This window comes from Phaseolus vulgaris, chromosome 3, assembly GCF_000499845.2.
Source record: "Phaseolus vulgaris cultivar G19833 chromosome 3, P. vulgaris v2.0, whole genome shotgun sequence".
Lineage (NCBI taxonomy): Eukaryota > Viridiplantae > Streptophyta > Magnoliopsida > Fabales > Fabaceae > Phaseolus > Phaseolus vulgaris.
The window spans coordinates 51,342,680-51,451,551 of record NC_023757.2 but is presented as its reverse complement, the minus strand read 5'-3'; the positions used below and the strand labels follow the sequence as shown (position 1 = coordinate 51,451,551).

Sequence of the window (108,872 nt, the reverse complement as noted above, 5' to 3'; positions counted from 1 at the left end):
TGATATATATAATTTCAAAATCACAATAAATACATCAACCACCTGTATTTAAATGATTGTACATTGGCACTAACTTGCAACCAACCAAACATTCTATAAAATGAAGAGACATGCGTCCATAAGTGCTACGTCCAACACAAGAAAACCGATGCAAAAAAGAAACAAAACAAGAAAGGAAAGGGAGACAAAAAAGTCTTTTATTAAACTCAATGTATTATATACAAGAAAAAAAGCAAAGCTTGTATATGCAAAGAAAAGTGACAAACATAAGAAGAAGAAAAAAGTTTGTACCCACCGATGGACGAGTCATATTATTCGGTCTAAGTGATCGACTGACTGGTTGAAGACACATTTAAAACAGCTATAATAAATAGTAGTTAAGGCAGTTGTAAAAATTTCCTGAGTATTCGGACACGTTCCACCAAATTTGGGTAACGTCATGAGAAATTAGGGAACTTTCCTATAATCAAGCTAATGTTGATATATGATAGATTCGGTCTATTACAAAAAATGGTCAAAGACTAAGCACTATAAATAAACCCTCTATAAAAGTGTAAAGTATGTTTTTAATATCAATTCTTAATATAGACAACCGAATACTTATTTGATCGGAGTACCTTTTTTCAGGTTTACCCCGACCGAACACCAACAATTAAAGAATGAGACTTAAAGTGAGGAGCAAGGGGACCAACCGAACAACTGAGACGTCAACAATTATACAACCAGATTCATGTACTACCTAGACTCACTTTGTCTATACAAATACAATGTTAAATATGTTTTTCATCTATGTACTTTCACACAAAATTGATTTTCGTTCATAATTCATATTTTAGACCTACATACTTGTGGGAACAAAACTATTAGAATGTGTTATTGTCATTTCCATGACAAATAAGATTTTCAACATGGATTAGAATGTAAAATATTTCATGTTTTGATTCATCGTTAACGTAAATATTATAATATAATTTATATTAAAAATTTATTTATTATGTAAACAAATAAAAGACTAATTTCAATATTTTTTTTTTACTACCGATAACTAAGTATAAAACTTAAATTAGAGAGAGAAAATAATATAGAGATAAAAAAAAAAACATATTTAACAGAAAAAAATAAAATCGGAACTAATCGTTAACATAAAACACTTATGATTTGCAGTTTTAGAATACTATAAACAAAGTGATATAAAATGTGCCGTATCAACAAAAATAAAAAGAATGAACCCAGAAAATCATTTATATATATATATATATATATATATATCAAGGTTATTTTTCCTTTTTAATTGTATTTTGTTTGGTGCATGCGTGCTAGTTTTTGTGGCTTAAGTTATGAACACATTGTTTTGAATAGTTTTAAATGGTGGAATCTGAGTAAGTAAGAACACAACTCACTTCTTTTGAGATTTTTCTTCATTCCATTTTCTTCTTGTATTGCCTTCTACATTGAGATTAGTTTTCAAATAAAATCAAAATTGATTTGGGTTTGAAAATTGTAAAAATAAACGTTGTAGGTCAAACAAATTTGTATAACGATTATTTTAGAATAATTAACTTTTACGATTTAAATTTAATAAAATAAAAGCATGATAATATTAACATTTTTTTATTAACTATGATATCGGTATATGAATTGTTCCTCGTTTGAAACAATAGTAGAAAGCAATGACTATATCAATGTTAAGACAAGAGTGTATAATACAAATATTTCTTCGTTATCGATATTAATAATAATTTAAAATCATTATTATTTAAAAATATAAAACGCTCATGATATTAAAGAAGAACGAAATTGACTCAAAATAAAGGAACTAAAATAAAAAAATTTAAAAGACAAAAAAAACAACTAAAAATAAAGAAAAAAGATAGTTAAAAACAAATATAAATTGAAAAAAAAACATAGATTTCATTAAAAAAAATATTAAATTTGTATAACTTTTAAATATATTTTTAATAAAATGACTACGAAAAAAGAACATTTTTATTTTTTAGAAGTGACTAGCAAAGTTACTAGGCATCCAATACAATTCAAAACATAGCTATCGAATATGATATATAGTTAAAAGAAAATTATCAAACATTTATATGAAATAAATTACATTATTCACATTCAAATTTGGTTTTTCTTTAAAGTTTGGCTTTCAATCTAATCTAAAGAAAATAAATAAATTATAGTTGGTAAAGGAACACTTTCTCTTCTGTTTATTAGTTATCATTTCAGAAAATAGCAACTTTCTTTCTTCCTCTCTCTCTATATATATATAATATAAATTAAGTGTATTTTCTATCTTAGTTTTTTTAATATAAAAGATACATGTAAGTTATTTCCAACAACCACTGTTTTGAAGATATTATTAAACAAAATTGATTGGGGTGGACAAATATTGTTTAGAATTAAAAACAAATTATTGGGTGATTAAGTTATAGTGATAATTGCTTTGAGATAATTTGATTTTCTTTCACTTTTGTTCTCTCTATATATATGTGTGTGTAAAAACAAAAATGATTAGCAAAGTAGGATAGAAAGAAGGATAAAAGTTTGGGAGCTAAATAGAAAGATTATAGGAAAGTGAAAACAAATTTTAACGGATTATTGTGATGGATGAACCTCAAAATGAACATGTATGGTGGAATTTTGTTTTGTCTTTTAGTGTAAAGTGCAACATAGTAATTCTTAGTATTTGATTTAGTTGAGAAGTAGTGTTGTTTTGGTTAGCACATCATTTGTAACCACCCTTTATGAACAAAACGTATCCTTCTATGTAATACACATTTTAATTGTTCATGAGAAAATATATGAAGTTATTATTATTAGTAAATCAGAAATTAAAACCACACCTTTCAATTTCGACTTCCAACTACGTATTAATTCATGTCTGGTGGTTTGGACCATATTAAAACTTTAGGTTAAAATAGTTAATAATTTATATGCATATATATATATATATATAGTATATGACTTCAACTATAATCACATTTTACCAATGCATTCTTAACTTTTACATTTGGGTCTCGTATTTAGAGAGGTAAATAATTAGATAAATAAATACTAATTAAGTATTAATATATTTGAACATACTATTCAAACTTATACAGGTAAAAATTTATTAAACTATGTTAGAATCTCAAATATATGCGTTCTTTATTAATTATACATTTATTGTTTCACGTATACTTCATCTAATTTAAACGTCAAAATATATTTATATAGACAACTCTACACACTAATTAAGAAAGAAAGCATCTTAACTTTATAAAAGAAGCATTCCAACCAAAAAGAAAATATTAAAGATATTTTACTAAGTTTTCATTACCCTTATAAATAAATTTATTAGAAACATCTATAAGCACAATAACAAACAAAATAATGTATTCTCTATTATTTTTAATACATTTTTAATTGTTAATTGATTAAAAATTAAAAATTATAAAATATGAAATAAATAGAAAATCTTACAAATTTAAATTATTTTAGTGAATTTCAATTAATGAAAATGTATGTAAAAAGGTTAATAGAAAATATATATATATATATATATATATATCATTTCTCAACAACTAATCTATATATAAGGTGAAAAGTAGGTGTAATTTTCACTCAGGTTGCTCTGAAATTATTCAGAAAGGTAATCACCACTAAGGTGGTAACAAATCCATTGAATTTATTGTAAATTATAAGAAAATCAAACTTAAAATAAAAAGGTAATAGAAATAATTATTATTAGATTTTTCCAATAGTATAATTAATCTATTTATTTATTTGAAGAATATTTTAGTAAATTATACCTTTAATCGTAGTTTGAGAAAATCTAAATTATAACTTATTAATATGTTTATTATTAAAGCTAAAAAAAAATTAATCTTAAAGACTAAAATAATTAGTTGTTATTAGATTAAATTAAAAATATTTTAAAAATTAAAAATTTATTAATATTTAAAATAGTTTCTATTGTTAATAAAAACTATAAAATAATTTTTAAATTAGTATCTAACCATTAATTATCAAGATTTTATCTAGTAATATTTTAGATTTTAAATTAATTAAAAAATTAATTTAAACTAGTTCATCTGATTCCATAAAATAAATATTCTTACCTTATTTTTATTTTAAATTTGGGATTGGCTTAGTATGAAATTCGAAAGACGTGTAATGGTGTATGACTAAATAGTCATGAAGGTTGAATGTCATATCATAATGATTTCATAATCGAAACTTTAGGAAATGTAACCTAAATTAATAGCCATATTGGACCATATATTTGGACCACGGGTGCTCATTCATTATCTCATTACACAATTAATTATCTTCCATATTTTTTTCTCATTTCTACACATAGTGCAAAGAAAAGTGACTGATAAAGTAAAAGGCCAGAGAAAATGGATGAGAAATGTTGAGTTTAAATTCATGCATTAAATTTAGGTTTAGGTTCACGTTATTAATATTTTCAAATTGAAATTTCTAGAACAAAATTAGTTAAAAAATATTTGCATTATACTTAAAACAAGCAACTCTATCAAGTATGATGTTGGTAGAAGATCTTACGTTAATTAAAAATAATGGCATTTCATAGTATGTAAATTAGTGTAAATCTCATCTTATAAGTCGATTTTATAAAATTGAGGTAAACTTATATTATAAGGTTGAGTTAGACTTAAAATTCACTTCTTAATATGGTATTAGAGTCCTTCAGAGTTCAATTTTATTGGACTTACTAGGTTATCCACTATCGAGTCATTATTAGATAATCCATAATATATAGTTTCACGTACTATAGTCTCGACGTGCAAATCTCACCTTATAAATCGGTTTTATAAGGTTGAACTAGACTTAAAGTTCACTTTTTAATAGTGTTTTTTTTTCTATTATATCTTATAAGTCAATTTTATAAAATTGAATTAGTCTTAAGGTCTATTTTTCAATAGTATTTTTTTTTCTTATTTGAGTTTATGGTGATGAGGTATTGTGATTTGTTTGGATGAGGGGAATTTAGGTTTGAACTGTTTGATTGCATTGATTTGGATGAAATTATTGGTGAGTGCGTTTTGTGTGAGATTGGATCTTGAATTTCGTTCATCCCTTTGCCTTTCATTTTATAGTGTTTAGGTTTGAAAAAGCATCGACCATGGTTAGTGCTTAGTCACTAAGAAGGCTATTTGAGTTATTCTATAACACTAACTTCCTTTCATCATTGAAGATCACCAATTCATCATTCTCAACCCATTATGGAGGCATACATATCCAACACCCAAATCTAAAATTTTACTTCTAAAGGAAAAAAATATTATTTCAAATCAGAATAACTTTTGCAATAACGAATCAAATTCAACCTTAACTTTATTACGTTAATATCTATATAAACATGCTCGTTTACAAAAATAAGTTTTGAATATTTAAATTATATTTTAGATTTATTATAAATAAGTCATACTGTCACACAATATTAATTTTAATTACTGATTTTTAATATATATATATATACATATATTAAAAATTAATTTAAAAATGAAGATGAAAAAGAAATAATATAAGAGATATTTAAGAAAAATATCTTAAAACTCTCTTATTGAACAAACTTTCTTTAAGCTATTTAAAAACGTTGAAATAACATTGAAGAATAATGACCGGTAATACTCTTATTTAATATAATTATTTTAATTTATACATAGGGAGGAAGAAGGCTTAACTACTCTTTTTTATTTTATTTTTTGCTTATGTAATTTAGTCTATTAAATTTCTTTTGAGCTAATTAAGAAATTATATTTTTAGAATTAAGTGATTTGGTTTTATATTTATTTTATTTTTCTAACCAAACTTCTAAATTATTATTATAAGTGCCTTTTTTTAAGAGTATTATACAATAAAATTAAAAATTAAAAAATAGTGGAAATTATGTTTTAAGTTAAAACCATATATATTTAATATATATATATAAAATAAATCAATTTTATTTCTCTGAAACTAAAACCTAAATACTCTAGAATCTTGTAACAATCCTTAACTGTTTTTCTCTTCCAAACATAATTTTTTATTAAAGTTTTTGTTCTTTTTATTTTTGCATGTGGTATGAAAATATGAGACATGTATGATTAGTTGAGAAAACATGAATTTTAGTCTAAGTTCGTAGTAGTGTGTTTGTTTATTAGGTTTGATCTTTAGAGAATAACCTAAATAATCTCCAAGTTCCATAACTAAATAAACATTTTCTTAAAGAAATCTTTGTCAGATGGGGAAAGTTAAGATAAAATCACATTGGTATACATGAATTTTTCAATCTGAATAAGATTAAGTGTTTTGAAGCTAAATAGTAGAGTTGTTGAATATTATCTGAACCAAAGAATTAAAATATTGTTGGGTTATTAAAATTGGAATCTTATACTATACTATGTATCTACTGGTTATAGAATAATGGATATATTAATATTATTGTTGAAATTTGATATTTATGGTATAAGAAATGACTTGAACTATGGTGTGTATATTTAATGATAAATTATGAGAATTGAAGTCAATTTGGATTAAAAATAGGTTTTTTTAATAAGAAATTATAATTAAAAGTGTCTAATTCTTTCTAAAATTTAGACTAAATTATTAAAAATAAATCATCCAAGTCTAACAAATCATGGATGTTACAACTATTATTTCATACCTAAATATTTTAGGATTTATCTATTTATAAATCTAAATCTACATTCTCAATAAAAAAAATGTTTCCGGAAATTATCTTCAACGTTATAAAGAGTGTTTTCAAGATTGTTTTTTAAAATTGAGAGATATTCAGAAGTTATTAACATTTATTACTATAAAGAGTTATGTGTTTGAATATATTATGCGTTGAATATTTAATTTACTTTAACTTTTAATTTGCATTAGATTTAAACATAATTTTGAACTTAATTTGATTAATCTATTAGCTCAATTTTTTTTCACCTCCATCTTAAACCACTGTCTTTTTATCTTTATCAATACATTTGATTTTCTTAACTCCTTTTAACTTTCAATTTATTGTTTTCATCTATATTTTTAAATTATTTTCAATGTATTATTGAAAAACATGCTTTCAAAGTGGAATCAACCATTTAACTATTCAAGATTTATTAGTCGAATCAGTGATTAAACCAGTACAAATAAAATAATACTAATAATTAAATTATATATAAAATAACATTAAGGAAATATAATATTATAATCTAATAATACTAAAATTGTTTTATAATTTGCATGCTAAAAATATTATATGCTGTGATTTTTAATTATAATATACTTATACTTACTAAAAACATTTATGTACCATAAATTTAATCTACTCCTACAAACAAGATTTTGCTAACATTTGCAATTTGAATATGCTTCCATAACTTGCTATCCACATCATGGTAGATTTTTGTTGTTACATGGTGACATTTACCATCCTTTTATCAGGGTACATACCCTTACTTTGGAGGTTCTAAATCTTCAACCACATCTTCTTCATTAATAAGAACTACATATGGATCACCAACAAGTATATTATAGTCTGTAGTGATAACTCACATGCTGTTTAATTGAAATCTATACGTCTGGAAGAGCATTCTGATCAAAAATACGATTGTGGCAAGTGGGGTTGCAAGGGTAGGCACAATCTATCTGATGGAATGCCCTTCGATCATAAAACCAGTCTCCCACTGCCCTTGCAATTGTCTGCAAAGTGTTTAGCAAATAGTCAGAGAGAGATTTTGATGCACACATATTCTAGAAAGGAAATTCTGATGCAGTTTCTTACTGTGTTGCCTAACACAGGAGAGTCATTTCTCAACCATGTCTCTTGTGTTCCAGTTTGGCAGTGAGCATAGCAACCATCTATAAAATGCCCTTTAGATGGAGAGTTCCCCACAGCACCAAATGCCCTTAGGAAATCAGTCCTGAATACTGAAATCATGCATTAAATGAGGTCACAAACTGTTAGAATGTGATTATGTGAAAAATCCCATAGGCCCCTAGAAGCCATCAACGAAATGGTAGAAGATTAATATACATATGTGATTATGATGGTGCTTTTGTTCTTACAAATGATCCATGTCAAGTATAGTGTATATAGAGGCAGGACAAAGTTTAGACAGCTTTATGATGTTGATTAGAAACCTAGAAAAAATCCTGGAGTTTTGTTGGTATCAGTGAATTTCAGTAGACTAAAAATAATTAGTTGCGACTATATTATATACTATTTATCAATAATAGAAACTAATTTAGAAACTAATAACTTTTAATTTAGTCAATATAATTGATTTTTATTAAATATTTTCTTGTAGAGTGTCATCAAGATCCGAAGATTTTCACCTTGCATTACACTGAGTTGATTTGGTGAGCAGTTTTTGATATCAAGCTTGCATTCACGCCATTGGCCATGGGGATCAGCAGCACCTGGTGCCAAAATGTTTTTGATCTGAATGAATCAAAGCAATATGTTAGGGATCAGAGAAAATATTATATCATCAGTTATTAAGAGCAATATGGTGGTAGCAACATTAGCTTTATGATGGAGATGAGTTTTTAAGCACTTATTGGAGGGGAAATATGATTCAGGATTCAATCATATATCATTTACAATGTTCTCATAGGAAAACAAAATCTTCATAGTGGTACGGAAAATGGTATGCTAAGATAAAATTAATGTGTAGAAAAACCTTGGCTCAATTGGTCACCATATCCTAATGGGTTATACAAGCAGAATTTTCTCTAGAGTTAATCAAGGAATCATATTTTTTCACTGGGAATGATTAGCAAAATTAATCACATTGTTTTGTAGACATCCTCATATATGAACTTTGTGAGATAAATGTCAGAACTAACACCAATTGATCAATGAATATAAACATAGTGTCAGCTTTAAGTTGGAACAAAACAATACATTCCAAAGGAACACGATTTCAGAATAAAATGATGTTTTCTGTGAAAGAGAATAATCTCACCTGCCATGAATCATAGGCTGCATTTACGAAGAAGATTGGAGTACTGATTTGTGATACAACATTTTGAGGGAAAAAACACTACGCAATTGTTCAGAAGAAGTATTAGTAACACCGAAGAAGTCACAAAGGTAGAAACTCTTGGAATTTACAAACTCACCAGCCCTGGTTTGAGTCTTGAAGTGCAGGATGAAGGCAAATTCTTAGCTGAGCCCTAAAATAAAGAAGATAAAAAAATGTCAGTTTCCATTTGATGAAAGTTTCTTCTAAACAGAAAGAGTGAAAACATTAACAGCATAAGCTTGTGTGATGATGGTACAGGGCAAAATAATGAGAGAAAGGACAAATACATGTGTTTGAACAACTTGACTGTAGAATTCTTCAATGCGCTGTGCCCCTGAGACATCCTTTCTGTTGAACAAACAAAAACATTACATGACTTAACAAACTCCAAAAGAATTCAGGGAAAAAAGGACAAGTAGAAAGCAAATAAAGTAGCTTACACATTGATGAAATAACCAGCATCTGCAAGGCATTTCACTTTAGTTGTTCTAGGAAGCAGTGCTTTGAATCGATCACAGTTTAAAATTGCAGCCAATCCTCCAGCAGAACATCCAGAGATAATTGCCTAAAGTTACAAGTTTCAACTAGTGAATTAAAAATCATTCAAGATGAAGACAAAAGTAGGTAATTATCAATGTCCCATACATTTTGAGCATTTTTCATTCCTTTTGCTAGTAAATCTTCAACAACAGCAGCAAAAACCCTTGCCCCTCTGAAGTGCAAATTGGTTCTCTGATTTACAAAATAATATTATAAAGCCTCAGCAGAAAGAAAATTAGTTAATATTTCCCTGCAAATTTACAGAACAAAATTCCTTTGAATTTGTAAAACTTACTGGATCAACAGCTTCAACATCACCAGTAAATGATGACCCATCACAATACCTAACCTTGATCCTGTTCCAATCATAGAAATCTGGAACATATAGCATTTTTAGGGAAAGATTTATGAGGGAAAACAGCCAAAAAACTGTTTATTGATTTGTAGACATTCATTACCTTGATTGAACTTTTTACTGTTACTAAAAAATCCAGAAAAGGAAAGTTGGGTATCCATTTTCTTAGATGAACCTAATCGAGTGTCCCTACGGGAAAGGCAAGAAGTAACGTTGTTGCACCATCCTCCTCCCTAGAAGAAATTGTATTAAAGATCATCAACAAAAATAGATGTATCAATGTATTCATATGTATGTATATATATCTATCTATCTATATATATAGTGAGAGAGTTAAAAATGACCAATAATTTACCAATCATGTATCAACATTATATTGAGTTTAATCATCATGTTATGAAAAAAAATTACAAGGTCAACAACCAAATCATTTTGAAATGACTTTAAGCTAGTTATTACAAAAATCAACATATTTAACAAAACATGGTCATCAATGATTTGTTGAGAGTGTGAAAACTAAGAAAAATCGTTAATTCCCAATAATTTCAATAACCAAATTTGACTTAAGAAGAATTGAAATATATGACTCTAAGTTCCAAGGTATATATTATTACATTTATTGGAACATTATGACCAATAATAACTTTGTTATTGGGTATATTTTTCAAAATTCTAATGATATAAATAAAAAATGGGAGTAACAAGGAAGTTAATTGTTGACATGGAAAAGTACCCATCTCCTCACCATTGAATTAAAAACAAAGGAAAAAAAATGGGATATTTTTTAAGATAAACTAGTCCAAATATAGAAATGACACATTATGCCATGTTCATTCATGTGGGAAGAACTTCATAAACCTTGACACAAACACAACCCATATAAAAAAATTACCAATGCACCTTCTGATCCAGTTTTCAGTTTAACAATCACAAAACATAAAAGGAACATACTCAAAGTTAAAACTAAAATGGAGGTTTTTTTGAGTTGGTGAAAGACTCATAATATTGAAACCATCTTGCAGAAGGAGACATACCTCAAAGTGAACTATCCAGTTGTTAATCCCTGCTCCAGATCCCTTATGAAAGTGGTAAGCCGGTGCACTCCCATCCAAACAAACTGCAAAACATGTCAAACATCAATTTCAAAGCTAATCCTAAAAATAGTGACCAAGGAGATCAAGATCATAGCAGAAATTTCTCACCAGCTCCTTTTGCCACAGCATTTTCAACAAAAGTGATTCCCACGGGAACCCCTTCTGCTTTTAGTAATAGTACCACACATATTAACACACTTAACCATTGGCCTCTGCTCACCATTCTGCACCAATTAAACAAATAGCAAACAATAAACTTATGCATAAAAAACGAGATATTGCACATTGGAACTATCTGTAGGGTGTGCTATTTATTTAACATAAAGAAAAATTATGTCGTACAAACATAAAACAAAAGGGACATCATATTAAACCCTTGCACACAAAACAAGGAAAAGTTTATATAATTTTCTATCCTCTCATTTGCTACCGCATCAGTTGTGCATTCAAGTTACCAACAAATGATCAACCCAATAAGTTTGATTTTATATACATAAAATGAAAAAAGCCTGAGGAGATCCTTGACTTCAGCTTAAACAGAGAGAGCTTTCAGGCTTAAATTCTTGCACCGAAAGAAATGCAGATTAAAAGAAACGAAGAACTACGCAGAGAACATGGAAAAAACAAAAAAACATATACACTTAAGTAAGAAGAATCTGATCTACAAATAAATTACAAGATACACTATTATTAGCACCGTTTTTGCAAAGGAAGATGAAACATTTTAAATCAATTGAACAATCTTAGAATCAGCTAAGAACTTCATCTGTTTGGCGATCAGAAAGCTTAAACGAAATATCATATATTACCTCACTCTAATACCCCAATAAGTAACTACAATGGAAAATCCACAAACTAGCATTTCCATATTTGAATATCAGACCATAACAACACTAAAAGAATATATATACACCTGCATTCCCCCCTCCAAACTAGGCCCAAAAACAGATAACACTTCCTAGATCAAAAACTCTTTTCCACCGATAAAGTTAATAACTTTTCCAGCATTCAAAATGCCCCATGATACAAAGTTCCAACCCCACAAACTACTATGAAAAAATGGTGAAAAAAATAGTATGAAGAAATAAAGAAGAAAAACATGAAACACATTGAGGTATACCTTAAATGGTAAGTGAAAGAAAGTTGAGGAAAGCGGTGGCCTGTAAAATGCTTCAGCTACCGACACGTCTTCACAGAGAAAGATAGATATGGTTTTGATGCACTTCACTTGGAACTTGCAAGAACACAATCTTATATAAACTTTTTTTTTGTGACTTTATTGCTGAGAAAGCGAAAGAAAAGACTGAAAAAAATAAAGACTTAAAGAAAGGGATGAAGTGATAATGAATAAAAGAATTATGATATTTATTTAACAAATTTAACGTAGAGCATTTTTTTTAACATAAATTATTACATTATGATAATCTTTCTTAAAATATGTTGATGTAAGAATAAGAGCAGTGGGTAGGACTAGTGTCAAATTATTTTAAATAAGTATTATAGTATTTAATTATGAACTCTGAAAAGTATTTAATTTCCTTGAAATGTAAAGAAGAAAAACTATAGAAGTATTTTTTTTTTTTTACTTTTAGTTGTTTAATATTTAGTATATGTTATTTTATCTTATTTTTTGAAAATTTTCCAATTAATCTCATATTGATATTTGATTGTTACGTCTAATTATATATATATAAATTATATTTTGAAATTAACAAATAAATGTAAAGTTATATTCTTTTTATAAAAATTTATGTTGGACATTAAAATGAAATCTGACACCTCAAGATAAGTTGAAACTTGTATCTAACAATTATCTGTCGTAAAAAATGTATTATAACTGAAAATAAAATTAAATAAAAAAATTAACCTAAAAAATAACACTCTAAAATTAGAAATTTAACTTTATACTCTAAAAAAGACATCTGGAAGAAGACTTACGTAGAAGTTATTATCTAGGTATGACACAACGTCAACATTTATGAGCAATTGTTCTGATTAAGAAAACGATGAATCCGTGGTTTGAAGAAGGTTGGTTGGGGATATGGTCTTTATGCAATCCTACAACTGGAACACGCACATGTCGGTGATTATTTTTTAATGGGACCCACCAACATGCATGTTTGACGCTGATGTTTCTCCCATCATTTCTCGCTTAATTACTTGTTTGTTATTTATTTTACTCAATTAATTTATCTTCTTGTACTAAATTAATATAATTAATTTATAATTATCATTATATACTGGTTATGAATTTTTTATTTTAATTTGTTAAAAAAATGACATTAAAAAAATTATGATTTTAATTTGAATGAAAAAAAGAAAGAAGAGGTTACATGAGAAAGGCATGCATGCACAGTCTGAGTTGAAAGCTGTCATCCAATTTGGTCTTGTTTGGCAACAACCCCACATGTTATCAAAACTCTTTCTATCAATTTCTGCTTTACACTATTTTACCACATGGAATATAATTCACAAACTCTGTGAGCTTTTTTACTTCTACTTCTTCTTTATTTCAAAAATCAATTTGAGATTAACATAAAAAAAAATCTTAATAAATCAGCAATTTCAAATAGTTAGATTAAATGTGATGATAAATTGAAACTCCTTTAGTCAGGTGGCTTATTTATTCTTTTAGTTTTTTAAATAAAATAAATATTTAGATTTATTAATATTTAAGTACTTTACATGAATTATTTTACCAACTATTTTTTTATAAAGCATATAATTTAGTTATTTATGTCAGTTTATATTTTTTTGTGTCTTACTTTGAAATAATTTTATGATATATTATTTTTTATTTATTTATTTCTATGTGAATTTACTTTTGTTAATGAACATTGTTATCTATTTAGGTTTTATATTCATTTTGTGTTAATAACTAGTGTGAAGAATTAAATACAAAGATATTTTTATTTTAGTATTCTAAAACTACAATATTTTATTTATTTAAAATATTATATATGATTTAATTATTATTTATTAAAATCAGTTTAATCTTCGTTAAACCATTAAATCCTAAATCAGTGTTTTGTTTTGACTAATGACGATTAATTTTAAAATAATAGTGGCTAGTGAGACACCAAATTCAGTGGTGATAAAAAATAGAATTCACACGTGTGTACCTTCGCATAAAGAAAATACAACAATGGTAGGGTGTGAACTTAGTAAAACAAAGGGTAAAAACAATAGCCCCAACAATACAGCAGTGTGTATTGGACCAAAATGGCCTCATACGTAACATTTACTAGATGGTATTATGAGAATAAGTAAATTTATGAGGTTTTAACGATAATAGACAATATACATTAACTTTTATAATTAAGTTTATTTATATTTATGTGCTATGTCCACAAGTTAAAGGAAAAGTGTTAAACAGTTTATAATATTAACATGTTATACAATTATTAGCTTCATCCACTCGAATATAAATATTTCATTATAAAATTTACCTTTTAAATTATTTTCCTCCCTATTAAGTAAATTTAACAGTACATTTCCTTAGGAAAAGAATTTTAAAAAATATATATTAATTTTATTAATGTGTAATAGTTTTATAATTAAAGCTATATGAATAACACTCTCGGTATTTTAATTACTAAAGGATAAAGACGTTAAAATAAACAATATTCAATATTGCTGGGAGGTTTTCTTTTCATATTTCTATTGGTTCTTTCTTTCTGTCTTCTTCCAGAATTCCACAGAAATGGCTCAGTTAATGAAGAATCATTGGCCACCTCCAAGTTGAAAATTTGCTAGCCACTCTAATCATCAAAATCACATGTTCCTTAAATGCAGGGGCATCTTGAAGCTTCCAAATCCACCCAGTAATCTTGCCACCAGCACGTACCTGAAGAAATTAATATGAATTCATAAATACATAAGATCAAATACATAGAAATTGCACAAGTAGAGAAAAAATCGGAGGGAGGAAAAGAAAACGCTCACTTTCAAGCCAGAAAGTGTCTCCACTTGTCCTGTATAAACTTCAAATATAGTCTAGCCATTTTTTCCTGTAGCCTTTTTCTAAATCATGTTCCCCTCCTTCCCTATATGGCAAAATCATTCGGTGGAGATGAATTCCTGTTCGTTGAATTTCTTATTATTTTCTTTTTGAAACTTATGGGGTAGTTGGTGATGGTGGTTGAGAAAACAAACTACATAAAATTATGGTTAAAATTAAAAGAGCAAATAAGACAGTATTTACCATTCTACAGATTGAACATTTTCCTTTGGCTGTGACATTGTATCTGAGATGTGATCCTCGTCATTGCTCTGCCGAGGATCAAGTAAATATATCATGCTTAGTATTGAAGCTCCCCTGGCTGTTTTTCTTGAAGTCTTTTATGTTGTCTCCAATACCCCTGAGGTTTTCCATCCGGGCAATGCCTTGAGATATATGACAGGTTCAGAGCTAAAGGTAAATATAATAGATATACACAAAACAACACCAAATGCTCATTAACTCAGATTGGACATGCATACATATGAATGAAACTATCCAATTAAGAGGGGGCCCTCACCAGACAACAAATGGAAAAGAAGATGGATAACGTATCAGTTTGACCATTTGGCTATATCACTCCTGTTGTTCCCATCATATCAGGTTAAGTCTGCCACTGGCACAAGTGAATTACCAAACATCACCTGCAATAATAACCTGAAACATGGATAACCAGAAACTAAATCCCTGCCCTATGACATCTGCTCGATCACCATCAAATAAAAATCACATATTAAAAATGTCTTATTATGTTAAAAAAAAATTTGGCTGAAAGAAATGTTATTAAAGAACAAGGGGAAAAAGTACACCTGAAGGAGGATAAGATATCCTCCAAAACTGAAAAAACAAGAGAGCCAGAAGATAACAAGAATGCAATAAAGCTCACAAAATTATAACCCCTTGAAACAGCCATGAAGGGAATACTGCGGAACCCATAAACACAATGCATCTTACAGCAAATTGAGTAGCAGAGGTCTGCACTTTTAAATGTTTACATTCTGCCTTTGTATCTCATGATCGGCTCAAAAAGTAGGACACACCAATCGCAAGCCATAAATCCCAAACAAATTGTTTGAACCAAAGTAATTACAGGATTTAGTTTCCAACTTTTTCTGAACTAGAGTTTGAAATTGGAAGAAATATGTGAAAACAAACACACCATAAAACAGGAGTTCAAAGTTGAAATTATTCCGTCAGGCCTCACAGAACCAAGCATAATCATGTAATATAATCAAAAATTGTTCTGGCAAAATAGTAATATTACTGTTATAATTTTTAAATGCACCAATAGATCTTTAACACTAAGAAAAATATACAAGATGGACAGCGTAGAAATGGTTCTAACATCCAGAGAACATGATGGCGGACATAATTAAAACCAGTAATATCAAGAGAAGACAACGTGGAATGCTTGGGTTTAACAGTAAAGCACCATTAATTGCTCTAATTAACCAACATTGAAATCATGACTCACATAGGGAACCTAAAGAAGTATTTATAACCACAGGGTGGTCAAAATCCTCAAATCCTAATCTAACACATAACACTATATTCCTAAAATCAATAATTTGACAAAAATAAGATATTGTCACAAAAGTAGCTCAGAATAAATCATATATTCATTCCGCATAAATAACACCAGATGGAAATGTTTGCCTATGGAGCAAATGCTTAAAACATCCATCTTCCTATAATACTATTATCAAATAATTGTTTAAAAAATCAAATCAAATAAATAAAGGAAAAACAAAATTAACAAATACAATGTAAAGAAAACAAAAAAATCTGAAATGACTAACCTCTAAAAACCATGACTCCTTTTTTAACTAGGAAGCCAAGTTCTTGTATGCTGCTTTAGTTGTTGCTAGTCATCCACCCATCTAGATATCAAGCATATGAAACTTCATATTACAAATAGCAAGCATTTTAGAATCAAACTAAACAATGGCAGGCTTAACCATATACGCCCTGGCATCAACTAAGCATCAAAAGTTTGAGAAGTTTCCTCAGGATTCTTTATCGATAACTGCTGTATGTGAATGCAACCTGTGAACCAATGTGTTATAAGTAATTTCTTCTTCTACGTGCAGTCCTGTGTTAGACATATGATCACTCAGTAAAGTAACTTCTAACTCCCTTTCCTTGCAATATCCCTTTTGCAGTGTATTGTAAGTGATGGTATCTGGAGCTATTCCATTTCTTATCATCTGATTTAAAAGTTCTGTAGCTTCTTTCACATTTCCCAATTTACAATACGCATCAATCATAATAGTGTAAGTAATTTTATTAAGTTGTATACTGTTTGAAGACATTTCCAGTAATATACTCCCCACTTTGTCCATCTGACCTAACTTACAGTAACCACCAATTAGAGCAGTATAACAAAATATATCTGGAAGCAAGCCTTCATTTCTCATTTTTTCAAAAATTTCCTTTGCTTCATCCACACGGCCAATACAGCACATTCCATGTATTAGAGGAGAATACGTGGCATTGGTAGGTGGCATGCCCGCACTTTTCATAGCATCACACAGTTTGAAGGCTTCCGTCAGATTCCCATCTCTACAGTAGGCTGCAATAAGTATGTTATATACAACAGAACTAAGCTCTACTTTCTCATAAACTAATTTCTGAAGCAATTTCACAGCATCTTCAATCCGATCAGCCTTACAATATCCTTCTAATAAAATTGCATGTGTATATACATTGGGAACTATGCCATATTCTTCGGCTTCATGCAAAAGCCTATGAACATCATCCATCTCACCCTTATCAGCCAACCCTTTCATTAGGAAATTGTAGGTATACGTATCTGGTTGGAATTCTTCATGAACCATCTTTTCCTTGAGTTTGAAAGCTACATCGATTTTACCCCATTTACAACAACCAAAAATAAGTGTGTTGTATGAGATCCTATCCAGTACCAAACCTTTCTCAAGCATTCGTTTGATTATTTCGAAAACTTCCTCCATGTTCCCTCGTCCACAAAGTCCATGGAGTAGCGCATTTGAGGTAACTGTATTGGCAGCAAGCCCTTTATCTGCCAGCATAAACCAAAGCTCAACCGCCTCCAAATGTTTTTCACATTTACAAAGTCCGCAGACCAACAGGGTTAGCAAGCTATCACTAGCCTTGATGTTCCTTAACACCAACTCTCTAACAATTTTTAATGCGGAATCCGACCTAGATTTTTGCAACAACTGATGAATCACATACGAACACGAATCCATGTTAACAGACAACCCACTAGACAATAAGTACCCCAATACCTGCTCAGCCTCCTCCATTTGATTGCTCCTGCAAAAACCCTGTAAAAGAGTATTAAAAGTAACAGAATTAGGCTTCATGCCCTTCAATACCATCTCATCCCTAGTCCTCAATGCCTCAATCATATTTCCCTTCCTGCAGTACCCATCAATCAGCGAGTTAAACACAACCTCATTGGGAGCAAAACCCTTGCTATACATTTCCTCCAACATTTCATTCGCCTCCTCAAACTTCTCCATCTTCATCAAACCATTGATGAGCGCACCATAGGTCACCACACTCGGATTCACCTCACTCCTAACCATCCTATCCTTAAACCGAAACGCCTCTTCTAACCTCCCACTCTTGGACAACCCATCAATCACATTGTTGTAAGTAACCACATTCGGCGAAACACCGAGCTTCTCCATCTTGTGAAACAAATCCACAGCGTCCCCAACCCTCCCTCCCTTACAAAACGCGTTAATTGCGGCGGTGAACATGAAAACATCAGGCACAACGCCTTGACAAGTGACATCAAACACCTCATAACTCTTGTGAAGTTCATTGGCCGTCACCAATGAGCTGAGCAAAAAATTGCAAGTTTTCAAACACGGGAAAACGCCCCTCTTCGAAAACATGATAAAAATATCAAAAGCGCAACGGAAGCCGAAGTCCTTGTACCGAGAGCAGAGAATGTAGAGCAACAAATCCAATTCGCCGTGCCGTGTATCCAAAACCTGATTCAGCTCCAACATCGAGGAAGCTATTTCGCGGAGGCGGTTCTCGCGGTCGTGAAAGGACGTGGGAACGTGGCCGTCGATCAAACGAGTGACCAAAGACCTGGCGCGCGGCAAAAGAGAAGAAGCGAGGAGCGAGCGAAGGAGGAGGCAATAGGAGCGAAAGGTGAAGGGGAACTTAAAACGGTTAGTGGCAAGACGGAAGAAGTCGAGTGTCGTAATGGGGTTAACGGTGTGGTGGATGGGGAAGAATAAGCGATCGAATTCGAGAGGGGACAAATGGGGCAAAATGGATTTACATTTGGAAGAGTCTAGAACACCGGTGGTTAGAAGAGAGGGTAGAAGGGTGAGAAGGGCGTGGTTAGTGGTTTGCGGAGGAGTGGGGTGAGGTGGCGGCGGCGGCGGAGGGGTTGGCGGAGGAAGGTGGCGGCGTTGGTGGCGGAGGGCGGTGGAGGTGACCCAGGTTAGGGGTCGCGTGAAGATGGGTGGAGATTTAGGAGAGGAGAACCTGGTGAAGTCCATTGCAGAGTGCATGGATTTGAGGGAAGGAGAAGGGAATGGTTTTTAGTGCATTTGAGGTGTGGAAGCCATGGTTGAGTGGGTGTGAGAGTGCCACGATTGAGAGAGAGAGAAGGGCTACGTTGGTTCCCTGAGGTTTGGAATTGGTATTGTGGTCAAGAAAAGAGACGCAGCAAATTCGGCTGGCCTCTGAAGCCAGGCAACACCGTGGGGGTCAGTGAGATGAGACGAAGAAGGGGTTCAAAAGTGGGCCCTCTGCTTCACCACAAACTTCAACCCGGCCCAATCAACTTTTTTTTGTTGGGTATTTCTCTCTGCACCCCTACTTCCAAAATAAAAAGTTCAGAAGGGAAAAAACCATTTCAGAATATTCTTTTCGGAACACATTTTTAAAAAGGGTAAAATGATCTTTCTCGAGAATGATGGGGTGCAAAACACCCATTTTTGTTTTATCCATATAACTCATATTTAAGATCAAATTAAGATGAGTGAGCAATGAAATAGAATAGTACTTTTCTACCATATTGGAAAAGCGTGGGATTGCAGTTGAAAGTCCTTTATGTAGTATTTGTACGGTGGAGGTGGAATCAAATAACCATTTGTTTTTTTAGTGCAAATTTGCTTGGCTAGTGTGGAGTCGTTGTTTTGCATGGCTTGGAGTGCAGTTTGTGTCCCATAATGATCCACTGCTAAATTTTTCTTAGTTTAGATTGTGTAATGCGTCTGCTTTAACAAGTGAGATGTGGGGAGTGATTTAGATTGCAGTGGTAAGTGAGTTGTGGAAACATAGAAACAATGTAATCTTTGGGGTGTTGTCGATGGTTTAGAAATGGTTGTTTTGGTTCAAGTGAAGACTTGGTCTTTGATTACATCCAAGTCTCTCTCTGGTTTGTTCTCCTTTTCCGAGTGGTGTCTCGAACCTTTGGTCTGTATGACGATGGTTTCTTGAATTAATTTTTAGTTCAGATTGTATGGGTTGAGTTAGGATTGTTTAGTAATTCTAGGCGTTCGGCGGTGTGAGTGTTGAGATAGAGTGTCTTATGTATTTTATGTTTGTATAAGGGTTGAATCACTCTTGAAGTAGTTCACATTTATTTATTTTGTATTGCCGATAAAAAAAAAACACATTGACTAGTGCATCCCCTTATGACATACCAATTTGCATGTAGTTATGAAATACATATAGTTTTTAATAATAAAAATAGGTTACAATTTTTAAATTGGTATAATACCCAGTTTAATTTTATGTATGAATTTTTGAATTGTTGTAATTAGAAATTAATTTCAGTAAAATTGCATTAATTTAAAAAAAGGTACACAATCAACTGTGCATATAAATATGCACCTTATATTTATGAAGACTTGCCTCGACAATTCTCCCACTCAATTTAACCATGCACATCATTAATGGTAAAATCAATAAGGTAATTACAAATGAAATTGATTAGCTTCAAATAAAATTAAAAACGACTTTGTAAAAAATATCCCACTTTTTCTCATAAACTAGCTCTTCATTTGTGCCTTCCTTTCTTTGTAAACAATAATTTTATTGAAACAAACACAACATAAATCTCATATGGAAGAGGTAGTGCAAACTTGTCTCAACTTAGGTCTTATATCACCAAATAATTGAAATTTCATGGATTTGAGATGCTCGAAAGAAACTAAAGATGCTCTCTAAAGGTTATAATTAGAATTGTCAATTTAGTACAACCTACTGGTTTGGTTCTCGTCTATATGGGACAAAGCAAAAACAACTTCCAAGATTAAAAGTCTATATAAAAAAAGGTTTGTGGACTAAAATATTCATAAAAGATTTACATATCAAAGTCAATTTATAAATCATTTTTAAAGTACAAAATATTCTTTAAAACTAAGAATTAAAAAAAAATACTTATACACGTGAAAAAAATGTATTAATTGCTCCTATCTCTAGGAATTCAAAACATGAAAAATATATAAATTCAAACTTAGTTCAATATAGAATTTGTGAAACTCAAGTTAAGTTAGGTCAAACCACGATCATATCAAGTTGATCCGAGCTAAGATCAAATTGAGTCATGTTGATCATAGGTCAGGTTAGGTCTAAGTCGATAAGATCTAGTTTGATTAAATCCAAGTTAGGTAAACTTGTGTTGAATCAAACTTAAGTTAGGTTCGAACAACTTAAATTGGACACTAACCATAAAATTAAGTTACAAATAATAAAAAATAATTAAAGATCAATTTATAATTAATGTAAAGTATTTAATTAATATTTTTTAGTTTAGAACATTTTAAAGATTTGTATAATTCTAACAAATATATATTTCTTAATTTTAATATTCATTATTTTTCTTTGGTTTTTTCTAAAAAAATTATTCTTAGTATAAATTTAAATAAGTAAATATTACTAGGATGCTTAACATGATAAAACTCATTTTTCAAATTAACACACATATATATATATGAAATTTTTCATCACTTATAACACATCCATCAACTTTTTATTTGTCATCTACCATCAACATCAACCTTTAATCAATGTTTTCGTCAATAATATTAGCAATAAAAATGAATAATTATAAATAAATAAAAGTTATCATTTTCATTTAAATAATTAAAAAATATGTATGTGTACAATCAATAACTCGATTAACGATTTTATTAATTAAATAAATAAAATTAGTTATTAAAGGGTAAAATGATTCAATTAAAAGATGACTCAAAAAAACAAATGATATATCATCAATATATAATGATATATATTTTTAATTGTTTTTATTTATTATTTAAAATTACTTGTTATCGTTATTACTTTTAAAATATTTTAATATTATTAATATATATTGCATGACATAATCAAAATTAATTATATTATATAACATAATCTATTATTACGTTATATATCATAATAAGAAAACCTTCTTCATCCTTCACAATAATAGAATCATCACAACACCATTGCAGCATCATTTTATCATTGTATCATTGTAGAACTTGAGTTCAACTAAATCATAATGATACAACACCACTTTTGTAATAGTAACATTTTCAAAACATTCATAACAACGACACCTTTATAGCATAAATATCTTTACAAGTGAAAGAAAACAAGTCAAATCAATTTAATAGTCTTCTTATTTATCTTCCTTCAATCTTCTCCATTTATTTGCTTGTTTAATACCTTGTTCTTTAATAAGATCATATATGTCTTTGTAAAATAACAATTTTTCTATTCAAATTTTCACTTTAATAGATTCCAATTTGATCATGGTTCCAACACCATCATCATCTCCGATATTCAGAGCACAAACCAAAGTGTTTAATAAACAATAATTAATTATATAGTTAGTTAAAATATTAATAGTTAATTAAATATTGATTTAAAAAATATTTATGAATAATAGAAATTAATACTTTTTTTAGTCTCTAAAATGTCTATAATTTAGTCACTATCATAATTAATTATTTTTTATCTCTAAAATTAATTCTTATTTAATGATTTTTTTTAGTAAATAATAATTGATAAAACAATATGATGCATTTTGATGAAGGAAAACTTCCATACAGATAAAAAACTTAGAAACCTAGATAACAAAAAAAAACTCCAAAAGATATCTAGCTAGACAATGGAAAAAAATAAATACATGAAATAATTGAGATAGAACATATTCTCCTAAGTTAGCTTTTCAAAGACACCCTGGTTATTATTATTTTTTTTCTTTTTTAATGACTTATTTTCTTTTCACACCAAAAGCCACCCTCTTTTTGTCTTTTTATCTCTCGATACGTAATTAAAAATGATATATTCTTAAGCTAAATTAATAAAATAATAACTTATTTTATAATTAAGTCTAATAATAATTGATTAGCCACCTAACCTAAGCATCATCATATCCAACAATAAGACAATTGGTACAACATGATTGTCCAATATAACCAGTGAAACTTTTCAAATTATTCTCTATAAAATAATATCAGATGACCCAATCAGTTCAAATCATAAAATGAGTGAAAATAGTTTCTGCAAAATTGTATGAAAAAGAAAATAAATGAAAAATTATTAAATTTTCAGAAATGATCAATATTTTTAAATGTTTTCGCACAACCATGCTATGAAATTTGACAAATTTATATGCAGATTATATATTCAGAATTTTAGTTCAAAGCTTTTCTGTCATGTCCCTGCTAAAAAAACATAATTTTCTCAGCTTTTGGTGATATCAAACTCTACTATAAATTTGGTTAAGAAATAAATAAATCATGTTGTTCATCATATATCATATTGTATTTTCTCCTTCTTTATAATGAAACTATTAGAGAAGTAAATATAATTAGATATTAATATATAATAACTACACTATATAGTATCTAATATTATATAATATAAATGGCATAGTTTTCTTCTCAAATTATAAAAAAATAATAATTAATACTCACTATAAGAAAATCATCGAATTATAACTAATTTTAGAGACCAAAATATTAGTTATTATTAAACTAAATTAGAGACATTTTATAGACTAAAAAAATTATTAGTTTTTATTATTAATAAATTTTATAAAATAATTTTTAAATTTATATATAACCATTAACTATCAAGGTTTTAGCTACTAATATTTTATATTTTAAATTAATCTTAATTAGTATTTTAGAGACAAATTTAAAATATAAAATATTAATAGCTAAAATCTTGATAGCTAATTTAAGTACCAATTTATAAATCATTCTATAAACTTTTATTAATAATAAAAATTACTTTAAATATAAATAGATTTTTAATATCTAAAATAGTATCTAATTTAATTAATATAGTGATTAATTATTTATAATCTGTTATTTAATGAATTTGTTGTAGTATTTTGTTAAGAGTTGCCACTAATTAATTCTACTAAAGGAAGCATGCACTTTATTTTTAATATTTGATTGTATGATCGAGGTCAAGAAATTAATTAATTTAGTTTGACTAAAAATAAAATGTTGCTTCCACATAACTTTTTAATCTTGAAGGTCTTTTTTTATGAAGACATCTAAATGAAATTCATTCTTGTGTCGTTTATTAACATTAGGTTTAGTTGATTCGGTATTAGGTGTGATCATGCTAAAAATTAACGTTGCAAATTGACAATGAATTTAAATTGTAGAGATTAATTAATTAATAATTTTTTTTATGATATTATTTGAATCAGTTTCAAAGAATAGAGATTAAGTGATGAAGCAAAATTGAATTGAATTTAAAAAGAGGCAAATGGCAGAAGAATGAAAATGGAAGAGACAAGAGATGCGAAAAGAGACACGCACATTTCTCCCTCAGACGCTTTGAAATCTCACTTTTCCTCATATTTATATATAAGGCGCACATCACGCATTCAGCATGAGGCCACGCAGGGACAGTGAGAGGCGCAGATTCGCTTCGGAATCGCGAGACTCACCAGCAGGCTCAGAATCGCCGCGTCGTAGGCCGCGGCTGTTCGCTCTCATGGCGGGGCAATCGCGGAAATGGATGATCCTAGTTGCCACGATTTGGATTCAGGCCTTCACCGGCACCAATTTCAATTTCTCACAGTACTCGTCATCACTCAAATCCGCGCTCAACGTCTCGCAGGTGCAATTGAACTACCTCGCCACCGCCAACGACATGGGGAAGGTTTTCGGCTGGTCCTCCGGCATCGCGCTCATGCACCTTCCCCTATCGCTCGTCCTGTTCATCGCCGCTTCCATGGGATTCTTCGGCTACGGCCTCCAGTGGCTCCTCCTCACCGGAGTCCTCGATTTGCCTTATTTTCTGGTAATTTTTTATTCATTCGCTTTTACCTTTTTTTTCTTCTTTCAGTGACGTCCATTTTCCTTTATTATTCATTTATGGAGTGAGTGGTTATTAATTTAATTATTATTTATTTCTGACTTCTTTCAATAGTAATTATTCATGGTTGGCTGCTGGTAATGTTGGTTTTGTTTTATTGTCACTGAAAACAGAAAAAATAAAGCATAACATTAGTACGCTTTTAACAATTTTTCTTTCACGCATTCTATATTTAGTTTAATGGTTATATACTGTGGATGTATATCAGAAGTCATGCGTCATGCTCCTTAGTATATTTTATCATAAAAATCAGTAATAAATTTGTTGTCTACATACATATTAACAACGTAACGTTGATATATAGATATTTGTTAATAAGATTTTATAGTATTTAAGTATAATTACACTTATAGTTTCGTTGCTTAAGTTTTTCTTTTATATATATATATATATATATATATATGAGTTATGAAATTTGTTCTCTGTGTGGTTAATATTTTTTGTTTGAATGTTTCTTTTTTAAATTAAGTCACTAAAGTGAAGATGATGAAAAAAAACGTCAATAATAATATTTAAAGTTGATTTTATAAATTTATGTTTAGACTTATGAAATTATTTATTTAAAAAAATATTTTATTTAAATTTATACTTTCTAGTGTAACCGGTTAATTTTTTTTTAAAAAAAATATTTTATTTTATTATGCATTTTTACGTGGATTGTATTTTAAAAGAAATTTTTTTATTTGAATATATTTAAAAAAAAAATCATTTTTAAATAGTTTATTAAAGTTTAAATTTTTTATAAATATTCATGAATGTTTTTCAAGAGAATATGTAATAAGATGTTTTTTTATACGGACCAATAGTGAATACCTATTACCCGTATCCGATTGACCTACTATTTTGCATAAAATCATGGCAAATATGAATTATTTTATTTTGAATAAAACTATGGTAAATTTGAATTATTTTATAGACACAATTAGCATATTGTTATAATATGTGAAAATTGATAAATACAATTATCGATAAGATGTGCGAGAAAACAATTTGACAGATAAAATTCGCAAAAATGACAACCAAATGACAGAATTTACAATCAAGTCTAATATTTATTATAAAATATAATTAGATAAATTGTTATGTACGTAAATAATAATATCAAAATTTTGAGATGAAGCTAGGAAGTTATTGTTTAACAAAATGTTGTATCTTGGGCATAGAAGATTTAGATGAATTAAAATTAAAAATATAGAATAGAGTAAATAATAACATCAAAATTTTGATATGAAGCTAGGAAGTCATTGTTTAACAAAATATTGTATCTCCGGCACATATATTGGAAACTGTTGTCGTCAGGTTTTTCAGTTTGAAAGGGATGAAATTATATTAATTACTATATTAATATTATACAGTTTGCGGTTTTCATTGGTTGTAGTCCTATCTCAACTATATTCATGGTTCTACAATAATAAAATAGTTCTTTTAAACAATAGAGCATCCATGTTCTACAGTTCAAATTCTGCACAATTTTTATTTCAGTAATATGTGTAATTTTCCTTAGTAAAGGTTTCCGCTTCACACCTTACATTTGAAAAAATAACTAGTTAAAACGGCTAACTGATTCATGTAATGAATGTTCTTGATAGCTACAGATGATTGTGACGCAACATACGGAGACACAGATAGTACTTCTGTTATCAACCTTCACCAGAAAAGACCCGACTGATGACGAATATATTTGGACTATATTTCTTATTCCTCAATGTTTTCAAATTTTTAATGGATTGATTGATACATGTCTTCAATATGCTCCTTTTGCTGATTGCAAAATGTATTGGCGTAAATAAAAACCAGACTCCTTTGACCTTCATTGCAAGCCTTTGGCAAAATAAAAAAGAACAAAAATTGCATGAGACTATGATTGAATTCAAATTTGCTTATTCACCATTCTGAGATCTATGCTCCAACATGTTGCATGTGGCGAGGTGATAATTCAGTTGTAGGACGGGTCTTTGTCTCTTTGTCATTAATCTCACATGGTATTCCTTATAAAACTACAAACAGTTGATTAGTTATCTGATTTAAGCTGGAAGTATTTCAGTCTCATACTAAATAAAAAAATATACTTCCATAATTTCTCTGCATCTGCAACGATGTGCTGTATTTCATATAATAAAAGTGCCGTAGTTTAAAAGAACACATGTAAACGGTGAGATTCAGTAATTCTATGATTACATATGGTGATTAAACCGAGGCCGATAAGCTCTTAAATATCACTGAATTGTAATTAATATACAGAAAATTTGCTCATTGCTAGTTGACTAACCTTTAATTTTTATTGGCAGGTCTTTCTTTTGTGCCTTTTAGGTGGCTGTAGCATCTGTTGGTTCAACACAGTATGTTTTGTTCTCTGCATTAGGAATTTCCCAGTTAACCGAGCCCTTGCCCTATCGCTCACTGTGAGTTTCAATGGCGTTAGTGCAGCACTCTACACCCTTGCTGCCAATTCTATTGACCCTTCCTCCAATGCAATTTATCTGCTTTTGAATGCTGTCGTTCCCCTTCTTGTATGCATTGCAGCACTTGTTCCTATTCTTCGGCAACCGACTTTAGACCCTCTCCCTCCTGATGCTGTAAACCGGGACTCAGTTATATTTCTAATATTGAACTTCCTGGCCCTTTTAACTGGTCTTTATCTTCTCCTGTTTGGCTCTTCCAGTTCTGGTGTGACTTCTGCCCGGCTTTGTTTTGGTGGAGCTATTATCCTCCTCATATTCCCATTATGTATTCCTGGCATTATATATGCTCGGGCTTGGTTTCGGCAGACCATCCATTCCAGCTTTCGGATGGAAAGTTCCAGCTTCATTCTTGTTCATGATGATGATCTCGAGATGCATAAAGAACTCCATAGCCGCCATAGTGGTATTTTTGGCAATGGAGACACTTACGACCTGCTAAGTGACAATGGATACATGTACGGCAGTCAGAACGCAAAAGAGAGTGATGTAGGTTGCGAGAGGGTAATTGGCCAGGATCAGTTGGCAGTGCTAGGAGAAGAGCACCCAGTTGCAGTAGTTGTTCGCAGATTGGATTTTTGGCTATACTATCTTACATACTTCTGTGGAGGTACACTTGGTCTAGTCTATAGCAATAATCTTGGACAGATTGCCCAGTCTCTGGGCCAGAGCTCAAATACTTCTACGCTTGTTACGCTCTATGCATCCTTTTCCTTTTTTGGTCGCCTGCTTTCAGCTGGACCAGACTATATTCGGAAGTAAGTATTCTCTTCAATCTGCTAATATATTATACTTCTGGAGCTTTCTATAGCAAAATATTACCTTTTTTTGCCTTTGTCTTGAATTGGTAGCAATTATGATGATTGTATCTTCTGTATTGCAGTAAGCTCTACTTTGCAAGGACTGGTTGGCTTTCAATTGCACTTATACCAACCCCAGTTGCGTTCTTCCTCCTTGCTGCATCAGACAGTCTTCTGGCACTGCAGACAGGCACCGCACTGATTGGATTGAGCTCTGGTTTTATATTCGCAGCTGCTGTGTCAGTTACATCTGAGCTGTTTGGACCTAATAGTGTGGGTGTCAATCACAACATCCTCATAACAAATATACCTATTGGTTCTCTTCTCTATGGCTTTCTCGCTGCACTGGTTTATGATGCTAGTTCTCACTCAACACCAGGAAACTTGTTAGTGTCTGACTCGGTAGTGTGCATGGGAAGGGAGTGTTACTTCTGGACATTTGTCTGGTGGGGATGCATATCTGTCCTTGGACTAGCATCAAGCATCCTATTATTCTTAAGAACCAAGCATGCATATGATCATTTTGAGAAACACCGTATGTCAACACAATCAATTGTGTCTTAATTTTTGTTATTGATGGGCCATGAAGATCTTTGTGTGGTTCACTTGTACAGTAGCGGAAACTTAATTGTATCAGGATGAATATGCCTTTGGAGGTTGAGATTAGAGAAGCAAAGCTATAGCTATTCTTGAGGAACACATGTATGTATTGTCATATCTTCGAAGAGAGTTGTAGATTTAGAACAAAGAGGATAAAGATTTTGCTTAACTCTTTCACAGTGCACAAAAATGAGAAAAGACGGGGAGTAGTGGTCTGAGGAACTATGAATCATTGAAACAGAGCGACATTGTTTTGCAGCCGTGATTTGGCTCACAGTCAGCAAATAGCTCCTATAAGTTTGATGTTCAACCTGACAGTTCATCTGTAGAAGCAGGAGCTATGCTTTAGCCGAGTTTGATGCATGTTGGATCCAAAGAGGCTGCTCCCATACACTTTTTAGTTACTTTGAAAATGAGTTCTTTCAACAAATTAGACAGGACATTTTAAAAACTATAGTTAGTTAATGCTTTAAACTCTTTCCAATGAATACGTGGCTCTAGTGCCCAAGTTACTTTAAACCTCTTGTTTTCTTTTTCTTCAGTTCTTCCATTGCCAGAGAAAAAAACAGACATCAGAGAGTTCAATTTTGTATAATGGGAATCTCAAGAAGCAAGCTTCATCCAACTGTATGACCTTGAGTGAGACTCTTTGCTTTTCCCAGGTTCTGTAATGAGAATTCTGATTATATATCACTCACTAATGTGGAGGCAGATTTTGACTTTTAAATTCTGATTACTCTTCATGCAATACTTCATTTGGTCATCTTTATTATGTTCTGAATCATTGGTCTGTTCTGTGTTGAGACAAAAGAGACGAAGTATCTGTCACTTTTAAGTATCAGTGAATGATCATCCATTTATCCACATTTAACGAGACTCAATTTGCACGTCGATCAGTACATATTTTGTTACAACTTTTACTTAAACACGGCTTTATGTATGATATGCCCATTCATGACCAAGACGACGGTAGCCATAACGTGCGAAAGTAACTCAAGAAATGATAATAATTTCAAAACTAAATCTGATAACTGTTTAAAAATTTGAATATAATTTTGTCATAATGAACAGAAGAAAAATAATGTAAGAAAGAAATGTGTGAGCTTCAAGGATAGGTACAGAAGGTGTGGTTTTTTATACACAAGAATAACCTCTCATATGCTAATGCCATCTTTCTTGCTGTAAACATTTTGGCAGCATATTCCCGACATGCCTTGCCCCTCATAGCTAGCCTCTGCGGTCCTTCCTTTACCACTTCTTCCAGTGCCTCCAAGAGGGACTCCACATTAGGGGAAAACATGTAACCATATTCATCATCAACCACAATAGTCCCTTTAATGCTTGGAAATCTTGATGCCAAAAGAGGTTTCCCACTCATCATTGCCTCCATCAATGTAAGGTCAAGCCCTTGTGGTCTGAGTGTGGGATTCACAAAAATGTCAATTGCATTGTAGAACCCTCTTAACATGGAAGGACTCATCGATCCCAGCACAAGAACCTGACTCCCCAAATCCCTGTACCTGTTCTCCCATGGTCCAGAACCAGCAACAATCAAGTACACATTAGGGTACTTGGTTATAAGCCTTGAGTAAGCTTCATGAAGCAGAGGATGGCCTTTGTCCTTCACTAATCTTCCAGCAACACCAAGCACCAAACTTGCATTCCCTGGAATGCCAATTTTTCTTCTGAATTCCCTTCCCAATTCTGCATCTTCTCTAAACTCATCCTCATCAACACCATTTAGTATTACGTGAACTCTTCTGTTAGGAATTTGGTACACATCCCTCAGCATCTCACCACAGCTATCACTGATAGCAACATGATGCGCATAGTTCCTGAAAAACCTTATCTCATTCAGCACCTTTGGCACAACACCCTGTATGCTTTGGTTGAAAAGAGGGGACATGGGCTCATCTGGCTGGCGAGCCAAGTCCTGGAAAATGCTTGATTGCAAGCTCTCCAGGGCTATGCCATGCCAAGACACTGCAAGGTTTGACATGTTGCGTGCTAGCCAATGAGGGAGTGCCACACTTTCTGAGTGCACAACATCAAATGGTTCTCTGCGGTTTTCTTCCACAAATTGCTCCCATGCCTTGTTATAGCGCCACCTGCCAGGCTCACCTTCATGGAAATGAATGTAAGGGGAAGAAGGTGCACCTTCTTGATGGCTGTCTTTGTTCACCTCAGATGATTTTATTGAAGTGCTTTCATCTTGGGGTGGAGATGTAAAGACATGAATCTGATGGCCAAGGCGTGCTAAAGCAGTGTGAAGGGTGTGAGCATGGCGCTCCATGCCACCAGGGGTTGTGCCAATAGGCCACTTCCTGGAGAAGACAGCAATTTTGAGGGCAAAGGGTGGTGTCTTGTGCTCAAAAAAGGAGAGGTGGTTCCATGCAAATTGAGCCAACTGAAGATCACCTGACCAAGTTTGATTTTGGGAGGAAGCAAGGGTGGTGCATATGGAGGTGGTGGTTGGGGTATGGAGGAGGAAAAGAACAGGTATAGTGAAGAGGACAATGAAGAAAAGAGTGGTGCAAAAGTAGAAGTTTGAAGGTGAAGTGGGTTTTCTGAACTTGGTGGTGATGGCCATTTCCTCAGGGAGTTCTGAGGATGTGGGCATAGAGATGGTGTAGTTGGAATTATGTGAATTTTGATGTTTGTGATGAATGAGAAGGGAAAGGGAGGAGGAGTATGAAGGGGTCCATTGGGGAGGTAGACACGCACTGAAGCAAGTGGGTGGAGTTTGAGTTTTCCAACACTGCGTTCCTCACGCCTTTCTTTGAGCCTATAAAGCGGATTCATGTGATTTCAATTTGGAAAGTATTTGAAAAATATATGAAACTGTATTAAAAAGCACCCACAATTAGGCCTTCTCCAACTTCACATTAAGAATCATTAATATCCTAAATTCCTGCTTAAGTTTTCTTCTTTTTTATTATGGAAAGAGAAACTCAATCACAATGACAATGAGTTGTTATGTTAACTACACAATTAGGTTCAGTTATCATATTTGAGATATTGTCTACTTTTGAAATCGTCATCCCGGTTTTGTTTTTGAAAGACACCTAACAATTATTTTCTTTTACGAATAACTTTTTTTTGTTATGAAGAATCAACGCTTAAGCTATTTATTTATTTTTAAAATAAATAATGAACATTACATAACATACATTCAGTCTAACAAACACAATATGAAAATTATTTGCTCATACTTATCATACATATACGTATATATAATTTAAAAATAGGATTTACAGAAAGTGGAAGTTTAATGAGGTCTCTTAAGAAACGAAATAATAGTAGAACTAAATAAGGAGGATGAATGGTTTGAAGATGACGATGAGCATGTAGATTTTGACTTTTATAATCTGTTTGACGCTTACGTGATTTGAAAGCAAAAGTTTGGCCTATTCCCACCATTTTCTTTTCAACATATTCAAGATAGCCAAACCATGTGTTGCTGCCTTTGCTTAGAAATATACCATGGAATTTCTATCAAGAGAATTGAATATAAAATTGAGTACACACACATCTACGGCTTTATTTTTATCAATCTGGTTAATTTTTTTTACCAAACTTTATGAATTTAACGAGTGATGTTGGAGATCGCACATCGATTAAAGATTAAAGCCTTTCATTGTATATAGGTGGGTGTAAACCTCAACCTCATGAACCGGGGTTTCATGGGGTTGAGTTAGGCTTAAAGCTCACTTCTTAATATGGTATCAGAGTCATTTCGAATCTATCCTAACGAGTATTTGTATTGGACCTATCGTGTCACCCGCAATAACCATAATATATAGTCTCACGCACGAAGGGTGTGTTGGACGTGAGGGGGTGTTAGTTCGACATAGTGAAGTAGTATTAATGTGACATAATTTTGATATTAAATACAAAGTCGTGTTAACTTCACCTAAAAACTTATTTTAAAGTTATAATTACTACTTTTTTTAAAAAAAAATTGAAATAATTAATTGAATTATTAATTTAACAAATTTTATAAAAATTTTAAAAAAAATAAAAATTGTATTAACCCTAAACCTAAAATATAAACAAAGCCTAAAATATATAAAAATGCCTAAAAAATACTAAAACATTATTAGTAAATGTCTCAAAGGGTTTCTTCACTTGTATTTGTTCTCACTCTTTTATATTTCATTTACATCATCTTCGGTAACTGCTTATTTTTCTCGACCCACACACTATTTTTATATTAATATAAAAAAAATTAAATTTTGACAATTGAATCTGTTAATAATAAGAAAAAATTATCAATAAGTATATTTTTTCAACGATTATCAATGACTAAAAACCCATCCATAACTGTCTTGTCAATAAATATTATAAATGAAACTTATGTTGATCACGAATTACTGGATAATTTGTAGGAAACATTGTAAAAATATATATTGATATGTTGGAAACTGTCAAAGGATATGATAATCGGAAGTTACATAAATGGATATTTTTGGTGCAATGGATGACAGATATATCTTTCAAAATTACCTACGAATATTTTTGTGAATAAAATGTAGAGATTTGTTTCATTTAATTACTGATAGATATTTGCACTAATAATTTTAAAAATACACATAATTAGAGATAAAAAATAAATTAGTTAACAAAATTCAAAAAATTCTAATTAATAACAACAAAATCATGAAGTTTTAGTTTATACAAGCTTCATCTATTTTATTTTTTTTACAAGTTTATTAAACTTAAAGCAATATAAAATAATACTTAATTTAAAGTTTAATTAACACTCAGTCCAAAAATAACTAAGTTTAAACAATATAAATATACCATAAACATGCAATAAAGTTAAAAGTAACCAGTTTAATCAACATTGTTCTACAATGTACAAAGAATATGAAATAATTTAAAACAAATAATGCTAAATCACACACTACAAGAAAATCATTAAATAGAAACTAATTTAAAAAAAAAATTGTTGTTATAGTGACTAAGTAATATGAAATAATTTAAAACAAATAATGCTAAATCACACACTACAAGAAAATCATTAAATAGAAACTAATTTAAAAAAAAAATTGTTGTTATAGTGACTAAGTAGAGACAATTTGAGAGACTAAAAAAATTATTAATTTATAAATTAGTTTTTATTATTGATAAATAAACTGTAAGAAAATCATGAAATAAAAACCAAATTTTAGAGATCAAAGATAATTAGTTGTTATAATAACTAAATTAGAGATTATTTTAGAGACTAAACAAATGTTAGTTTCTAATTAATTTTTATCATTGTTATATAATTTCTAAATTAGTGTTTAATTAGCAACTAAGTTTTTTATTACAAATTAAATTTGGTACACAAACTCGCTATTGAATCTCTCTCCTAATAATAATATTTTTGGGTGTTACACAAATCAGTGTTTATCCAAAATTAAAATTTCAGAAATAATGTGGTCCTCTTCTTTTACATACATCTTACTGCCAGCTAATACCAATTTATATATATATATATATATATAATACATATATAATAAGTACATGTTAATTGTTCTATTCGTTTATATTTTATATTATATTTCTTTATTTAACATATTTATACGTTAATTGTTTTCCTAGCTTAAATTTCTTTCGGTTATAGATGTTTTTTTTCAACAAGTTTAATTATTTTTCTTGCTATATGATTATATATATGTTTATTTTATCTTTTATATATATAGTTCTCGGTATATTCTCTCGATTTTGGTAGTACAATTTCTATTATTGCTAAATGGTTTTTAAATTTGTATCTAATTAACAGTTACGGTTTTTGTTACCAAATTTAGAATTTAAATAAATTGGTAGTTAAAACCTTAGTAGCATTAGATATCAATTTAGAAACTATTTTACAATAATATAAAATAATTTAGAAATCAATTTTTTTTTAGTTTCTAAGATGGTCTCTAATTTAGTTACTATTACAACTAATTATTTTGTTTTCTAAAATTTGATTTCTATTTGATGATTTTATTGTAGTGTTACATGCTATCATTAAATTTAATTTTGTAATTAAATTTGTTGACAATTGTAAATTTATAGTAAATTATGTAATAGATAACTGATGCGAGCAGATAAATTATTCATTAATGTAATGTGAAATCAAACCGCGTGAAATTAATTAAATTTTAATGGCATTGGAGTTTTATTTCAAGCAACCAATGGTGAAGAAAAGTTGAAGTTTAACCAAATCAGTGAAATCTTTTATAATTATTTGTTGCCTCATTCAAACCCAACATTGCACATCTTGATTATAATCTTGGTTAGACTAGATGAGTGTGAGTTGAAATTGCATTTGCTAGAGTCATCCTATGAAATAAAAAGTTAAAGATATTATTTTTTTTATCAACAATAAACAATATATATATATATAAGAACCGCTTCAGACAGATCCAATCCATATAAAAAACATTACAATGACTAAACTATCCGAAACCTTTCAAATACCTACTCAACTCACCGTACTAGATCACAACCGCAAGTAGACTAAATCGAAAAAAAAAGATAAATCAGATGATCAAAACATCAATCATAATAAAAAAATCATAATAAAAAAAACAAAGAAGATATTTGATTGAGAAATTTGTTGGTGATCCAATCATAATTTAGAGAAAGTTTGACATAAAAGATATAACAAATAGAGAAATCATAGGGAACAATTAGCCGCCTTAAAGGAGACAGTAGCAGCATCAAGATCATATCCAATCCAGAAATTCGTCTGAGCAATGTTCCCAAAGAAACCAACTTTACTAGGAATCATGGACAAACACACCACTTTCTCACTCACCCAATAGAACGTATTAATCCCCATCAACTGCACATCTGCTCCCTTGAAATGTGCTGTGATTATGGGAAACGACACGTTCTGATCAGCAAATTCATAACAATGATCAAGAACACCATCGGGGTCCTTCCCCTTTGGAGCCTTTATTCTCCTGTCCAAAGCAGCCACCAAACCATCATAAATGGCATGTGGCAGTAAAGTAAGCGTTGTTCCAGAATCAATGGCCATGTTCCCCTCACTCACATTGCTTGCAGACTCGAACTCAACCCTATCTCCTTCCACACTGAAACCCTCCAACGTGATTATGTACTCAGGAGCAAAATCCACTCTAAAAGGAGTGCTCACCACTTCAGCACCAGAAACCACAGCATCTTCACCGAACACAATCTTGCTGGTGGAGTTCATGTTGTTGGGAGCAAGACAATAAGATAACTTTCTGATACCAAGTTGAGAAAGCAGTGAAAGGTTGCCAAGACCAAGACCAATGATTCCTGTCGCCATGTGATTGAACGTGCCACCACTGTCGTGTGCACACCCAAACACAGTGTTGGGAAAAGTAATAGGGTTTTCCTCGCCTATGGTTAGGGTTTCAGTGGCAAGGTTTCCCCCAGTGTGAGAATGATCGTAGTAAGAATAGTGATACACACACGACCCATTCTGGTCACATTCTGGATGATTTAGAGATCTTGGGTTGCAGAACGAGGAATTGCATGGCAAGTTGGTGTATGATTTGGAATAGGAAGGGTCAAAGAGAGGAGCAGTTTGGTTGTAGCACTGTTTGCATGGGAGGCACTGCGTCCATATGAGGTCACTGCCGGTGTCAGCTATGCCGAAAGCTTCAACCGGTGGAGTTCCGATGGAGAATTTCATTAAGTATGATGCAATGTCGGTTGTCATAGGAGACTGTGTGTTGCCATGGTTAAGGTTAGCAACAGGGACTCTGAAACGTTTCGCGCGCTTCAACGAGCTTTGAAAAGCACTGCGCAAGCGATCGGAGTTGGTGAGTGAAGGGTCGTAGAAGGGAGAGAGAGGGGAATCAGTGAGAATGAGTTCGAGAGTAGTGGCTTCGGAGAAGATGAACAGATCAAAGATTATTCCTAACAGAATTAGGGCAAAAAAACAAATGCATTGTGATTTGGGGGTTGTGGCCATGTTGTCTTCTTCACACTGCAATAAGATGAAATGCTGTATCTCTTCCTTTTCAGTTTATATACACAACCTCATTAATCACTTTTCTAATTTCATCAATGCTTTCACTAATTTATTAATTATGTATAATCTTCATTCACAGTGATCAAGGTAATTCTCTTAGTTGCATATATCTAATTATTAGTGGTGAATCATATGTACATATACTTCATAAAGTTCAATCAACATTTTGGTTTATGGTTTGTGTATAGTTGATGAAAATTAATCAATTTAGTTTATGATTATTAAGTAAATATATTTCGTGATTTTTTGAATGTATTTATCTCAATAAATATATTTAATATGTTTAACATTGTAGAATATAACTGATGAAGTGTGTGAAAAATTATTAGGTAGTTTAACTAATGAATAGTGGGGTTTTGATGATGTTAATTTTGATATTTATCATGTAGGTTTTGTTAAAGAGATTAGTTTTAAGTTCTTTGTTTGTGTAATGAGGTCGGACAAAAATAGACGTAAACTGATATTTTGTATAAGGATTGAGGTATCTGAAATATCTTTTATTTATTTATTTTTTATAAAAAAAATATATAAAAAATTATTGAAGTCTTCGTCTTCTTACTTCGGTCGGACAAGTTGCTAGGTGTTTGGCTGAGATCCTTTTCGTCTTCTTGTCTCCTCTTTGGTTCTCGGTATCGGTGAGCACCATGTACCTGCAAAAGGCACTCCGACGCTCAAGTTAGTAAAGGGTGATCAACACTCAGGTAAGTGCACAGTAACAAATGACGTACATTTCTCCCTTGGAATGTGTGTTATTTATCATATTTTAATAAGCTTACCTCATTGGGTCTGATTAGTGGAATGGATCATACTTAGGGTTGCATTACCTAATCCTTAATGATAATTTAGCTTCACTAACATTGATTTAAGCGTTAATAATTATACGTGTCGATCGGCTTGACCGTCTATGGTGTCTTGTTCGGTTCGGTCGGACAGACTGAAACACGTAAGCGTGTGTCTCCGTCATCCCGAACAGGGAGACCGAGACACGTCATGGTGTTGGTCGGCTATACCGATAATTTTTTTAAAAAAAGTTTAACCTTTCCTAAGTTATATTTGATTAATTTGATTAACGGAAGTTTTTGTTTCTACATAAGATTTTAGTATTTTTCATTTTTTTGTTATGACATTTACTTTAGCATTGATGATAATGATTCGCTTGTATCGATTATCAATGGTTTTTGACGCGTCATTTTAACGAAAATATCAATGTTTCATAATGGTGTCAACTATGCATGTTTTTTTCAAATATAGTTAAAAATTATATTATATTTAAATCCATTAACTGGGATATCTTTTTTATTAATTTTTTTTAATAATATTCCTAAAGTAACTTTTGTTTATAAACATTTGTAGATTCAAAATAAGTAAACATATATTTCAAAAATAATGTGATAAATTATTTCCTATTTTTCCTGTATAGATATATTAAAAACAGTAAGATTTTTAATAATTTATTAATTGAAGTTTAATATACACTGTTCATACATTAATAAATATATTAAATATAATATTTAATAATTAAGTATTAAATTAATAAATATTTATTAATATAGTTACATAATTAATGCAAAAGTTATGTTTTATTTTTCAATGATTTCATCAAAAATATATCTTCATTCGTAATAGTTTTGTTTAGGTTACTTTAGAGAGTTTGGTTTAGTCTTTGTGGTTTTTTTCTTTTAATATTATGTTTTATGTGATGATATATGTTATGATTCATGCCAACTTATTTTAAATATCAGGTTTTACAGTAATATTTAACATTATAAATAAAAATTAATTTAGAATATAACTTCTTAAATATATAATTAATTTAAATAATTATTTTAATTAATATTAAGTATATAAATTAAGATATAAAGTATCCATTTTGTCATGAAATTTATAATAAACATACATTTATTAATATAAAATTTAAAAATTATTTAGTTATGTTTAACATGAGATTTATTAAGTTAACTTCCAACTTTTCGTTTTGTATAGTTGAAAAAATTGTTTGATTATTAGTAATGTGTGATACATTTCTTTTTACTAATTTGTAGATTTCTTTTATGAAACACTACTTCAAATCATATATTTTTTTTAAAATATGGACTTTTACCTTTTTATTTGTTAAATTTTAAATCTCTTTACAGAAGATAAAATTTTATTATTTTTAATATTCTTTGACTCGTAAATAAACTTTTATGTAAATTTTTTATAATAGTTTATAGAACATATTTTAAAATAAAAAAAATTATTAACAAAAATGATTTGAATATTGTCATTAATTATTTTTTATTAATATAATGAATTTATTGAATGCTTATTTGATATTTATAGATATAATAATAATAATAATAAATGAATTATTTCTGTCAAAATTTAAAGTTTCAGAACCGTTTATATTTAATATTTAATAATAAAAGGAAATTATTTACTCAGAATTAAATGTTTTGGAAATTTTATTTTTTACCATAATGAAATTATTACTCATTGTTTTATAAATAAAATAAATTTTTATTAATCGAGCAAGGCTAATATTCTTAATAGTATCCTTATCTAAAGTGAGCAATTAAAAATAGAATAATTACCAAATTAAAATGAAGCGACATGTTCATTATCATACATTTCTTGTTTTAGTTTTATAATTTTTTTTTACTTTAAATTTTATTTATTTATTTATTTTTGCTTGTGTTTTTTTATTTCTTATATTACTGTAATTCATTTAATACTAAAACTACAAAATACAACAGTTACATTATTTTCAAGTGTAATCAAGTTATATATTTAATACTTTTTTGTAAAAAAATTGATAACGTATAGTTTTTTAATCTCTAATATATTATTTGAATTCTTTTTTTAGCTTAGTACACTACAAGAAATACATGATATAGAAACCAATTTTAAAGACAAAAAATAATTAGTTTGCTATAATAATTAAATTAAATATTATTTTAAAAACTAAAAAAAATGGTTTCTAAATTAGTTTCTAATATTGTTAAATGGTTTCTAAATTGCTATATCTAATTAGCTACCAAGATTTTAACTACCAATTATTTATATTCTAAATTTGGTAGCAAAGCAAAAACTTTGGTTGTTAATTAGATACCAATTTATAAACCATTTAATAATAATAGAAACTAATTTAAAAACCAAAAAAAAATTTAGTCTTTAAAATGGTTTCTAATTTAGTCACTATAACAAGTAATTATTTTTTGTCTCTAAAATTGATTTTTATTTCATGATTTTTTTAGTGGTAATTAGCTTCTTTAAATATTATATATTTATCGGTTATACGTAAAGAATGATTAGTGAAAAAAATAATAATACACTATAAATACCATTATTTTTGTATTAGTTTTAAATTGTATAAACATAAAAAAAAAAGTAATGATTATTTTTCTATAATAGTACTAAAAATATAAAATAATATATCACAGTCATGTTAGTTCATAACTCAGTTTTTTTATCAGCAAAGAATAAATAAAATAAAATGAGGCATATTAGGGGTGTTTCAACCTATGTAGCACATACACGGACACAAATACATACACGTAGATACGTATAATCTCTAAAATGTAAGATACGGGGACACAAATCTATATATTATATAATTATGAATTTATGATTTATAAATTGACAATAAAAATTTATGTGCACAAGTATGTTCCAGATTTTTTTTTATCAGAAATATGTTTTTCATGGTTGGTTCAGAAGGATTTGCTCCTTATTTTTATAATTATAATAAAAAATCATACAATAAGCTTGATTTTTTAGAAAATTAATGTATTTCTCTTTTTTAAAATTATGTCCTAGAATTGTTAGAAATTCAACAAATATTTTTTGAATTTTGTACACTTCACCGATATGTGTCTTACGAATGTTAATATCTGATACGTGTATCCGACACAGACACGTTATTTAAAAGAATGTTCGAGTCTCATAGATTCCAACTTTTATACAGACACTTCAGGAGCATCTTAATCCTTATACACAAAATAACCAAAACACATAACTCAGCTTGCAAACATTCCTTTTGCAACGTGATTCTTCTTAATTAGCATTTTATTATAGTGTGGTTGGTTGGACCACATGTAGTACTGCAATTCAAACATGGATGGGCTTTTTTTTTTGTTGCTCTGTTTGAGTCTGTTATGGACCTTTAGTAAGCTGGGGAATTTGTGGTTTGCTACCATAGTAGGTGTGCGTTGGTAGCAAATTGATGTTGATTTTTTGTTTTTGGTTTTGTATATGGATTGGGACACCTTGAAGTGATCTCCTTTAATTTAATTAATTAATTCTTTATTGATAAAAAAACATTTTATTTAATTAATTTTATTCATATACATTCAAGAACTTTCTGATTAATTTCCCACTAAATTTTTCACTCTAATTTTCATCTTTCTCATAAACAAAGCATATTGCATATCTGAAGGTAATGAGGTGTAGGATAATTTCTCACATAATTTTATTTTAAATAAGTTTTTTTAAACTTTATTACCTCTTAATTTATTTTCTTTTAGCTTATTTTATGAGTAAAATTAACAACTTCATTCGCTTTATTAGTTGAAAAAAAGTTAGTTATTAACTAAATTATCTTTTGATATAACTTTTGATTTGTTTATGATGTTTTTATAGATCTTTAGTATTTTTGGTACAATCTATATATATCCACTTGAAATTTAAGAAATTAAAGTTCCCTCGTTGATCTTATGTGTTTTGAAATGAATTATACATAATATTCTTTGGTCATATCTTTATACAATGATTAATAATATGTTTAGGTTTGTGATTATATTTAGTACATTAACATATCACAGTAGAGTTATAACTTATAAGAGACACTTCTATACTTACATTTAGAATATTATATATATATATATATATATATATATATCCCATTTAAAAATATTTTATTTTATAAACCTCTTATTGGTAATTTGGTAACTAAATTGTCGTCATGTATATGTATAGTAAAATAGTTGATGAATGTTTATACTTTGGTTATTTGAGATGCTATATTTATGATATTAGAAAGTAAATTATACAATTTCTTGAAATTACAATATTAAAATCAATATGTAGAAAATACATTATAATTATCTGCGTAAGTTATAACTATATTTATTATAAATAAAATTTTAAAATAAAATTATTAATAATACATATAATTATCTTATTTATATTAAATAAAAATAATTATTTAAGCGAATTACGTAATCAAGCAAAAAAAAATATTATTATTCTAATTTAAAATACATCGTGTTACCTTAATTATATGAATTAATATTTTTCATTTTTAACACTAAACTAACTCTGATTTACTATAAAAACTAAAAAAAGAACAGTTAAAAAATGTGAACAAATTAATTTTAATAATTTTATTAATAGACTAAAAAAGAGAGAGTCATATTTGACTAATTTTAAGCCTTCTTTTTCTTTTCTTATAAGGTTTTTCTCTCTTTTTATTTATTTATTTATTTAGTAACCCTAGGCCATTTTCAAAAAATTATTTTGCAAGATAAGGATAATAGTAATATCACATAAAATCGGTTTCAATTAATTATTCATCATTTGAACTTTAATATATATTAATCATACATTTAATATATATATAATAAAATTATGTTAAAAAAGTATATTAAATATAATATTTAATTATATGTAGTAAATATATACATTTACACAGTATTTTACGTTTCAATTTTTTTTACATTAAAAATATAGTTATTGACAATAATAATAATTCAGAATAATATTTTTTAAATATATAATTGAATTTAAAATAACTCATAATAATTATGTGAAATAATATTTAGTGTATAAATTATTGATTTATCATAAAATTTATCAATTTACATACATCACTACAATAAAATCATTAAATAAAAACCAATTTTAGAGACAAAAAATAATTAGTTGTTATAGTGACTAAATTAAAGACAATTTTAGAGACTAAAAAAATTATTGATTACTAAATTAGTTTATATTATTGGTAAATGGTTTCTAAATTGATATTTAATTAGTTATCAAGGTTTTAACTATCAGTTATTTAGATTCTAAATTTGGTAGCAAAAATCTTGATAGCTAATTAGATAGCAATTTATAAACTATTTGTCAATAATATAAAAGAATTTAGAGACCAATAATTTTTTCTCTAAAATTAATTTTTATTTAATGATTTTCTTGTAGTGCATTAATTAATATGAAATTAAAAATTTATTAAAAAATGTTCTTTACAAAATAGTTTTTTATATAATAATAGAAATAGAAGTGTGTGTGTGTTTATTTGGTATAGTTCAGAATTGAAGTGTGCAAAACAATTTAAAAGGATAATTGTATATAGAGTATGCTTAGGCTTTAATTTAATTAACCATGTGTTTAAAATGTAGTGGGTCAATTCTGAACTAGAAGAGAAAAAAATAATTGTTTTATTTATGAAGTATGGAATTTGAAATAGTAATTTGGGTGAAGGGAATAACAAAAACAGTTTGGGCTTTTACATGTGCTCTCGTAGTGAAAGCATCTGAGGGTTGATTCTCCTGGCCAATTAAGACTGCACCCAATATCATTATTTGAAAAGATTTATTTGCCCTTAATTATATAAAATCTTACTTTCATTGAGGCACCAACAATACTGTATTTGCACCCAACACATTCGCACTGAACAATGTATGTACCACTGAGCTTGTTGCACTGTAGCAGCAACTGAGAGGAAAATGACTACGTAGAGAGAAGGACCTGTCACTTCAGGAGAAGTGAACACCATTGCCACTGTTGCAAAAAAAAATAAAAATCATATCAATAACATTTTCCTTCCAGATATTCATATCCATGAAAGTGATGGCTTCGCTCCACCACCACAACAACCTACTATATCCCACCACTTCAATTCAAAACGCACACCACAGTAACACAACACTTTGTAGCATTTCAAAAAAGATAAGGACAATGTTGGGTTTTAAATTTTATGTTGGGTACATGTTTTAAATGATATGGTGCAGGGAAAAACAACCTTATTTTGAGAATAAGGGATAAGACTTTTAAACATGGGTGTAAATAGAAGCTATACAAACCCTTTTCTTCAGTTTCATTAAAACATGCTCTTTCTTCCTGCACCCCATGATTTCAACTTGCATCTCCATAAATTTAAATATTCCAGATTTACCCTTGCTTTTTTTGCATTTTGAGTTTCAGTTCTAGATTTAGTTATGAAAGTTACAATCTAAAATACAAATTAAATCTTGATAATTGAATTCAAAATATAAATTTTATATTTCAAATGGTACAATTTAGAATACAAATTTATATTTTGTGATACAATATTAATGTTTGTTTTAGCGAAACTACTATGCTCAAAAGAATATATCAAAAGTTGTAACGTATTCAAATATTCACAAAGAATAATTGAACAAAATCATATTCAACAATCATAATGAAGACCAGAGGCAATGGATTTGACCAAAGGTAGCAACTTTGAGTTGGAAATGAAGCACCCTAATGAGGAATCAAAGAAACGACTAAGTTGACGCTATATCAACTCTATGTAGCATCGATTTGGTTGACGCTATGTCAACTCTATGTATTTTTGGCCAAATTGACTCAATGTAAATGTGCCATCAAAGTTTTAAAAGCAGGTAAGTTATGCCATGCAACAATATATACTAGTTTTTCGTTCATAAAAGATGTTAAAATCAGAGGAAGTGTCTCTCATGTCAAAAACATGCAACAACAATAAGAGTTTCTCCGCTATCATTGCAACCACCACCACTGTCACTAAAATGAGAAGACAAAACCAACACAACTCAAAATTACAAGTGTTCCTGCATCATTGACAACAATACAATCAGCTTTAAGAACCGGAGGCATAAATCTCCAATGAGAAAACTAGGAATTTTGACAAAAACAATTTAAACGTGTTGGTCGATTTGCTCTTGACATCTACTTTTGTCATATGATGATTATTATAATATATATACCCAAAGCAAAGAAACCCAAATTGGAGGTAGTGATGTCAAAATTAAGGTTTTTCTATCAACATTGATAATATAATCGCTTTTTGGTCACTTATGCACAACAACCACTATGGTATTGATATAAAAAAGGGTGGAGGATAAACTTCTTTCTCAAAAGGCGAGTTCGTGTGACTGAAGGAAGGTTCTTCCCCAATCTTCAAGACCTCTCTATTAAGCAAAAGACTATCCTCATTAGAAGAATAAAAAAAGAGAAGGGAAAGCCATTAAAAGTGTACCTTTGAAGAGAAAAATGAAAGGCGAAAAGGGAGTGTTTGCACAAATACAAATGCAAAGGGTTTACAAAGCCTTGTAAAGGAAGGTGAAAGATTTGTACCATTTCACTCGAGCACAAACAAAAAAAATCCAAATGTCATATCCTAAGACAACGTGACATTAATAAAGAAACGTTAGTCACGACATAAAGAAGTAACAAAACCATCATTAATTCTGAAAACCCCTCATTGATGTTCGTTGGGTGTTATGCCAGTAATAAATAAAGTCATATTAGACAAGTCGAATAAACTTGCCCCTACGAAAGATTGTAAAAGGTCGATCTCGAAAATTATAATTTTGTATTTATTTGCATTAAAAACTAAAGCTTATTCATTCATTTAATCGATTCACCTACATTTCATTTATGGTTTCCGAGTTTCAAGATCTATATACTTATCTATATTTAAGATATATAAAAATATGCCTAATATAATAAAATCCAATCAAATCAGATAAAATTCAATTAAACCGGATCGAATCAAGCCAAATACAACTATATAACTTAAATATTTATTCACATATATATAATAATAATTAATTAAATGATAAATATTATATAATCAATCATATCTCTTATTTATTTTGAATACCTAACCAAAACTAAAAAAAAAAATCTATAAATACATGTGAAGTTATAAACTTCATAAGAATCTACTTCATAAACAAACCACCTTTCTTATTTCAGAAGATGTACTTTTTGTTTCTGTAAGAACAAGAAGATTTAATTCTCAACATTTATAGAATGTTCTTTCACAATCTTAAAGTAAAATTCTCTTATTCCCAAGGGTCAATGTCAACGATATGTGGTATCAGTTTGCGAACCACGTGCATTAATTAAACAAATTATATAAAAAAAACAAGAAAATTAAAAGATAGATTTAACAGAAGTCAAGAGGTGAATTTCCTAAAAAAAAGTGTTATTCCCCTGAATCCATTTTTTGACTTCATTAATTAAATATTACGTTACTATTTTGCGAAACTGTATAATTAAAAAAAGTATTTATTAAATTTTATAAATTTAATGTATTGTATTTATTGGTATTAATATTATATTACTACTTATCAACACATATTAATATATTTTACAAACTAGTATTAATTATTCATTTTTGAACAATAAATGTATTACATTAAAACAATATCATACTTCAAATGTTTATATGTATTAAGAAATATTTGTATAACTCAAGCAGAATTTAAATTATTATCTAGTTAGTTATTACTTTAAATTCTAAAATTGATATATAGTTAAAACGACGTATACTTGACATCTCAACCACTCAAGTAAAAACAATCATTTGTCATCACATAAAAAAAAATATTATTAAAAAAAGAAAAAACAAAAATATGGAAGACCAAAATCCATATGTTAACAAAATCGATACATAGGTAAACTATACCTATTAATAAAGAATTCTAAGAACAAACTAGATGAAAATCTATTATACCAATGAAATGATTCTTTATGAATAAATCATAAATTAAAAATTAAAACAAGTATTTCATCGATTACGAAACATCCAAGAAACATTTGTCCTAGCAGTAACGTAAACGTAGCACAAATCAAGACAGAGTCACCTTCCAGTCAAACATTAGTAAGTCTTAACTTTTGAGTTTTTTCTAAATGATAGTTAAAACTTTAATAGTAAATATTAATTTAAAAACTATTTATTAATAATATAAATTATTTTATATATTAATACATTTTTATTTTTTAAAATAATATTTAATTTAATTAGTATAATAATTAATTATTTTTTTTCTATAAATTTAATTTTTATTTAATAATTTTATTATAATATACTCTTTTATCAAAATATATTAATGTATTTGTCAAACTAATATTAATTATATACTTTTGAACAATAAATATTACATTAATGTATAATTAAGAACAATAATCGTTACAAAATTTATGTTAATATTTCACATTAATTTTTTATTAATATTCATAATATTTTTTATTAAAATATATACAAATTTATTTTTTGCTATTTCTTTATTTGAAAATAACAAGATGAAACACCATTTTGCTTTTACATCTTCAACATGCAGCATCACCATCATATCCCAATAGCCAGTAGCCATGCCCAAGGTTACTTGTATTTGAAAACATTTACTTTCATATCCAAAATAATTTTCTAATTTTAAATAATTTTTGTAAATATTTTATCTTTTTATAAGTAAATAATAACTTCGATGTTTCAAATCCAACCAATTTTGTCGAAAAATGTGGAAATAAAAATCAAATTATTCCATAATAATATCATAATTTTATGATAAAATAGTATCTAATTGAATATAAACTGGTCCTCAAAATTACATTTTGATAACAAAATATTTTATAAATTTAAAAGTACATAAAGCATGATTTTTTACATATTCAAAAATTAAAATAAATACTTTGTTAGTGTTCCACACATTTAAGAATCAAATTCTCCATTTTTTTTCTATTTTCTTTTTATCATATATAATATATTGCTAAAGCTCAATGTGATAAAAAAAAATGTTGAAGTTTCCTTAACACTTAATTTTTTTTATTGATAAAAAAATTAATAAAATAAAACGAGACACTTAAAAAAAAATGTAGAAAATCTCTTACCTTAAAAAAACAGCAATTGAATGTAAAACGTTAAATAGCTGAATAATTTCTAAACTCTTTATGAGTTAGAGTGTACTTTAACTACAACGTCAGAATCACCAAACTAAAGTCAAAGAACACATTCCCATGGCACTTTCAACATTCCAATCATGGATTTCCCACACTCCTTGTCTTTATAAATTCACCACCAAGAGCAACCCAATTTGATCCACCACTCTTCTGTTCTTACTTCACAGCCAAAGATGAGAATCACCACCAAATCAAAACCCCTTCACTTTGCCCTAATTCTCTTAGGAGTCCTTGATTTCTTAATCTTCTCTGAAGCCACCACCCATGTTCTCATTCACCGTGATTCCCCTTTATCTCCCCTCTACGACCCTTCAAGCACCCCCTTTGATCGCTTGCACAATGCTTTTCAACGCTCATTCAAGCGCATCAACCGTTTCAAAGTTGCTGCTGCTGATAACCCTAAACATGGCAGCATTCAGGCCCCTATGAAACCTGGTGGTGGAGAGTATCTCATGAAGCTCTTCATTGGAACTCCACCTGTTGAAGTAATTGGCATAGCTGACACGGGTAGTGACCTTATATGGACACAGTGTTTGCCATGCATAGAATGTTACAATCAAACTATTCCCTTCTTTGACCCTAGTCGTTCCAAATCATACCAGACAATACCATGCCTACCTACAGTTTGCAGCAAAGTACTAGGCTCAGAAAATACTCTATGTGACATTACGACAACATGTGGTTATAGGTATTGTTGAATGTATCAGAGTTTAGGGATTTCCCACACTCATGGTTTATATTATTGTTATTGATTTCATTGTTCAGAGTTTAGGTTTCAGGTTCATGGTTTAGGTTCAAGAGTTTTACCAGTAATATCAATCCTAAATACATTTTCTTCCTTCTTAACAGGTATTCTTATGCAGATGGTTCTCACACTGCGGGAAACCTTGCTTTTGAGACACTAACCTTAGGCATCACAAACCCAATTTCTCTTCCAAAAGTTGCATTTGGTTGTGCACACGATACTGGTGGCATATTTGATGCGTCAGGTTCAGGCATAATTGGTCTTGGAAGTGGCAACCTTTCACTGATTTCTCAATTGGGTCCTCATGGTGGCAAGAAATTCTCCTATTGTCTGATTCCCACTTCCATGAACAAGAACTCCACCAGCAAGATTAATTTTGGAAGCGATTCTTTGGTTTCTGGACCTGAAGTCGTAACAACTCCTCTTACTATAGTTCCTTCTGGCTTTTACTTCACATGGGAGGCCATTAGTGTGGGAAAACAGAGGATTGAATTTGCATCAAATGGTAATGTTACCACAGGAAATGTGGTCCTTGATACTGGAACAACATTTACTCTTTTGCCATTGGATGTTTATAGTGGTTTGGTACATGCTTTAGGTCAAGTAATAAGGGCTAAAATGGTGCGTGATCCTAAGGGTATTCTTGATCTTTGTTATGAGAGCAGTGTCAATAATATTAAACTCCCCATTATCACAGCACATTTGAAGGGAGGGGATGTGATTTTGCAGCCAGTGAATACATTTTCGTGGGTGGAGAAGAATGTGGTGTGTTTAACCATGCTTGCAAGCGACATAAGTATTTTAGGAAACTTGGCTCAGACCAATTTCTTCGTTGGGTATGACCTTGAGTCAAGCACTTTGTCCTTTAAGCCCACTGATTGTAGCAAGATATAAGAAATAGGAATTTATGGTTCTTCATAAAGAGGAAATAATAAAAAAGTGTTTATTCATTATTGTGTAATTATATGTGAGAAAACAAGAAGGGGAAGGAGAGTTGGAGAGCCAAGGTTATACTAGGTGGTAATGAGCTGACTTGTCATGTATAGTTGCGTCTCTGTTAAATGTGTTAAATGTGAGTTGGGTTGGCTTGTCCGTATAAGGAGTGCAAACTTATTTCACAAATCTACTTCGCATAAGAGATAATTTACGTAAGGAAAATATTTGTTTTAAAATTAAAATTTAATTATAAAAAAAAATTCTGCTACTAAAAATATTACCCACCTCCAAGTAACTGAGATATACGTACGAAACTTAGTTGTAACGATCGAATGAAAAACGTTTTATGGATATAGGTTCAAAGACATATAAGTATACACTTATAAGCTATGTAGCATATACACTAACACATACATTAATACGACACAGATAAAAAAATACATATAATCTTTAAAATGTAGGACACGAGAACACAAATCTATATATTATATAATTATGAATTATATAAATTGACAATAAAGATTTACATGTACAAGTATGTTTTAATTTTTTTTATAACAAAAAGATGTTTCTTATGACTAGTTTAAAAACAAAATTGTTTTGTGAGGTTTTAGAAAATTAATGTATATTTTTTTTAAATTGTGTTAGAACCGTATTAGATTTGTCAGGAATTCAATAAATATATTTTTAAATTAGACACTTCACTCACCGATACATATTTTTAGGAGTGTCTCACAAGTGTCGGGAGAATCTAATACGTGTGTCTAACACAAACAAACTATACTATTTAAGAGACGTGTTCGAGCCTCATAAATCTATAAGTCTGACACGATGTACTCCCTTAAATCTCTTTCTATTACTCATTAATATTTTTAAAACTTCTCTAATTTTACCTAATATTTCTCAACAAACTCGATACACATTCTCTATAGGATTTAGCTTCTTGACTTCTTTGAAATTTCATCTTAGTCTCGGTAAAAACACTAATGTTTGTTTAAACAAAAGCTTTGTGAAGAAGGTCCGGGGATAGTGAAGTGGTTGTAGTGTTCAAGGTTGATCAAATAAAGAGTTACCCTAACTTATAATTTTCATCCTAAACATATGATTTCATTATTTGGAGGGTAGAAATAAAAATGAAAAGTGTCAACAGTAGGTTACAAATAGAAAAAATCAAAACGCTTCGTGACGGTGAAATCCCACGGTAGCCTCCACCACCCTGTCGGAAACTCAATAATGGCATTGTTGCCACAAACGCGTCACTCTCTCTCTCTATGCTCACCGCGTTACCCTTATCACTTCCCAAACCCTTATTATCACAATCCCTTTCTCATAATCCCCGCCACATCCACCAAATCCCTATCCTCATTTCATGCCCCAACAATTTCATTCTCTGCTCACCCAACTACCTCACGCGCTTCGCCGCCCTCACGCACTGCCTCTGCTTCTTCGCCACCTCCGCAAACGCAACTTCTCAAGGCTTTCGCGGGCCTCGCCGCCTCCGCCGTGCTGTTTCTCTGCTTCGGCGTTCGCCTGTGCTTGGCCTCTTCGCCGCCGCCGCCTCTACCTGCCGGTCCTACCGTTGTTCAAGAGGAGCAAACTGTTCAAGGTTTATAAGAAGCCCAACACTCTCTATTATCTGATATGTTATTGTTTGATTCGGTGGTTACTGCTTTCTCGGGTTTTTATAGCTTTCTCTTTAATCTTGTAAAAGTTGAATGCTTTTTTTTTATCGTTTTTTTATTTTTCCTAATAATTATGAAAAATGTCCCCTGATAGTGTGATTTCTTTTTCCTTAATTCTATCTGTACTAAATTCAAATAGCACTTGCTACCTATCAGTTGTCTTGACTGTTTTCATATAGGTTGTGAAGAGTCATAATGATAGCCGCTTACCTTGGTTATGGGTATATACTCTCATAATTATCCTCTTTCTTGGTGTCTAAGGTTTCTGCTCGAGGGTGAACTGCATGAAGTTTTACAAAAGAAAATCACCCTCTCTAAATGGGTTGGCTGATGTTTTTGATTTGTGGTTTAATGTTCACAGATGATCAGGATGGAAGAAAACAAGATGACAAAGAAACTACAGTAGATAGAGAATTAGAAGAAGCTTTTAATACCTGGAAATCTAAATCATTTGCGTTGACTGTTCCCCTGAAAGTTGTTGCTCTTCGTGGTTCTATACCTCCTTCATGGATCAAGGTTTGTGACACATATTCCTTGTTTTCTGTTATGAATTACCCTGTTACATTATTGATTGCACTTTATTTTCTCTCGCTTTTTCCGGGGAATTTTCTTTCTGTATTCTTTCCCATCTGCATGTGTATTGTTTCCTCAAAAGTTCTCTGAAATCCTAATATCATGTCTTGTTATAAACTCTTCTCTAGCATCAATGAACAGTTTTGGTGAGATCGTTGTAGTCAGTATTGTGTTCCAACTAGTAGAATCAATTTAAGGTTTGCCTTAGCGAGTTCGTCCATGCTCAGAATTGCTGCTTAGCAGAATAGGTAGACTCACCATGTTGAATTTTAAAAGTTGTGGAATTGAAGAGTATTCCGAGTTTGTGTGGATCATGTTTTGTGTGCCAAGTTTCTTTCTTTTTTCTTTGTTTTGTGCTTTTGTAAACCTAAGCCCAAAAATCCCAAACCCCAATACTTTTTTGTAACCGTAACACTAATAACAGAGGAAAACACCTTTGCTAACCTGGCATCATTGCATCTTCTTCAACCTCTACCACAAAACCTGCCTCCTTTCTTACGAAAGCCCCAAAAGTGTTGAATGAAACACTGCAACTCGAGCTCTTCTCTGCCATTCTTGAGGTTGTCCGGTTCTGTTTGGTTAATCTGCTTCTACTACTCTGTTTATGTGGTTCATTGGTTCTCTTTCAGTGGAAGAAGCGAGGATCTTTTGAGTGATTATGATTTTAATTTGGATGATCTATGATTATAAATTTAAGCCTAATTAAATATTTGGTGTGTTACATGTGTTTTTTGTCTTATGTTATGTTATCTTTATATTCATATATAAATATAAATGTTCTGTAGAATTTTAAGCTGTGTTATGATTCCATGATTTATGATTTTGTATCCCCTTTCTTTCTTAGTTTGAAATTTGAATAGACTCTTCAGTTTGATTACCTTGGGTGAGTGTACGCAATTTCATATTGTAGGTCCTTTGAATCTACCATGTTATTTTAAGCAAGTTATAATTTTTAAATTGATTTAATCTACATCTGCTTTAACTTATTTAATCATGTTAATTTTTTCTTTAATTTAGGACTTTATAAATTGTCAAGGGAGGAGAATGAAGTTTAACGTGAAGTATTACGCAAGTCTTGAGAGCATCTTTTCTGACCTAACAATTCCCTTTACTAAAGGAAAAATTGGTCCAGCATCTGCTTTGGCAGCAGATATTGTTGGTATTGGCGATTCATGGCTCAAATCTGCTATTACTAAAGCTATAATTGAGCCAATAAGAGATGTAGAAGATCAGGAGTGGTTTAAAAGCTTAAATGACAAATGGAAGGTAACATTGTATTTTATCTTTCTTTCTTCACCTTCAAACTTGTCTCTCAAGACTGGTCTTATGCTTGTTTTATAACAAAAACATTGATTTCTTGAACTTATTTCATCTTAAATTTGATGTTTCTGCATACTTCGGCGAGCATGTATGAAATATGAATATCTTCATTTTAAAAGCCATATAGGTGCAAACCAAGACATCGAACTTGTCTGAATGCTTTGTGTACGCATGGTTATGTGAGATATTTGTAAAATGCTCATTATGTCTGCATACTTCTATGCTTGTTCTAAACTGACAGAATTTGTATCACAGTAGATTTTTTGTGAGTTCTTTTCATAGCAGAGAGAGTTCCTATATACCTTATTTTGAGAAAGAGACTGTACGGGTAGGTGTAAGGTGTAGTTATTTACAATATAAGGGATAACAGTCTAGGTGCAGCCAAAAAAGACCGGAGTTGGGAAGCTGTAGGAAAAAGGATGCAAAACACTACCACAGAGGAACGTTGTTGGGAGTTTGGAAGTAAGGGGTTCTTGTGGTTATGAGAGGTGATCTCTCTTTCAAGGGCTTAGTCCTGTGATGGTAGTTACCCTTGCTACTTTTGCGGTTATTCGTCTGTATTCTGTTACTTGTCCTTTCAGCCAACTGTTCCTTTCTTCCATTTGAATTCAATGAAATTCAGTGGCCTTTTGATCTTGTAATAATATGTTATTTAATGATCTAACAGGGTGGAGTGAAAGATATGGAACAAAAAATTGAAACTCTAGACCACAAAAGGGGGACAAGATTTTATTGTTGCTATGGCGTTCTTTTATTTCATTTTTTTCAAAACAAAAAATAATTATGGGGCTAAAGCTGGAAGCCTGAATGTGAAATAGGGTTAATAGAAAACATTTGAAATTCTGAGGAAGTATAAAATGGATAAGCTATCACAAATAAAAGTAGTGAAACGGAGTATGGGTAGTCTTGGGCAGAGAAGTATCACTATTATCTGTAGTGCTATACATATTGACACGGCTATTTGTTCTGAACCTCAGTAGAGTAGCAATTGTATTTTGTGATAGCTACCTGGATATTTATCAAAATGAGCCGCTTATGTGGTACAAAGACATCACTACACTGATTTTATAATCACCAACATAAATATATCACCTCAACTCATTAATTATTATCCTTTTGGAATGTATCTTAGATGGTCATGATAGTAAGAACCTGGTAATGCTATATAATACATATATATATCCTTGATTTTTGGTCCATTTGCCTAGGTTTATAGCATATACAATGTTATGTTAGTTGTTTTCCTTTTGGGTCGCATCTTGATAGCATATGTTACACTCTCTAACAAAGTTTCAGGTATACCTACGCAGGAACTCTGAGGGAGAAATAGATCCTAAAGGTGATATATGGGCTGCTCCATATCGATGGGGCTGTATGGTAATAGCATACAAGACAAATAAATTTCAAGAGCATAAGTTGGCTCCTGTAGAGGTACGTTGTTTTTAGTAGACCATGTAAATTCCTTGTAGAGTGTTATGTGAGTATATCAACTGAAATTGCAGGACTGGGCAGATCTTTGGCGGCCTGATCTTGCCGGGAGGATTTCAATGGTTGATTCTCCTAGAGAAGTTGTTGGTGCAGTTTTGAAGTATATGGGGACTTCCTATAATACAATTGACATCAATGCTGAAGTAAATGGTGGGAGAGACGCTGTTAAACATAATTTGGCTTTGCTCGCAAAACAGGTATTGTTACTGGATGATCTCTCTACTGATGCTGTTGTTTTTTTATTGTAACAGTGGTGGAAAGTTTTACAGAACAATACTTGACTTGACACAGAATACTTTTCTTTTCCAAACAATAGTTTAAGTTTCTATTATTTTTATGTGTATTTGTAGGTTCGACTGTTTGATAGTTCAAACTATCTAAAAGCTTTTGGAGTTGGAGACGTGTGGGTAGCTGTTGGATGGAGTAGTGATATTATTCCTGCCGCTAAACGCCTGTCTGATGTTGCTGTTGTTGTTCCAAAGTCTGGAGCGAGCTTATGGGCAGATCTTTGGGTATTTCACTTAATGTGTATCTTGCATTTTAGGTTTATCTGATAGATTAATGACTTCAAAAAATTATGTGGAATGATTTAACATGGTATCTGGAAACTGGTAGTGGCACCCTCCCAGTACTGCAAAAGGAAATTGTTGATAGTGGAATGGGATTCAGATATACCTATTCAATGACGGCTGCGTCTAGAATTTTATTTGTTGACTTTTTTCTGCCTGTTTTTGTTTTCCCAGGCAATTCCGGCTGCATCTAGGATTGAAACAAATCGGATTGGTGGACGTGTCAGGGGACCGTCCCCATTAATCCATCAGTGGATTGAGTTTTGTCTGCAATCTGCAAGAGCTCTCCCCTTTAAGCAAGAGGTGATCCCAGGTGCCTCTCCCTCACATCTTCAAGTTCATTCAGCCAATGTGCCCGTCGAGTTAACCAATGGTAGGCCAAAGCTAAAGGGTAACCTAGTTGATGGAGCACCTCCACCAGACATCTTAGAAAGGTGTGAGTTTCTAGAGCCATTATCTAATTCGTCATTGTCAGATTACCATTGGTTGATTACCTCTATCCAGGAACCTGGCCATGGATTGATACACAAAATGTATCATAATATCATATCAGTGGCTAAATTTTCTGGGTGGTTTAATTCAAAACTTACTTGAATAATGTTACTGAGCTGTGGAATACATATCAAGTATCCGTGGCTAATAATTTGAATGACCAGAAAATTGAAAATTTCTGTCATTCAAACCCCAACAATGCCGGAGCTGCACAAGAGCAGTGCTGATTCTGCCCTCCACATTGTTGAAAGCCACGGATTTTCTGTAAAATTCATTTGATAATGCATTATTCACCTACAAGTACATAAAGTTCATTCATTTTTTTAAACTTAGTGTTTGTCTTTTTGAAGGAAATTGTTAGCACTAAGCAACTGTTGTACTTGAGCGGGCACATAAACGCATTTGTAATAACTTCAACAACATTAACATATTATGTATCGAAATAAATAAATGAATAAATATAATAATGAATTAGTAGGATTATAATAGCTGAAATATATATCTTTTAGACATATTTGATATTAAGCTTTGTTTTACTCTTTCCTATGCGGAATGAAAGAGGGTGTTAGATTATTGTTTATGAATTGCACAATGTTGGTACCAAAGGGGATTAGTAACAGTGGGCTGATAGAAAATGGATTTGAGCAGTGAGGGTTGTCGTCTCAATAGCATGTATTTTTATCAGTGAGAGTATCTTTGAATAAAAAATTACTTATTTAAGAAATATTTGTTTTAAGTTTAACCAAATAACTAAGTCATTTAAAATTACGCTTCGTTTAATTAAAAATACAATTTTAATAAATATTTTTATAATTGATGGCAAGTTCAAATAATTAAATAAAAATGTTTGTTTTTAAATATGATAATAGAAATAAAGAATACTAATTAAATTTTTAACTAGTGTAAAATTAATTAGTTTTGCTTATATTTTGAGTATTGAGAGTAAAATCTTATACGATGAATAACTTTAAATCCTCCTACCAATATTTCTACTTTTCTTTGGTATGATAAATATTAAATATATTTTTATAACATTTTTACATGTAAGCATTCAACAGAGTTAGGAAATTAAATGTATTTTTATAATTTTAAAACAGTAGAATGATATTTTTGCATTCAATAATTTCTTGACAAGAAAGTAATGAAGAAGGTATCATCATGGTGGATTACCATTTCCTATAAGATATGTGAAAATTGGTATTCCATTGATAAGAAACATGAAACAAGAACAAGTCCTTGTGTTCACCGTTTATAAAACAAAATGGATTCTATAGCATTGTTATTCCTTAGGCCGGTTCTATATATAAGTAATTACTTAAAAATAATAATTCTTTCTTGTCTTAAAAACAATTAGTCTTCTTCTTAATATCTTGGAATATATATATATATATATATATATATATATATATATATAAAGTAATTACTTTTATATACTATGAAAAATCTTAGAAATAATTAGTCGTCTTCTTTTCTTCTTGATATCTTAGACTCTCATGGCTATCTTGGACTTTCGGCTACAAGTCTGTGTTTGGATTTGTTCTTGGTTGGGAGATATGGACTCTCACTTGTCTTACTTAGTTAGGCTACCATCGGGTGAATATATGTACAGGGAGTTCCGATAATAGTTAAAATTAGTTTATTCAATTATAAAATAAAACAATCTAAGCATATCACCTATTTACATTGTTCACTTGTTGAACTTTTGACTTAATTGGATTTTTACACTCCACACCTTCTAATTATTAAATGTATTATAAATATTTTAAGTCTATTTATTGAATTTTGATAAATATTTTATTATTTATATATTTTGATTTAGTTTTTATCATGCTTACGACCTTTCAATCTTCTTGCCTAATAATGATCTCCCAACATTTCTACTTATAAATAAAATTTTATTTGTGAAAAAACTAATTTTATTTATTAATTTCATTTTTGTGCCTCTGAAATTGTTTTTGGAAGAAGGTTGTATATAAGGGTTGAATTGAAGCGATGGAGCATTTGTGTGTGAGAGTGATCAATGGAGCATGATGAATCTGTGCTGAGTGGCACAGTGGGAAGCATACTAATCGCCATGGGTTCAGCAAGTTTCGGCATCACAATATTCCATCTCATTATCCTTTGTCGGACTCATAACCGTCTTCCTGTCACCGACCAAAATCCACCACCACAACCACAACAACAACCACGCGCCGTTAACATTTCGCTGCCGCCACGCCCCATTCCGATCCACACATACCAAAAGAAGAAGAAAACCGATGATGAGGTGGCGGCGGAGGGCGAAGACGACGAAGATTGCACGTGCGCCGTGTGCTTGGGGGACTTCGAAGAGGGTGAAGAGTTGAGGACGTTGCCGGAATGCATGCACTCTTTCCACGTCGCCTGCATTGATACGTGGCTCTCTTCCAGCTCCAGTTGCCCCGTTTGCCGTGCTCATGCCACGCCCTCGCCGGCGGTGGAGCACCCTTCGCCGGAGCTTGCTTCCGCTGCGTCCAATGCGCATCACATGATAGATATCAGGCAAATTGCTCGCTTTCAAAATGGCTAAGCGCCACTCTGTATTAAGAACATTTTCTTAATACAATAGAAGGTGTTTTTTCAAGTAAATGCTACAATTTCAATAATTTATTATAGATTTAAAAAAGAAAATTGATTTAGTCACTAATCAGAATAAAAAAAAATATATTTCACATTTGACATGTTTTAGACATTACTCAAGATGAAGTCTTCAACTACGTTAAAATAAATTTTTTATTATGATATTCAATCATTATTAAAAAATCATCTTATTCTTGTATTTTCAGAATTATCCTATAACTACTCTCAATGTAATCCCAAATCTTATTCTTTCATAAACTTATAAATTAATGTTGAAATTGTGTCTTGGATTTTACTCACTCATATATGACTTTAGTATAAATTGAAATAAAATTATAAATTTACGTCATAATTTTAATCGTTTACCATTATCTCTACATCACCATTTCTTGGGTAAGACACAACTTAATTAAATTAGTAATAATTTTTTTCTATCTAAATAATAAATAATGTAAATTACACAATTGAGTTAAAATCATAGAGTCCGATAAATCTTATCACAACTAAAATTATAGGCTGGATAATATATATATATATATATATATATATATATATATATATATAAAGCACAAGGTTTAATTTTCTTTTTCCAACACTTTTTTTTCTTTATTTTTCTTTATCTTAAAACTAACACTACAAAAAAATTATTAAATAGAAACCAAGACAAAAAAATAATTAATTGCTACAATGAATAAATTAGAAACTATTTTAGAAATTAAAAAATGATTGGTTTATAAATTAGTTTCTATTATTGATAAATAGTTTATAAATTGGTATCTATTTAACAATCAAAAATTTTGTTATCAAATTTAGAATTTAAATAATTGGTAGTTAAAACCTTTGTAACTAATTAGATACCAATGTATAAACTTTTATAAATAATAGAAACTAATTTACAAATCAATATTTTTAATTTGTAAAATGGCATTTAATCTAGTCATTATAACAATTAATTATTTTTTATTTCTAAAATTAGGTTTTATTTAATAATTTTTTTTATAATGATGATGGTTTTCTATACACTTGATATTTGTAGTTGAGAATTTGACTTGTTATAGTGAATAAAAATTAAAATAATTATGTTAAATTATATTATATTCAATTCAGACACCATATTTATTATATAATACAAAAATAATGGAATCTTGTAGCCTCGTAGTCATCTTTTGTTTTACTTCAATCTATCAAGTTTCCACGTAAAAAAAATTGAGAATGAAAGTATGTGATTCAAAGAAAAAGAAAAAAAAAACAAAAAAGTTTACATCAAAACGTGGAGAACAAAGAGATTAAACATATAAAAAGGGTGTGTTGTATTCACCGTCATAAAAAAAAAGATGATTGATGTAGCAGCTAAGCTGGTTTTAGTTTCTTTTTATAGACTCGGACTCAATTCAAACATCCATTAACATGGCGATTAATATAAGGGTTTTGTTGAATGTAGTGATAGTAACTGCCATGGTTTTAGCTGGTTTAGTGGTTGCAATATACTATTTCATCACCAAGGTTTTGTATAACCACAAATATAGTATCACAGCATACCAAAAGGCATTAGAAAAAGCAGCGACCATGGAAAGAAGAACTTCAGTGTCACATCACATTCCAGCTCACGAGTATGAGAAGAAGAAGAAGAAGAAGCCCTATTATGATGTAACTGAAGGTGGTGAAGATGGCACTTGTCAATGTTTTAGAAAACGGTCTGCAACATTAAATTTTGCAGGGTCTTCACCACCACAGTGCAACCGAATTCATCCACAATTCTTCATGGCATCAAGAATCACGGGGAGACAACAACCAATACCACAATTTACAACCTTAAAACTTGCACCTGGGAGACTTTGATTAGTCTATTCTATATTTTTAATTCAAGAATATGGAAAATTGTTTATTTTTCAGCTGTGATTTAATGCTTCTGTAGTTTTATATTTTGTTTGTAAGTTTAGTTAAAATTTGTTTGTGTTAGAAGAGAGGTTATATGCAGGTGTGGTTCATGATGTTTACTTTTGTTGGACCCAATTAGGAATTTTATAGTTTTTCTATTCAAGTTCTTATTGTAAAGTTACGAAGTGTGTAGAATGAGTGCAAAATTAATTTATAAAGAACTTCATTTATCTTTAAGATTTTTTTTTAATCAGAAAAAACAAATGAATAAATAAGAGTATGAGACGTATAAAAAAGACTTACCTTACACTCAAGAAACTGTCGTGTACGCTCAATAAGGGCTTGTGAGGAAGACAAAACGAAAAATAGAGTAAAATAACTAAGAAAACCAAGAAAAAAACCTTCAAAACACAAAAATGAGTTTCCATCATTAGTTATTTACTTCCATGTCCTATATTTGGAGGTGAAAACTACCATTTTCAGACTGCAAAAAGAAGAACATATATGAGAGCTCAAAGTTTGTAGGATTCAGTAGTAAAAACAATTCAACTTTATTACTAGAAGACCCAATAGTAGCTTAAATGAGAAGTCACAATGATGTAGTGGCAAAAGAAGCCAAAGCACTTGTTAATAAACAATAAAGACTACATGATGATGTACTTATCAAGATTTTGATTCTTAAAACTATAAAAGAGGCATGGGATAAGTTATAGGAGGCCATCTGAGGAAGTAAAAGAACAAAAAGAATGCAAGTTTTGAACTTGAGAAGAGAGTTTAAAGACACAAAAATGAAAGAAATTGAATCTGCCAAATATTTTTCGAACAAACTTTTAAGGTGGTTACACAATTAGATTGCTTGGTGAGCAACTTATTGACCAACAAGTTGTAGAGATAACTGTTGTTTGTTTTTCAAAGGTTCGAGTAAAATCTTTCTGGAAAATAATATTTTTTTCTAAAATATCAAGGTAGAATTTGTTAATGCCTTAGAAGCTTCTGAATGGATAGTGTGTCCAAGAATGAAAAAAAAATATATTGAAGGTGCTCTTTATGACACAAAACAAATGCAACACTCAAGGCTGGAACAATTCTGGAAAAAAGCCATTTAGAGGGAAAACTGAATAAAGCAAAGGAGGAGGAAGTGTTGATGTCAAAGAAAAATGAGTTTCTCCAACAGGCATAAGATGTTTTATTTGTGCATTGATAAATCAAAGTTTGTTGAATGTGAGACAAATGCTAGAAAGAATTATTCCTTGTTTTTTAAAAATTTGACTTGCACTATTTACATGAAGATGCAGATCTGAAAAAAATACCATTTGAATAGAATTCGAGCATCTTTGACAATTTGAGAAGAAAGAGCAGAGTAAGTATTTGAATTTTTTGAGATTTATGTTGAATATTTTTTTCATTGATCGTGGAAGCTGCAACAATTATGGACATTGTTTATAACTGGATTAACCATTTTTACATCAATTCAATATGTCTTCATTTGTTCCAGAATTATTGGACAAGTTCTGGTTATTTTATTAACTGTTACTTTAATCAACATAACTATACACTTTATATCCATGACAAACACAGTACTCTGTCATAAATGATCACATCATTCACATAGGCATTGACATTGCCCTTACGAAAAGGGTTGTAAAGGTAAACAAGAGAAGCAAGTCACTTGTTTAATGAACAACTACTTGGTGTGTAAGTGATGTTGAACAATGTTTAGACGCTTGTCTATGTAGCCATATTAGCTTCCTTGTACGACACATCCTAGGGACTACCATAGTATTTTGTTTACATATATATATGATGTCCTTTCTACCTTCAAAATTACCCACGAGGAATATACCAACACCACTTGCTAAAATCACTATATCATATAGTAGCCATATTCTCCATATGTTCACACTCATTCTTCTGTGAAAAACTCTACCATGGATAATTGTTTAACCGAATGTTGTTGTGCAGGGAATTTCTTCAAGAAAAAACAATCCCTTCCCATTGAGACAACATTCAAGCTTCCTGTTCCTGTTGCAAAATCTTCTTGGCCTCCAGGTATCCATAATGTCATTCACTTATTGGTCATAACATAGCATATTCTCTCCTTGTTGTGATATATAGTGTAGTGAATGCATGCTGATCATTGCAAGTGGTAAACTGTGACATGTAGGTGGTGATTTTGCCACTGGAATAGTTGACCTGGGTGGACTACAGGTGTCTCAGATATCAACATTCAACAAAGTTTGGAGCACATATGGTGGTGGACCTGACAATCAAGGTTTCACCATGTTTGAACCATCAATACCTCAAGGTTTCTCTATGTTGGGTTGCTACAGCCAACCCAACAACAAGCCACTTTTTGGATGGGTTCTTGCGGCAAAAGATGTGTGCCCAAATACAAGAAACCCCACTCTAAAACAACCAATTGATTTCACACTTGTATGGAACAGTGCATCTATGAAGATTAGTCAAGATGGTCCTATTTATGTTTGGCTTCCAACAGCACCTGATGGATATAAAGCTGTAGGGCATGTTGTCACCACCACATCAGATAAGCCTTCCCTTGACAAAATCAGGTGTGTCAGGTCAGACCTCACTGACCAATGTGAGACAAATTCATTGATTTGGGAATCAGGCAGCTTCAGTATTTATGATGTTAGACCAAGCAATAGGGGAATTCAAGCTCCTGGTGTTAGAGTAGGTACCTTTGTTGTTCAAAATGGGAGTACCAACCCTCTATCTATTGCTTGTTTGAAGAACACCAAAACCATCCCAAAATACATGCCTAATCTACAACAAATCAAGGCAATACTCCAAGTTTACTCTCCAACTATGTGCTTGCATCCTAGTGAAGAATACTTGCCATCTTCTGTGGATTGGTTTTTCTCTAATGGAGCACTACTATATAAGAAAGGGCAAGAGTCAAATCCTGTCCCAATAGCAACAAACGGCACAAACCTGCCTCAGGATCATAACAATGATGGTGCCTATTGGTTGGACCTGCCTGCTGATGCAGCCAACAAAGAGAGGGTCAAGAAAGGAAACTTGCAAAGTGCCAAAAGTTATGTACATGTGAAACCAATGCTTGGAGGAACCTTCACTGATATTGCAATGTGGGTCTTCTACCCTTTCAATGGCCCTTCAAGAGCAAAAGTTAAGTTAATTTCTTTTCAATTGGGGAAAATAGGTGAACATGTTGGGGACTGGGAGCATGTGACCCTAAGGGTAAGCAACTTTAGTGGTGAACTATGGCAGGTCTATTTCTCACAACACAGCAAAGGTACATGGGTTGATTCCTCACAGATTGAGTTCCAAAGTGGTGGCAACAAACCACTATTCTATTCTTCCTTGCATGGCCATGCATCATACCCACATGCTGGCCTAAATCTGCAAGGGGAAGATAACATAGGCATAAGGAATGATACTGCTAAAGGTAACAATGTTATGGATTTGGGGATATTTGAATTGGTTTGTGGTGAGTATTTGGGGTCTTCAGTTATAGAGCCTCCTTGGCTGAACTATTTCTGGGAATGGGGTCCTAAAATTGATTATAATATAGATGTTGAGCTGAAGAAGATTAAGAAATTCTTGCCTAAGAATCTAAAATCTGCATTGGAAAAGATTTTGAGGAGTTTGCCAAGTGAGGTGCTGGGAGAGGAAGGACCCACAGGTCCAATGGTGAAAAATAATTGGAATGGAGATGAAATTTGAAGGTTGTAACCTTTAAATACGATTCTAATACGTATAATGCATATACGGTTAGATATTAGATTGTGTAACACTCTTAATCAGTAAGGAGTTGTTGCTCTGTTACAATTTAACTGCAATAACTTCTTACATGCTCTCTCTATACTAGATACAATTACTGTGTAACACTGATATACTTTTAAACAATGAATTGTCTTCATCATAAAACCTCTCTCTTTTACTTCATAGCTTTCTTTTCTTCTTGTCATTTGCCATCATGGTCTCACTAGTAGCAAACGTATCCAATTGATTTAGAATAATTTTAAATGAACATGCTTCTTTCCTATTTTCTAATAAGGAATCATATATTAATTTGCAACAAGTCACGGATATACTACATGCAAAAGACAACACTGAAGCTAAAGAAGATCAAGTTGAATGCCTGGAAAACAAGCATACCAGCAATTAAAAAACTCGACTTATGAAGATAAAATCAAATAAATAATAAAATAAAAAAGAGTGTTAATTCGATTAACAAACTTGAGTTCACCAAAACACTGAGTGACGATTTTAAGACTGACGATCTTCCAAAGATAAGGGTGCAGAATCTCAAACAAAAATTTCTCAAAACTATAATACGGATAACAAACTGGCTTCTCAAGGACCCTATTTCTTGTCTTCCTTCTCTGCTTCAGCAGCTTTCTTTAAACGGGCACCATAGTGACGTTGGTTGGTGCGTTCAAGACGAAGCTTATAGTAAGCTTTGAACGCCTTCATTTCATCTGTTACCTTAACAAGGTCAACAGTTGGCTTCTCCCTTACAATGGGCAAGAATGGACCCTGAACTTGGGTAGCACTTGCTAGTTCTTCGGCGCTAGAATCACCAGTCTACAAAAAAATATTAGGGCCGTAAAAATCTCAAACTTTGGTATGTTTCCTACTTCCATGGGAATGATGATCACAATAAAAACAAATAAAAATTTCACATAATTACCTTGACCTTTCGTGCCTGTCTTGGGAACACAACCAACTTGGCCTTGTATGTTTTGAGCCTCTGCACATTACCCTGAAGACCCTCCAAAGAACGGTTCTTGCGCCTATGATCAACAGCGATCCCAATAGTTGGAGCAAGCTTTTTGGGAATTCCAGCACTCTACATATGTGTATGTATATAAATGAATATTGTACTGTAAGGAAGAAAGAAAAAGGCAGAATTTCTAATGTTTTACACAGTTTTTACGTAATTTCAACATCAACTTTTCTTTTTGTCCCTTTCAACATAAATCATGTAAACTTGAATGCAAAGAGAGATAATTTAGAACTTTCCAAGAAATCAAACTTTCATACAGCATAACTAGCAATCATCATGTTCAGTGTGGTACAATGTAAAGCTTCTGCATAAAAAGAATAATTCATTTTACCTTCAACTCTTCAAGAGAAAATCCTCTCCCAGCTCTGATTTTCATGTTGTATTTCAAGGTCTGACCATGAACAACAGGCCTGAGAGGTCCAGCAGTTGGCCTGGGGAAAATTTTGACAGCCTTCTTCTGCCGAGCTGAAAAATTGTGTCCCACGCATATCAAAATTACAAGACAAACACAGCAATCATTATAAACTCAAATCGATTCTTGTTTATTGAATAACAAGCATTCAGCCAAAGTGATTAATTATGACAACAGTGTTCCAAAAGAGTAATTAAGAAATTAGGCAAAAGATACCTAATCGTCTTCTGGTCTTCCGCGCTGGTTGATTAAACCAAGTCCTCACATAGTTTTGCCAATGTTTCCGGAAGTGTCCACTGGGGATGACGTTGTTATGCTTCATTGCTTATCTTCAAATAACAAAGAAATAAAAGAACAACGAAAACAACAGGGTCAACAAAACATCATATAAACTAGATAAATCAGCCCCAAACTTCAATTAACACACTATGACATTATAACTAAAATGATGCCCATTTGATATTCTTCATTGCAAACCATGCTATAATGATACCAAAAGAAAAACCTAATTCTCCATTGGTTGTCTAAACCAAGAGGATTCTATCAACAACGAACCATTATCATTTTTTTCACAGACAACGTTAGATATTGTCAACACTTAAACTCGTCTACGTTCTTGCATCCTCTAACCTAGTTAACTCGCACATAGAATTTTGTTTCAGTAGGTTTTAGTTCTCTTCCAATTTTTTATATTTCAACACTACACGTCCCTGGAAAATGTTATCTGATAAATTCTTGTATACAATTACGAATCTCACTTACCCACTCACATTTTTCGAAACCATAAGAAATTGAAAAGAGAGAAAGGAGCACAGATAAAAACCAGGTCTTTTGATGAGACGCCGAAGGAGCTTGTTGTGTGTGGCTCTGGCTGCAGCTGCGGAGAGACGCTCGGCAAAGAAGAGAAGGACTAGTGTTAAGTTTTAGAAGGGTTTCTCAAATGAGCCAGCCCAGGAGAGCACAGCCCAATCCATTTAGGGTATTTCTTCCTGTAACCCTATATTTTTCTTCCTGCATCCTATATTTTTTTCGAAATATCCAAATTACCCTTGGTTGTTTTATTTGAAAACGCAACTTCCATGGCTTCCATGGTGGTGGTTGGTTTGCACGTGTGATTGTTGTGATTGGTGCAGCAAACGTTGAGCTTGGAAGACCTACTGTAGTAGTGTTGGTATATTTTTTAATACTTCGTTGGTGGTTGGAGGTAAAAAATGGGTTGTGTTGAACTCTTTCAGGTGATTAAAGGGGTTTGCAAGTTTCAGAAAAAATCTGGTTTTGAAATTTACAGAATAGAAAATTCGAAAGAGAGAAAATAAATTTTGAATTCACAAATTTGTAAGTCATAAAACTCATTTCAAATGGGATGTTCTATTAAGTCATAGGTGTTATGGAATAGAAAATCCGAAAGAAAACATATTCATTCTATAATACCCTTTCCATAACACTACTTTTGACTTTCAGAATTGTAAATCCATAATGCAAAAATGGTTCCATAAAGGTTTTTTTACTCCAGATTTCCAATTTCGGAAACACCTTTGTAATGTTTTGTTGTCTTTTTTAATATTTTGTTGGAATTTTTTTGTTAGATAACATGTTATTTTGTAAGAGTATAAAGAATTTCTTAGAATTTATCGAGAGTTATAAGATGTGTTTAATGTGTGGAAGGATATAGATGATGTTGATATTCAAAAGTCAATATCTTGTAAAGCATTAAACAATGAATGCAAACTACATGAATGTAGTGATGTGTTTACCACAAATGATGTAAAAGTGAAGGTTAAAAATTATGTTTAGCATCATCCAATAAGTTTTTTGAGACTGTTTTCCAAAATGAACTTTTTGAAATACGATACCAAATTTGTAATTCCAAAATCCTATTTCAAAAATCTATTTTAGAAAGTGTATTCCAAAACCATATTATGGACTTCCTTTTCCAAAATAGAGTATGCATGCATTTTCCAAATGACTTTTAAAAGTGATTTTTCCACAAAGATTGTGGATTATGAATATTGGAAATAAAAAAAAAAGCAACACCTTACCTTCATTTTATTTTCTTAAGTTTTTCATAGGTTTCTCTCCTTCAAGACTTAGTTTATATTTTTTCTCAGCACCTTGACTTCATCTCTCACTCTCACAAATTCTTAAATCCACTTCAAACCATGAAAACTCCTCTAAAATTTTTTACAAAGCTCCTAAAATCTCATTCATCATCCATTCAAATAATAAATTACAAAGATCACTACTAGAAGAATAACATTTTTCTATCAATATCTATTAAATAAAATCTCCTCAATTCATATATCTACTAAAAATGCATTTAATAAAAAAGATTTTATTTTCAAAAAAGAAAAGATTTTAGTATGTGTAAAAACTATAATCGTGTATTACTGGAAACATAAACTTTATTACATTTTTATGTCCATATTTCTTTTATGATAATAAATATAATTATTTTGTTTATATAACTATTATTACTCTGAAAAACAGTTATCAAAATATAAAAAGCAAAATTAAAATAAAATATGTATAAAAAATAGTTAAAAAAATAGTTTATTTTTTACTAATTATTATAATTGTACAGTAAAAATAAACTAAATCTGTCATTTATTTGTGTTTGAGTTTCACTTATACACTGTCACAGTAAAACAATTTTTACAGAAACATCCAATTGGATAGTCTTATAAATACTATCACATCAGGTTTAGTTGTCCAAATAAATAGTAAATTCATAAGAGTATACTAAACTAGGTATAAATAATATTATATTATATTCTAAATAATTTTTATATTTTTTTATTATTATTAATGATCGAATTATATACTATTTTTTAAATAATTTCTTAACATTTTGTTAATGTTATTATTATACATTTATAATCACTCTAGATAAAAAAAAAACTCGTTGGATTTAAAGAGAAGCCCAACAAAGTAAGAACAGAGGAGTAAAGAAAGGCAAATTCATCACTATACCCAATCATTTTGAACCTTCACCCTACTTAATTTTAAATTTCCCAAAATATTATTCTTTTGAAAATAAAAATCAAAAAATTAAAAATAATACATTCTGAAGAAATAGATAAAAAAAAATTATTGTTTTCTAAAAATAAAAAATTAAAAACAAAAATGAAAATTCCATTATGAATAAAAGTCCATAATAAAAAAACTGTTAAAAAAAATAATCTCGAACATATTTCAGAAAATGGATCTGAAATCTATTTTTATATATACATCCATTTTATCTAAAGACATTTTCGTATTTTCCAGTGTTTTCCAGTGAAATTGGGTGCACTGATTTGTGATATGGTGCAGAAAGTAATTGCAAAAAAAAAAAACCTAAAACCCTAATATGACTCAACCCACTAATTTGAAGCTTGCGCCGCCCTATTTGTGAACCGGAGAGGAAAAAGGGCGTGAGAGAGCAGTGAGATTGCAGAGGAGTCCACCGCAATTCCAAAGAGAACCAGCGAACCACGAAATTGTTACCTAGGTGAGTTTTGCATAAATCCTGACCTAGAAACAAACAAATCCAGTGTCGTTTTTTCCTATTTTTCTCTAATGTCCAATTTACAGTGTGCGAGTTAACTAGGTTGCTCGAGTTTACGAATTGACAGTATCTAATGATGTCTGTGTAAAATAATGATAATGGTTTGTGGTGGATAGAATCCTCTAGGGTTTTACAACCAATGGAGAATTAGGTCTTTTATTTTGTTATCATTATCGCATGGTTTGCGTATGAAGAATATCAAATTTGAATCATTTTAGTTATGATGTTTTGTTGACCTGTTGTTTTCGTTGTTCTTTTATTTCTTTGTTATTTGAAGATAAGCAATGAAGCATAACAACGTCATCCCCAGTGGACACTTCCGGAAACATTGGCAAAACTATGTGAGGACTTGGTTTAATCAACCAGCGCGGAAGACCAGAAGACGATTAGGTATCTTTTGCCTAATTTCTTAATTACTCTTTTGGAACACTGTTGTCATAATTAATCACTTTGGCTGAATGCTTGTTATTCAATAAACAAGAATCGATTTGAGTTTATAATGATTGCTGTGTTTGTCTTGTAATTTTGATATGCGTGGGACACAATTTTTCAGCTCGGCAGAAGAAGGCTGTCAAAATTTTCCCCAGGCCAACTGCTGGACCTCTCAGGCCTGTTGTTCATGGTCAGACCTTGAAATACAACATGAAAATCAGAGCTGGGAGAGGATTTTCTCTTGAAGAGTTGAAGGTAAAATGAATTATTCTTTTTATGCAGAAGCTTTACATTGTACCACACTGAACATGATGATTGCTAGTTATGCTGTATGAAAGTTTGATTTCTTGGAAAGTTCTAAATTATCTCTCTTTGCATTCAAGTTTACATGATTTATGTTGAAAGGGACAAAAAGAAAAGTTGATGTTGAAATTACGTAAAAACTGTGTAAAACATTAGAAATTCTGCCTTTTTCTTTCTTCCTTACAGTACAATATTCATTTATATACATACACATATGTAGAGTGCTGGAATTCCCAAAAAGCTTGCTCCAACTATTGGGATCGCTGTTGATCATAGGCGCAAGAACCGTTCTTTGGAGGGTCTTCAGGGTAATGTGCAGAGGCTCAAAACATACAAGGCCAAGTTGGTTGTGTTCCCAAGACAGGCACGAAAGGTCAAGGTAATTATGTGAAATTTTTATTTGTTTTTATTGTGATCATCATTCCCATGGAAGTAGGAAACATACCAAAGTTTGAGATTTTTACGGCCCTAATATTTTTTTGTAGACTGGTGATTCTAGCGCCGAAGAACTAGCAAGTGCTACCCAAGTTCAGGGTCCATTCTTGCCCATTGTAAGGGAGAAGCCAACTGTTGACCTTGTTAAGGTAACAGATGAAATGAAGGCGTTCAAAGCTTACTATAAGCTTCGTCTTGAACGCACCAACCAACGTCACTATGGTGCCCGTTTAAAGAAAGCTGCTGAAGCAGAGAAGGAAGACAAGAAATAGGGTCCTTGAGAAGCCAGTTTGTTATCCGTATTATAGTTTTGAGAAATTTTTGTTTGAGATTCTGCACCCTTAGCTTTTGGAAGATCGTCAGTCTTAAAACATGGTTCTTACAGTTATTTGTTAAACTCAAGTTTGTTAGTCGAATTAACATTCTGGTTTGTTATGATTATTTATTTGATTTTGTTTTCATTAAGTTGTGTTTTTTAATTGCTGGTGTGCTTGTTTTCCAGTCATTCAACTTGATCTTTTTTAGCTTCGTTGACGTCTCTTGCATAACTACTTTGATATATTGGCATTATAGCTGGATACGAAAATCAGAGAGTATAGCTAACGCGGTATGATGAGTTGGGGTGTGATTAAGGTGGCTTTCAAAATTTAATTTTTGCAAACCTCTTTACTACGTTTCCTGCAGCTGTGTTTGGGCCATTCAATTGATCCTTGTCTAAAAATTTCATCATAGTTTTATTTTTTGTTTCAGTGTTTTGGTCAGAGTAACAAGATCCTATTTTAATTATTGTAATTTGACCTGCTTATCTTGAAAACGCCGAAAAAGCAGTAAATATTCTATTTCGATGCAGTTGATCCTTGTCTGATCAAAGTATTGAGATCGATGTGCAGTATTGGTGGTAGTACAATATTTTTTTCCGTTCTGCGTAATGAGCTTTGGCAAGTTTTTAATTTAAATGTGTTGGAACTTTTGGTTGAACCCAGCGTTTTCATTAGTTACCCTCATCTTATGCAGGGGCAGGCACCTATCGTATTTGAATTGAATTTTAATGCAGTTTCAGAGGTTGGAGAAGGATTTTTTTTTTTTTTTTTTAATTTTATTTGTGTAAAAAGATTGTCTATTTCTCTGTTCTGTCTATATTAAGAATAAAAATTAAATAATTTGATGTAAGAAAAAACTTTAATATAAACTCGCATTAGCATCAATTCGGTAAGAATGTTCTTCAAAAATGGAAACTACTACCGTTGTCACATCTCCATGCTCGCATTAAACTAATCTTGATTATGTGTTCCATGCTCCTGTTCTTGCTCATGGTGTCAAATGAGAGGATTCTCTTCATTGGATAAGATAAGAGTCATGTGGATGTTCATGCTTCTCATGTCGTGACCATATTTTCTTTTTCTCATACCAAATGGTGAATCACTCTACAATACTCGTTCACTATAATACTATACATACTTACTCTTCTATTAGTCCAAATACATGGTCCAAAGTTAAACCAAGGCCCGATACATGACTAAAATAAAATCCTAAACTACTTTATAACTTATTTAAACTAAAATCTAACCCAAAAAAAATTGACTTGGTCTTGCTGAAGCCAGCTGAGTTCCAGTTTTTTTGTAGTCCTCTGGTTAAGGCTCTAGTATTCTTTTATGGTGTGAAGGTCTTTTATAATATGCTATATACATTCATTTCTCCTAGAGTTGTCCTCTTTACTCCGGTCTAAATAAATGAGTATGTCATGTGGGTATACTCCCTTGATGGGATCTTTCCTTCTCTGGTTACAATATTTGGAGGGAGTTTCTTCTCCGTGGTTGGCAAGATCAAATAATGTCTTATCATTGTTAGTTGGTAGAGAGAGATTACTCACATGATCTTGAACTTTATAGATTAATTAATGAAGTGTGACATATAATGCTTCAACTATATATTATTCTCCAATTATCTAAATTTGGATTTTTAGTCTTTGAAAGATAATGATATCTCTTAGACTGACATTGTAATTGAGAAAGATAGTGAGAATTAAGCTTTTAAGTAGTATAGTTAAAATTGTGTCCTATCATTGAATCTCATATGGGAGATAATTGGTGTCCAACAAAAAGACTCTTTTGAGACAATTCTTCTTTCACGAAAAGAGAGAATGACCCTTACCGCTTCATAATGAAGATAGGTGAAACCTTCTAGTTATCAATATCTGATGAATTTATTGAGGATTTCAATGTTAACTTGGTATTCTTTTGCTATAGAGTGAACATTGTTCCATCCTAGAGAATTAGACATATTGATATGTGGTCTTTTTTTATGGAAATGGATCTATTGATTGATCTAAGAGTGAGTCTTTTTCTTCAAAGATACTATAAGAGCTCAAAAAGGAAGTTGAAGTTTCCAAAATTTGAACATCTTAGTAAACATAAGAGTATTCTATTAGGTTTTCTATTTTTGGAGAAAGTGTTTTGAAGAGAAAGATAAAAGTTTAAAAGAATCCATTCAAGATTATCATATATTAAGAGATTCTTTGTCATCTTATCCATATTATGTTTATCCACTTGACACATTTGTTAGACTTAGACATCATCTCTTATAGAAATCTCTTGTTTTGATAATAAAAAAAAATACCAAATGATTTAAACAAACTCGAACCTCCATGACATATAACATCTTAATTTTTAATACACAAAATTTGAAACAAACTTCATTAGAAAAATAAGATAATTTGTTTGAATGAACTTCAAAAGAAAATAAGATAATTTGTTTTTGTTAAATTAAGGAAGATGAAGTAGCAAACATAAATAAAATAAAATAAGAGATGAATGATAGTACAGTACAAACATGAATTATCCTAAACACAACCTTTATATTCTACACTTTATTTGGCTTCATTGTTGGATTCGAAAATCCTACGACACCTACGTCATCATTACAGTTTGCACCGTCTAAGGATTTAGATTCTTTCGTCTTTTCTTCTTTCATTCTCATCTTCTGCCTCTTATTTCTTGCTTGGTATCATCTCTTTTACTCTCTCTTTCTCTGTCTGTTGATTCTCTTTAACAATTCACACCTTATCTCTACTATGCTACAAATACAAAATGAGTGATTGATTCAGTTTTCCTTCATTTTCCGATTTTGTGAATGAAAAATTTGCTGGTAAATTCATCAAAGCTAGCGTCTTATCTGGTTTATGACATTTCCGAGTTTACATTTCATAATGGGGTGGTTCAGTGGTACGCGTACTGAGGAGTTATCTTCCCCAAGGGAAAATCACACGAGGAGAGTCTCTGTTCTTCCTCTAGTATTTCTCATCTTCTATGAGGTTTCTGGGGGACCCTTTGGTGTTGAGGACACTGTGCATGCAGCAGGTCCTCTATTAGCCCTTTTGGGGTTCTTGGTTTTTGCAGTTATATGGAGTGTTCCTGAGGCTCTTATCACTGCAGAGATGGGTACAATGTTCCCAGAGAACAGTGGTTATGTGGTTTGGGTCTCTTCTGCCCTGGGTCCCTTTTGGGGGTTTCAGCAAGGGTGGATGAAATGGCTAAGTGGGGTGATTGATAATGCTCTGTACCCGGTTCTGTTTCTCGACTATTTGAAAGCTGGAATCCCTGCATTGGGTGGTGGGGTTCCCAGAACCATTTCTATTTTGGCCTTAACTCTGCTTCTCACTTGCTTGAACTATAGGGGTTTAACCATTGTGGGAACTGTTGCTGTTTTTTTAGGAATTTTCTCACTCCTTCCTTTTGTGGTCATGGGATTCTTGTCAATTCCAGACTTGAAACCTTCAAGATGGTGTGTGGCAAATCTTGATGATGTTGATTGGAATCTGTATTTGAACACTTTGTTTTGGAATCTCAATTATTGGGACTCTATTAGTACTCTTGCTGGAGAAGTGGAGAATCCAAGGAGAACTCTTCCCAAGGCTCTATTTTATGCTTTGATCCTTGTAGTTCTGAGCTATTTCTTCCCTCTTGTGATTGGCACTGGTGCTGTTCCCCTCAATAGGGAGTTGTGGACTGATGGGTACTTCTCAGATATTGCTGAGATTGTTGGAGGAGTGTGGTTGAGGTGGTGGCTTCAGGCTGCTGCTGCAATGTCAAACATGGGAATGTTTGTTGCTGAAATGAGTAGTGACTCTTTCCAGCTTCTAGGAATGGCTGAGAGGGGCATGTTACCTGAGTTCTTTGGCAAGAGGTCTCGTTATGGAACTCCTCTCATAGGAATACTCTTTTCTGCCTCTGGTGTGATTTTACTCTCATGGCTTAGTTTTCAAGAGATTGTGGCTGCTGAAAACTTCTTGTACTGTTTTGGGATGATTTTGGAGTTTGTGGCATTCATATTGTTGAGGATGAAGCACCCCAATGCATCTAGACCTTACAAGATTCCAGGGGGAACAGCTGGAGCAGTTGCTATCTGCATTCCTCCCACAATTTTGATCTGTGTTGTGATGGCTTTTTCCACCAACAAAGTACTTGTTATAAGCCTCATTGCTGTTCTGATTGGCCTTGTAATGCAACCTTGTCTCAAGATTCTGGAGGAAAGGAGATGGATTAAATTCTCAGTTAGGTATGAACTTCAGGATCTTCACAATGAAGAGAGCACTCACTCCTTCATTGGTTAGAGTTGTGAAAAGAAAATCACACTTAATGAACAGAATCTGAAATTGAAATGCATTTTGGCTTCATCCTAAGCTGAGTTTGTTGATAAATAGGATAGAAATTAGTCAGTACTCATCAGACACCTGAAGCTGAGAATTAGAATGTTCTAAGAAGTATCTTTATTTGCCTTCTATGTATCTATTAACTTGCTCAATATCATGCACAATCTTTTGAATAGAAGCTGATGCATTTTGATATCTCACTAGTATTTAATTAAAATAGAAACCATTTTATAAATTAAAAAGGTATTTGAAATATTTTATATTATTAATACAAATTTATAAAATATTTTTTAAATTAATATCTAATCGTTAACTATCAAATTTTAATTATTTATTATTTTATATTTTAAATTAGTCTTTATTAATCTTTTATAGACTAATTTAAAAACTAAAATATTAGTAATTAAAATTTTATAACTAATTTAGAAACTATTTTATAAATTTTTATTAATAATAAAAATCACTTTAAATATCAATAATTGTTTAATCTCTTAAATAAGAAAAATAATGAGCTTTTCATGTACCAACATTTTTCTAGTCTCTTCTTGCTTACCTCAATACAAGACTTTGCATTGGAGCTTATGTTAAGTGCACCTTTGGTACTTTTGTCCACTTACAAGTTAAATAAAGGTTAAAGTTTAAAATAAGAATTTTGTCTGTTTGATGATTTTTTTATTTTTTTTTTTTTACCTTTTAAGTTTTTTCTAAAATTAAAAATTGTTTGGTAAAAAAATAATATTTATTTAAGGCTATTTACTTCACTCTAGGCAAAAATATATTGATATGATTCAACATGTTGTTCAAAAATAATTTAAGTAACACAAATTTATTTTAATGATAATAAAAGTGTATACAAATATTAAAGTATACACATAAAATGTTTAATTTTGAGAATGTTAAATTTAATTAAATATTTTTATCACAATAAAACATGATTCATAAATATTTTTACTAGATATAACATTAAATAAACATAATAAATAATTACAACGAAAGTAAAATATTTAAAATTTTCTATATTTTCTTTCAATAATTTTTTGGATTGATAAATAAATTATTTAAGTTCAATGATGAAAACATATATAAAATATTTCAATGAGTAACTGAAAATATTTAATAAACATATTGTTGTAATTGCGAATTTAAAAACTTAGCAAAAAAGTTTAAGATTTAAAAAAGATCTTGAATATAAATTAAATTTAAGAACAAAAAATATAAATATTTGTAAATGTGAAAATATTATTTAACCGTGTCATTTACTTGTTTAAGTAACAATTTTTTATTTCGGTAGTGGAAATTAAGAACTATTTCTAAAAAAGTATGTTGAGACTTCACAAGAACTAAACATAATATAAAATAAAATAAAATATGTATGAACATAATATAAAATAAAATAAAGTATGTATGAATACTTTATGGAAAATTTTAAGTGATTAATGTTTATATAATGTTGTTATTATATAATGTAAGTTAAAAAAATTGTCGCTTAATATTAATATTAATTGATTATTTCATTACAAGAAAGTATTAAAATAAAATTAATTTTAGAAATTAAAATAATTAATCATTATATTAATTAAATTAAAAATTCTTTATATTTAAAATAATTTTAATTATTAATAAAAAATTATAAAATAATATCTAAATTGATAATAATCACTAATTACTAAGATTTTAACTACTAATTACTTTATTTTATAAATTATTCTTTTAAATACTAATTTAAAATATAAAATAGTTAATAACTTAAACTTTGTAACTAATTTAGATACCAATTTAAAAATTATTTTATAAATTTTTATTAATAATAAAAATTATTTTAGATATAATAATTTTTTAGTCTCTAAAATATATATAATTTAGTCAATAACTAATTATTTTTTATCTTTAAGGTTTTTTTTTATTTTTATTTAATGATTTTTTATAATGTTTATAGATGTGTATGTGATTGACACTAAAAATTATAGTGTTAATACGTTGACAATTTTGTACTAAAGCAATTTTATATTGAAATATTTTAAAATTACATTGTGACATAAATCAACCACCATAAAAAAAAGTGAATGAAAAAAAAGTTGGCAACACCATAAAAGAACAATTAAAGTGTAAGGGCAAAACAAAGAACAATTAGTTAAAGAAGTTATACCTTTTATATAATTGAAGTTGAGAAAAGGCAGAGGAAATACCCAACCCATTTTCATCAACAAACCAATTACCAATTACCAATTACATGCATATATACAAACAAGGAATTGTTTCTTTCACAAGAAAACACTATCAACACCTTATATATATATATAAACAAAACAACCAAAACAAATCCAATTCAAAGCATTGTGACAGAATTTCAGTGAGTAATAGAAAAGTATTTAGCCTTTAACATATTTGGAGCTATGGCTTTCAGGCAGAGAACATCATCTTTACGTCCACAACTTTCTGTTCGTCGCGTGTACGAGACTTTGCAGCCTCAGTCAGAAACTAAAGAACTCCCAGAAGCTTATCTTCTACTTGTTTATATTCCTGGTTTGCAAATTTTACTTTTATGTTCTGATATAGATTGAGTTCACTCTTTTGCATCTAGATTTACTTGATAATGAGGAATGTGTTAAAGTGATATATGGTAATTGATAACATAAAGTGATAGATTGAGTTGTAATTGTTTAATCACTTCTGCATAGGAATTCAACTTAGCCAAACACTGCATGCACATCTCTATTTTAAACTTGCAACATATATTTTCAACAACGAAAAATAGTTTCAATTAATATGAATGTAGTACACATTTAATCAACTTTCCTTGATTCTGTGTACAAAAAAGCTTTATCTTAAACAGGCAAATCTTGAATGTAACTATCTTTCTCACCTAATTTTACAGGTTTTCCAAGGGAAAGTGTAAAGATTACCTATGAGGCCCCTTCACGAACGGTGAGGATATCTGGAGAAAGACAAATTCGAGGTACACTATGGCACCGAATTGACCAATCATATCCCATTCCTGATTATTGTGAAGCAGACGCACTTCAGGGCAAGTATGAAGCTCCAGTTCTCACCCTTACAATACCAAAGAAGTCCACAACCACTTCACAAGCTGCTCCTAAACAACAAGAACCGGTAACATCCCAAGACAAAGGTGCAGTAGCTGAATCAAAGCCTGATGAAAAAGTTCAGGATGCTACTCCACCACAACCTTCAACTAGAACTGAAGTGGAAGAACCAATTGAAGACAAGAAAAGTGCTTCACCACCAAGCCCTGACTTCCAGGCACAAAAAAAGGAAGACACACCATCTCAAACCCCTTCAGAACCAAGTAGGGACCAAAAGGGTCAAGAGGAAGCTGTAGAAAGAGTTGGTCCTACTGGTGAGCCTCAAATGGGTGAAAAGGAGTTGGAGAAAAAACCAGAACCACCAAGGTCAGCCACAATGCAAAGAGATGAGAAGCCTCAAAAGGGTCAAGAGGAGGATGAGCCAAAATCAACACCAACAGTGCCAACCAAAATGGAAACAGATAAAAAGCCTGAAAAGGGTCTAGAGGAACTTGAACCAAGACCAACAACAACAATGCTAACCAAAGTCAAAACAGCTGAAAGGTACCAGCAGGGTGAAGAGGAATTGGAACCAAGGCCAATACCAGGAATGCTAACCAAAGTAAAAACAGCTGAAAAAAGTCCAAAGGGTCTAGAGGAAAGTGAACCTAGATCAACACCAACCAATGAACAGAGAGTCAAAAGAGATGAGCAACCTCCAAAGGGTCAAGAGGAAATTGAACCTAAATCAACACCAACCATGGAACAGAGAATCAAAAGAGATGAGCAACCTCCAAAGGGTCAAGAGGAAGGTGAGCCAAAACCTGCAATAACAAATGTTTCCAGAAAGCCAACAGTTAAAGAGCAATTGGAGGAAAAGAGGATAGAAGAAACAAGTGCTGATGCTGCTAAGAAGGAAAGGAACTCAAAGAATGAAGTTAAAGAAGAACCTTATGAGTCAAGACACCCGAAAGATAAGGAGCAAGCTGAGTTTAAAGAGAAAGAAACTGAGACAGAAAAGTTTGTAGAGAAGAAAAAAGTTGAGAAGAAAAAGGGAAAGGAATCTAGCAGCAGAAGTAGTCAGAAAAAGGAAGGGAAGAGTGGAGAGAATGCAGGGAAAAAGATTGGGGGTGTCTCCCAGGTATTTTCAAAAGTAGAAGGGATATTGAATGAGGAAGAGAAAAAAATAGCAGCAAATATTGGTGCTGCAGTTCTGGTGATTGCTGCATTGGGATATTATTTATCTTATAGGTTTACCTCTTGAGAACTTAAAACATGTTCAAATCAATCTATGCTTTCTCACACTTGTACATCAATCATAAACTGTAACAAAAGTCATTGTCAATAAAGAGCGCATGCAATCTATGATTCTTCTCTTTTTAAATAACTTATCTTTTTTAAAAATAACTGTTATATATATAATAATTTTTACCTTTAAATATATTAATTTTCCTTTTAAGAAAGAATATACTTGATTATTGTTATAATTTAATAAACAAATTTATTAATAAAAAATTTACTTCTTACAAATTATAGACAATCTCAAATAAATCTATGGTCTCCTATTTAAGCAGAAATTTTTTGTTAGAGATTGTAAGATTATGAATTAGTGTAATATATATAATAAAGATAACATAACAAACTTTTAAATTTATTTAAAAATATAAACACAACAAATTCTTAAAAATATTTAAAAAATATGGACAGAGAGACATTGATGTGCCTGTGTTTAGTATATATAATATTAATAAGTTATATAAATTTTAGTAATTCTAAAATTAACATATTAAAAATAATATTTATAAAAAAATTCAGTGTATATACACCTAATATTTCTTAAAGATGTAAAATTGGTTCCATATTAACCATTCTAGTCAAATTAATTAATATATTGAAATATGACATTGTTAAAATTAACATGTCACTTCCTTAAATGTTAGAACCAAATTGGCATATTTATTAAATGTTAGATATCATGGACAACAATTAGATTTGGAGTATTTATTGCTGAAATTTAATAAACACTTAAGTTTGATTGAGTAATTGAAGATGTGAGCTACTTGAATTCGATTCGATGTGTTGAGGAGTTGTTATTATAATTAGTTTAGTATTTTAGTTGTAATCATGATGTTTTATGTGTTGTAAGTAAATTTTTATTTTTTTTATTTAATTTTGATTAAAACTATCTTTAAGAAGTGTTTATTTTTTTTTAAATGTCAAGTTAATTTTAAAGAATATGAAAAAAAAGATAGATATAAAAGAAGAGAAAGTATAAATAATTTTTAATTTTTAATATTATATAAACTTTTTTTACTTTTAGATGAAATTTTAATTTTTTTTAATATTAGGTAATCATATATTTATCCAAACACACTCTTCGGTCTAATGCAAATTAAATTTACTATTTTTTTGAATGTTTATGAATCTTATTAATCATAATTTCCCACACACCACTAAGTATCTCGATTCAACTACCATCTATTAAAGGCAATATGGCAACCAAGAAAATTTTCAAGTTTTCATTCATATTTCATTATGTATGCATGAGTCAGGACTTTACGAATCTGAATTGAAGGAGGCATCCCATTGTTGTGAAGAATAGCAAGAGAAAGATAAAACCTCTAAGAAGAAATAAATGCCGATGAAAATGAAGTGTTGGAGAAAAAAAATTCATAGCTCTCAAGAAGAAATGAAAAAGGTAAGTAATGAAGTTCATAGCTCTTGAGAAGAAATTGAACTTAAAAAAAAGGTGTAAAAGCTACGTAGGAAGCTCATTGGTCAAAGTTAAAAAGTGTAGGTGTTAGATCGTGTTCCCTACTATTTCGTTTGTTATAGGATAATAGATGATTGAAGAACAATAAGAAAAAAGAACAATACATTTAAATTGTGGGTGTAGTTCAATTAAACTCTTAATTGGTAATTCAAGTGAAGTTACCAACTAAAAAAATCAATATCCAGGCTTAAAATTTCAGATATCAAAGTAAATTGAGCTGAGTTATGAACAAAACTCTTTAAATATGAACAAATCAGACCACAGTTATGAAAATTCGGGCTATAAGTACCGCATAAAAAATATTCATTGAGAAACATGTTTCCAGAAGTCCAAATTTAGTACATACCTCATATATGTAAGCTATCATTTTTAAATAGATTCCTATTATATCTTCCCAAAAAGTGATGTGCTTCCAATAATTTCACAGGCTTTCTGTTCGCATTCTAGTTTCCCCCACCTTGCATCAACTCGTTCACAGGGGAATACTGGTTTGTCAAGGCTGTTAAAAAGAACATAAAAGTTTCATGCAAATCAGAAATTATGGCACTTACACCTGATAGTCCTGTTTGCATAAATTTCAGCTCAAGACATTTAAAAGCTAATTTTAATTTTTATATAAATTAATTTAGTTTATGAGAAACTTATTTCATTCAACTTCTTCAAAAGCTAATTTAACTTACACTACTCATAAACCAATTTTAACTTATACAAAGTTCAGTTCAATTTATGTTCTTATTTTCTTTCCTGTAAATGTCTACAGAAAAGTTTATCCAACCATTTCCTTTGCTAAGGTTGACTGCAGCTACTTAGATATCAAGGACCAACTCATTTATGAGTTATGATCCATTTTATATATCACCAAAAAAAAGTTGGGCTTAATGCATGGACAATGCACAAATCGATTTTTACCTAGTAAAAAATTTAACTTTATTTACAAGGTGCGGCAAGGATCAAACAACTTGAGCAGAACAGAAAATGAAGTCAAAATTTTGACCACGCCTATCAGTTTTTTATAAGCTATACTTAAAAGGGATTCTTTCTTTTCAGGTATCAACATAGCAAGGTCTTCTTAACTACTAGCAAACTGTACTACACAAATTTTAAAGGAATAAAAATTTGGAGCATTTCTTAACACTAGACTTCCCACTTTTAAAGCATATTTGTCCAAACAGCAGAAAATCAGGCCGAAAGTTTTAACAGGACATACCCATTAACATACTAATAGTGGCTTACACTGACAACATCCATGGGCAAAAGATGAGCCACTTGTTAAAGGATACAGTGGCAATAATTACATCTCATAAACCATAACAAGCAGAACTCACCTTCTATTAACAACATTGTGAACATGACACAACCACTGAGAAAATTCAGCATGTGACCCGGTCTGTACAGGATTTGCTCTGCCAAACATGTAAAGAGCGTAAGCAAAAGGTTAACTAAAATAGAACTTTCGGAAGACTAACATGAAGATGCAATTAAGCAACATCTGAAAATTCGAGCAGATCAAATAATTCATTAACAATCTTTGATACAGGATATGAAGATCCGTAAGACCTAAGTTGGAGATGATTAAGGTCAAAACATAGTAGTAGAAAAGTTTGACCTTTATGTTGTCAGGTCAAATCATAGTTGTCTACGGTAGGATGGTTAAAAAACTAAATTACTCAATAACAATGCTAATAGAGACAACATGTGATGTGAGAATTTCAGATGAATGAGTATTTGGGGCTGTCCTCTTGCAGCAAATACGGCATGGATTTGCGCATGCTAAATGAAACTAATCTTATATACTTAGTATTGCTGCAAAAGAACCTTGTTATAAAACACAAAATGTAATGACTAAATAACTCTTTTAGAAAAAAAATAGGAAAGTAATGATAAAATAAGAATAATTTTACGGGCTATGTAGTTCAGTTGAAAAGGTAAAACACAGACAAGAAGTCGGCATTCACTGTTGAGAGGCAAAAATGGCATTATACTTAAAGAAAACCCTTGACTAAATGCCAATGGTCAAACTCTGGTAGATTATTATCCGTCATGAATTTACAATTTTAACCAAATTCATTACTTTGCACATCCATATCCATAATAAAATGAAGTTATAAAAAGTACAACTATCTGAATAGAAAATAAAAATTTCAATGAATAAAAGGGGGAGAGAGCAAAATTATAATCACATGTGATTAATTGTAGGATAAAGAGTGAGTATTGACATACCTAAGAATATCTTTAAAATGATCTGCACATTCCCTGCATGGATACATTCGAGATAAGATTTGTACCTGTGTAATAATTACATCCTGTTACAGCAAGATTTTATAGTCTAATAGCATAACTAAATGTCCCTACTACCATACGAATGGAAATTTGACAAAGTTCATTATTTGCCTTAAGGTCAATCCCTGGTTAGAATCTGTGTTAGATCATAAGTTTAGAACAATACTCCACCTTAGTTTAAGTATAGGGATAAAACACAAAGACATTCCTCCCACACACTTATTGTCAGGATAATATATTGTCATATTGACATGATAAATCAGACACTAGAGTTTTTGTAACACAATACCACAATATAAATTTGACTGCAAGGATTTCTTCTAACAATTACAACAAAGGCTCAAATAGGACCACATCATGTTCTAACTACTAACTTCTGGATGAAATTCTATCATTTATATCTACAGACAAAGGAAGCAAGGAAGATACCAGTTCTTTTACATCCTTCTTCTGCTGTCTTGTAGGGTTATCTGGATACTGAAAAGAGAACAAGGTCATTCATTGGAAAACATCATTTGTTAGCACTCACCTGTACATTTGTCTCCTTGCATAAAATAATTCAATACTTATGCAACAAGAAACAACAATTCGGTGCATAATACATGACATAACTAGATAATTAAAAGAAATGGAGGAATTAATATCAATAGTATCAGTATAAATTGTAGTGATAAAACCTGAGCTGCTAGAGTGTGAAGTAAAGTCCAAGTAGCCCTTCCAAGCTCTTCTTTAGGCACTGGGGTTGTAGACTTTCCCTATAGAAACAAAACAATGATTAAAAGTAAAGCAATTCACAAAATTTCATATGCATAAAGATACCCCCTGAACATATGAATCCTTGATGAACATATTCAACTCAATCAACGATCTAACAAGGCTACAAATAATCACCATGTTTACATATATACCAACAAGATAGTAACCCCCACCCCACCAGCACCACCACAAAGAACATATTTTTAGGCGGAAAAACGGGTGTTTGTTAAAAGCCTCAATCTAGAACTCTACGTCTGCTAATCAGGCAGGCATTGTTAGTGTAGCTTAGATAAATAAGGTTTGCAAAGTAGCAAAATAATACTTATTAAGAAAAGAAAACCCTAAACATCTCATATACGCATGTATCAACAAAGACTTTCCAAGATGACGATTTTACCATTCACACTGCTATTGGAATTAATCCTTCCCAGTTATGGGAAAGGAGATGACAGATCTATTGCATATTGTACAATCATCATATGACGATAATAACAAAAAAGGAAAATTATAAACTTTATCGCAGTAAATCAAAGCATGAATTAAAGAAAACATTTTAAAAAAAAGAAAGTAAAAAGTATTCAAATTTAACTAGAACATAGAGTAGAGACAACAGTAGATCCAATTTAAAAAGCCTAAAGAGCCAATAACAAAACCACACTCACCGGTAAAAGAGTAACAATAAAGATTAACATTGATGATATGGATACCTTGACAGCAGTATCGCCAAGTTGTACAGAAGATGTAGTTTTTGCAAGTGGAGCTTTGGTGGAGGAAGAGATAGACAAGAGAGAGCCACTACCAGGAAGCCCTGATGACTGAAGATGAGGACCTATGAAATTAGAGAGATGATGTTGAACAAAATTTGAGACTTGCTCAAAGTTTTCAAACAGGGCTAGCAGTGGATTCACAGGCATGTTACCTGAATAAGAGTAGGAGATAGCATAAGAGAGAAAAAATCACACTCAGCAAAGCCCAATATCAAAATAAAACTAAACCACATGCATATACATTCGTTCGGGGTGGCAAAGACTTGAAAACCACATAGAACTAACAGCAGGGCATACACCTTAAAGCTACAAGACTTGAAAACTAATCAAAAGATATAAAGAGCTGTAGTTCATATTTTCTCAAACATATTGAGTGCATTTAATTAAACTAGGACCCAAATCAGACTAAAGTCTTGATTCATAAAAAAAAATTCTTTTCTTTTATCGGCTTCTTGATTCAGAATGTTGGACATCTTACACCATTCCCAATTTCACATACAATCTACAAACAATTTGAACTGCATGCAATGGGTCAACAAATCTCAGCTTAAGGAGATTCTTTTCTTCCCAAGAACACTCTAGAAAATTCAACCAAGTAGTTAACATTGCCCATTCATAATACACACAAAAGAAAAAGATTACTAGAAACACTATGAAACTCGCAACAATTTTTATCAAACGAATGGCGTGCAAGCGTGAGAAAGCGCACTAGATAATCATGACAACGCTTAATGTGACAGTATCATTCAAATAGTTAAATCAGATACAGAGAGCAAAACCCCATCATCACTATTGCCACTGAATACAAATGAATGAAAGAAAGGAAGAAAATGAGTTACCGCCACAGAATACTGCCACAACAACGTTGTTCAAGTCTTCTTCGTTATGACCGTCTCACAGGAAAGTGGTTCGTTTAGTCTTACGTGTAAAAAGTAAATATTTAATACATGAAAAGTAACTAAATTAATTTATTTTAGTAATGATATCATTGATTCACTTTTTATTTAAAAAATATTTATAAATTAAATATTTAAATAATAGTCATATTTAATAACAACATTCATTATTTAAAATTTATTTTCGTAACAAAAATATAAATATTTCATAATAAAATAAACATATACACAAAATTAACATTTAAAAGTGTTCACGTATTTTTATATTTTAAAAAATATTTTTCATTTATTTCTTAAGATCAATTTAATACTGCTTTATTTATTTAGGTTTAATTATTTTGTGTCTAATAAGATCTGTCCTTAAATGACAAGTGTCATAGTAGAACTTTATTTATTTTTCGCCTAATACTACACCAATTCTTTTTTTATTTTGATATGTTTTTAATTCTTAAAAGTAACTTTTATTTAAATCAAAAGTGGTGTGATTGTTGAATTTTTTTTTCCATACTTTCAGTTCAGGCATTAAAATACCTTATTACAATATATATGATGAATATAGGAACAATTTGTTGGTAAATTTGGAGAACGGTAAATTTTGTTTCAAATGATCTTGGATATTTATGGTGATTGTTTATGGTTATTTGTGATGGCAGGATAGTGATTCGTGGTTGAGGTAATTTTATAGTATTTGTAGAATTTTTTTTTTTTTTTATGTATATTGGATTGTAGAATTCGTAATATTCTTAATGTAATTTTTATTTTGGATTATATAATTTAAAAAATAAACTTAGATTCAGTGTCTTTTGAATTATTTAATTTATAAGATATTTTGAAATTATAATTTGGATTGTACAATCTAGTAGGACAATTTCAAATTCAAGTTTGTTTTTTGAATTATACAATCCAGATGTGAAAAAAGTTGATCTTTGAATAGGAAAAAGAGTGGATCCGCGGGTTCCAAATGAATTGGCTTATTCGAAAAAGGTCCGAATAAGTATTATAGTAAAGAGGTGTTATAAATGTGAAAAACAATTTTAAATTTGAGTTTAACTTTTAAATTGTACAATTCAAAATACATATTATAATAATAAGAGATGTTATGAATTGAAAAATTCAAAATATATTTCCAAAAGAATATCTTTCAAGTTATATAATTCAAAATGTATTTTATTAAGAAAAAAAAGTATTTTAGATTGTAGAATTCTAAAAATATCTTCAAATTCAAAAAATACCTTTTAAATTTTAGAAAAAATATATTTTCATATTATAAAATTCAAAATATAAATTTTAAGAACAAAGTGTAGTAGAAGCTATCGATAAGAAACAATCAACCTTAATCATAAGTCTTATTTGTGATGTGAATAAGGTGTTCTTCGAAGGAGAATTTTATAGTATTATAATGCCAAAGGTAACACACCATGAAGTTCCATATCAATATTCACCCAAATCTTCATCTAAAAAAAAGGATCAAATACAAGAAAAGGGTCAAATGGGAACATTTGAGGAAACAAAATCAATAATTAAGAGTAAAATACAAGGCAATGACTTAAGTAAGTTTACTTCAATAATTTTAAAATGAGAGTACAATTTTTTTTATCAGTTTTTAGATCTATAACTTATACATTATAAGATTTTCAAATTTAAAATAAACAACGAATTTAAACACATTATAAATACTTTTATTTGAATCTTATAAATTGACCATTTAGTTTATTTTAATTTTATATTCCTTTTATATATTTAGTAATTTAATTCTTCAAACAATTAGTCTAAAAAGATTATTTATAAGTAATCTAAACTCACTCTTTATTTGTTTTTATGATTAACTTGACATTCCAAACAACAACCTCACAACTTGTTTTCAAGGATAATATAATATTTAAAAAATAAATCTTTACAATTGTAAAAAGAAAGAAAAAGAAAATAATGGTTGTATAAATTTATTAGAGTATTAAGATATTATTACTCCTTTTTAATGACTTGTTTTCTAACCTATCATTTTCATCTTTATTTCTAAATTAAATTTTAATTATTTCTAATGAATTTACTACAATTCTATATCACAATAAAAATTATTTATCATAATTAAAAACCATAATTTATATATTTAATTGAATCTATTTATGAATAAATTTAATTATAGTATAATTTATATATTTAAAAATATTTATTTATTATGAAGTTTAATTAAAAAAAATCAGTCTGGAGAAATTATATAAAATAAAGAAAAATACTAATTTACATATGATCATTTTAGTTTTTATCTTAACAAACTCATCAATTTGCTAACCTACCATTCTTTAAAAAAAATAAAAAAGAACTTGAGAAAGGTTTAAATTTTAACCTTCAGATGCATGTAATCTAAGGAACAAATCAAGTTTCAGTTCTCTCCATATCATATCTACACTTCTATCTCTCTCTAGATGTCCATTAACAGAAGGTTGTCCAAGCATCATTTTTCATATCAAAAGCAAAAGACAAGAAATTATAGTAAAATATGCTTTTACATGCATGAATTTGCAATAGGCCATTATTCATCAGAAAACTCATCCCCATAAAAACCATTACTACCATCCTCATCAACCAAAGATTTAGTTTTGAATTTTGATGGTTTGCTAGATTTTGAGGGTTTCTTCAATTTTTCAGCCTGCAACTCCAACACCTTCTCTGAAGGTTTCCTCTTTCTTTTAGTTCGTGTTCCCCAAGCATCATCTGCAAAGCAATTCTAAAGACTATGTAACAATTGCACACACAATATAAACCTTCTTTCAGTAACAGGCAATCAGAGTCTATGTGAATGTTTGGACTAAAAGTTTGCATACTTAAGGTTGAATGATCTTCATTTTGCAAAAGTAACTCTCCTTTAGTCCATTTCAAACAAGTTTCAATGCAAAATTGAGACAACTCAGTTTACAATAAAATACAATTGAAAACCAAACATGAAGTTTTCAGTTTTACTTTTTGAATGTACATTGAAAACCAATTATGCCCTATGTATATTTGACATGTGAAATTCAGTAAATTTGCTTGAAACACAAGGAAGAAACCAATACTAAAAGGTTCCTTGAAATAAATTTGCTGACTGAGTTAGAAATTGGGGGGTTCAATACTTCATTTTCTTCATTTGAAAAATCAGATTTCTTAAGAATCCAAATACTTAGCTTCTAGCACATAGTGTAAGGCTTGACATTACCTTCAAGAGGACTTGAGTTATGATTCATAGTATGTTCATTTGGTCCAGCCTCTTCCGAAAGTGGGGATCCTGAGTTATTGCTATCCACCAACTTGGAAGAACTTTCTATGAACTTGTCCATCTGTTCAGGGGCATCACAAGTGGGAGTTGCTGGCAGGAAACATAACTCTTCTTCAGACATTTCAGAGTCACTGAAACCAGGATCTTTCTCCACGGTTACAATGTCAACTTCGTCATCTTCATTAACATCCGATTCTTTTACCTAAAAAAATGTGAACTTAAGACTAAAATTTAACAGGGAAATATAAAGAAGACCAGCATGACTATCTAACACTACCTTACCTTCTCAGTCTCAGGAATCAAATCAAATTCATCTTCTCGCTCCACATACTCCTCATTTTCCTCGAGCTCTTTAAAATCAGGAGCAAAAGCACTCCAGTTCTCTGTGTAATCTTTAGCCCAGATATAAACTATGCCATTCAAAGAAACAGATACAACAATAGGACGTACAGGATGCCATGCTAAATCAATAATGGCTTCCTTAGGTCCTTCAAGGATTTTGACAAGACGCCCAACTCTGTCCCATATGTAAATCTTGTGCTCTCCTTTGCTAGCAGAACCACCAACAACCCACTCACCATCACCACTGAAGCAGGGTGCTTTCCAGTGAACCTTCGTGATTAAATCTTGAAGCTCCCGGAACAAAATTAAGCATTTTGACCCTACAGCCTTCAACTTCTCAACACCATCTAGATCATTGAGGTTCTCATTCAGATCGTCAAGTGCTCTAACTTCATCTTTCAGAGGTAGAAGATTTTCATAGATCCTAATTATTCGATCATTTGAGTTTGTTAAAAGATATTGTCCATTCCTGCTGAACACAATGTTCTTCACTACAGAACCACCAGGAATAGGAACCATGGCACGCACCTCATTATCTATATAGTTAATTATAAGAATTTCCCCCTTTGAGTTTCCGACATAAACCAGGTTTCCATTCTTACTAAAACACGCAGCAGTTGGTGAGAAGGAGGTAATTCCATCGGCACACTTATTACGTGAGGCAGGGGTTGCTCCATTATTAGATATCTCCAAGACAGAAACTTTAAGAGAAGTTGTATTTCCTGTGTTCAAGTCAACAATCATAGGAGCACATGAGAGAGGGCATGCCAAGCAAACAGATGGTTTAGAGGAACCCGGATGAAGACGAGCATGCAGAGGCGTTTGTTGTAAAACTATTCTTGTTATTCTCTTGCCACTCATAACATCCCACAGTGAAAGTGACTTGTCAGCAGCAGATACAAGAATTCGGTTACCACACTTCGACCAACATACACTGGTTATTGGAGATGAACAATCATTATCTCGGAGCTCTTTAGCAATGCCCCGGGTTTCGAAATCCCAGATAACACAACTTCCGTCATTGCACCCAACTGATTTAATTGGTCAAAGCAAGAGTTGAGAAAGTTGATAATGTATAATAGCTCCAATTAATAATTCATAAAATTAATTTGTTATTATATTTATAGACAAAACATTCAAAATAAAAATAGGCACATGCTATGCAATGTAAGTTTATGCATCAAAACAAGAAACTACTGCATAGATTAGAAAGATATACTCAGTATGAATGTGGTGATGCTCTTATTGTGCAACCTTCCATGGTTCCACTAGACCCCATTGGGTGCCAATACTGCTGAGACAATCTCCCCACACACTCAGCATATATGTACAGATTTGTCCCAACAACATTCTGCATACCCACAAACCAAAATTCTTCAAATAATTAGCACTAGCGAAAGCAATATATCTTCCTTTCTAGACCATAATGACCGGAAACATGTGATAACTGCCACCATAATCCATAAATCATCAACTCAAACAAGGCATATCTCCAAGTCTACAACAACTCTATCTCTGAATCTCTTCTGCCTTATTGTCAAAGGATTGACTGTTTGCACAAGGTAAAGTTGCAATATCCATGTTTTCCATTAACCTATGACTTAGGGTTTAGGGTTTACAGGATAAGCTTCAATTACAAACTTGCAAGCCATTTCGATACATCATTCACAGGGACTAATTCAACTCAAGTGAATACATGAATCAACATACTAGTTTCAATAAAAAAAACGACTATTCCCCACTCAACCAAATCACACACTGCTTAAAGCGCATACCAACTTAACACATACATATACACAATAATCAAGACATTCTAAAAACCAATAAAACCAAACCACATCATCCATATCATACCACGTTGTTCCAGTACACGACCGATTATAAATTGGTAAAGTAATCATAATTCCTGTCACAAAGTATCATCAATTGCCAGAAAAACAGCAAAGCAAAACGGACAGACCTAGGTTGTATTTAATTGTGTTTTCTTTTTAAATTTTCCAAAATTATTTTATCAAAAAGATTTCAAAAACTGTTTTTCAGTATGGTGGGTGAAGAATATGTCCCAGGGCAAAGAAGAATACCATAAAATTGAAAGTAAAAATATCAAAATAACTGAAAAAAAAATGTTCTTTGTTAAAAGGGAATGTGAGAGAATTACCAGCAAGAAGTGTACCACGACGATTGAAGGCAATACATTTCATACACCCATGTTCCAAATACTCCTCTATCACTTCCGGAAAATCTCCCTGCAAGGGGTCTTCAATATTGCACAAGATAACCACAATGTTAGTGGGTACCCATCAATGTTAAAACTTATGAAAAGAAAAGCATGAAATGGAAATAAAAGTAACTTCTTTTTCGTTGTTTTAGTGGGTACGCATTTTAAACTCGTCAAAGGTTAACTAATTGAGTGTTATGGACATAAACAAAAAACAAAGGTTAAAAAAGATTACGCTGGGTTGCTAAAGCAAAGAAAAGGGGCGTAAGAGAAAGAAACTGGAAGAAGAAAACGAACCAATGATTTGTGCGTTCATCGTTGCAAGAAGCTTCGAGTGCAGAGTGAGAGAGAGAGAGAGAGAGAGAAAGAGAGAGGTTGAAGTTAAGAAGGGGAAACTGAGGCAACACAGGACCAACAAGAACAGTGAAAGAGAAAAGAGGTAAGACAGAAATACAATAAATGTCTTTTCCTAAAATTCTATTATATTAATTATTGTCTTAAAATATTTTTAATTAATTAATTTTTAACTAAATTTATAAGTGTTAAATAGTAATGATATAAAAGAATTTGTCTTCACAAATTCTCACTTCACCTCCATAAATTTCCTCATTACTTCCATATTAATTATAAAAATCTATTTTAATTTTTTTTAAATAAATAAATAACCCTAAATAAATTAGAATTTTATCTTTAAATAATTTCATCTACACTCCCCCATCACATATTATATTTCCCTTCCAAGTCCAATGTGTAAGCCAGTTTCATTAAAAAAAAAATTAAATAACCCTAAATAAATTATATCTTCATAATTTTTAAATAATTTAATTTGCACCCGCACTCCATATTTTCCTTCCAATCAGAGTATGTGAGAGAAAACAATTTCATCATTTGAGAGTGTATGAGAGCGAAAAAATTCATTTTATTTGACATTCTCCAATATGAAGATATTTTTTTTAAGTTTTATACTTCATTTTTGGACATTGTTATTTTTTCTGAATTTTGTGGGTTCCAAAATAAATAAGCGAACAAAAACACAATCATCACCTGTAAAAACACCACAAAGCGTACTTCAATCACTATCCACCACTACCACCACTTGAAAATGAAATAAATTTCTATTTTAGTCATAATGGTATTGCTAAAATTAAAAGAAAAAATAAATATATATATATGGGAAAGGTATGAAAATGAAGGCTTTCTCTTTTATCTACTTGAAATATTTTTATTTTTACATAGACTTTATGTGTAAATGGGATGTTCTAGTATAGTGAAAAGTCCAATAAGTAGGCATACCTATCTTGAATTTTATATACAACATCTCATCTGATTTTATTTTGCATAATTAAGCTCTTTACAATCACATTTCTATAATACTTTTTTTAATATTTTCATACTTTTGGGTATTTATGAAACCAAGTTTTAGAGTGAATAATTTAATTAAATAAATTTGTAATTTCATTTTCCAAATTTAATTTGAATTTTCAATTTAGCTTTTTGATCTTTTATTTTCATCCTTTAACCTAATTTTTCGTCATCATATTTTATTTAATTTTTCTTTAAAATATCACACTAATTAAAGAATCCTTTTGAGAATTCCACATTGTAGAGTCTTATTTTTACCAATGCCACCAAATATTTAAAATAGATTATCTGTAAGTTACTTTCTTTGTTATTGAACCTTAATAATGTCTTTTTTTTTTAAGTCTAAAACTATATTTAGATTATCTGAAGTTAACACCCTAACCTATATATATTTAAACCTTCCAAATTGTCAACAATATTCAACTCATTCACTTTAATATCATTTTACTATCTTCTTCTTCCTAGTTTTTCTTTTCTCCATTTTCTGCAACCATTCTTCAATTTGCACTTACTTGAATGATGATGAGAAAGGCAAAATCCATGCCCTATTTAGGTGAAGTTGCACCAACCATTCTAAAATCTCATCATCGAAGACGATCAAGTTTTATGAAGTTAGAAACCATTGTAGAAGAAGAAATGCAAGAATCTAATTCACTGCACAAAGGTGTTCTTCTTTCTTTCCCTGTGCTTCTTTCTGGGTTGCTCTACATTTTGATGTGCAGAGGTGTGGTTTAACCTGCTGTTCAATTCAACAAATGTAAAAGAGTTTTGCCTATACTTTGGAATAATAAAGGTGAAAATTATACATTCAATCAATTTTCTTTTTAATATTTTATATCATTAAAATTACTAAAAAAACTAATTTTAAAAATTAAAATAATTAATTATTTTTGACTAAATTGAAAATCATTTTATAAACTAAAAAGTTATTAATATTTAAAGTAATTTCTATTATTAATAAAATTTTATAAAATAGTTTTTAAATAAGTATTTAACCATTGGCTACTTAGGTTTTAACTATTGTAGAGATTAGTTTAAAATTTAAATATTAGTAGTTAAAACTTAGATAGTTAATTTAGATACCAATCTAGAAACTATTTTTTTTATTAATAATAGAAACGACTTTTGTATAGGAATAATTTTGTAATCTCTAAATTAATATTTAATTTAATTAATATAACGATTAATTATTATTTTTTAAAATTTATTTTTGGATTATTTTATTCTTTTTCAAATAAAAATTCTTCATTTTAACATAATAAAAACTTCCACCTACTTTAACCACTATCTTAGAAAATTTTTATATATAAAAGAAACATAGAAAGTAATATTATTAATTATGATTTTTATATGAACCAAGGAAACTAAAATGCTGAGGTGTAAATTTGGTTAGAGTTTCAAATCATTAGTCTATGTTAATCTTGAACACAAATTTTTATAATGGAAATTCTAAAACTAACATACACTTCAAAACCACAACAAATAGTTTTTTCATGTAATCACTCACTATATTTTATTATATAACCATTATTATTAATATTTTTTAATATATAAAGGTACATAGTACCTCTGTTGCTAATAATAATACCCATATGAGCAAGATAATTAGAAAAAAAAAATCTCCACTTTTTCATTCTATTGCGTGATATTGATACTGGACTTTTCACCAAACTTAAAATGATTTCAGTTTTATTGGTAGTATTATAAATTTACTTTTCTATGTATTATTTTAAACTACAACATAACCGTGGCTGATATATTATCTTTTATAAGTCCTCTAATGGAAAAGTTGAAGTGATCTTGAAAATTATTCCTACAATGTTTAAACTATGGAACATATGAAATTAGATATTCAAATCATATCACGTATGATGAAGACAATAAAGAATTTCATGCTATTATTGATATGAAATAAGTACATTATTTATTTAGTAGGGAAAGAAAACCAGAGCAAAAGAGAAAACTTATATTTTTGCATTATATAAGCAATGTCTTTTACTATAAATGTGAGGTTCAGAAATTATTCACTACGCATTCATTATAGTGTGGACAAACCCATTGCAATCCCAGGAAAAAAAATAAAAGTACCAAAATGTTTTGGCAGCATATCATGCTTCATCATACTCATCACAAACAACAACTATGATATGATAAAGATGTGAAAAATAAAAAGTATTATGCTTAGTATTGTCCACTTTGTAGTTTTTGAGCTCCATCCATTTCGGGTTTTGACTTAGACTCCTAAGCAATATGAGAAAGAATTTACAATCTTCATAGATAATGTTAATAAGGTTAATGTTCCGACCTCAAGCCCGTTGAGATAACATCATTAGGATCAATCACCGCATTTAAGGTATTGTCTGCTTTGAAGTTTTTGAGTTTCATCACGGTTTTGTCTTTAAAAGACGCCTTAGTGGATTAAGGGAGAAAAGTGTATTAAATTGTTATTCACCTCGACTCCTAAATGACATAAAACAATATTTTGATCATACCGGAACATAAAGTATGCACTGATGTCTTGAAGCAATTGTCTATGTTTTACCTTGTGCAATTGAGATTTCCATGAATTGCATGATTTTTACTTTATCTATATATAAGACTTGAAGAAAGAAAATTTGCTAAAGCAGTTCCCTTTTTGGTACAATCAACTCTCAAGATAGAAACAGTAAAATACATTCCTCAAAAGTCTGAAAACAGTACACAGATGTCAATGACACCAAAATTTCTAACCAAATATTGACTAGACAATGATAAAAAAAGATGAAGAATCCATGAAAGAGAATCAATTCACAGGACTATGTCTTGATTGCATCTATTTTGAAGCCTAAATATCATACCTCAGTCAGGTTTTTCATGTTCATCTCATGACTCTTATTTTACCATGAAGTAAATGGTGACACAAGCTTGAGATTCTTATTGACTAATTACTGCTGCTGAATACATGTCTTCTTTAACATCAATACATGGAACCATCCCAGGTAGAGAAATGGAATTTTAGAAATCTTCTATGCCTCATCTAACAAGAAATGCCAATTTGACATGGTTGGTCTGATCACAACATACAATTAGAACAAAAACACAGGACTTCACAAGCTTTCCTGAAAAGATTCAGAGCGTGAGAAAGCAGCAGGGTTTGTCCTTCGAATTTGATTATGATCAGCACTTGTCTTAGATTCAAACGATTTGAAGACACTTCCTTTTATAATGATTTTGCTCTGATCAGATTTTCTTCCCAAAGTTGTCCATATAGAACTGTTTGCAGCCTCTTCTGGGCCATTAATTCTAACAGTCTTAGGCACCCAAAGATTCTGTTTCATTGCAGCTTCCTTCGGTGTGCTTCCATCTCTAGAATGCTTTCCCAAGGTTGGGGATCTATCACCAGAACTAGTACTGATGCTAACAGAAGATGAAGACAATGAGATGCCACTAAATGCAGATCCAATCAATGAAGACTCTTCCTTTTGACCAGCTAAGCTTGACATGAAACCTGAATACGAATAAGGTGCTGCAGGTAGCATTACTGTTGGTATGGAGAAGCCAGAAACTGCCATCATGGTTGGAGAACCTGTGTAAGGAAGACTAGAACTAGTGCTACTGGACCTAAACTCCTTCACATTCCAGCATGGATTCCATTGATAAGACCATGAAGGGACAGAATGATAATGAAATGGATGTAAGGGAATTAAACCATTAGAGTGTTGTGCCAAACCAACCTGCTCTATCTCATCAGATCTAATAGAGTTGCTTGAAGGGTCCTCACCATCATCTTTGATAGTGGAAAAGTCCACATCAAATTTTCTTTGGCCATTGAGACTCAAAACAGTTTCTAAGGATTCACTAAGAGGAGTTTCCTCCCTTTCTTTGATAGGTCTTGAAGTCACAGAGAGTTCATTGGATGAGAGAATCATATCATCACTAGAAGCACTGGAATGTGTCTGGATGGCAGATGCACCATCAGGAGTCACAGGTTTCTGACAATACAGCAGAGCTGAGTGCTTGTTCTTACGCTTACCAGCCCCAACAGGAACATTTCTAATTGCCCCTCCAGCAGTCCAATACCTTTGGCAATTTTTACAGAAATGTCTAGGTTGGTTAACATTGTAATTGTTGAAGTAGCAAAACTTTGTTTCCAAACTATTGCAGCGAGGACATTGCAGGACCTTGTCTGGCTTCTTCAAAACTTTTTCTTCATCAATATTTCTTTTAGGATTCCTGTGGTCATTAGTCCTATGAACTACTTTGGTCACCAGTTTCAGTGAAGGATTTTTACATATGTTTCTTGGAGTATCACTACCATCTTCTTGAGGCTCAGTCAGTTTGCTAGAAACTTCTTCATTCAAAGGAACATCCACTTCATAATTAGTTGATTCTTCAAGTCCATTCTGCAATTAAGGACCATTTTTGTGTCAACTAGGAATACATGAAACAGACAACTTGCATTAAGAGTTAAGACCAAAGGTGCTACTACTAACTCTGTTACAGAATGTAAGGACTGGCACAAAGTATGCATTCCAATATAGAATATAATATCACAAACTGCCACTCACTAATAACATCTCAGTATTTATTTCATGGTTAACCTCCAGCAATAAGATAAGCATTAGATGAAAAATGGGACATAGGAATTTGAAAATGCCATCAACATTCAACTTCTAAAATAACCCAAGAATAAGAATCTCCATTCACCAATTATCTATCCATATTCCATTGCTACAGTTGTTATAACACAACCTACAAAGTTGGCCCATTTAAACTGCATAATGTTAATTACTCGTTAATCATGAAGTCCAAGTTAAAATTAGAATCCAATACAAAATTCAAATCAAATTCCACAGCTTATATTTACTGTATCACCAGAAAATCAAAAACTGATTTTATTTAATCTATTTTGTCACTCCCTATAACAAAATTCAGCCTCATTCAGCACCTTTATAAAAACAACAAAAGTCGTATTCCATTAGGTGGAGTCAGATTCATAGATCCCACACAGTATCATTAGACTCAATTAAAGACCAAAAGTCTCAGAAATATTATTCACCATCTATCCCTTTTAAAAATTTCCTTCAGTGTCTTTCTTGGTTTTCCTCCACCCTTTTTCACATGGCTAAAAACAATGCTATCCACTCATTTCACTAACTACTTTTTTTTTCCAAACAAAATAATAAAGTAAAAAATCTTCAGAAATCTGGCTCACAATATTTTGGGGGCTAATGGGCATGTGGACCACATCCAAATATTCATTATACAAATCTAAGCTTGCAATAGGAAGAATACATCTAGGTGCAAGAAAAAAGAGTTTTCTACCATTTAAACAAACAAAAAATAAATCATGTATAGCTTTCATATACCCATTTGAGTAAGGCAAATAAAGATTCAGCCTTTTTGTGAGTTTAAAAATGCAAACTTTAGCATGAACCTTACTGAAATTTTTTCACAAGAAAAGAGCAGCACGGGAGAAGGAGGAAGAAATCAGGAGATGGAAAATGAAAGAGTAGAGAAGAAGGGTTGAATGGCATGACCATGATGATGATGATGGGTTGAGGCAGAGGCTGAATCTGAGTCAATGAGTGTAAATCTGTGAATGGAGTAGTAGGCTTAATGGGAATATGAGTGTTTTGAATATCTGCTCCAAAAAGCTTTATTGCAGAATCTCTATCTTGGGACATGCTTCCCTCGTACCCAACCCATTCACTTAGGACCCAAAAAGTGTCTTAAGATGGTACAACATAACCCACAACCATGGGAACCAATCTGTTTTATTTGCCAAAAAAAGAAAAGAAGAGCTAAATGGTATATTGGAGTTACCCTTTTAAGATTTTAGACTATGCCTATCTTTCTTTTATATCATAAAGTACTTTTGGGAGACATATCCTAACCTGCACAGGGGATGAAAGGTGATTTTTTTATTTATTTATGCACAATGTATTTCTATTATAATTTTTATAAATTTTTTTATTTCTTAATAAGTATTACTGCTATTATTATTATTATAAATTATTTTTGCACGTAAAGACACTGATAATGATTCTTATTCATCTTCTTATTTCTATAACAAATATACAAAGACAAGACTCACAATACGTTATTTATAATTTAATAACTAAGGAATAATTGTAAAGAGATTCACCACTTCATAAAAACTTCTTTAAGATAAGAACAAACATAAGAGAAGATAAATCTTAAACTCTCACAAAACTCACAACTAGTAATTTCAATCAATCTTCAAGTGTATTTGTGTTTACAAATTATGGAGACACCTATATACAAAGAGTTTTTGTCCTAGGAGTGGAAGAGACAACAAAAAATAATTAACTTTATTAATCAAAAGTTAACTCCGCTAAACAAAGCTACCACATCTTAATCCCTTGAAATTAAAGAATACACGTGAGTAGTAATTCCTTGAATCTAACCGATATAATGATTTTATGTGAAAAACAATGATAATTTTTGGAGAAGTCACACATGTAAAACACGATCTACTCTCAATGAACACAAAATGACTCTTAAAAACTTGAATGAAAGTGAAAGAGTCAAACTATCACATGTTACTGTGAAAGTGACATGTGGTAGTTAGAAGCTCTATAAGACACATCTAACTTTCAAGAGACATTAATTTTATCCAACGTCTCTCCTCTCAAGTTTAACATATGAAGTTCTTACTTCTCTTAAGTTCATCTAAAAACTAAGAAATTACTCAAATATAAGTCCTCTAATTTCCTATTCCAAAGCTTGGAGTCTTCTTCTTGTTAGTCTTCATGGAATCTCCTTCTTTATTCTTCTTTATCATGCTTCTTGTTTTTATTCTTATTGTTTCCTCTTCTCTTTCTTCAACAAGCTCTTATTCATTCTTATTTGCGTAATTTAAGAATGAGCATCCAAACACATCATTATAGAGAAAACCATGAAAACGGGGAAGAATGACATTGGAACGTCTTGCGCCATTGGCTCAAATCAAAACTCAAAATGTTGGCATATGAAAATATATGAAATATACACATTTCTCAACACCAATAAAAATGTCATATTTGTGAGAGACATTTCATCTTAAGTTGTTACTAATTTTACCACATTTTTCTTCCTCATGTCGATCCATGATATAATTGAAGAACTATTAAGAAATTGTGGTACCATCATACGACTTTAGTTTGAACAAATTTCTTAAATAATTCAATGAACTAAAATCGTTTTTTTTTCCATGACTTCACTTAAATATCAATTATATTCGTCTTAACCCTATACGACTTTAATGTGTAATCAAAGTCGTTCCACCTTCATACGACTTCATATTCGTCAAAATAAATTCATTTCAGCTTTACTCAATTTTAGTGTGGAGAAGTCGTGTCTTATTAACACAACTTACCTATATTCAAAATAAAATAAAATAAATTACCTATTTCCGTAAAATTACACTTTTTATGTAAATTTTCTGAAGTTTTGTTATTAATTTATTTTAGATGGACTCAAGAAGTAAAAATCTAATTTAATTATAAGATATTATTAAAAATACTTAACATACTGTAACTAAATTATCATTTTTATAGATGAGTTTGCGCTAAAGAAGATTTAGAATGAAAAATAGATAAAAACTCATTACATACAATTTTTGTTTCTTTCATATTCATAAGATGATTACTCCGTGTTTAAAAATTCGTGTTCAACACTCATCAACTGCAAAAACTAATTTGACTAACAATAGTTATACTATAACAAGTGAGATTATTTTATAACCTAGTAACTTGAAACGTGTTTCAGTACAAAAAAATTGTATTACACACTTATTTTTAAAATAAAAAATTGCCTTTGTGTTAAAATAATATAATAACCATTTAATAGCTTTAATCATATATTTTATAGCTATTTATTTATTTATATATTAAAATATTTTTCTCCAAAATATATTTTTATGAGATAATCTATAGGTTAGTAACATTATAACTGATGTCGCACTTTCAATATATAATAATTAAACAATTAAATTTTTATTAAAAATGTATAATTTATAATTTTTCTTTAGAAATTGCTGAGTATGTTGTTTTTAAATAAAATAAAGAAGATAAAATTCATTTTATTAAAACACAAGGGGCGTAAAAGTATCATTTATTTAAAAGTTGTAAAAAATATAAATATTATTTTATTAACAATATAAAAAAAAGACAAACATGTATCTTCAAAATTTATGGGGTGTGTGATAATTATTATTGATAAATGTTGATAGAATTCTCCCATTTTCTAACAATTGGCATATCTTGACAAAGAAGATTGTTTAATTCATAAGAAAACTGAAAATGTCTGTTTCAAAAGGTTACCTAAATAACTAATAAAGGCACCACAAAAGGTAGAAAAGACAAGTGCTTCTTTATGTCCTTTTGGAAGAACTCTTTGCACCATTTATTGTTAAAACAATAGATTTGGACCAACTTGTGACTTTTGTGCTGTTTTCTGTTTTTTTCCTTTTATCTTTTAGGTGGATGACCACTTGTCAAACTAGTCCTTCTCAAGAAACATAAAACCATGACAAATGTCACAATAGTGATTTTTTTTCCATAAATAATTTGTTCAGTAGAACGGAGACCGTGATACTTATAATTTCTCTTTTTAAATGTAGAACTCGAATTTATATATTATATAATTATGAATTATATAAATTAACACGATAGATTTATGTACATAAGTATATTTCATTTATTTTTTTGGGAAATATGTTTATCATGACTAATTCAAAATGATTTGTTTTTTACTTTTTATAATCATAATAAAAATTTATACAATAAGTTAGAACTTTTAGAAAATTAATGTATTTTTTCTTTTTAAAATTGTGTTAAAACTATACTAAAATTGTCAAAAATCCAACAAATATTTTTTTGAATTAAATACTTCACCGATACGTGTCTTACAAGTGTCTTATAAATATTGGTGTCCGATACTATACATATGTCCAATACAAACACATCATTTAAGAGGCATATCTAAGTCTCATAACATACCATGTAAGTGTCATGTTATCCTTAACATTTTTCAATTTCAAGCACCAAGAAAAATTATGCACCTTCTTCATGTTATCCTTAACATATATTTGAATAAACTTGCAGGGTTTAGAAAAAACAAATAAAGAAAATAAAATAAAATGATTTTTTTTCAAGAATTAAATATATAAACTTGTTCATAGAAGCATTTTCATAAAATTTTGTTTCAGTTCATTTTAATCTATGAACATATTATTACATCTAACTAAAATAAAAATCAAAAAAGTGTTTCTTAATAGATTAGAAGCTCAATTTCTAGATAATTTTTGTACACTTCAAAAGTAAGTAACAAGTCACCCTTTTTCATAAAAGGGTAATTCATAGATTTTTATAAAAGATGTAATTTTATTATAATTTAAGAAAACATGAAGTCTTGCAGAAGAACAAAATTGGACCAAGCAAGCTTAAGGGGGAAAACAAACATCATCATGCAGGAAATGAACTAAACTCTTGAAGTAAAAATATAAATTATAACATGTAATCAACCTTTGTATTTTATCTGCTATAATATTGTTAATTTACAACAAGCTAATTTATCAACACAAAGAAGTAACAATAAAAGAAGCCTCTGAACAAAAACTCCATCCTTCGGATAGAAACAATGAAATCTGACAACCAACAGAAATGCTGTGACTTAGCCTAAAAGAATATGTAACTTTACAAAAGAAATGATATTGTGTAAAGGGAAACAAGCTAACATGTGCTATCTTGGTTGGCCATCTGAAACAGGAAGCATTTCTATCTGCCCTCCTCCATTGTCTCTTGGATTCCAAAACTTCTCAATTTCTCTTGAAATCTGAATATCACTGGGAAAATAATACTGGTAAAGATATTTTACAACTAGTCTGGGAAGTAATGCGGCTATTACAATTCCAAGCAAACATAACCAGAACAATGCAGTGCCTGCAATATCAAAGATAGCCCTGCAGAAATTTTTGAACACTCCTAAATGTCAGATTGTATATACAGAAATGATGCTGCAAAGGCTTCTGAATCATATGATTGAAGGGCAAGAAGGAACTCATCCAGAGGAAAACTTAGTGTAGGTTTACAGTAACATAGAAGAAGAGCTAACAACACATTCTCAAATACTATAAAACTACAAAATCATAAATGAGACTCATTAAATAAGATGTCAGACTCACAAAATTTTGTGATTTCTAATAAATTTAATTAATGACAATCTGTGTTGTCTCTTAAAACACACTCCCTCCATTCTAAAATAATAATAATTTTGTTTTAGTTCCAAAATAAGGGTCATTTTAGTTTTTAAGCTATTTTTCAACAATACCCTTTCATATAATTAAGAGTAATCAATATAGTGTTAAAAGAGACAAAATAAAAGTAGCTGTAAGTTAAGGATATTTTTGGCTAAATTTACAGTACTATGTCTTGATCAGTGTCAAAAGCAGCAGTTGATTGTGTGAAAAGAATCTAAAGGAAGAAAAATAAGTATTTGCATGCTTGGGATTTACAATTGCAAGATGTTTAATTAACTGTCCAACAACTATAGACTATAACTAGCATTCAGCAGTTATTAAGAGTTTATTAGAACTGGATTGTTTTTAGAGTACCAGAAATATAACTCTCCCTAATCCCTAAACATCTACTTAAATATGTTCTTACTAAGGTAAAGTAAAATTAAGCTGAGGTATAATCTGTGGATTAAGTTACCTGTGACATAAAAGGTAAAAAAACTACTTTTCCTTTAGAATCAAACATGTTTTTGTTTCCATTTTTTATTCCAATCTGCAGTCATACAATGGTTTGGTTCTAAGATGGACTATAAGTCATGAAAAATGGAGACACAGTACAGAAACACAGAAGAAAATCAAGTGACCCATCAAATGGAAAAAACTAATAATGTATACAACAGAATAAACAAATCTGTTTATCCTTTTCATGCATGTTATGATAATACGATGGTACTACTACATTAAACTATTTGCATAAAAATTCAAAGGGAGAGATCAGGAAAAGATAGCACATACCAGTAACCAGGAAAGGCTGGTATAGCATCAATAACCACGACACATATGAAAGTTGCAACAATAGAGCCCCAAATGGCTGCATGAGTAATCCAATTCCACCTGATGACATCCATGGCCAGATGCAAATTAACCAAAATAACTACTGCAAGAGTCCAAAGATCACCTATGCTTGCTACGTCTACACTGGTTCCCCAATATGCGATAAGGGGAGTGAAGAAGACAGCAATGCTTTGCCACAGAGTATCGGCCATTGTCAACCAAAACAGTTTTTTGTTGTAGGCCTCATGTCTCAGCCCAGACCCATAAAGCTGAGGATTCTTTAGGAGAGTCCTTTTACTAAGATCCTTGTCAAGAATACCAACAACAATAGTTGGCACCGCAGTGTAGACTATTGAGTATAGCATGCTGCTCCATTCATTTATAGCAGTTGTCAATGTGGAGGCAGTAAAGAGCACATACCTGGAAAACAGACACAAAGCAAAATTAAGATGTCAAAATTTGGATGCGTAAATCTTTGCACAGATTAAAAACCACCATACTATACAATATAAAAAGAACTTTTCATTTTTTATACAGATCAAGAAGTGAATTTGATGAAGTATATGCTCAGAAGTACCTCAGTTCCAACATCAAGAACTAAGAAATCTTTTTATATATAGAAAAAAAAAAAAAAAAGGTGACTTGTGGCATACACAAATTCAAAGTTATATGCAGAAATCGTGTAATTAATTATATTCATTTTCTGAATTTTAACTTACCAAAATAGGACAAGAACAAAGATAGCATTTCTGTAAAAGTTGTATATTATCATGTAACCCAGTCGTTGGTAATTCCAATGGCCATGTATCAATAAGAGAGGCACTAAAAACCTAAACTGCCCCATTGCAAAATCTGAAGCCATTACAGCTTGCCGACCTTCCTGTCCACTGATTCCAACTCCAATATCAGCCATTTGGATCATCGATACATCATTAGCACCTACAACAAAGTCATAATAAACATAGTTTTTTCAGTAAGTTCCTTTTCTTTTTCTTTGGTATCCTTATTAATTTTCTTTCTCTTGAAGGTAATTGACAATCTGAAACAATTATATAGAAGATTTCATACCATCTCCAATGGCCAGCGTCATGTCATCTGTCCTATGCTTCACAAGGGCAACAATCCCAGCCTTCTGTAGTGGAGCCACTCGACAACAGAGAACAACAGAACATCTAATTGCAAGTTGAAAGAACTGGAGTCAATAGAATTGAGCTAAGTCAGCACGTATAAGCAAAGAATACACTCTAAAAACACATTACAAATTTAAGGTCACTTACTTCTTCTTCAAGCTCATTGTCAAGAATATAAACAAGGCTGGTACCATCAACAATCAAGGCTAGAGTTGAAACGGATCCTGAACTTCCTTCTGAATTGGGAGTAACCCCGGGCACAGGCATGTGTTGTCTAGACATGACAAGGGCATCTTGTAAACGTCTTCTACATGAATCTCTATTGTTGGTATTGATTATAATTTGAATCATGTTGCTCGTTAGGAGCTTAGAGGAGTATCCAATAGATATGGCAGTTTCCTGTTTGTCCCCAGTCAAGACCCATACTTTAATACCTGCAGTCCTTAGAGACTCAATAGATTCTGGCACACCTTGCTGCAGCTTATCTTCAATAGCAGTTGCACCCAATATGCAGAGATCCCTCTCTATATTGATAGAGACCTTGCGAAGCAAAGCTGCCCTACCCATCAAAGCAGTACTTGCTACCTCAAAGGCAGTGTGCCATTGCTCAAATTCTGAAGCATCTAAGTCCCGGACCCCAATAACAAGTGTCCTCAAACCCACAGAGGAATAAGAATGAAGATGGGTTTTAGTTGCTTGTAGTATGTCTGTGTTCAATGATTTGTCAATCAATCTAAGCATGGATGTATCTGCCCCTTTAACAAAAAGTTTCACAGAATTGTCACTGTACCCCAGTATAACTGACATCCTTTTTCGATCACTGTCAAATTCATGCAAACCTAAGACATTGAACCTGCATGACCAATAATAGAAATATTCATTAGAAGTAGATAGCTATGGAACCTCATTACACAGGAAAGCATCGTACACTAAATCACTACATATCCAGGGAGGAAGGATCACTAGAAGACATGAAAGAATTAACTGCATTATCAACAACTATATAGATTTTATCATGACATACATAAGAGTCCAACAATATAAATATTTCAGAATATCTTTATGTAAGCTGAAACAACATTTATTATTAGTAAACCATTAACACCAAATTACTTCAGTTTGTCAATGTAAAACATGTTTGTCTGCAGAAGAAAAAGAAGCAGATTGTAATTATTATAAAAGAAAAAGCAATTAAATTTACCTTTGCCTTTCTCCACGAATATCAAGGACTATGTGACCTGAGGTTCGTTCAATAAGCATAAAACCATAAGCAGCGGCAGCATAAGTCAATGCTTGTTCATCCGGTGATTCCCCCTGGTAATCTATCAGCTTGACCATAGGGTCAGATGTGTCAACAACAAGAGGCACGATGGTATTGCAGGCTGCCAATGCTAGAAAGAAATCAAAAATCTGTTTTCCCTCTTCATTTGTTAATCCACTTTTTGATAATTGCAAAAGCTCTTGATTAACTTTCACCCTCATCTTTGGCTTAAAGACCGTCCCATCCGCTGACAGTAAAAATGACATAAAATATCCTATTAATTATGTAAAGAAAAATAAAAGCACTTATGTAAAATTGTACTTGAACAGACAAACATTTGAAGATAGAAATGAACCTTGAACAGAGTATTCAACTTGCTCATTCTCAAGACTGGCTGCCGTTGAACTGTAATCAAACCCCAAGATGCTTGCGCATTGAAACTCCATCTTGTTCTCAGTCAGTGTGCCAGTTTTGTCAGAAAAGACATATTTAATTTGGCCTAAATCTTCGTTAATATTCAAAGCTCTGCACTGAAATCTTGACTTTGTATCCTTATCATACATTCTGGAGTCTCCGATCATGAAGTATGCCTGACCAACACGGACAAGCTCCATCGAAATGTACAAGGATATAGGGATCATAACCTGATACACTATAACTGACATGAGAAAAGTGAAAACAATTTCCGGTGCCCATCCATAATATTTATAGTTTTCCTCTTCCCCCGTTGAAAAATCCAGCTTCCTATAATAAGGCGAGAGATTCAACTCATCCTTGTGGCGCTTTAACCAAACAGCAGCACAAACTGAGGTAACTGTACACAAAGCTATAAGAAAGAAAGAAAGCATAATGATCTCAGAGTTCATGCGAGACTCAAGAAGACTCCTTTTGGATGGAGCTCCTGAGCTGTTGAGCATGGCTTTGGTCTCAGTGCCACAATACACGGCAACTCCCAGTGCCCAATTAGTATTCTTGAGCTCACAGCCTCTAAGGACAATGTTAGAGGATCCAAGAGACAACCTCTTTCCATCAACTTCTATATTACCGTGAAACCCATATATATTCCTATTGGGTTTCTCACACTTAATCAACAGATTTAATTTCTCCTTTTCTGGCAACTTAGATTGAGTCTCTTGCTTTGCATACCTAGTTTTCAAATTAGACTCTCCATCCAGATTAAGAGTCTGTACATAAGCAACCCCAGTGGGGTCACTAGTCGAGAGCAACACAACATCACAAGGAATGGTTTCATTTGCTCTGATTTGAATAACTTCCCCAACTCTAATATGCTTCCATTTCTTCTCTACAAACTTATCATTAACCAAAACCAATCCTAGCCTGTTGTTCTCAACTTTGTCTGACCTGTGCCTCCTCCAGTCCTCAAATGCATCCTTCACAGCAGTAACCAGAAGCACAAAGGCCAATGGCAAAATGGAAACACCCCTCCCAAAAACAGCTAACTGAGGGAGCTGATTAAGAATGGCAATTGCAAGGAAGTAAATATAAGCAACTCTATGAAACTGTTCAAACAAATTCCTTGGAAGAAAGGTGAGGATGGAGTACTTTCCAGTAAGAATCGAATTCCCTGCAAATTCAAGCCTTTCATTTGTCTTCTCGGGATCATCAACATAAACCAACCTTGCATCCTCATCACTGATTTCCTTCTGAGACATACTGAGAGCCTCAGAATCAGCACCCTTTGACCCATACATCGCAGCCTTGGATCCCGAGTAGCCAAAACTCACTTCCCTGGTGGAGTTGTTAACACCAGAACTCCTGGACTGAGTGGACAGGGTACTTCTACGTGATGATGAATCCAACATTAAAGAGTCAAAATTGGAAGAACTCTCTAATGGGGCTCTCGGTTCCATCACAGTGGTCCTTGAAAGATAACACTTTTTAACTCATTTAGATCTTGGAAAATTCCAAACATTCGGAAACTCAAGTGCAAAGGGCTGGTCTTGAATAAGGGATCAGAAGGTGACAAGCCTCAAAACCCATGATCCAAAAACCACCGAGAAAAAGAAAACATGAGACCCAACAACACAATTCCTAAAACCTCGTGCAGTTGACTCACGCATAAGAGATTAGTCCTCACAACGTGGCGAAAACACGGCTCCAATCCCCTGATCACATTTTACGTATGTCTGACATTTTCTGGAACAGAATTGTGAGAGAAGGAGAACCCAAACGGAAAGAGCGCAGGAGTTTGGACGAGAATAGAAAGCGTTGAAAAAAAAAGGTGCCCAGAAGCGGAAATCACGAGAAGTGTGTAGAGATGGTGGGAAATGTTGAGAGGGAAGTGAGGGTGGCGGTGTAATGAGTTGGGTGGAAAAGGGTGTGAGAAGAGAAGGGTAACGTGGGGAAGGTGGAATTGTGAGGGTGGTTGTGGGTGCAGAGGAAGAAGCGTGTTGGTGGAAGAGAGGGTGGTGCTATATGGCAAAAGGTCAAAGGCATTGTAGAGAGACAAAGGACGGCAATTGCAAGGAACACAGAATCAACAAGTCAGCCATGGTTGTCCCAAACATCTCCCTAATTAAATGTCTAATGTTAATTAAATCCCTAATTCTAATTAAATGTCTAATGGTATATTAGGCACAATTTAATTTAGTGCAAAACATTCATCCTTTTTATTTCATCTTAAAATTGTCCCATATTATATCATATATTTTTAGTGTTTATTATATATATATATATATTTATAATATTTTTTGTGTAAACAAATTTTTTCTTATTCTACCCTTATTTAATATATCTATCATTTTATTAATATATCTATC

The 108,872-nt window shown here is 31.1% G+C and overlaps 17 protein-coding genes across 26 annotated transcripts; 8 read left to right on the top strand and 9 right to left on the bottom strand.

The window, feature by feature from the left end:
• Positions 1-7,324: 7,324 nt before the first annotated feature.
• Positions 7,325-13,011, bottom strand: LOC137808597 (pectin acetylesterase 8-like). 4 transcript variants are annotated; one of them, XM_068609784.1, is made up of 14 exons: positions 12,939-13,011; positions 12,121-12,282; positions 11,109-11,224; positions 10,941-11,023; positions 10,010-10,139; positions 9,847-9,926; positions 9,657-9,743; positions 9,452-9,576; positions 9,299-9,359; positions 9,109-9,162; positions 8,952-9,029; positions 8,320-8,425; positions 7,766-7,911; positions 7,325-7,683 (listed from the first exon to the last, which is right to left on the bottom strand). In XM_068609784.1, the coding sequence occupies exons 3-14, from the start codon at positions 11,221-11,223 to the stop codon at positions 7,555-7,557; spliced, it is 1,194 nt and encodes a 397-aa protein (XP_068465885.1). In that variant the 5' UTR covers position 11,224; positions 12,121-12,282; positions 12,939-13,011; the 3' UTR covers positions 7,325-7,554. The 4 variants fall into 4 exon arrangements, with proteins under 4 accessions (XP_068465885.1, XP_068465884.1, XP_068465882.1 ...); XM_068609783.1 differs by lacking the exon at positions 12,939-13,011 and having other exon boundaries at positions 12,121-12,339; XM_068609781.1 differs by lacking the exon at positions 12,939-13,011 and having other exon boundaries at positions 11,810-12,123.
• A 1,482-nt stretch (positions 13,012-14,493) lies between these two features.
• Positions 14,494-19,699, bottom strand: LOC137808596 (pentatricopeptide repeat-containing protein At4g19440, chloroplastic). 5 transcript variants are annotated; one of them, XM_068609776.1, is made up of 5 exons: positions 16,800-19,699; positions 15,521-15,657; positions 15,205-15,386; positions 14,946-15,080; positions 14,494-14,847 (listed from the first exon to the last, which is right to left on the bottom strand). In XM_068609776.1, exon 1 carries the CDS (start codon positions 19,518-19,520, stop codon positions 17,007-17,009), a length of 2,514 nt encoding a protein of 837 aa, XP_068465877.1. In that variant the 5' UTR covers positions 19,521-19,699; the 3' UTR covers positions 14,494-14,847; positions 14,946-15,080; positions 15,205-15,386; positions 15,521-15,657; positions 16,800-17,006. The 5 variants fall into 5 exon arrangements, with proteins under 5 accessions (XP_068465877.1, XP_068465879.1, XP_068465878.1 ...); XM_068609778.1 differs by having other exon boundaries at positions 15,521-15,644; XM_068609777.1 differs by having other exon boundaries at positions 14,946-15,046; positions 16,800-19,693.
• Positions 19,700-24,530: 4,831 nt separating this feature from the next.
• Positions 24,531-29,936, top strand: LOC137808592 (protein NUCLEAR FUSION DEFECTIVE 4-like). Its single transcript, XM_068609771.1, has 3 exons — positions 24,531-25,275; positions 27,639-28,567; positions 28,693-29,936. Exons 1-3 carry the CDS (start codon positions 24,862-24,864, stop codon positions 29,171-29,173), a joined length of 1,824 nt encoding a protein of 607 aa, XP_068465872.1. The 5' UTR covers positions 24,531-24,861; the 3' UTR covers positions 29,174-29,936.
• A 276-nt stretch (positions 29,937-30,212) lies between these two features.
• LOC137808593 (uncharacterized) lies at positions 30,213-31,970 on the bottom strand. Its single transcript, XM_068609772.1, has one exon. It carries the CDS (start codon positions 31,827-31,829, stop codon positions 30,315-30,317), a length of 1,515 nt encoding a protein of 504 aa, XP_068465873.1. The 5' UTR covers positions 31,830-31,970; the 3' UTR covers positions 30,213-30,314.
• A 3,891-nt stretch (positions 31,971-35,861) lies between these two features.
• Positions 35,862-37,152, bottom strand: LOC137805710 (probable aspartic protease At2g35615). Its single transcript, XM_068605645.1, has one exon. It carries the CDS (start codon positions 37,149-37,151, stop codon positions 35,862-35,864), a length of 1,290 nt encoding a protein of 429 aa, XP_068461746.1. The 5' UTR covers position 37,152.
• Positions 37,153-48,222: 11,070 nt separating this feature from the next.
• LOC137808595 (aspartic proteinase CDR1-like) lies at positions 48,223-49,829 on the top strand. The gene is made up of 2 exons (XM_068609775.1): positions 48,223-48,840; positions 49,002-49,829. Exons 1-2 carry the CDS (start codon positions 48,326-48,328, stop codon positions 49,789-49,791), a joined length of 1,305 nt encoding a protein of 434 aa, XP_068465876.1. The 5' UTR covers positions 48,223-48,325; the 3' UTR covers positions 49,792-49,829.
• A 1,105-nt stretch (positions 49,830-50,934) lies between these two features.
• LOC137808594 (uncharacterized) lies at positions 50,935-56,452 on the top strand. 2 transcript variants are annotated; one of them, XM_068609774.1, is made up of 8 exons: positions 51,021-51,439; positions 51,695-51,736; positions 51,877-52,031; positions 53,106-53,354; positions 54,705-54,839; positions 54,911-55,093; positions 55,247-55,408; positions 55,640-56,452. In XM_068609774.1, the coding sequence occupies exons 2-8, from the start codon at positions 51,733-51,735 to the stop codon at positions 56,057-56,059; spliced, it is 1,308 nt and encodes a 435-aa protein (XP_068465875.1). In that variant the 5' UTR covers positions 51,021-51,439; positions 51,695-51,732; the 3' UTR covers positions 56,060-56,452. The 2 variants fall into 2 exon arrangements, with proteins under 2 accessions (XP_068465874.1, XP_068465875.1); XM_068609773.1 differs by lacking the exon at positions 51,695-51,736 and having other exon boundaries at positions 50,935-51,439.
• Positions 56,453-57,977: 1,525 nt separating this feature from the next.
• Positions 57,978-58,505, top strand: LOC137805709 (RING-H2 finger protein ATL39-like). Its single transcript, XM_068605644.1, has one exon. It carries the CDS (start codon positions 57,978-57,980, stop codon positions 58,503-58,505), a length of 528 nt encoding a protein of 175 aa, XP_068461745.1.
• Positions 58,506-62,258: 3,753 nt separating this feature from the next.
• Positions 62,259-64,342, top strand: LOC137808590 (hypothetical protein At1g04090-like). Its single transcript, XM_068609769.1, has 2 exons — positions 62,259-62,482; positions 62,598-64,342. Exons 1-2 carry the CDS (start codon positions 62,362-62,364, stop codon positions 64,136-64,138), a joined length of 1,662 nt encoding a protein of 553 aa, XP_068465870.1. The 5' UTR covers positions 62,259-62,361; the 3' UTR covers positions 64,139-64,342.
• Positions 64,343-64,593: 251 nt separating this feature from the next.
• LOC137808591 (large ribosomal subunit protein eL13z-like) lies at positions 64,594-66,578 on the bottom strand. The gene is made up of 5 exons (XM_068609770.1): positions 66,440-66,578; positions 65,833-65,945; positions 65,536-65,669; positions 65,109-65,267; positions 64,594-65,002 (listed from the first exon to the last, which is right to left on the bottom strand). The coding sequence occupies exons 2-5, from the start codon at positions 65,936-65,938 to the stop codon at positions 64,781-64,783; spliced, it is 621 nt and encodes a 206-aa protein (XP_068465871.1). The 5' UTR covers positions 65,939-65,945; positions 66,440-66,578; the 3' UTR covers positions 64,594-64,780.
• Positions 66,579-68,913: 2,335 nt separating this feature from the next.
• On the top strand, positions 68,914-70,791 carry LOC137808589 (large ribosomal subunit protein eL13z-like). Its single transcript, XM_068609768.1, has 5 exons — positions 68,914-69,103; positions 69,438-69,550; positions 69,714-69,847; positions 70,116-70,274; positions 70,381-70,791. The coding sequence occupies exons 2-5, from the start codon at positions 69,445-69,447 to the stop codon at positions 70,600-70,602; spliced, it is 621 nt and encodes a 206-aa protein (XP_068465869.1). The 5' UTR covers positions 68,914-69,103; positions 69,438-69,444; the 3' UTR covers positions 70,603-70,791.
• A 2,425-nt stretch (positions 70,792-73,216) lies between these two features.
• Positions 73,217-75,173, top strand: LOC137808588 (probable polyamine transporter At1g31830). Its single transcript, XM_068609767.1, has one exon. It carries the CDS (start codon positions 73,509-73,511, stop codon positions 74,937-74,939), a length of 1,431 nt encoding a protein of 476 aa, XP_068465868.1. The 5' UTR covers positions 73,217-73,508; the 3' UTR covers positions 74,940-75,173.
• A 2,115-nt stretch (positions 75,174-77,288) lies between these two features.
• On the top strand, positions 77,289-79,369 carry LOC137808587 (inactive protein RESTRICTED TEV MOVEMENT 2-like). The gene is made up of 2 exons (XM_068609766.1): positions 77,289-77,501; positions 77,854-79,369. Exons 1-2 carry the CDS (start codon positions 77,372-77,374, stop codon positions 79,263-79,265), a joined length of 1,542 nt encoding a protein of 513 aa, XP_068465867.1. The 5' UTR covers positions 77,289-77,371; the 3' UTR covers positions 79,266-79,369.
• Positions 79,370-80,996: 1,627 nt separating this feature from the next.
• Positions 80,997-85,501, bottom strand: LOC137808586 (FAD-linked sulfhydryl oxidase ERV1). 2 transcript variants are annotated; one of them, XM_068609764.1, is made up of 7 exons: positions 85,417-85,501; positions 84,518-84,729; positions 83,732-83,809; positions 83,484-83,531; positions 82,995-83,059; positions 82,100-82,177; positions 80,997-81,273 (listed from the first exon to the last, which is right to left on the bottom strand). In XM_068609764.1, the coding sequence occupies exons 2-7, from the start codon at positions 84,722-84,724 to the stop codon at positions 81,159-81,161; spliced, it is 591 nt and encodes a 196-aa protein (XP_068465865.1). In that variant the 5' UTR covers positions 84,725-84,729; positions 85,417-85,501; the 3' UTR covers positions 80,997-81,158. The 2 variants fall into 2 exon arrangements, with proteins under 2 accessions (XP_068465865.1, XP_068465866.1); XM_068609765.1 differs by lacking the exon at positions 85,417-85,501 and adding an exon at positions 84,819-84,928.
• A 2,413-nt stretch (positions 85,502-87,914) lies between these two features.
• LOC137808585 (protein RBL-like) lies at positions 87,915-91,737 on the bottom strand. The gene is made up of 5 exons (XM_068609763.1): positions 91,584-91,737; positions 91,227-91,325; positions 89,009-90,099; positions 88,667-88,928; positions 87,915-88,185 (listed from the first exon to the last, which is right to left on the bottom strand). The coding sequence occupies exons 1-5, from the start codon at positions 91,600-91,602 to the stop codon at positions 88,004-88,006; spliced, it is 1,653 nt and encodes a 550-aa protein (XP_068465864.1). The 5' UTR covers positions 91,603-91,737; the 3' UTR covers positions 87,915-88,003.
• A 3,568-nt stretch (positions 91,738-95,305) lies between these two features.
• LOC137808584 (cyclic dof factor 1-like) lies at positions 95,306-98,455 on the bottom strand. Its single transcript, XM_068609762.1, has 2 exons — positions 98,168-98,455; positions 95,306-97,030 (listed from the first exon to the last, which is right to left on the bottom strand). Exons 1-2 carry the CDS (start codon positions 98,312-98,314, stop codon positions 95,735-95,737), a joined length of 1,443 nt encoding a protein of 480 aa, XP_068465863.1. The 5' UTR covers positions 98,315-98,455; the 3' UTR covers positions 95,306-95,734.
• A 3,680-nt stretch (positions 98,456-102,135) lies between these two features.
• On the bottom strand, positions 102,136-108,656 carry LOC137808583 (phospholipid-transporting ATPase 1-like). Its single transcript, XM_068609761.1, has 7 exons — positions 106,448-108,656; positions 106,033-106,339; positions 104,979-105,684; positions 104,770-104,893; positions 104,421-104,640; positions 103,663-104,121; positions 102,136-102,594 (listed from the first exon to the last, which is right to left on the bottom strand). The coding sequence occupies exons 1-7, from the start codon at positions 107,961-107,963 to the stop codon at positions 102,375-102,377; spliced, it is 3,552 nt and encodes a 1,183-aa protein (XP_068465862.1). The 5' UTR covers positions 107,964-108,656; the 3' UTR covers positions 102,136-102,374.
• Between the last annotated feature and the right edge of the window lie 216 nt (positions 108,657-108,872).

What these genes read in the sequence shown, in the direction of transcription:
- LOC137808586 (XM_068609764.1), bottom strand. Translation starts at nt 84,724, where the DNA reads ATGCCTGTGAATCCACTGCTAGCCCTGTTTGAAAACTTTGAGCAAGTC. An exon ending in TTGGCGATACTGCTGTCAAG is followed by an intron (nt 83,810 to 84,517) that starts GTATCCATATCA and finishes TTGTTTCTATAG; the next exon opens with GGAAAGTCTACAACCCCAGT. An exon ending in CATTTTAAAGATATTCTTAG is followed by an intron (nt 82,178 to 82,994) that starts GTATGTCAATAC and finishes CATGTTTGGCAG; the next exon opens with AGCAAATCCTGTACAGACCG.
- LOC137808595 (XM_068609775.1), top strand. Translation starts at nt 48,326, where the DNA reads ATGAGAATCACCACCAAATCAAAACCCCTTCACTTTGCCCTAATTCTC. An exon ending in ACGACAACATGTGGTTATAG is followed by an intron (nt 48,841 to 49,001) that starts GTATTGTTGAAT and finishes CCTTCTTAACAG; the next exon opens with GTATTCTTATGCAGATGGTT.
- LOC137808593 (XM_068609772.1), bottom strand. Translation starts at nt 31,829, where the DNA reads ATGCCCACATCCTCAGAACTCCCTGAGGAAATGGCCATCACCACCAAG.
- LOC137808590 (XM_068609769.1), top strand. Translation starts at nt 62,362, where the DNA reads ATGGATAATTGTTTAACCGAATGTTGTTGTGCAGGGAATTTCTTCAAG. An exon ending in AAAATCTTCTTGGCCTCCAG is followed by an intron (nt 62,483 to 62,597) that starts GTATCCATAATG and finishes TGTGACATGTAG; the next exon opens with GTGGTGATTTTGCCACTGGA.
- LOC137808592 (XM_068609771.1), top strand. Translation starts at nt 24,862, where the DNA reads ATGAGGCCACGCAGGGACAGTGAGAGGCGCAGATTCGCTTCGGAATCG. An exon ending in TCGATTTGCCTTATTTTCTG is followed by an intron (nt 25,276 to 27,638) that starts GTAATTTTTTAT and finishes TTTTATTGGCAG; the next exon opens with GTCTTTCTTTTGTGCCTTTT. An exon ending in GGACCAGACTATATTCGGAA is followed by an intron (nt 28,568 to 28,692) that starts GTAAGTATTCTC and finishes TCTGTATTGCAG; the next exon opens with TAAGCTCTACTTTGCAAGGA.
- LOC137808594 (XM_068609773.1), top strand. Translation starts at nt 51,067, where the DNA reads ATGGCATTGTTGCCACAAACGCGTCACTCTCTCTCTCTATGCTCACCG. An exon ending in ATAAGTTGGCTCCTGTAGAG is followed by an intron (nt 54,840 to 54,910) that starts GTACGTTGTTTT and finishes CTGAAATTGCAG; the next exon opens with GACTGGGCAGATCTTTGGCG. An exon ending in TGGCTTTGCTCGCAAAACAG is followed by an intron (nt 55,094 to 55,246) that starts GTATTGTTACTG and finishes GTGTATTTGTAG; the next exon opens with GTTCGACTGTTTGATAGTTC.
- LOC137808585 (XM_068609763.1), bottom strand. An exon ending in TCGTGGTACACTTCTTGCTG is followed by an intron (nt 90,100 to 91,226) that starts GTAATTCTCTCA and finishes CAATTAAATCAG; the next exon opens with TTGGGTGCAATGACGGAAGT. An exon ending in TGATTCCTGAGACTGAGAAG is followed by an intron (nt 88,929 to 89,008) that starts GTAAGGTAGTGT and finishes ACATTTTTTTAG; the next exon opens with GTAAAAGAATCGGATGTTAA.
- LOC137808589 (XM_068609768.1), top strand. Translation starts at nt 69,445, where the DNA reads ATGAAGCATAACAACGTCATCCCCAGTGGACACTTCCGGAAACATTGG. An exon ending in GAAGACCAGAAGACGATTAG is followed by an intron (nt 69,551 to 69,713) that starts GTATCTTTTGCC and finishes ACAATTTTTCAG; the next exon opens with CTCGGCAGAAGAAGGCTGTC. An exon ending in GACAGGCACGAAAGGTCAAG is followed by an intron (nt 70,275 to 70,380) that starts GTAATTATGTGA and finishes ATTTTTTTGTAG; the next exon opens with ACTGGTGATTCTAGCGCCGA.
- LOC137808583 (XM_068609761.1), bottom strand. Translation starts at nt 107,963, where the DNA reads ATGGAACCGAGAGCCCCATTAGAGAGTTCTTCCAATTTTGACTCTTTA. An exon ending in TTTGTTCTTGTCCTATTTTG is followed by an intron (nt 104,122 to 104,420) that starts GTAAGTTAAAAT and finishes TCTGTTTTCCAG; the next exon opens with GTATGTGCTCTTTACTGCCT. An exon ending in CCAGCCTTTCCTGGTTACTG is followed by an intron (nt 102,595 to 103,662) that starts GTATGTGCTATC and finishes AAATTTCTGCAG; the next exon opens with GGCTATCTTTGATATTGCAG.
- LOC137808584 (XM_068609762.1), bottom strand. Translation starts at nt 98,314, where the DNA reads ATGTCCCAAGATAGAGATTCTGCAATAAAGCTTTTTGGAGCAGATATT. An exon ending in AACCCATCATCATCATCATG is followed by an intron (nt 97,031 to 98,167) that starts GTCATGCCATTC and finishes CCTTAATTGCAG; the next exon opens with AATGGACTTGAAGAATCAAC.
- LOC137808596 (XM_068609776.1), bottom strand. Translation starts at nt 19,520, where the DNA reads ATGCACTCTGCAATGGACTTCACCAGGTTCTCCTCTCCTAAATCTCCA.
- LOC137805709 (XM_068605644.1), top strand. Translation starts at nt 57,978, where the DNA reads ATGGAGCATGATGAATCTGTGCTGAGTGGCACAGTGGGAAGCATACTA.
- LOC137808587 (XM_068609766.1), top strand. Translation starts at nt 77,372, where the DNA reads ATGGCTTTCAGGCAGAGAACATCATCTTTACGTCCACAACTTTCTGTT. An exon ending in TCTACTTGTTTATATTCCTG is followed by an intron (nt 77,502 to 77,853) that starts GTTTGCAAATTT and finishes CTAATTTTACAG; the next exon opens with GTTTTCCAAGGGAAAGTGTA.
- LOC137808597 (XM_068609781.1), bottom strand. Translation starts at nt 11,868, where the DNA reads ATGGAAATGCTAGTTTGTGGATTTTCCATTGTAGTTACTTATTGGGGT. An exon ending in ACTGGATAGTTCACTTTGAG is followed by an intron (nt 10,140 to 10,940) that starts GTATGTCTCCTT and finishes AATTTCTTCTAG; the next exon opens with GGAGGAGGATGGTGCAACAA. An exon ending in GTCAAGTTGTTCAAACACAT is followed by an intron (nt 9,163 to 9,298) that starts GTATTTGTCCTT and finishes TCTTTATTTTAG; the next exon opens with GGCTCAGCTAAGAATTTGCC.
- LOC137808591 (XM_068609770.1), bottom strand. Translation starts at nt 65,938, where the DNA reads ATGAAGCATAACAACGTCATCCCCAGTGGACACTTCCGGAAACATTGG. An exon ending in GAAGACCAGAAGACGATTAG is followed by an intron (nt 65,670 to 65,832) that starts GTATCTTTTGCC and finishes ACAATTTTTCAG; the next exon opens with CTCGGCAGAAGAAGGCTGTC. An exon ending in GACAGGCACGAAAGGTCAAG is followed by an intron (nt 65,003 to 65,108) that starts GTAATTATGTGA and finishes ATTTTTTTGTAG; the next exon opens with ACTGGTGATTCTAGCGCCGA.
- LOC137805710 (XM_068605645.1), bottom strand. Translation starts at nt 37,151, where the DNA reads ATGGCCACAACCCCCAAATCACAATGCATTTGTTTTTTTGCCCTAATT.
- LOC137808588 (XM_068609767.1), top strand. Translation starts at nt 73,509, where the DNA reads ATGACATTTCCGAGTTTACATTTCATAATGGGGTGGTTCAGTGGTACG.